Here is a 144,179-nt window from a genome sequence, read left to right as displayed (position 1 = left end):
ACCCAGGAGGAGGAGAACACCAAGGAGGAGGAGAACACCGTTACTAGGCCCCAACCCAAGTAGTATGGCAACTGTAGTGTTACATTTAAAAATACTTAATGAGAGCCTGAAGGTTGAAGCTCAGACAAGGCAACCTGGAGGAGAACACCAAGGAGGAGGAGAACACCAAGGAGCGGCAGACACCGTTACTAGGCCCCAACTCAGGTAGCAGGGCAACTGTAGTGTTACATTTAAAAATACTTAATGAGAGCCTGAAGGTTGAAGCTCAGACAAGGAAACCAGGAGGAGAACACCCAGGAGGAGGAGAACACCAAGGAGGAGGAGAACACCGTTACTAGGCCCCAACCCAAGTAGTATGGCAACTGTAGTGTTACATTTAAAAATACTTAATGAGAGCCTGAAGGTTGAAGCTCAGACAAGGCAACCTGGAGGAGAACACCAAGGAGGAGGAGAACACCAAGGAGCGGCAGACACCGTTACTAGGCCCCAACCCAGGTAGCAGGGCAACTGTAGTGTTAAATTTAAAAATACTTAATGAGAGCCTGAAGGTTGAAGCTCAGACAAGGCAACCTGGAGGAGAACACCAAGGAGGAGGAGAACACCCAGGAGGAGGAGAACACCCAGGAGCGACAGACACCGTTAGTAGGCCCCAACCACCAATTTTTAAAAACAACTACTTAATGAGAGCCTGAAGGTTGAAGCTCAGACAAGGAAACCAGGAGGAGAACACCCAGGAGGAGGAGAACTGTTATGATCCTAAGTGGCTGAGGATCACAAATAGACCAGCAAGTGAATAAAGTTAGGACAAGCTCTAGGGAGATGGTAACTGGACTGATCGCAAATCTGAACCTATCCAACACAACTAGAGGTAGCCGGTGAACGTGCCTAAAAAATTCCTAGACATCTCGAGCCAGCCTGAGGAACTAGCTACCCCTAAAGAGAAAGAAAGACCTAGCTTGCCTCCAGAGAAATAATCCCCAAAGATATAGAAGCCCCCAACAAATATTAACGGTGAAGTAAGAGGAAGGCACATACATAGGGATGAAATCAGATTCAGCAAAAGAGGCCCACTAGTACTAGAAAGCAGAAAATAGAGCAGGGGTCTATGCGATCAATAAAAAACCCTTACAAAATATCCATCCTGAGATTTCAAGAACCCACGCACCAACTAACGGTGTGTGGGGAGAAACTCAGTCCACTAGAGCAACCAGCAAGCGAGGGAATCACATTTTTAGCAAGCTGGACAAGAACACATGAAAAACACTGCTGATCAAAAAATGAGCAAACAAAACTTAGCTTGTCCTGGATGGACTGGGAGCAAGGTAGTCTGAAGGAATCTGAGTAGCACTGATTACATCGACAGCCGGCAACAAGTGGAAGAGAAACAGAGCTATATAGGAACCTCCCAGAGGATAACGAACCAGCTGATAGCCAAAGACCAGCAGGATAACAAACAAAGCCACCAGGGGGAGCCCAAAGCAAAAGTCACACCATACCACCAGTGACCACAAGAGGGAGCCTGAAAACAGAGTTCACAACAGAGAACACCAAGGAGGAGGAGAACACCGTTACTAGGCCCCAACCCAAGTAGTATGGCAACTGTAGTGTTACATTTAAAAATACTTAATGAGAGCCTGAAGGTTGAAGCTCAGACAAGGCAACCTGGAGGAGAACACCAAGGAGGAGGAGAACACCAAGGAGCGGCAGACACCGTTACTAGGCCCCAACTCAGGTAGCAGGGCAACTGTAGTGTTACATTTAAAAATACTTAATGAGAGCCTGAAGGTTGAAGCTCAGACAAGGAAACCAGGAGGAGAACACCCAGGAGGAGGAGAACACCAAGGAGGAGGAGAACACCGTTACTAGGCCCCAACCCAAGTAGTATGGCAACTGTAGTGTTACATTTAAAAATACTTAATGAGAGCCTGAAGGTTGAAGCTCAGACAAGGCAACCTGGAGGAGAACACCAAGGAGGAGGAGAACACCAAGGAGCGGCAGACACCGTTACTAGGCCCCAACCCAGGTAGCAGGGCAACTGTAGTGTTACATTTAAAAATACTTAATGAGAGCCTGAAGGTTGAAGCTCAGACAAGGCAACCTGGAGGAGAACACCAAGGAGGAGGAGAACACCCAGGAGGAGGAGAACAGCCATGAGCGACAGACACCGTTAGTAGGCCCCAACCACCAATTTTTAAAAACAACTACTTAATGAGAGCCTGAAGGTTGAAGCTTAGCTTTATACAGTGGAGGACAACACCAGGGAGCGACAGACACCGTTAGTAGGCCCCAACCACCAATTTTTAAAAACAACTACTTAATGAGAGCCTGAAGGTTGAAGCTCAGCTTTATACAGTGGAAAACAACACCAGGGAGCGACAGACACCGTTAGTAAACCCCAACCACCAATTTTTAAAAACAACTACTTAATGAGAGCCTGAAGGTTGAAGCTCAGACAAGGAAACCAGGAGGAGAACACCCAGGAGCGGCAGATATCATTAGTAGGCCCCAACCAAACTAGTAGCCCAAATGTAGTTTCCTATTTTTAAAAAAAGCCCAAAAACCTGAATTGAGTACAATTTTAATTAGGGACTGCAGACAGACTTAGTAGGCTGTCCCCTGTGGACCATGCATCCACCACATTAACCCATTGCGCCGTAATGGACACGTAACCTTCCGTGGCCATGCCTACAGGTCCATGCGTCTGTTGTCAGGTGCACCTTTGTACTCACAGATTGCCAGAGTGCATGGACAATGCGGTCTTTTACATGCTGGTGGAGGGTTGTGATGGCTTTTCTCGCAAAAGAAGTGTCGACTGGTTAGGTCGTAGCGTGGTACAGCGTAGTCCATCATGGCTTTATTAATATTAAATAAAAAAAATAAATAGGCTCTATGAACTTTTAAATAGGTTCCAGGGGTACACGGGCAGCATTGGTGTGGTCAGTGAAGGACTATTGGATGGAGGGACCGCAGACAGACTTAGTACGCCTACAATTTAAAAAAGTGGCTATATGCACTTTAAAATAGGTTCCAGGGGTACACGGGCAGCATTAGTGTGGTCAGCGGAGGACGATTGCAAGGAGGGACCGCAGACAGGCTTACTAGGCCTAAAATAAATAAAAATAGGCTCTATGCAGTTTTAAATAGGTTACATGGGTACACAGGCAGCATTGGTGTGGTCAGCGGAGGAGGATTGCAAGGAGGGACCGCAGACAGGCTTACTAGGCCTAAAATAAATTAAAATAGGCTCTATGCAGTTTTAAATAGGTTACATGGGTACACAGGCAGCATTGGTGTGGTCAGCGGAGGAGGATTGCAAGGAGGGACCGCAGACAGGCTTACTATGCCTAAAATAAATAAAAATAGGCTCTATGCAGTTTTAAATAGGTTACATGGGTACACAGGCAGCATTGGTGTGGTCAGCGGAGGAGGATTGCAATGAAGGACCGCAGACAGGCTTACTAGGCCTAAAATAAATAAAAATAGGCTCAAGGCACTTAGAGTTATCTCGCAGGGGTACACAGGCAGCATTGGTGTGGTCAGCGGAGGAGGATTGCAAGGAGGAACCGCAGACAGGCTTACTAGGCCTAAAATAAATAAAAATAGGCTCTATGCAGTTTTAAATAGGTTACATGGGTACACAGGCAGCATTGGTGTGGTTAGCGGAGGACGATTGCAAGGAATGTCTGACACAGTTAGTACTCCCAAAAAATAAATAGATGTTAATGTCTCACAAAACAACAAAACAAAAAAACAAAAGTGTGGCATACTTAGGTACAGGGGTGGGCTCCTCTGCTGAGTTTCAGACATAGTAATTTGGCACAAAGTATTTACTGGTGTCAATATAGGACACTGAGCCAGACTATTTTAACTAGCATCATAGATGTCAACAAATTGGTATTGTCAGTGCCAGGCATTGAATATTGATTGATGTCAGCGCATAGACTAAACATTGGTGGAGCTGTGAGAGATAATTTTGCACGTGGTAGAGCACAGTTTGAGCTGGGGGGAACTCTCTTATGGCCGGCGGTACCGTCCCAGGGCCCCTCATGTTACAACGGTGTGTCTGACGTTGGGTGCGCGCCACCACCGCCAGAGACACTTTATTGTACTATGAGGGACCCAGTGGCAGTGCTGTCGACCAAAAGCGGGTACACCCACCTCTTCAGACAAACGGCACTCTAACGGGTGCTTGTGCCAAGTGGCGAGACCACGGCCCCGTGGGGGGAGTTTTCCGATTGAGGGAGGTGTAAACATGTCGTATGCTGGACAAACAGCTGCTGCAAATTAAGAGATTGGAACACTCAGTAAGACCAGTCCACAAGCAAGACCTTTTTAGAGGAAAGCTAGGTGTCAGCCGGGAAAGGTGGGGCAAAATAATTTGAAATCCAGGAGTGGTTCATTTTAATGAAGGTTAGATCATCCACATTTTGGGTAGCCAGACGAGTCCTTTTTTCGGTTAATATTGAACCAGCAGCACTGAATACTCTTTCTGATAGCACACTAGCTGCTGGGCAAGCAAGCTCCTGCAATGCATATTCTGCCAATTCAGGCCAGGTGTCTAATTTGGATGCCCAGTAATCAAATGGGAATGACGGTTGAGGGAGAACATCGATAAGGGAAGAAAAATAGTTAGTAACCATACTGGACAAATGTTGTCTCCTGTCACTTTGAATAGATGCTGCAGTACCTGTCCTGTCTGCGGTCATTGCGAAATCACTCCACAACCTGGTCAGAAAACCCCTCTGTCCAACGCCACTTCTGATTTGTGCACCTCTAACACCTCTGCCCTGTAGCCCCCTGCAGCTCGTGTGAGAACCATCACCGGCGCTGTGTGCTGGGAATGCCTGAATCAAACGGTCTACAAGAGTTGCTTGTTTGGTTGCTAATATTTGTTCGAGGTTCTCATGTGGCATAATAGTTTGCAATTTGCCTTTATAGCGAGGGTCAAGGATGCAGGCCAACCAGTAATCGTCATCGGTCATCATTTTAATAATGCATGGGTCCCTTTTGAGGATACGTAAGGCATAATCCGCCATGTGGGCCAAAGTTCCAGTTGTCAAATCTGCGGTTGTGCTGGTTTGAGGGGCAGTTACTGGCAAATCTACGTCACTTGTCTCCCTTAAAAAACCAGAACCCGGCCTTGCAACGCCACTAATTTCTGTTGGCCCAGGAGAAGCTTCCTCATTAAAAAAGTACTCATCCCCATCATCCTCCTCGTCCTCCTCCTCCTGTTCGCCCGCTACCGCGTCCTCTACACGGCCCTGACCAGACAATGGCTGACTGTCATCAATGCTTTCCTCTTCCTCGGCTGCAGACGCCTGCTCCTTTATGTGCGTCAAACTTTGCATCAGCAGACGCATTAGGGGGATGCTCATGCTTATTATGGCATCTGCACTAACCAGCCGTGTACATTCCTCAAAACACTGAAGGACTTGACACAGGTCTTGTAGCTTTGACCACTGCACACCTGACAACTCCATGTCTGCCATCCAACTGCCTGCCCGTGTATCCTCCCACAAATACATAAAAGCACGCCTCTGTTCGCACAGTCTCTGAAGCATGTGCAGTGTGGAGTTCCACCTTGTTGCAACGTCGATGATTAGGCGATGCTGGGGAAGGTTCAAAGACCAATGATAGTTCTGCATACGGCTGGAGTGTACGGGCAAACGGCGGATATGCGAGCAAAGTCTGCGCACTTTGAGGAGCAGGTCGGGTAACCCCGGATAACTTTTCAGGAAGCACTGCACCACCAGGTTTAATGTGTAAGCCAGGCAAGGAATGTGTTTCAGTTGGGAAAGGGCTATGGCAGCCATGAAATTCCTTCCGTTATCACTCACTACCTTGCCTGCCTCAAGATGTACAGTGCCCAGCCATGACTGAGTTACTTTCTGCAAGAACTCGGACAGAACTTCTGCGGTGTGTCTGTTGTCGCCCAAACACTTCATTGCCAATACAGCCTGCTGACGCTTGCCACTAGCTGTCCCATAATGGAACACCTGGTGTTGTGAAATTGGATTTTGGGCTCCCCCGGTGGCCACTGGTGGAATTGAACTGGTGTGCATCATCCCCTCTGTTCACCTGTTTCCATCAGGATGTGGGAGTCGCTATTTAGCCTTGCTCCTCTGTCACTTCCATGCCGGTCAACATTGTAATCAGAAGCCTTTCTGTGCATGTTCCTGCTGCTAGACAACTCCCAGCTAAGTTGGACTTTAGTCCTTGTTTGTTTTTGCATTTTGTTCCAGTTCACAGCTGTAGTTTCGTTTCTGTGTCTGGAAAGCTCTTGTGATCTGAAATTGCCACTCTGATGTTATGAGTTAATACTAGAGTCTTAAAGTAATTTCAGGATGGTATTTTGATAGGGTTTTCAGCTGACCATGAAAGTCCCCTTTCTGTCTTCCTGCTATCTAGTAAGCGGACCTCAATTTTGCTAAACCTATTTTCCTACTACGTTTGTCATTTTCATCTAAAATCACCGCCAATATATGTGGGGGCCTCTGTCTGCCTTTCGGGGAAATATCTCTAGAGGTGAGCCAGGACTATATTTTCCTCTGCCAGGATTAGTTAGTCCTCTGTTGTGAATTTGGATTCTGGGCTCCCCCGGTGGCTACTGGTGGAATTGAACTGGTGTCTTCATCTTCTCTGTTCACCTGTTCCCATCAAGATGTGGGAGTTGCTATATAACCTTGCTGCTCTGTTAGTTGCTTGCCGGTCAACAATGTTATCAGAAGCCTCTCTGTGCTTGTTCCTGCTCCTAGACAACTACTAGATAAGTTGGACTCTTGTCCATGTTTGTTTTTGCATTTTTGTTCCAGTTCACAGCTGTAGTTTCGTTACTGTGTCTGGAAAGCTCTTGTGAACAGGAATTGCCACTCTGGTGTTATGAGTTAATGCCAGAGTTTTAAAGTAATTTCTGGATGGGGTTTTGATAGGGTTTTCAGCTGACCATGAAAGTGTTCTTTCTGTCTTCTGCTATGTAGTAAGTGGACCTCAAATTTGCTAAACCTATTTTCATACTACATTTTGTTATTTCATCTTAATTCACCGCCAATACATGTGGGGGGCCTCTGTCTCCTTTCGGGGTATTTCTCTAGAGGTGAGCTAGGACTACTATTTTCCTCTGCTAGCATTATTTAGTCCTCCGGCTGGTGCTGGGCATCTAGAATCAACGTAGGCATGCTACCCGGCCACTGCTAGTTGTGTGTTAGGTTTAGTTCATGGTCAGCTCAGTTCCCATCTTCCAAGAGCTAGTTCCTATATATGCTGATGCTATGTTCTCTTGCCATTGAGATCATGACAGTTTGACCGGCCTGCAAAGTGTTAATTGCTTGGGCTGAAGCAGGAGATAGAGAAGTGTTTAAGGGAAATTTTTTTTTTTTTTTTCCCTTCAGAGTTTTGCTGCCTAGCCCTTAATTGCTGTCTAGCTGCTTCTTACCTCCTCTTAACCCTTGAATGGCTCTGTGTCCACCTGTTTGTAATGGATCTTCAGAGTGTAACTGCAGGTTTGAATAATCTCGCCACGAAGGTACAAAATTTGCAAGATTTTGTTTGTCATGCACCTGTATCTGAGCCGAGAATTCCTTTGCCGGAATTTTTCTCGGGGAATAGATCTGGGTTTCAGAATTTTCGAAATAATTGCAAATTATTTTTGTCCCTGAAATCTCGCTCTGCCGGAGACCCTGCACAGCAGGTCAGGATTGTGATTTCCTTGCTCCGGGGCGACCCTCAAGACTGGGCTTTTTCATTGACACCAGGGGATCCTGCGTTGCTCAATGTGGATGCGTTTTTTCTGGCCTTGGGGTTGCTTTATGACGAACCTCATTTGGAGCTTCAGGCAGAAAAAACTTTGATGTCCCTATCTCAGGGGCAAGATGAAGCGGAAATTTACTGCCAAAGATTCCGTAAATGGTCTGTGCTTGCTCAGTGGAATGAGTGCGCCCTGGCGGCGACTTTCAGAGAGGGTCTCTCTGATGCCATTAAGGATGTTATGGTGGGGTTCCCTGTGCCTGCGGGTCTGAATGAGTCCATGACAATGGCTATTCAGATCGATAGGCGTTTGCGGGAGCGCAAACCAGTGCACCATCTGGCGGTGTCCACTGAGAAGTCGCCAGAGAGTATGCAGTGTGATAGAATTCTGTCCCGAAGCGAGCGGCAGAATTTTAGATGGAAAAATGGGTTGTGTTTCTATTGTGGTGATTCTGCTCATGTTATATCAGCATGCTCTAAACGCACTAAAAAGCTTGGTAAATCTGTTTCCATTTGCACCTCACCGTCTAAGTTTATTCTATCTGTGACCCTGATTTGCTCTTTGTCATCTATTACCACGGACGCCTATGTCGACTCAGGCGCCGCTTTGAGTCTTATGGATTGGTCCTTTGCCAAACGCTGTGGGTATGATTTAGAGCCTTTGGAGACTCCTATTCCTCTGAAGGGGATTGACTCCACCCCATTGGCTAATAATAAACCACAATACTGGACACAAGTAACTATGCGTATTAATCCGGATCACCAGGAGATTATTCGCTTTCTGGTGCTGTATAATCTACATGATGATTTGGTGCTAGGATTGCCTTGGCTGCAATCTCACAACCCAGTCCTCGACTGGAGAGCTATGTCTGTGTTGAGCTGGGGATGTAAGGGGGCTCATGGGGATGTACCTGTGGTTTCCATTTCATCATCTATTCCCTCTGAAATTCCTGAGTTCCTGTCTGACTATCGTGACGTCTTTGAAGAATCCAAGCTTGGTTCGTTACCTCCGCACCGAGAGTGCGATTGTGCCATAGATTTAATCCCGGGTAGTAAATACCCAAAGGGTCGTTTATTTAATCTGTCTGTGCCTGAACATGCTGCTATGCGAGAATATATAAAGGAGTCCTTGGAAAAGGGACATATTCGTCCATCGTCATCTCCCTTAGGAGCCGGTTTTTTCTTTGTGTCAAAAAAAGACGGCTCTTTGAGACCATGTATTGATTATCGGCTTTTGAATAAAATCACTGTTAAATATCAATACCCATTGCCGTTGCTGACTGATTTGTTTGCTCGCATAAAGGGGGCCAAGTGGTTCTCTAAGATTGACCTTCGTGGGGCGTATAATTTGGTGCGAATCAGGCAGGGGGATGAGTGGAAAACCGCATTTAATACGCCCGAGGGCCACTTTGAGTATTTAGTGATGCCTTTTGGTCTTTCAAATGCTCCGTCAGTTTTCCAGTCCTTTATGCATGATATTTTTCGCGATTATTTGGATAAATTTATGATTGTGTATCTGGATGATATTCTGATTTTTTCGGATGACTGGGACTCTCATGTCCAGCAAGTCAGGAGGGTTTTTCAGGTTTTGCGGTCTAATTCTTTGTGTGTGAAGGGTTCTAAGTGTGTTTTTGGGGTACAGAGGATTTCCTTTTTGGGATATATTTTTTCCCCCTCTTCCATTGAAATGGATCCTGTCAAGGTTCAAGCTATTTGTGATTGGACGCAGCCCTCTTCTCTTAAGAGTCTTCAGAAATTTTTGGGCTTTGCTAACTTTTATCGTCGATTTATTGCTGGTTTTTCGGATATTGCTAAGCCATTGACCGATTTGACTAAGAAGGGTGCTGATGTTGCTGATTGGTCCCCTGATGCTGTGGAGGCCTTTCGGGAGCTTAAGCGCCGTTTTTCCTCTGCCCCGGTGTTGCGTCAGCCTGATGTTGCTCTACCTTTTCAGGTTGAGGTCGACGCTTCTGAGATCGGAGCTGGGGCAGTGTTGTCGCAGAAAAGTTCTGACTGCTCCGTGATGAGGCCTTGTGCCTTCTTTTCCCGTAAATTTTCGCCCGCTGAGCGGAATTATGATGTTGGGAATCGGGAGCTTTTGGCCATGAAGTGGGCTTTTGAGGAGTGGCGCCATTGGCTTGAGGGGGCCAGACATCAGGTGGTGGTATTGACTGACCACAAAAATTTGATTTATCTTGAGACCGCCAGGCGCCTGAATCCTAGACAGGCGCGCTGGTCATTATTTTTCTCTCGGTTTAATTTTGTGGTGTCATACCTACCGGGTTCTAAGAATGTTAAGGCGGATGCCCTTTCTAGGAGTTTTGAGCCTGACTCGCCTGGTAACTCTGAGCCCACAGGTATCCTTAAGGATGGAGTGGTATTGTCAGCCGTTTCTCCAGACCTGCGGCGGGCCTTGCAGGAGTTTCAGGCGGATAGACCTGATCGTTGCCCACCTGATAAACTGTTTGTTCCTGATGATTGGACCAGTAGAGTAATCTCTGAGGTTCATTCTTCTGCGTTGGCAGGTCATCCTGGCATTTTTGGTACCAGGGATTTGGTGGCAAGGTCCTTCTGGTGGCCTTCCCTGTCACGAGATGTGCGAGGCTTTGTGCAGTCTTGTGACGTTTGTGCTCGGGCCAAGCCTTGTTGTTCTCGGGCTAGTGGATTATTGTTGCCCTTGCCTATTTCTAAGAGGCCTTGGACGCACATCTCGATGGATTTTATTTCAGATCTGCCTGTTTCTCAGAAGATGTCTGTCATCTGGGTGGTGTGTGACCGTTTCTCTAAGATGGTCCATTTGGTTCCTCTGCCCAAGTTGCCTTCTTCTTCCGAGTTGGTTCCTCTGTTTTTTCAAAATGTTGTTCGTTTGCATGGTATTCCTGAGAATATCGTTTCTGACAGAGGGACTCAATTCGTGTCTAGATTTTGGCGGGCATTCTGTGCTAGGATGGGCATAGATTTATCTTTTTCGTCCGCTTTCCATCCTCAGACGAATGGCCAGACCGAGCGGATTAATCAGACCCTGGAGACATATCTGAGGTGTTTTGTGTCTGCTGACCAGGATGATTGGGTTGCTTTTTTGCCATTGGCGGAGTTCGCTCTCAATAATCGGGCCAGCTCTGCCACTTTGGTGTCCCCGTTTTTCTGTAATTCGGGGTTTCATCCTCGATTTTCCTCTGGTCAGGTGGAATCTTCGGATTGTCCTGGAGTGGATGCTGTGGTGGAGAGATTGCATCAGATCTGGGGGCAGGTGGTGGACAATTTGAGGTTGTCCCAGGAGAAGACTCAGCTTTTTGCCAACCGCCACCGTCGTGTTGGTCCTCGGCTTTGTGTTGGGGATTTGGTGTGGTTGTCTTCTCGTTTTGTCCCTATGAGGGTCTCTTCTCCTAAGTTTAAGCCTCGGTTCATCGGCCCGTATAAGATATTGGAGATTCTTAACCCTGTTTCCTTCCGTTTGGACCTCCCTGCATCCTTTTCTATTCATAACGTTTTTCATCGGTCATTATTGCGCAGGTATGAGGTACCGGTTGTGCCTTCCGTTGAGCCTCCTGCTCCGGTGTTGGTTGAGGGTGAGTTGGAGTACGTTGTGGAGAAAATCTTAGACTCTCGTGTTTCCAGACGGAGACTCCAGTATCTGGTCAGGTGGAAGGGATACGGCCAGGAGGATAATTCTTGGGTGAATGCATCTGATGTTCATGCCTCTGATCTGGTTCGTGCCTTTCATAGGGCCCATCCTGATCGCCCTGGTGGTTCTGGTGAGGGTTCGGTGCCCCCTCCTTGAGGGGGGGGTACTGTTGTGAATTTGGATTCTGGGCTCCCCCGGTGGCTACTGGTGGAATTGAACTGGTGTCTTCATCTTCTCTGTTCACCTGTTCCCATCAAGATGTGGGAGTCGCTATATAACCTTGCTGCTCTGTTAGTTGCTTGCCGGTCAACAATGTTATCAGAAGCCTCTCTGTGCTTGTTCCTGCTCCTAGACAACTACTAGATAAGTTGGACTCTTGTCCATGTTTGTTTTTGCATTTTTGTTCCAGTTCACAGCTGTAGTTTCGTTACTGTGTCTGGAAAGCTCTTGTGAACAGGAATTGCCACTCTGGTGTTATGAGTTAATGCCAGAGTTTTAAAGTAATTTCTGGATGGGGTTTTGATAGGGTTTTCAGCTGACCATGAAAGTGTTCTTTCTGTCTTCTGCTATGTAGTAAGTGGACCTCAAATTTGCTAAACCTATTTTCATACTACGTTTTGTTATTTCATCTTAATTCACCGCCAATACATGTGGGGGGCCTCTGTCTCCTTTCGGGGTATTTCTCTAGAGGTGAGCTAGGACTACTATTTTCCTCTGCTAGCATTATTTAGTCCTCCGGCTGGTGCTGGGCATCTAGAATCAACGTAGGCATGCTACCCGGCCACTGCTAGTTGTGTGTTAGGTTTAGTTCATGGTCAGCTCAGTTACCATCTTCCAAGAGCTAGTTCCTATATATGCTGATGCTATGTTCTCTTGCCATTGAGATCATGACAGTCCTCCGGCCGGCGCTGGGCGTCTAGGGATAAAACGCAGGCAACGCTACCCGGCTACTGTTAGTTGTGCGGCAGGTTTAGTTCATGGTCAGTTTAGTTTCCATCCTTCCAAGAGCTAGTTCTTATGTTTGCTGGGCTATGTTCTCTTGCCATTGAGAACCATAACAACCTGGTGTGCAACAGTGGCAGCTGCGGATGGAGTGGTTGTGCGACTGCGGTCTGTGGACGAGCTCTCGCTTCTGCAGGAGGACGAGGAGGAGGAGGAGGGGGGGCAAACGCCTACAGGCAACTGTTTCCTAGACCGTGGGCTAGGCAGAACTGTCCCAATATTGCTGTCCCCTGTGGACCCTGCATCCACCACATTCACCCAGTGTGCCGTGATGGACACGTAACATCCCTGGCCATGCCTACTGGTCCATGCATCTGTTGTCAGGTGCACCTTTGTAGTCACAGATTGCCTGAGTACATGGACGATGCGGTCTTTAACATGCTGTTGGAGGGCTGGGATGGCTTTTCTAGAAAAGAAGTGTCGACTGGGTAGCTCGTAGCGTGGTACAGCGTAGTCCATCAGTGCTTTGAAAGCTTTGCTTTCAACTAACCGGTAGGACATCATCTCTAATGAGATTAGTCTAGCAATTTGGGCGTTCAAACCCTGTGTACGCGGATGCGAGGATGAGTACTTCCTTTTCCTAACAAGAGTCTCATGTAGGGTGAGCTGGACTGGAGAGCTGGAGATCGTGGAACTAGCGGTGGTGCCGGTGGACATGGCAGACTGAGAGAGGGTTGGAGATGGTATTCTTGCCGGTGCACTACATGCAGTGTTTCCTACTATGAACCTGGTGATTCCCTGTCTGCTTTGGCCTGGAGACGAAAGCTTCACAGATACTGCAGGTGGTGCGGGAAATGGTGGGCTTACAGTGAGGGAAGGGATGTAGCGTTGCTGACTAGCTTCATTGGCCGAGGGTGCTGCAACCTTTAGGGACGTTTGGTAGTTAGTTGTCATGATTCCCAATGGCAGGGACATAGACAAAACAGGACTAGCTCTAGGAAGATGGAATCTAAGCTGACCGCGATTCTGAACCTAACGCACAACTAACAATAGCCGGGGAACATGCCTACGTTTTATCCCTAGATGTCTCGCACCAGCCGGAGATCTAGCTACCCCTAACAGAGGAAAACACAGACCTGGCTTGCCTCCAGGGAAACCCCAAAAGTAATAGCAGCCCCCAACATATAATAACGGTTAGCAGAGAGGAAAGCACGTACGTAGTATGAATACAGGTTCAGCACAGAGAGGCCCACTAACTAGATAGCAGAAAATACAAAAGAGGACTTCGCGGTCAACTTAAAACCCTACAAAATACCATCCTGAAATTACCTTAACTCCGATATCAACTCATGACACCGGAGTGGTCATTTCAGTTCACTAGAGCTTCCAGCAGCAAGATTCATATAAGTGCACGCTGGACAAAACATACAAAAATACAAATGATCCAACTTAGCTGAGTCAGCAGACTTAGGAGCAGGTAGCAAGCAACAGAGGAACTCTGGTAACATTGATAGCCGGCACTAGAATGACTGAGAAGCCAGACTATATAGAAAACTCCCATTTCCTGATGGAAACAGGTGCACTGGAAATAAAGAACAGAAGTCAGCCAGTACCACCAGTAGCCACCAGAGGGAGCCCACAAACAGAATTCACAACAGTACCCCCCCCTTAAGGAGGGGGCACCGAACCCTCATAAGAACCACCAGGGCGATCTGGATGAGCCCTATGAAAGGCACGGACCAAATCAGAGGCATGAACGTCAGAAGCAGTCACCCAAGAATTATCTTCCTGACCGTATCCCTTCCATTTAACCAAATATTGAAGTCTCCGTCTGGAAACACGAGAGTCCAAAATCTTCTCCACAACATACTCCAATTCCCCCTCCACAAGCACAGGAGCAGGAGGCTCAACAGAATTCACAACAGTTAGTCCAGGCTTGCAAATGCATGGTGTTTAAATGTCTATGCATGCAACTTGTATTTAGACTTTTAAGATTCTGACCTCTGCTTAAGGTAGTTGAACATTTTTGACAGATGACTTTGCGCTGATCATTTGGATGTTGTTTAAAAAAATGCCAGACTGCACTCTTTCTACTATCGGATACCTTTTCAGGCATTGCAGACTGAGCTTCTTTAACCGGATGGCCACGCTGTCCTCCAACTGGTTTTGGTTTTGCCACGCGTTTTTGGCCAGATACGGGCCCGGCAGAAGGAACCTGTTGTAATGTTGATGCCTGCTGCGGCTCCTCCTCCTCCACTTCAGAACTACTGCCGCCTGCACCCTGTTCCCCCAATGGCTGCCAATCGGGGTCAACAACTGGGTCATCTATGACCTCCTCTTCTATCTCGTGTGCAACTTCGTCTGTGTCACCATGTAAGCCGGTGGTATAGCATTCGTGACGGGGCACCATAGTCTCAGCTGGGTTTGATTCTGGCTCAGTACACTGCGAGGGCAATGTTCTGGTCTGAGTCAAAGGAACAGCATAGTAATCTGGCTGTGGCTGTGCATCAGTGCACTCCATGTCCGATTCAACTTCTAATGGGCATGGCCTGTTAACTGTTTCACTGTCTAACCCAGGAATGGTATGTGTAAAGAGCTCCATGGAGTAACCCGTTGTGTCGCCTGACACATCCTTCTCTCTTGTTCTGGGTGAATAACATTTCATATCTCCATCCTCTCCTTTGTTTGCACCTTAGTATATACTGTACAGCCCATATACAAAAAATCCTGGTATGGTGGGCCATATTGCTGGTTAATACACACAGCCCTACAATCCTGTACTGCGCGGATGTGTTTGTTTTTATATATATTTTTTATTAATTTAATTAATTTTTTTAAAAAAATGATTTCTTCCTGATTATGTAAATCATTTGGCATTTCTTTGAATAAAGCCGTATTTTGAAGCCCCTACGCTTGGTATATAATCTTTTTTCTTGTGATCCGTGCGGTATTGCCTTGTGTTGATACATGTTCTGGGTGAAGAAGACAAGGAAGCGACTTGTCCCTGACCGTGAACATCCACTAACGACGCGCTTTTACATTTAGCACTTTCAGAAAAGGAGGCAAAAGAGCTAGAGGCTGAGTCAGCAAGGAAAGCCAAAACTTGATCTTGCTGCTCCGGCTTTAAAAGCGGTTTTCCTACTCCCAGAAAAGGGAGCGTTCGAGGCCTTGTGTAGCCAGACGACGAACCTGGCTCAACAACTCGAGACTTAGGTGCTGTATTGCTTTTACCACGACCACCTGATGCTCCACCACCACTACCATCATTACCAGCTGACAATGACCGCCCACGGCCACGACCTCTTCCGCTAGACTTCCTCATTGTTTGCAAAGCGTAACCAAAGTAACGGTATCTGTTACTGTAAAACAACTTATAAGGTGAACTCAAACTTCTGTAGGATTTATATATACCTTTATAGGTGGCTGACAATAAAAGGAAAATCAGGCCCAATGTTACACACTAGGTTTTATGTGCCCCAATAATTTGAGACAGATGGCACACACAGGACCGGCACTCAAGCACAAATGCCAATCTTAATCTCCCACTATGTTTTTTTTGTCAGGGAGAATTAAAAAAATTCCCAGTATGACACACTAGGTTTTATGTGCCCCAATCATTTGAGACAGATGGCATGCACAGGACCGGCACTCAAGCAGAAATGCCAATCTTAATCTCCCACTGTTTTTTTTTTCAGGGAGAAGTAAAAAATTTCCCAGTATGACACACTAGGTTTTATGTGCCCCAATAATTTGAGACAGATGGCACACACAAGACCGGCACTCAAGCACAAATGCCAATCTTAATCTCCCACTATGTTTTTTTTGTCAGGGAGAATTTAAACAAAAATAAAAAAATTCCCAGTATGACACACTAGGTTTTATGTGCCCCAATAATTTGAGACAGATGGCACACACAGGACCGGCACTCAAGCACAAATGCCAATCTTAATCTCCCACTATGTTTTTTTTGTCAGGGAGAATTAAAAAAAAAAAAAAAATTCCCAGTATGACACACTAGGTTTTATGTGCCCCAATAATTTGAGACAGATGGCACACATAGGACCGGCACTCAAGCACAAATGCCAATCTTAATCTCCCACTATGTTTTTTTTGTCAGGGAGAATTTAAACAAAAATAAAAAAATTCCCAGTATGACACACTAGGTTTTATGTGCCCCAATAATTTGAGACAGATGGCACACACAGGACCGGCACTTAAGCACAAATGCCAATCTTAATCTCCCACTATGTTTTTTTTTGTCAGGGAGAATTTAAACAAAAATAAAAAAATTCCCAGTATGACACACTAGGTTTTATGTGCCCCAATAATTTGAGACAGATGGCACACACAGGACCGGCACTTAAGCACAAATGCCAATCTTAATCTCCCACTATGTTTTTTTTTGTCAGGGAGAATTTAAACAAAAAAAAAAAATTCCTAGTATGACACACTAGGTTTTATGTGCCCCAATAATTTGAGACAGATGGCACACACAAGACTGGCACTCAAGCACAAATGCCAATCTTAATCTCCCACTGTTTTTTTTTGTCAGGGAGAATTTAAACAAAAATAAAAAAATTCCCAGTATGACACACTAGGTTTTATGTGCCCCAATAATTAGAGACAGATGGCACACACAGGACCGGCACTCAAGCACAAATGCCAATCTTAATCTCCCACTATGTTTTTTTTGTCAGGGAGAACTTTAAAAAAAAAAAAAAAAAAAAAAAAAAGGACTGTCCTACAATTACTATCTCCCGGCAGTAATCTCAGCAAGGTATGGCATGCAGCAATAACAAGGAGTGGACAGCTGCACACAAAAAAAACAAAAGTGTGGACAAACAAACAAGATGCCTGTGCAGAAAGGAAGGAACAACAGGATTTGTGCTTTGAAAAAAGCAGTTGGTTTGCACAGTGGCGTACACACAAAGCAACGCAGCTATCAGGGAGCCTTCTAGGGCAGCCCAATGAGCTACAGCGCTGAGGAAAAAAAAATGTAGCTTCCACTGTCCCTGCAAGCAAAAGGTGGTGTTGGACAGTGGAAATCGCTACAGCACAAGCGGTTTGTGGCTTTATGTACCCTGCCTAACACTATCCCTGCTTCTGACGAAGCGGCAGCAACCTCTCCCTACGCTCAGATCAGCAGCAGTAAGATGGCGGTCGGCGGGAACGCCCCTTTATAGCCCCTGTGACGCCGCAGAAAGCAAGCCAATCACTGCAATGCCCTTCTCTAAGATGGTGGGGACTGAGATCTATGTCATCACGCTGCCCACACTTTGCGTCCACCTTCATTGGCTGAGAAATGGCGCTTTTAGCGTAATTGAAACGCGACTTTGGCGTGAAAGTCGCATACCGCATGGCCGTACCCACACAGGGATCGGGTCGGGTTTCATGAGACGCCGACTTTGCCAAAAGTCGGCGACTTATGAAAATGACTGATCCGTTTCGCTCAACCCTAACTGTTATCACTCCGGTCCCTTCACCATAAAGCCTTGGCCTCATTATACAGCTGTACAGGTGTCTAGTGAAGGCTTTTTAGCCATTTTCTCAGATTGTAGCTCCTGGAATCAGGCCCTCACTCCTAGTTTGTATTGCTGACTTGTGTTATTTTCTAATATCTGATATTTGTACACGTCATTTCTACATTAGTGCAGTGTATGTGGACTCACTGACACTGTTTATAGGACACACTGGCACTTTTATAGGGAGGCCGTGGCAATGTCTATGGTGCATTCTGGCACTGAGTGTGGGTAGGTTGGTACAGCTTATGGGGACAATGGTACTGTTCATAGGGGCCCTTTGGCACCATTTGTTCATGTGTACTTTCTGGAACTGTTTGTGTACGATTCCTTCTGCCCACTTAGATTTAGCTTGCTGTATATAACAAAGTCTAGTGGGCAGCGCAGTCCACCAGTGATTCACCAATCTGATGCACTGTAATGATCCCACTAGTTCACTGTCGGACTTCCGTGCTGTAGTGCCCCTGTGTCATGCTGGGGGCAGTCCGGCAATCCAACCTACTACAATGTTTCCGCCAGGTTATGTGTATTGCCGGTCACTGTGCTCCTTGACTTCACCTCACGTGACAGTTGACAGCTCGGAGGGTACTGTGATAACCGCAAACTGTAATCTCCGGTGACCTCACAGGTGGCGGCTTCCATGCCACCCTTAGTGTGTGTACGGCGGACACGGGGAGGGGTCACGTTTTATGATGTCACTGTGGCTTCTGTATGTATTGGAGCAGGGGATCGTCTTGGGACCTCGATGTGGATTACGCTGGACCTTGTGGATCTCATTGAACCTGCAGGTGTTTTTTTTTTGGTAAATGGGTGAAAGAGGGTGTCTGTTTTTATATTTTAATTACATGTTTTTAATCTGTGTTTCTTTATTTTTACTTACAGTGTTAGTAAACGGGGTGTTTGATAGACACCTCTCTATTACTAACCCTGGGCTTGATGTCAGCTGTGATTTTTGACAAATCACAGTTGTAATTACACTATGTTCCAAATTATTATGCAAATTACATTTTTATCAGATTTTCCTAAATGGTCGGTGCAAATGACAGTCAGTCTAATAAGTCATCACCCGTTAGATTATACATCGAATTTTATTGAGAAACCTCCCAATGATAACAGTATAATCTCCAAAATGAATAAAAACTTAAAATGCACTGTTCCAAATTATTAGGCACAGTAGAATTTCTAAACTTTTGATATGTTTTAAAGAACTGAAAATGCTCATTTGTGTAATTTGCAGCATTAGGAGGTCACATTCACTGAACAAAAAAGCTATTTAACTCCAAAACATCCTAACGGTCCAAGTTACATGTTAACATAGGAACCCTTCTTTGATATCACCTTCACAATTCTTGCATCTATTGAACTTGTGAGTTTTCGGAGAGTTTCTGCTTGTATTTCTTCCCTCCCAGAGCTGCTGTTTGGATGTGAACTGCCTCCCACCCTCATAGATCTTTTGCTTGATGATCCTCTAAAGGTTCTCTATAGGGTTGAGGTCAGGGGAAGATGGTGGCCACACCATGAGTTTATCTCCTTTTATGCCCATAGCAGCCAATGACTCAGAGGTATTCTTTGCAGCATGAGATGGGGCATTGGCAGCATGCAGATGATTTTGCTCCTGAAGGCACATTTCTGCTTTTTAGACCATAGAAGAAAGTTGTCAGTCAGAAACTCTATATACTTTGCAGAGGTCATTTTCACACCTTCAGGAACATTAAAGGGCCTTACCAGCTGTTTTCTATGATTCTGGCCCAAAACATGACTCCTCCACCTCCTCGCTGACGTTGCAGCCTTGTTGGGACATGGTGGCCATCCACCAACCATCCACTACTCCATCCATCTGGACCATCCAGGGTTGCTCAACACTTATCAGTAAACAAGACTGTTTGGAAATTAGTCTTCATGTATGTGTGGGCCCAATACAACCATTTCTGCTTGTGAACACTGTTTAAGGGTGGCCGAATAGTAGGTTTATGCACCACAGCAAGTCTTTGAAGGAGCCTACACCTTGAGGTTCGAGGGACTCCAGAGGCACCAGCAGCTTCAAATATCTGTTTGCTGCTTTGTAATGGCTTTTTAGCAGCTGCTCTATTAATCCGATGAACTTGCCTGGCAGAAATCTTCCTCATTATGCCTTTATCAGCACAAACACATTTGTGCTTAGATACAGCCACAAATCTCTTAACAGTACGATGATCACGCTTATGTTTTTGGAAAATTTCTAATGTTTTCATCCCTTCACCAAGGCATTGCACTATTTGATGCTTTTCGGCAGCAGAGAGATCCTTTTTCTTTCCCATGTTACTTGAAAACTGTGACCTGCTTAATAATGTGGAACATCATTTTTAAGTAGTTTTCCTTTAATTAGAATCACCTGGAAAACCAATTATCACATGTGTTTAAGATTGATTTCAGTGATCCATTGAGCCCTGAGACACAATACCATCCATGAGTTTATTTGAAAAACAAAACAATTAAATCTTTATGACACTTAAATCCAATTTGCATAATAATTTGGAACACAGTGTATACTTACAGCCCGGCAAAAATTAAAAGACCACTGCAAAATGTCCAGTTTGTCTGATTTTTCTCTTTATAGGTATATTTTTGAGTAAAATGTAAATTGTTCTTTTATTCTATAAACTTCTGACATGTCTCAGAATTTTCAAGCAATAAATTTAGTATTTTTTTCTAACAAAGAAAAATGGTCAAAATAAAAAAACAGTGCTTGCAGACCTCAAATAATGCAAAGAAAACAAGTTCATAATCATTTAGAAACAACAGTACTAATGTTTTATCTCAGAAATAGTGATGAGTGAACGTGCTTGCCACTACTCGTTATTCACCCGAGTATCGCTATGCAGAGCAATCACGGTGCAGGGATTGTCTGCCAGGCCATGAAACGCCGCAGCCATCTTTGTTGTGTCGTGCAGTGATTGGCTGGGCCGCACAGCATCATCCCGAGTATAAGAGACCTGGCGCGGCCCTGCTCGCCGCATTCTGTTCCTGTTTGAGCGAGAGTAGGGAGAGCTGCTGCCGAGATAGGGTCGGAATCGTGGTTTTAGAGTTAGTGTAGGTCTGCAACTCTTACATCCACAACTCCTCAGAAACCAAAAGTCCTTTTTAGGGCTAATTTGTGGGTCCCGATATTGCAGCGCTAGGCAGGCAGGGCACAGCATATCCACATCAGTGCAAGGTCTGCAGGCACTGTATGTGCATCCATTGCTCCCACTCCATCCCTCCCAAAGCTCCATAACTGTCTGCTGCTGCAGCTTATTTACTGTCTATATACCTATTTTTCCTTCTTTTTTTTTCCAAAAATTCCCCCCCCCCCAAAAAAAAAAAAATACATACTGTTCTGTCAGACTGAGGCCAGTTGAAAAGTTGTAGTTTGTCAGGCATACGTAGCATAGTTGTCTGTGCGACCCTTGTGCTCCCTTTTTTTTGGTGTTTTAAATTCACTGAAAAAGGCCTCATATATCTGCGTGCTCCATGTTTGGTCATTGGAGTCCGGTGTACTTATTTTTTGACTGTGTGATAGTCAAATTCTATACAGCGCTATTTTGTATAAAAAAAATTCAAAGGTCACAGATTTGCCAGTGTGGTATTTCCGTTACAGCCGTCATATATCTCTGCTCCAAGTTTGGACATTGTAGGCCGGTGTACTTATTTTTTGGCTGTGTGATACTCAAATTCTATACAGCATTATTTTGCATAAATTAACTTTAAAAAAAAAAAAAATTGAATACAGTCTGTTAGGTCAGGCTGAGGCCTGCCTGGTGTTTGGGTTTGAAAAATCATAGATTTGCAGGCATACTGATCACATATTATTTCGCTACTAATAAAGACATTTGTGTTGAGCATTTGAAATAGTGCAGTAGTCCATTTAAAATGGTTAAGGCAAAGGGCAGGGAAGTGGACGTGATGCTGATGGTGCATCCAGAGGATGAGGCCGTGGGCAAGGTGAAAGTGGGCAACAACAAAAACCCACATCTTCTCGCTCGACATTCCTGTCCCAGTTTTTAGGGGACCGCAGCACACATCTATTGAAGCCAGAGCAGTGTGTAATGGTTGTTGGTTGGATAGCGGATAATGCTTCCAGTCACTTAGCCACCACCACCACCAACTTGTCTTCCACAAGGTCAAGTCTGAGTAGCCGTGAGGCCAGGATATTCCTCACCCTGATCCTCCTTCCTCCCACCATGCCGAGTACCCTGAGACAACTGATCCCACACTTGGACACTCTGAAGAGCTGTTCAGTTTTCCATTTCAAGATTCAGAAATTTCTCCCAGTCAACTTGAAGTGGGGAAAGATGAGATCGCATGTAGAGCTGCCCAAAGCTTTGACCAGCCCCAGTCACACGAAGGCAATGGTGGGAAAGTGTCACAAGAGGTGGACCATGATGAGACACAATTTCTAGAAAGTCAGGAGGAGGAGCAGGGTGCAGATGTGGAAGACGAGGTGGTGGATGACACATTAACTGACCCAAGCTGGCAGTTGGACATGCGTAGCGAGGACAGCAGCACAAATGGGGAAGGAGGCATATCCCCCAACAGGCAGGAAGAAGCAGTGTGGTGGCCACAGACAGAAGGCGTGCATCCGTTCCCTGTAACACCAACATGAGTGAAGTTGCCATTCCACCTGTGAGATCTTCCCGAGTCTGGCTATTTTTAAAGACTCTGCCGATAACCATAAACAGGCCATTTGCAGCACCTGCCATGCCTGCTTCAGCAGCGGTAGCAAAACAACCAGCCTGACTACCAGCATGATCAGGTACATGCAAGCAAAGCACCTGACTTTGTGGGCCGAACCCCAGGCTCGAGGACCACTGCCTGCTGGTCACACCACTGCTTCTTCCACTGTTTTGCATAGAAGCCAATCCCCAGTACACCGTACATGTGAAGATGCCTCTAGCCCTGCACCTGTTGTGGCCCACAGTCAAGCAGCACCATCAGCAAGCCCGTCCACGTCCTTGACCCAGCACAGCGTTCAGTTGTCTTTAACCCAGTCTTTGGAACGCAAGCAGAAATACCCAGCCAACGGCCCACAGGCCACAGTCCTCAATTCTAATATTTCTCTTCTGCTTGTGCTAGAAATGCTGCCTTTTAGGCTTGTTGAGACGGAAGCATTCCGCAACCTGATGGGGGCGGTCATCCCAAGGTACTCGGTCCCCAGTCACTATTTCTCCTGGAGTGCCGTACCGGCATTACACCAGCATGTGTCCCACAACAATACCCGTGCCCTCAACAATGCTGTTACTGGGAAAGTCCACCTAACCACGGACACGTGGACAAGTGCTTGTGGGCAGGGACGGTACATCTCAATGACGGCACACTGGGTTAACATAGTGGAAGCCGGGACCCAGTTGGACCTTGGGATGGAACACATCCTCCCCACGCTGAGGATTGCTGGCCCTATATCAATCAGGGTTGCCCCCACAGTCTACAGCTCCTGCACCTCCTCATCCTCCTCTTCATCCTCCATCTCTGAAATCAACACATCAGTCAGAAGCTGGAAGCACTGCAGCACTGCCTCAGCCAAGCGGCAACAGGCTGTGCTGAAGCTAATCTGCATAGGTGACAAACCGCACAATGCAGAAGAGTTGTGGACAGCGCTGAAAGAGCAGTCAGATGTTTGGATGACACCGCTGAACCTACAGCCAGGCATGGTCGTGTGTGACAATGGCCATAACCTGGTGGCGGCTCTGAGGCAAGGTGAGCTCACACACGTACCTTGCTTGGCCCATGTGCTTAACGTCTTGGTTCAACGTTTTCTGAAAAGCTACCCGGAGCTGCCGGATCTGCTAGTGAAAGTACGCCGTCTGACCATTTTAGAAAGTCAGCTACAGCTTCAGCCGCCCTTGCCGTGCTTCAGCAGCATTTTCAGATTCCAGCTCACCGACTATTGTGTGATGTCCCCATTTCCACGCGCTGGAACTCTACGCTGCATATGTTGGAAAGGATTTGTGAGCCGAAGAGGGCTGTTGTTGACTACCAACATCAACAAGGCCGTCGAATTTCAGGTTTGATTCCACACATAAGCCCTCAGGAGTGGACATGGATGTCAGACATATGTAACATCCTCCAAAACTTTGAGGACTGCACTAAGATGGTGAGTGGCGATGATGCCATAATTAGCATCACTATCCCACTTCTCAGCATTCTGAAAAACTCTCTGCTCACAGTCAAAGAGGATGCATTGCAGGCGGAGCAAGAGGACATGGAGCAAGGAAACATACAGGAGAATTACACTCAGCCCAGCCTCATGTCTTCTCAACGTGGATTGGTAGGCAATGAGGAGGAGGAGCAAGAACAGGAGCTACTTTCAGATGGTACTACAAACACATCTGTATTAGCTTCTGTTCAGCGGGGATGACCTGAGGACAGGGAGGAGGAGGAGGACAGCATCGTCAGTCATCCTGTTGATGAGGACACTGAAGTCTTGCCTGTTAGCAGTCTGGCACGCATGGCTGACTTTATGTTGCGCTGCATTTCACGTGACCCTCGGATTATCAAAATTTTGGGTGACACTCATTACTGGTTGGTGACACTTCTAGACCCACGCTACAAGGAGAACTTTCAATCTCTTCTGCCTGAGGCAGAGAGGTGTACTAAAATTTTGCAGTACCACAGGTCCCTTGTAGCGGAATTACTTAGAAAATTCCCATGTGAGAACGCTGGCAGCAGACGTCAGAGTTTGTTGTACAACCAAGGACTCCAAGCAAGAGAGAGACAGAAGTACAATCCAGCTCAGGCAGGGGAACAATGGCCAAGTTCTGGGAGTTTTCTCAGACACTCCCATCGTGGCGGCACAGAGGCAAGGGGTGCTGTCACAAGAAGTGCAATGTTTGGGAAGATGGTGAGGGAGTACCTTACAGATTTGGTCTGTTTGTTCTTATCCTCCTCCTTATCCTCATCCAGAACCAATATATCACCAGGGTGAACGTAGTCTGTACGGTGCATTTTGGCCAAGGATGCTGTGATGGCACTCTTTTATTTTTTTAAAAAAGGACAACACATTGGGGAACTGGGCATGACATTACATTGGGCCTACTTCTTAACTCGGTCTCCTGCAAACTGTCCTGTACCTGCCAGTAGATCACCAGGGTGAACGTGCTCTGTACTGTTATAGGCCAGTGAATTTTGGGCAAAGGGGCTGTGATGGCACTATTTTTTTTAAGTCCAAAAAGGACAACACTTTGGGGAATTGGGCATGACATTACATTGGGCCTACTTCTTAACTCGGTCGCCTGCAATCTGTCCTGTATCTGCCAGTAGATCACCAGGGTGAATGTGCTCTGTACGGTGCATTTTGGCCAAGGGGGCTGTGATGGCACTCTTATTTTTTTTAAAAAGGATCCCACATTGGGGAATTGGGCATGACATTCCATTGGGCCGACTTCTTAACTCGGTCTCCTGCAATCTAAAATGTTCCTGCCACTAGATCACCAGGGTAAACGTGTTCAGTACTGTTATAGGCCGTTGATATTTGGGCTAGGGGCATGCGATGGCACTAGTGTACTTTTAAAAAAGGTACCCCCATTGGGGAATTGTTTGGCAGATCATGCACTGCATTACAAGTCTCAGAGACCCACACCACTACATTGGCCCTAATTCTTAACTCTGTCTCCTGCAATGTCTCTTCCTTATCTCCGACGACATGACCTGGGTGAACATGCTTTGTATTGTTATAGGCCCGTGAAGTTTGGGCATGGGTGGCTGTGATGGCAATAGTATATTTTTAAAAAAGGTACCCCCGTTGGCGAAACCACATCGTTGATGGCAAACACTTCACATTTGTGTACCTTAAAGAGCTCACTGGAAAAGCTCCTTTTTGTGTTGCTTGGTTGCGCAAATTGGACACAATACACTTCATATAAATTTGATAATGCAATGATGTTAGTTTGGCTCAGTAGTTTATTACAAATATTTCTTTGTCCACTATATTAGTTTCTCTCCTTGAGAGCCATAACTTTGGCTGCCTCAAATGTACAAATGGCGAATATACAAATGGCGATTTGTAAACAAGATTGAAATACTGTACACCGAATGCATTCAGACAATCACATAGCTGCATGTCTTGTAAAACATTTACAGATGTGACAGACAATACTCATAGTGACACAATCTTGAGAAATGTTGGTTTATTCACTTCACAAACAGTTCTAAGCTTCTATATGTTTGCTGTTTGTCATTGTAAAACATTAAGGTTTACTGAAACTCTGCCTGTGGTGGTTTGATCTAAATCCTTGTGGCTTTTATTTTCTTGTGGTTTATGGCCACTCGTCTGATGACTCCATGATATCTCAGTTTAATACAACCTTGAAAGCTGGCCACTTGAAGGTCTGGGTGAAACTAGAGTTACTACATAGTGTAAATCACTATATAAGACCAGAGAAACATGACTAAGACAGATGCCAAAACTGGGGTACCTGTACATGTACAGTGTGCTGATACAAGCATAATTGGGGATGCCCATGCAGTGTAGGTAATCTCAAAGGGGTTCTCTGTCTTGGTGTTGCTTCTCAGATATTTCAGACGGATGATATTTAAAAGCCTCTTGGTGATGATCTAAGTAGACTGTATGAAGTTAATCTTCATATATACGTAATCAGTATATTTATGTAATCCTTATATATAATCATTAACTTTTGTATGTTATTGGTAACATATACAAAAATGTACGCACTCACACTATTCAATCTTAATATTCCTTGAATTTTGTAGTTTGCAATGAAATTGCTTTGTATTGCAAGGATTAGACTTTTTTAAAGCCGTATCTGAACCTTAGTGTTAAAAACATGGCAAACACAATTGCCAAATTCTCCTGTAAATAATTCTGCAAAGAGGGAACCATCAAACCATAAAACATACGAGTGGATTTTCATGGGCACATCCAGTATGTGGGTTCCAAGGCCTAATGGGGTGCATATGACTATGCAGCAGGGCTGGCCTTGCTGCCAATGTGTAAAACAAAGGAGTACGGAGTACAAAATGCATATTGTGAAGTGGATTTTCATGGGCCCATCCAGTATGTGGGTTCCAAGGCTTATTGGGGTGCATATGAATTGGTAGCAGGGCAGGCCTTGAATTCAATGCAACACTTTTTCAGGATTCCCCCCTGGACATCTTATGACAGGGGTACTGTGGTGCGTCGTAATTCTTGGCAGCCCATCCACTCACAGCATAGGCTACAACAGCTTAGGAGACCCACTGTTTCATATTGGCCCTTTAAGAAGGCTTGTAACTATCCATCATCCTCTTGATTACATTCCAGAGGTTTCCAATGGGGTTCAGGTCTGGAGAATGGGCTGCCCATGGCAGGGTTTTGATGTGGTGGTTTCTTAATTTTGGCCAGAGCTGTATATATATTACCCCAATTGCCACAGCACAAAGCAATCAGGAAGAGCTGAGTTGATGCTCAAGAATTATTGCTTCTAATAGATGCTCCATTTCTCGTGCGGCTGAGGACTAGTCTTATTAGTAGGGGCCAATATCCATGGACCTTCACAGCTTTTTAATATCAGCCCTTAGCTGTCTGTTTTGCCTTAGCTGGTTATTAAAAATGGAGGGGGCCCCAATTAATGTTTTGGGTGAGTCCACCCACTTTTTAATAACCAGCAAAGAAAAAGCAGACAGCTGTTCACTGATTAATAGGCTGAAAAGGTAAATCTTTATTGGGCCCTTCCCAGCATAATGAGACCAGCTCACAGCCAATGTGGTCTCGAACTTTCGTGCTGTAAAATGGGGGTAGTAAGCGGTAAAGATGAAAAATGGAACAAAAAGGGGGTAAGCAGGACAATAGCCCTGAAAACAAATGTGGATAGTAAGATCACTTAAAATAACAGAGAATAAAAAGTAATAATAATAATCTTGAAAAAAGAGGCATAGGTCAAATGTAGGAGGAGGTGTAGTAGGTGGATGAGGTTGAGGCGAATGTGGCCATGAAGGTGGAAGAGGCAGGGGATAAGGTATCCAATAGTTTTTTGGGGGGGTTTCTTATTAATTTTTTTTTTTAGGGACAGCATTTAAAAGAACATAGTATAAAATAAAATAAAAAAGAACAATGTAGATACAGTAGTCGGATGTCCTAGTGGAGGAGGAGGTGGTGTAGGTGGACTAGCAGTAGGTGGACATTGCAGTGTAGGTGGAAGAGGCAGGCCTGATGGTATCCAACATTATTTTTGTGGATTTTATTTCTCTTCCTTTTTGGTAAGGCCCCAAAATAAAACAAATGGCAAATAAAATATAACAATGTCTGGGTGCAGATGGTACATTTGTCTGGTTTGCCAAAGGTACAGACAAGTCCTGTGGACTCCAATCCTGGTTTCTTTTAATGAATGCGAGAGTGCCCACGTTGGCTTTGGACAGGTGGATGCGCCTATGTGTAATTATATCCCCTGCTGTGATAAACACACGTTCCAACATTACACTTGCCACGGGGCATGCCAGCACTTCCAAGTCAAAAAGTACAAGCCTAGGCTATGTGACCAATTTGGAAACCAAGAAGTTAAATGGGCAGACCCATCACTTAGTACATGCAGACGTGTGGACATGGACTCTTCCACCATGTTGTTATAACGCTGGCACCTGGTTGTATAGACCGTATCAGATGGTGGTGCTGATTAATTTTTTTTCACATTTTAGCCATGCTAACCCTCCCTTCCGAGGTGGTTCCCCAGCTGCTTTGGTGACTTCCTCCTCCTCTGCCTTGTGTTTCTTCTGTCAGGTGGGAATGCCGTCAGTAGTGCCCCTACCAGCATGTGCTTGTATTCACAGATTTTGCCATCCCACTCCAGTGACGGAAGTAATAATGGTACTTTGTCTTTGCAGCAGGGATCCAGCAGGGTGGCCACCCAGTAATCAGTAGGGGTATGATCTGGGCAACTCTGCGGTCGTTGCGCAGGCACAGCAGAATGTATTGGCTCATCCCATCCTCTCTCTGTTGGAGTCCCTCAAGGCTCTGTCCTGGGGCCCCTACCTTTTTCCATCTATACCCTTGGCCTAGGACAACTCATAAAGTCCCATGGCTTCCAGTATCACCTGTATGCTGATGACACTCAGATCTACCTCTCTCACCCAGATGTCACCTCTCTGCTGTTTAGAATCCCGAAGTGTCTCGCAGCCATATCCTCCTTCTTCACCTCTCGCTTCCTAAAACTCAATGAAGACAATATTGAACTCATCATCTTTCCTCCATCTCGCGTATCCCCCCTACCTGATCTATCTATTATGGCAAACGGCATCACGCTCTCTCCCGCACCTGAAATCCGCTGCCTCATGGTAACGCTCAACTTTGCCCTGTCCCTCAAACCACACGTCCAAACTCTTGCCACCTCCTGTCGCCTCCAACTCCAGAATCCGTCCCTTCCTCTGCCCTCAATCTACTAAAACGCTTGTGCATGCCCTCATCATCTCTCGCCTCGACTACTGCAAAATCCTCCTCTGTGGCCTCCCCGCTAACTCTCTTGCACCACTCCAGTCTGTCCTTAAATCTGCTGCCCGGCTAATCCACCTCTCTCCTCCCCTCTGCAAATCCCTCCACTGGCTCCCAATTCCCCAACAAATCCAGTTCAATCTACTAACACTGATCTACAAAGCCATCCACAACCTGTCCCCTCCCTATAGCTCTGAACTAATCTCCCAATATCTTCCCTCACGTAATCTTCGATCCTCCCAAGACCGCCTACTCTCCTCCACACTTATTCATTCCGCCTCCAGGATTTCTCCCCAATATCCCCCATCCTCTGGAATTCCACGCCTAAACACGTCCGATTATCTACCACCCTTGGATCCTTCAGACGGAACCTGAAAACCCATCTCTTCAGGAAAGCCTACAGCCTGCAATAACCATTCTGCTGCCTCACCACCACCAGAGCTGCTGCACCCCCGACCTTCTGTCTCTTCCCCATTATCCCATAGAATGTAAATCCGCAAGGACAGGGTCCTCTCCCCTCTGTACCGGTATGTCATTGTAAATTTGTTCACTGTAAATTATATCTATAGCCCGGTATGTAACCCCTTTCTCATGTACAGCACCATGGAATTAATGATACTATATAAATAATAATAATTCATGCCAGGCTGCCCAGAGGCAAAGACAAACTGTCCTCTGTGGGAGGTGTATGGTCTATGTCCTCCCTGCCATGCACCAGTGATGCCCGTGAGCTACTTTGAATGCCACCCTCTTGTGTTCACGACATGGTGAAGTGTTGTTCCACAGAGCGACTCGCCTGTGCATGCTGCAGCTGAAACTCCAGTATTGCTTCTGCTCACACAGCCTCTACAGTGTATTCAACTTTTGAGTTCCACCTTGTTGATATGTCACATGAGGGGCTGAGCGAGAAGGCAGAAGTGACGCTGCAGCGCAGACCGTCGAGCAGCTGCAGGGTGTGAACGCCATAATCATGCACAGACGACCTCTCCCATATGGGTAATTTTTAAGAAAGATTTGCACCACTAAACTTAACACATGTGCCAGGCAAGGGATGTGGTCAAACCAGCTAGGCCTAGAGCTGCTACCAGATTTTGCCCGTTATCGCACACCACCAGGCCTGGATTTAGGTCCAGCGGCACCAACCACTCATCAGTCTTGTTTTTGCCTTGTCCACAGCTCTTGCGCAGTATGGAACTTGTCCCCCAAAATGATGATTTTGAGAACAGCCTACTGTCTTTTCCCCCTGGCTGTGTTGAGGTTGCTGGTGCAAGTCTTACTGCTAGGTGATGGCGTAAGCGGAGTAGGAGGCCACATGGGCAGAGCAATGTCCAACAATAGATGTAGGAAATGTGCTAGAACGCCTTCCTCCTATGTCCCAGCCTCCACATTTACTCAGTGTGCAGATAGGGAGATGTAACGCCCCTGCCCATGCTTACTGGTCTACGTATCGGTAGTTATCTGGACCTTGCCACTGATGGCGTTGCACAGTGTACACCTGATTTTGGTTGCAAAATGTGTGTGCTGGGCAGGGATAGCCAACTTGAAACATTTGTGGTGGATGGGAACCACGTCCTTCGCAACAGCCACCATTTTTAAAAAAATGTTTTTTCTCCATCAGCTGGAATGGCAGCGTTTCAAAGGCCAGGAATTGGTAAATGCTGTTATTCAAGACCAGGGCCTGTGAGCGGGTAGTGGGGTATTTCTTCTTTCTCTATGGGGTTTAGGTGATGGAGAGATGAACACTTCCATGGGACAGGGTGGAGATGCTTGGTGACACTGCTGGTGGTGGTGCTGTCACATCCTGTCTTTGCGGGTAGGATGTTGTTCGTGAGCTGGATGAAGATGTCAAGACCGCAGCAGAAGAAAAGCTCACATCTGTCATGTTGTTTAAGGTGTCTACTCTACTGCAGCTCGTACTTACAACTCAGATGCAGGTGGTGCTCAGGTTAAGAAAATGTTTAAAAAAAAAATCAGAAGAGACTGCTTCATGACTTTGGGCTGATACTGCTTGGCCAAGGGGGTGCAAGGGGGTGAGGTGGAAGAAAGATGCCCAAGGTCCTCAGGTGAAAACTCTGCGCTTTCAGCAGTGGACCCAGCGGAAGGAACTGCAGGCGCTCTCAGCCATCCAATCTAACACCGTCTGCACTTGTTCTTGCCTCACTGTCCATCCAGTGAACTGCATGCACCAGAGGAACGTTTTTCATGTAGACACGTAACAGGCACAGATGAACTATGTCATCTCCTTGAAGCAGGTACACCTCCACCACGACCTTCATTTGATGCTCTCCTCATGTCACTCCCCCAACAATAATTCCCAGTAGAGAAGAGGCTGAATTAGGGCAGACTGAACCAGGCTTCATTACTGGCAGCGTGCATCAGGTTGTTACGGCATGCTGCACAAGGGTGGTAAATAAAGAGTATACAGTAATTGTCTACATTTTTATTTAAAAAAAAAAATAAAAGAATTAGTAAAAATATTAAAATTTGAGAATCATCAGTGGTTGATACCCTTTTAAAGGACAAGTGTAACAATGATTGTAGCCTGTGTCTTGGGCGTCTCCTCCGGTCTTTATCAGGCTCAGTATAGGAGGACGCTTACAGAAAGCGCGGCCGTCCTCATCCAGGAGAACGGGAGGATTTGTTCTCACTTCTCATTGGTGTACTAGCCCAGGTTTATTATTCTTACAGGACCATTTTCAGTTTTCCCAATTACAGAATTGTATCTTTATAAATGTGGCACTGATGGGCCGTATGACGTCCAATGTTTTCTGCTCACACCCATCTGATTTCAGTCACATCCCAGCTGAATACAGATCTGCCCGGCCTGATAGAAGAACATTGCTCCGAGGGCAGCCGACATTTACAGAATTGCCCTCATCTGATTGTTATTCTAACATAAGCAAGACACAATGTGAAGAGTCACATATTATAGAGAACAGGCCGTCAATAAGACAAGTGACGCAGAACTATCAATATGGGAGGGGGAAACAGTTGTGGCCAGAAATATTGGGGCAGCTCATAGATAAGGAGGGTGAGGTTTTATTGTCCTGGGATGTAGGGCTGATCCAGGGTTGTGTGACACACACACACACACACACACACACACACACTCTATATATGTGTTTTAACGAACATTTGAGCACATAAATCCATTAGATGTCGGTTTTGCAAGTACGGATGCCATACGGAGGATGCCATGCGCAAAATACGCTGACACACCCTGCCTACGGATGACATACGGATCACTATTTTGGGGACTTTTCTGCGTATTACGGCCGTAATAAACGGACCGTATTTACATACGCTGAGTGTGACGCCGGCTTTATAGAAATGAAAATTCAACTCATAGCTGTCAAACAATTTTATTACAAGTCAAATAGAAATCAAAAAGAGAGATATCTATAGATATATGCATACATACAAATGAATAATAAAGAGTTTTTAGAACTCAAAACAATGAATTAAACATTAAAGACAGATTAATAACAAAAAAGAAAAACACATTTTGTACCAAAGTCCCCTGTGATTTAGCTGCAAAAATGGAATTGTGGTGCTTAAAGGGAACCTGTCACCCCCAAAATCGAGGGCGAGCTAAGCCCACCAGCATCAGGGGCTTATCTACAGCATTCTGTAATGCATTCTGTAATGCTGTAGATAAGCCCCTGATGATGATTTTTAAAAAAAAAAAAAAAAAAAAAAAAAAGAGAAAAAGGGGTTATATTATACTCACCGAGGGGCAATCGCGGTCCGGTCCGGCGCCTCCCATCTTCATCAGATGACGTCCTCTTGTCTTCACGCTGCAGCTCCAGCGCAAAGTACTGCAGTGTGCAGGCCCCAGGCCTCTCTGACCTTTCCCGGCGCCTGCGCACCGCAGTGTGAAGACAAGAAGAGGACGTCATCCTATCAAGATGGGAGGCCCCGGACCGCGACGCCCATCAGATAGGACCACCCGTGTGAGTATAATATAACCTCTATTTCTCATCTTTTAGGATTCATCGGGGGCTTATCTACAGCATTACAGAATGCATTACAGAATGCTGCAGTTAAGCTCCTGATGCTGGTGGGCTTAGCTCACTGTCGATTTTGGAGGTGACAGGTTCCCTTTAACATAAAATTCCTCACTCATTGAGGGATGGGGCGGGGAGACAGGAGCGGAGCAAGACAATATAAATGGAGAGGAAGGGAGGTTTTTATTTTGTAGGAATTATACTCATCTATCTGACATTATCAAACGCCCAGTGTCAGCCCTTTGGGTCCTCACATGGATTGTGGGGGCACCGCCATTCCACTTGGTGAAGAGAAGTCCAGTGATGAGATCTGCAGGGAGGTCACTGCTCTGGGGGGCACAGGATGGGGAAAAGCCACAACACCTAGAAGAAAACAGAAAAAAATCATGCAGAAAACTGGATACAAGTAGTGGCCGACACCAGTGGCCCCCGGGCTAATACTGAGCAGCACAGCGTGCGAGGGGAGAATAAAGCCCGGGACCTGGAGACATTGGTGTCACGCAGAGGTCATAGGTCAGTCATCAACCTGACGTCATGTGTGACCAATAATATTAATGAGAAAACGTATTATGTAAAAAAAGAAAAAACCCACGACCGACCCCTCCCCATCAGGCAGAGATTCTCATGCCAAGTAATATCAATCCCTCAGATCTCCATCATCATTCATCCCCTCCCTGTTCCCCCCACACACAGCACTATACCGCCACCGCAAGTGACATCAGCCCCCCACACCATGCAGACCCATGCGAGGAACATCAGCCCCATTCTGCAGGTAGCCCCCCAGCATGCAGTCACCTTTCCCCAGGCAGACCCACCCTCCAGCATGCAACATGACCCCCTTCCCAACAGAGACTCGAAGCCCCCCTTCCTGACAGACACCCAGCCCCGCTCGCAAGGAACATGACCCCCTTCCCACTGAGACCCCCAGCATGCAGTCACCCTTCCCCAGGCAGACCCCCCTCCAGCACGCAGCCCCATGCAAGCATCACCCCCATCCCCAGTCAGACTCCCACTTACCTGATCTGTGACTTTGCAGAATGACCCCAAATCCGCCCTGACATCCACAGCCCCCTCCTGTCTGCTCTATGGAGGAAGAGGCGCCGCCCCCTCTGGTCACATGGCCATGACGTCATCCAGGTCCTTTACGGACCTGGATTTCTCCTCTAGCAGCCACATATGTGGAGTGCGGTAGTGATGGGACTTCGGGGTTTTTTTTGGGAATCAGCTCTTTCGGCTCTTGAATCGGCTCTTCAGTAATCTCACCAAAATAATGACACAAAACCTTGTAGTTAACAGATTAACGTTGTTTATATTATTTTTCATTATAAGAACATCAAACAAATGCAAAAAATGTGCAACGGGGTATAGGAGCGGAGACACGGACATCTTACCTCATGTGAGTTTCTCCTGAGGCTATGTTCACACGATCCTTTTTTGGATCCTTTTTTTTTCAGGTCCTGTTTTGGAAAATCCGCAGTGCAAAACTGCACTGCTGATTTTCCGACTGTTTCTTCTGCGGATTCCTCTGCGGGATTTCAACAGCACTTTCCTATTGGTGCATGTTGACAACAGGAGCAGAATCCGCAGCAAGAATTCACATGGTACTTCTTTTTTTCCGCAGAAAATCCGCGCGGATTTTCCAGGGGAAAAAAGGATCGTCGGCACAGCGGGTTTTGTTTTCCATTGAGTTACATTGTACTGTACCCTGCATGGAAAAAGGATGCAGATCCGCACCAAAAACCGCACCGTGTGAACGTAGCCTTAGCTTGCCCAATTGTAATCTTTCTCGGTACAATCTGATAGAGGTAGTGAGCGCTAATATACCTGCTGTGTGGCAGTAATTAACTAATTACAGCTCTATTTATTCCACCACCGATGTTCATTGAGCTCTGTGCTCCACGGTCACATTGTCTGACAGGTTGCAGCTCATTAGAAGACCGGTCCTTTTGTATGGGCATTTTTTGCTATTGATTCCTCAGATAGGTTTTTTTATTGATGTTATGTGGATATATCCGCTCCATTTACATTTGGAGGTTTTTTTGCTGGTAAAAATTATTATTGTTGTTTTGTAATTATTAATAAACATTACTGCATTTAATATTATTGAACATTGTGGATTGAGTCTTGTTGCGTGTTTTTCATGGCAATTCTAGACTTATTTTTGGATTTGAGTACTTTCAGCAGCAGCTTTCCTCTCTCCCCCTCCAGCACACAGTCTCTCCAGGCTCCTCCCCTCCCCCTCCACCACCAGCTGAGGGAAGGGAGGAGAGCAGAGAGCCACTAGGTAACAAGCGGCTCACTCATAGGTGCCGGCTCATATCCTTCACAGTGAAGAGCCGGCTCTTTGGCTCGTTCATGAACGTCACATCACTAGAGTGCGGCTCTGCAGCTGGAGGTATGTGGAGATTCCCCATTACTGAGCGCAGCCGGGGACATTAACCCCTTCTGCACGGAGGAGACTCTTTTGGGGTTGTTGTTGCCCCTTTATAAGAACCATAACGTTGTTGTTCTGTTTCCTGTAATAGATACATACGAGCCAACTATGGAGGACAGGAAGTGAGGAGCGGAGTGTTCTCCTAGTACAGGGCCCCTTTCTTGGCCCCACACGGTGTAATGCCCCCATTATGCCCTGTAAGCAGGTTCTGCCCCACACCCAGCTGCCTCGGGCACTTTACCATGAGCTGGTACCTCAGATTCTTCCCCGCACCCCTTTCCTTTGTTGGCGCCAAATCTGCCTTTGGGGCTCCGGCCTTTATAATCTCAGTAACTGCGCCATCAAGGTCTCCTGACCAGGTGCACCCTCTAGACTCTTCCCTCCGGAAACCTCCCTCTTCCCATTGGTGTCACATGGTCCCGTCTGGACGGCAGATAGCAGTCTGTACAAATGCAGCACAGCCCTGAGGAGGCTTTATTATGACTCTCCTTCTTACACCCCTTATGTAATATATATGATGGCGCTCACACAGTATAATGTTTCCACAGTACTGGCATCTCTCATAAAAAAGGTATTTTCACACTACCGCTATACCCCCACACAGTATAATGTTCTCATAGTACCGCCATACCCCCACACAGTATAATGTTCTCACAGTACCGCCATACCCCCACATAGTATAATGTTCCTACAGTACCGCCATACCCCCACACACAGTATAATGTTCTCATAGTACCGCCATACCTCCACACACAGTATAATGTTCCTACAGTACCGCCATACCCCCACACACAGTATAATGTTCCTACAGCACCACCATACCCCCACACACAGTATAATGTTCTCATAGTACCGCCATACCCCCACACACAGTATAATGTTCTCATAGTACCGCCATACCCCCACACACAGTATAATGTTCCTACAGTACCGCCATACCCCCACACACAGTATAATGTTCTCATAGTACCGCCATACCCCCACACACAGTATAATGTTCTCATAGTACCGCCATACCCCCACACACAGTATAATGTTCTCATAGTACAGCCATACCCCCACACACAGTATAATGTTCTCATAGTACCGCCATACCCCCACACTGTATAATGTTCTCCTAATACCGCCATACCCCCACACACAGTATAATGTTCTCATAGTACTGCCATACCCCCACATACAGTATAATATTCTCATAGTACCGCCATACCCCCCACACAGTATAATGTTCTCATAGTACCGCCACACACAGTATAATGTTCTCATAGTACCGCCATACCCCCACACACAGTGTAATGTTCCTACAATACTGCCATACCCCCACACAGTATAATCTTCTCATAGTACCGCTATAAACCACACACAGTATAATGTTCCCACAGTACCTCCATCCCACCACTCACTTAGCCTCATTCTTGTTGCAAATACTAATGATCCCAGGATCTATGAGATATTTACCATATGATAGTTGGATAGGCAGGAGTGTATCATCCAAAACTGTAGCTCACTCGGTTGCTATGATGCCTATGAACTGACAGGGCTCGGTGGGGTGTGGTATTGTCACCCTCTCCTTCCCATCATCACAATTTCAGCGATATCCACATTCCCAAGACAGTGATACCGCTGAATAGATTAGTGAATCAGGGAATCGAAAGCTCCCAATCCACCATTCAGCCATATACCCATCATACATATCATCCATCCCATAGTCCCATGCCCATATACCCATCACACATCCTGCATCCCATAGTCCCATGCCCATATACCCATCACACATCCTCCATCCTATAGTCCCGTGCCCATATACCCATCACACATCCTCCATCCCATAGTATAGTGCCCATATACCCATCACACATCCTCCATCCCATAGTCCAGTGCCCATATACCCATCACACATCCTCCATCCCATAGTCCCGTGCCCATATACCCATCACACATCCTCCATCCCATAGTCCCGTGCCCATATACCCATCACACATCCTCCATCCCATAGTCCTGTGCCCATATACCCATCACACATCCTCCATCCCATAGTCCCGAGCTGGGTGGCGCTGAGCAGGGAGTTCCTGGAGATGTGCTGTTATGTAACCTGGCAGTGCGGCTCTGTGTGCGGCCGCTGATGATGGGATTTTCTACGCCGGTAACAATAGAGCGCGGCAGTAATAGAGGAGGGGGATTCATTTCTGTCATGTGCTCTCTGCTCCTTTCTGGGGGGCAGACAATGGCTGGAGCTTATGTTCCCAGGGATGATAGATGTCTCCCACCCGGTCAGTGTCTGCTGAGGTGTTGTGGAGCGGGAAAACTGCTGCTCATAGCAACCAATCACAGCTCAGCTTCTTTTAAACAGCTCTGGTGAAATGGGTGAAATGAAAGATGCTTAGTGATTGGTTGCTGTGTAGAAGGGATGTGGCTTGACACACACACACACAAACACACACCCATACATACATACACTCAGCTTTATATAGATAGATTTTTTTTCTTTACGTTGGAGGGCCCAATTCCAGCTGTTGCTGTCGGACCTGTGATTTCTATCTCCTCCACTGTGTACAGGATAATAGAGTATAATAAAGCAGTTATGGACGACACCTAACTAACATTGTGCAGTGACTCTGCTTTCCATATAGTGACGGATATTTCTTGTTGCTGAAACTATGATGTTTTTCACTTTAACCCTTTGTTAAACCCCTCTGATCAGTGCGATCACACAACATACAAGCCTCTGATGGCTCCGGTGATGCCCTGTACTACTGTAGTGCCGTGTATCATCACTGCTGTCAGTGTAATACTAACGGCCCCATACACATGAGATAAGGGTTGGTGAACGGTCATTTGGCAGACGGCCATCTCTCCCGACTCCCCCATACACACAAATATTCCAGCTTTCCTGGGGTCTGTATGAGAGAGTCGCCTCCAGACTCCTCTAGCGGAGGATTATCTACAGGAAGAACAAACGGATTATCCTCTGAAATTCAGGCTGTCAGATCCTTCTCTGCCCTGACATCATCTGTCGGGAGGCCCTAAATACATTATATAGTCGCCCAAACCCCCGAAATCAGTGATTTCATGGAACGTTAGTCTAATGTGTATGGGGGCGGTAAAAGGTAACTTATTGGATGCTGCCTCTGGCCTAATAGACCTTCATACATTGCAGCCCAGACACCATTATTAGGCATGTAAGTATCGTAATAACTAGGCCGCCCCATACTATCCAGTACTTGGGGGCGGGGGGCGTTCAGCCAAACTCTGTCACCTTCTTAGATGTCATGTTTGCTTTTCACAGCAGCAAGTGGATAAACTGCCAGGGTTTTTGTTGAAGCCTCATCTGTGCCGTCCCTGCGGTGCACATCTATGTTCTGGGGCACAAAAAGATTAATTTCTTTTTAATAAATGTTTAAATTATAAAATGTGTCTTCTGCTTTTTCTGTGTTTTTTTTCTTTTTACAAGAATTGTTGGAGCCAATTTTCTTTAGAAACATTTCAATATCTGTTTTTTTTTCTGCTGTTTTTCCTGTAATATCGGAAAGCCTAAGGCCAGAAATAAACCCCATAAATCTCTGTACATGGAGACTTTGGGATCAGATCATTTCTGTCCGCGTTGATTGTGGAAACAAAAAATCTTTTCTAAAAGCCTCAAACTTGTGTGTGTGAATCAGAGCTGAGATCTAACGTGATAGAAGATTACAGTGCGGGGAAGATGGGAAACCTTCATCTAGACGGCCGGTGGTGATGGAGTCAGTGACCGACTCTGGCCACATATGTCTCTAGAGCCGTAGTAGAAGATGAAGATGTCGTCCTCATCATGAAGTAGTTATTTCTCATGTTGCGTGTAATGAATATCTCCTGCAGTATTGCTAATGCCGATTCCAGGGTCGGTAAATGAGACGAGAATTAGCGTTATGGAAGATGAGTCTATGAGAAACGTATTCAGCTGCCGACTCCGAGGAAGAAACTGCTTGTTGTCTGTGGCCTAAATATATAGGTTTTATTAGTAGATGTAAAGAAGAAAACTAAATACCGTAAAATAATAAATCTCCTCATATGTTTCCTTATTATCTCCAGTAATTGTATTATTACACAGGATTCTTATGATGTTACATCGGCTCATCTTTTCATTCAGGTCTCTACAATATCGGATCCTCTCAGTGAAGATCTTCTACAAAAGAGAATTTTCCTGATTTACCCATCACAGGTGGATATGGACAGAGACAAGATGGCGGAGAGGATATTACACCTCACCCTAGAGATCCTCTTCCGGCTTACTGGAGAGGTGAGAGATTCTGATGACGTCACATTACATCATCCTTATCTATGGGAATAACAGATGGACAGAACTGGAGAGGTGAGGACTCTGGAAATGTCTGTAGTGAGATTTATTAATGTGCCTCTCCATTACCAGGATTACACAGTGGTGAAGAAGACCTCTAGTGATCACTGTCAGGACCCTGTGTCTGAGGGATGGGGAAGACCCCTGAGCCCAATCACAGGACCTCCACCTCACCCCCTGATCCATGAGGACATCAATGACCAGAAGATCCTAGAACTCACCTACAAGATGATTGAGCTGCTGACTGGAGAGGTGACACTGCTGGGAATGCTGGGACATTATACAGTAACACTATGAAGGGATCGGGGGATGACGGTATAATTGTATGTGTCAGGTTCCTATAAGGTGTCAGGATGTCGCTGTCTATTTCTCCATGGAGGAGTGGGAGTATTTAGAAGGACACAGAGATCTGTACAAGAACGTCATAATGGAGGTTCCCCAGCCCCTCACATCTCCAGGTAATAGACAGGACTAAATACACACGGCCTATAATTATCTGTATGTAAAGAATGAATTCACTCCCTGTATGTGTTTCCTCCAGATCTATCCAGTAAGAGGACAACACCAGAGAGATGTCCCCGTCCTCTTCTTCCACAGGACTGTAACCAAGAAGATGCCAATGCTCCTCAGGATCATCAGGTAGATGGAGAGAAGGTGTCAGGAGATCTCCCCTATGATGTGTAGACGCCGGTGAAGGTCTTGTGCTCAGTCTTGTTTTATCCACCAGTATTATATGTTTTATACTTGTGTAATGAGAACGGTGGAGATGGCAGGATTAGAGCTGATCATAGATGGGACTTCTCCATCTGTCGGTGACTTTTATAATATTTGTTTCAGGGTGAAGATCTGACCCATATTAATACTACAGAGACATATGTGAGGGAGGATGAGTGGTGTAAAGAGGAGATTCCCACATATGACTACCCAGGTGAGTACTAACCACTAAATGCAGAGAAGTCACAGATTCTTCTCAGTCACCGGCTGTGGCTGCTTTATCGGTGGTGTAGTCCGGCCGTATTACCATGATCACCATTTTGCCTCTAGACCACAACATTCTCCTTCTATTCACTGACCTGAGAGACTTCCTGATCATCACTGCGCATGACAGGAAGCCTCTCAGGTCTGGAGACACGGATGTCATCATGATAACATCGGTCTCCATGGCAGCGATCGGAACCAGCGTCATGCCACGGGGTCTAGGATCCAAAGTCAGAGGGGATGTTGGCCCATGTAGTGAGGGATCAGCGACCTGTCATAAGCCAATACAGATAAATATGTAATGAGAGCACCACATAAAGCCCCGCCCACAGCCCCGCCCCAGAGCACCACATAAAGCCCCACCCACAGCACCACATAAAGCCCCGCCCAAGAGCACGAGAATGTCATCAACTAAAATCTACAAATACAGATTAAACAACAACCACAAGACGGATTTCATCACCAGGTATCGGTGTAATCAGTATAACGGCACCGACCTGACACTGTCTGTAGTCACTGAGCACAATCCTGCTGACAGGTTCCCTTTAAGACATCTCCGCTCTGCACTATTATACACAGTTCTCTTTAACCCCTTGCTGACCGGGCCAATTTTTACAATTCTGACCACTGTCCCTTTATGAGGTTATAACTCTGGAACGCTTTAACGGATCCCGCTGATTCTGAGATTGTTTTTTGGTGACATATTCTTCTTCATGTTAGTGGTAACATTTCTTCGATATTACTTGCGATTATTTATGAAAAAAACAGAAATATGTAAAAAAAAATTATAATTTTGCAATTTTCAAACTTTGAATTTTTATGCCCTTAAATCAGAGAGATATGTCACACAAAATACTTAATAAGTAACATTTCCCACATGTCTACTTTACATCAGCACAATTTTGGAAACAAAATTTTTTTTTGTTAAGAAGTTATAAGGGTTAAAAATTGACCAGCGATTTCTCATTTTGACAACAAAATTTACAAAACCATTTTTTTTAGGGACCACATCACATTTAATGTCACTTTGAGGGGTGTACATGACAGAAAATAACCAAGTGTGACACAGTTCTAAAAACTACACCCCTCAAGGTGCTCAAAACCACATTCAAGAAGTTTATTAACCTTTTACGTGCTTCACAGGAACTGAAACAATTTCGAAGGAAAAAATTAACATTTAACTTTTTTTTTGCAAACATTTTATTTCAGAACCAATTTTTTTTATTTTCACAAGTGTAAAAACAGAAAATGAACCACAAAATTTGTTGTGCAATTTCTCCTGAGTACGCCGATACCCCACATGTGGGGGTAAACCACTGTTTGGGCGCACGGCAGAGCTTAGAAGAGGAGTGCCGTTTGACTTGACAGTTTAGAATTGGCTGGAATTGAGATCGAACGCCATGTTTCGCGTTTGGAGAGCCCCTGATCTGCCTAAATAGTGGAAACCCCCCCCAAGTGACACCATTTTGGAATCTAGACCCCTTAAAGAACTTATCTAGATGCGTTTTTTTTTTTTTGTTTGTTTCGACCGCCGGTTAACGGTTAATTACCAGCGATCGCAACTCGGGGGTCGGTAAAACCCCCCCGAATCATGTTCTCTGGGGTCTCGGCTACCCTCGGCAACCGAGACCCCAGAGAAAATCCGACTCTGGAGGGCGCTATTCACTTTTTCCACAGCGCCGTTAGTTAACGGCGCTGTGGTTTAAGTACCCTTAACTGCTGCTGTTAAAAGACGTATCGGCGGTCGTTAAGGGGTTAAATGTGTAATATTTCTTCTTGAAACTCATCTGACAGAAAATATTGGAGCTTACGATAGTTTAGATTGTGAAGTCACCGAGCCCCGTGCTCTAATTACCCCAGAGAGGTTTCACCACTAGCTCCTCATTTATTACTGATGGAGACTGTTCAGTTTGAGCATTTCAGTAGATGTTATTGTCTATAGTCAGGTTTTGATTACAGTAGTGTCCAGAATCCTCTGATTTATCCTCTTCCCACAGCCAGTTTTGTGTTCTTAATCAGGCCCCATTTTTACAATCTGACGTGGTCACTTTATGTGGTGATAACTTTGACATAGTGGGAGTAACCGAGACATGGTTAGATGAAAGCTATGACTGGGCAGTTAACTTACAGGGTTACAGTCTGTTTAGAAAGGATCGTAAAAATCGGAGAGGAGGAGGGGTTGGTCTCTATGTAAAGTCTTGTCTAAAGTCCACTTTAAGGGAGGATATTAGCGAAGGGAATGAGGATGTCGAGTCTATATGGGTCGAAATTCATGGAGGGAAAAATGGTAACAAAATTCTCATTGGGGTCTGTTACAAACCCCAAATATAACAGAAATCATTGAAAGTCTACTTCTAAAGCAGATAGATGAAGCTGCAACCCATAATGAGGTCCTGGTTATGGGGGACTTTAACTACCCGGATATTAACTGGGAAACAGAAACCTGTGAAACCCATAAAGGCAACAGGTTTCTGCTAATAACCAAGAAAAATTATCTTTCACAATTGGTGCAGAATTCAACCAGAGGAGCAGCACTTTTAGACCTAATACTATCTAATAGACCTGACAGAATAACAAATCTGCAGGTGGTCGGGCATCTAGGAAATAGCGACCACAATATTGTACAGTTTCACCTGTCTTTCACTAGGGGGACTTCTCAGGGAGTCACAAAAACACTGAACTTTAGGAAGGCAAAGTTTGACCAGCTTAGAGATGCCCTTAATCTGGTAGACTGGGACAATATCCTCAGAAATAAGAATACAGATAATAAATGGAAAATGTTTAAGAACATCCTAAATAGGCACTGTAAGCGGTTTATACCTTGTGGGAATAAAAGGACTAGAAATAGGAAAAACCCAATGTGGCTAAACAAAGAAGTAAGACAGGCAATTAACAGTAAAAAGAAAGCATTTGCACTACTAAAGCAGGATGGCACCATTGAAGCTCTAAAAAACTATAGGGAGAAAAATACTTTATCTAAAAAACTAATTAAAGCTGCCAAAAAGGAAACAGAGAAGCACATTGCTAAGGAGAGCAAAACTAATCCCAAACTGTTCTTCAACTATATCAATAGTAAAAGAATAAAAACTGAAAATGTAGGCCCCTTAAAAAATAGTGAGGAAAGAATGGTTGTAGATGACGAGGAAAAGGCTAACATATTAAACATCTTATTCTCCACGGTATTCACGGTGGAAAATGAAATGCTAGGTGAAATCCCAAGAAACAATGAAAACCCTATTAAGGGTCACCAATCTAACCCAAGAAGAGGTGTGAAACCGGCTAAATAAGATTAAAATAGATAAATCTCCGGGTCCGGATGGCATACACCCACGAGTACTAAGAGAACTAAGTAATGTAATAGATAAACCATTATTTCTTATTTTTAGGGACTCTATAGCGACGGGGTCTGTTCCGCAGGACTGGCGCATAGCAAATGTGGTGCCAATATTCAAAAAGGGCTCTAAAAGTGAACCTGGAAATTATAGGCCAGTAAGTCTAACCTCTACTGTTGGTAAAATATTTGAAGGGTTTCTGAAGGATGTTATTCTGGATTATCTCAATGAGAATAACTGTTTAACTCCATATCAGCATGGGTTTATGAGAAATCGCTCCTGTCAAACCAATCTAATCAGTTTTTATGAAGAGGTAAGCTATAGGCTGGACCACGGTGAGTCATTGGACGTGGTATATCTCGATTTTTCCAAAGCGTTTGATACCGTGCCGCACAAGAGGTTGGTACACAAAATGAGAATGCTGGGTCTGGGGGAACATGTGTGTAAATGGGGTAGTAACTGGCTTAGTGATAGAAAGCAGAGGGTGGTTATAAATGGTATAGTCTCTAACTGGGTCGCTGTGACCAGTGGGGTACCGCAGGGGTCGGTATTGGGACCTGTTCTCTTCAACATATTCATTAATGATCTGGTAGAAGGTTTACACAGTAAAATATTGATATTTGCAGATGATACAAAACTATGTAAAGCAGTTAATACAAGAGAAGATAGTATTCTGCTACAGATGGATCTGGATAAGTTGGAAACTTGGGCTGAAAGGTGGCAGATGAGGTTTAACAATGATAAATGTAAGGTTATACACATGGGAAGAAGGAATCAATATCACCATTACACACTGAACGGGAAACCACTGGGTAAATCTGACAGGGAGAAGGACTTGGGGATCCTAGTTAATGATAAACTTACCTGGAGCAGCCAGTGCCAGGCAGCAGCTGCCAAGGCAAACAGGATCATGGGGTGCATTAAAAGAGGTCTGGATACACATGATGAGAGCATTATACTGCCTCTGTACAAATCCCTAGTTAGACCGCACATGGAGTACTGTGTCCAGTTTTGGGCACCAGTGCTCAGGAAGGATATAATGGAACTAGAGAGAGTACAAAGGAGGGCAACAAAGTTAATAAAGGGGATGGGAGAACTACAATACCCAGATAGATTAGCGAAATTAGGATTATTTAGTCTAGAAAAAAGACGACTGAGGGGCGATCTAATAACCATGTATAAGTATATAAGGGGACAATACAAATATCTCGCTGAGGATCTGTTTATGCCAAGGAAGGTGACGGGCACAAGGGGGCATTCTTTGCGTCTGGAGGAGAGAAGGTTTTTCCACCAACATAGAAGAGGATTCTTTACTGTTAGGGCAGTGAGAATCCGGAATTGCTTGCCTGAGGAGGTGGTGATGGCGAACTCAGTCGAGGGGTTCAAGAGAGGCCTGGATGTCTTCCTGGAGCAGAACAATATTGTATCATACAATTATTAGGTTCTGTAGAAGGATGTAGATCTGGGGATTTATTATGATGGAATATAGGCTGAACTGGATGGACAAATGTATTTTTTCGGCCTTACTAACTATGTTACTATGTTACTATGAATTATTCACAAAGGATAGTAGAAAACAAATGGATCTTACTAATTATTTTCCAGCTTCTCACAATACCCTACATACGATTGTACACTACTCTCTGGGCACATGGCAGTGTTCAGAAGGGAAGGAGCGCCATTTAGCTGTTTGAATGTGAAATATGTTGGAATAATTAGTGTTTGCCATGTCGCGGAGAGCCCCTGATGTGCCTAAACATTGAAACACCCCACAAGTGACCCCATTTTGTAAACTAGACCCCTTAGGGAACTTATCTGGATGAGTTTTGAGCACCTTGAACCCACAGATGCTCCACAGAAGTTTATAATGTAGAGCCATGGAAATAAAAAAAAATATACATTTTTCACAAATAAATCTTTTTAGCTCCATATTTTGCATTATCGTAAGGGTAATAGGAGAAATTGCTCCATGAAATTTGTTGTGCAGTTTCTCCTGAGCACAGCGATATCCCATATGTGGGGGAATACTACTGTTTGGGCGCACGGCAGAGCTTGGAAGGGAAGGAGCGCCATATTAGAGAGCAGATTTTGCTTGAATTGTTTCTGGGTGACATGTCACATTGTCTGAGCCCCTGATGTGTCTAAACAGTGGAAACACCCCAACAAGTGACCCCATTTTGGAAACTAGACCCCCCCCAAGGAACTTATCTAGATGTGTGGTGGGCACTTTGAACCCCCAAGTGCTTCACAGAAGTTAATTACGTAGAGCCGTGAAAATAAAAAATCATATTTTTTTTCTACAAAAAATGATCTTTTTGCCGTCAATTTTTGTTCCAAAGGGTAACCGGAGAAATTGGATGCCAAAAGTTATTGTGAAATTTCTCTTGAGTATGCCGATACGCCATATGTGGGGGTAAACCACTGTTTGGGCGCATGGCAGAGCTCAGAAGAGACAGAGCGCCCTATTGGAGAGCAGATTTTGCTGGAATTGTTTGTGGGTGACATGTCACATTGTCAGAGCCCCTGAGGTGCCAGAACAGCATAAGCCTCCAAAAGTGACTGCATTGTACACAATACTTCCCTGAATGAAATCTTCCAGTGGTGCAGTGAGCATATTGACACCACAGCTGTTCCATAGAAACTTATACCATTGGGCAGTGAAGAAAAAATAATTACATTTTTACCACTAAAATGTTGTTTTAACCCCAGATTTTACATTGGAAAATAGGCAGATAGGTAAATGGTCACTACACCCATAGATGAATTCGCAGAGGGGTGTCATTCCCAGTTCCCAGAGGGGTGTCATTTCCAATATGAGGTCTTTTCAGGGGGGATTCTGCTGTTATGGCACTTTGGAGAGCCGCTAAGTGCTAGAACAACAGAATCCCCCTGAAGTGACCACATTTTGGAAATTACACCCCTCTGGGAATTCATCTATGGATATAGTGACCATTTTCACTACACGGGTGACTTCCAGGAACATGTAGTGGAAGTTTTAGAGCAAAAATTGCAAAAATGTCATTGTAGTGCCCAATATATTGTGCCCAGCTTGTGTCTCTGGAGACATCCCCCCTTCCCCCCGGAAATTGTTATGTCCGCTCTACTCAGATGTGTCTGTCACTAAATAAACCAAATGCTTGAATGTCAAAACAGATTAAAAACGTGATTCTGTGTGGAAGATTGTAAATCAGTCATGGAGGCATAAGGCCGGCAATGATGGGCATTGTGGGCAATAATAGCGGGTATCATGCCTCATTCCTCTCTTGGAACATACACGACATCCTCTCTGGGGTTCTTTCTTGTTTCAGTTGCTGGAATGAGTGCAATAAAATGTCCCTCAGTGAGTCTTCTGACATCTTCAGAGTCTAAAGGATTGGCGGGGACAACATATTTTTAAAAAACAGGAATACTGCAGGAATTCCGATACTGCAGGTAACCATGTATGTGACACATGTACTGCTGCAAGTCATAAAGTCACCAATAACCATTGTCTCAGGCCTCACTTAATACATTTCTTGGTATTTCCTGCATATTTACATGCTCCACATTTGCCCCCGCAGCTGAAGAAACCTTTAGTAGACAACCAGGACGTTCTACCAGGACCATCCATTACCAGATTAGGAAGGTGGGAGCTCTCCTTGTGGAGAATAAACCCCCTCCTGAAGAACACTCTCCAGTATTATACATGGCTACCTGCAGTATCTGTGACCTCTCCTATATCGGGGGCATGAGACCTCCGGCAGCCTCAGTGAGCCCCTCAGGGATTAGTGACCAGAGACCTAATCCCTCCATTGTATCCAAACATTTTATCAGGTGTACGGTGGTGATCTGAGTGGTTTCCAGTTTTTCGGAATGGAAAGGGTCAGTAAGCCCAGAAGGGGCGGAGCTTGGTGACAAACTCCTTAGCCGAGAAACCCATTGGATCCTGACGATGGAGACCGCCCGTCCCACCGGTGTAAATAAGCGCAGATAGAATATTGTGTTATTATAGTCCATGAGCCGGGCCAGATATCGGTACCACCCGGAGTGACTAATTTTCTTTGGTATTTTTAGGTAGATGCATGTCTGTAGTTTATTTTTTGATATGATAGCCCTTACATATACGTAGCTTATTAACCCCTTCAGCCCTAGGCCTATTTGTACCCAAGTGCCTAAGCCAATCTGACCTGTGCCACTTCATGGGCTAATAACTTTGGAACGCTTTCACCTATCCAAGCCATTCTGAGATTGTTTTCTCGTGACATATTGTACTTCACGTCAGTGCTAAATGGGAGTCAATATATTTTACCTTTCTATATAAAAAAATGCTAAATATTCGGAAATTTTGGAAAAATCGGCAATTTTTTAACTTTGAAATTCTCTGCTTTTTACAAAAATACTGATACCCCCCATAATAGTTATTAATTTACACTCCCCACATGTTTACTTCATATTGGCATCATTTTGAAAATGAAACCTTATTGTTTTACGACGTAATAGGGCTTATAGTTTTATGCGCAATTTTTCACATTTACAGCAAAACCCACTTTTCAAAGGACCAAGTCACTTCTGAAGTCACTTTAAGGGGCTTACATAACAGAAACCACCCATAAATTACCCCATTTTGCAAACTACACCCCTCAAGCTGTTCAAAACTCATTTTTAAAAACTGTTAACCCTTTAGGTGTTCCACAGGAATTTTAGCAGAATGAAGGCGAAATTTCAAAATTTCATTTTTTTTCCAGATATTACATTGTAATCCAATTTTACCTGCAACCTAGCAAGGGTTAACGGCAAACCCAAACTTGGTTACCCTAATTCTGCAGTTTATAGAAACACCCCACATGTACTCGTAAACTAAAGTATGGGCACACAGCACAGCTCAACACGGAAGGAGCGCTATGTGGTTTTTGGGTGGCGGATTCACTGGAAGAAATCTAGGGGGCCATGTCACATTTGAAGGCTGCCTGAGGTACCCCCACAGTGGAAACCCCAAAAAGTGACCCTATTTTGGAAACTACACCCCCAAGGAATCTTTTAGGGGGTATAGTGACCACTTTGACCCAACCAGTGTTTCACAGTAGTTGGAAACACTTGGTTGAGAAAATGGAAAAAGTGCATTTTTTACATGAAGGTGTCATTTTAGGCTCATTTTTTTATTTTTAAGAGGTGTACCAGCAAAAAATGCACCCCACTATTTGTTCACCAATCTCTCCCGAACACAACAACACCCGATATCATGGATGTCATACTTGGACATGGTCGAGACCATGCTGGCCCTGGTTCGAGCTTCAAGAGAAGGCAACTGGATGCTTCACCTAGGAGCAATCCGACAGATGATACCATGGTGTTTTGCCTATGACAAGGTCAACTATGCCCGATACCTAACCTATTACTATGCCACAATGTCTCGGCTGCCCATAGAACACCCAGAGGTCCATGAATACTTCATGCAAGGTGGCTTTTCGGTCCAGATCGGTAGCAAGAATCCTTTTGGACGAATTCCTGTGGACCAGACCATTGAAGAGACAATCAACAAAGACACCCAGACACCAGGGGGCACAAAAGGCTTCAGCCTCAAAGTTGGAGCTGTTTCCAGGTTCTACCTGACATCAGAGTACCGCAGTATGTACTTGAGGCAGCTGAGGGCCCTGGTAGGCCAACAATATACTGACTTCAGCCATTCAGACCTACAGGTGTCTAGGATTAGAAGAGATGAAGCCGATGTCCAATCTTTCGTTCAACTGCTGGAGACAGGTTGGGTGAACCCCTTCAACAAAGAGCATAATGGTGAACTTATCAGTTTGTCAACAGCGACTGTAGCACCACCAGATGTAGCCAAAGACCTTCAAGGGGCATACAGTATAGGAGAGGATGCATATCAAACATTCAAGGATGAGCGTTTGGGTACCGATAAGCCAACTACATTGTTTCATGACAAGATGACGAAGAACAAACTTAAAACGTTCTCTAACATCCAAATGAAGACACGCAGACAAGGTCTTGGCAAGGAGGTAATTTTGAAGGCTGACAGAAACCTATTTGGCCAGATGATACTTGTAGCTGAGAACAGAAAGCTACAAATGAGTGATGTCTTGACTCATCCCCTGGGTCCATTGCCATGGGCACTTGCCAATGGTGATGGGTCTATCCGCAAGACCAACAAGGCTGCCCTCGCAAGGGAGTTGGAGAGGAATGCTCGTCCTGCAGAAGTGATCCCCGAGCCCTCTGCAACCATCATTGATGGGATGAGCCTGGTTCAGAAACTGAAGGGAAACAATGCAACATTTGGCCAGCTAGCAGGCACAGCAATGAGTCGCGCTATCCATGAGGGTGCTAAGAGCAAGCGCATTGATATTGTCTTTGACGTCTACAAGGAGACATCCATCAAAGATACAGAAAGAGTCAACAGATATGAAGGCACAGGGATCCATTTCAAGAACATTCAACATGGGCACAACATCCAGCAGTGGAAAAAGCTTCTAAGTAGTTCCTCCAACAAGGCAAGTCTCATAAAGTTTCTGGTAGAAGAATGGAAGGCGAAACACCACAGGGAGAAGCTTGAGGAGAAGGAGCTGTATGTCACATGTGAGCAGCTCTGCTTTAAGATCACCAAAGAACAGTGGGAAGAGGCTGCTGACCTTAAGTCAAATCAAGAAGAAGCAGACACACGCCTCCTTCTCCATGCTCTTCATGCAGCAGAATCTGGTTACAAGTCGGTCATCATCACTTCGGAGGATACTGATGTCATGGTCCTGTGTCTGGGCATGTGCCACAAAATCCCATCCCACCTGTTCCAGAAATGCGGTACACAGAACCGGACAAGATTCCTGGATATCACCACTCTGAGCCGAACATTGGGAGGCAGCGTATGTGATTCATTGATTGGTATGCATGCATTTACAGGCTGTGACACCGTCAGTGCATTCGCTGGCCGTGGGAAGATGACGACACTCAAGCAGTTGAAGATGAACAAGACATACCAGGATGCCTTTCAGGAAGTTGGTCGTTCATGGGAAGTGTCTACCGAACTTTTTGAGAAGTTACAGGAAATCACCTGCCACATGTACCTGCCAACTACCCAAACAACTGAGGTAAACAGGCTCCGTTATCAGCTGTTCTGTGCCAGACGTGGAGTGGTAGAGTCAAGTCAACTCCCTCCTTGCCAGGACTGCCTTTTCATGCATGCACTGCGTGCAAACTACCAGGCTGCGATCTGGAGGAGAAGTCTGCAGAGCCAGCCATGGGTTGCAAACCCAACAGACTGCGGTTGGATGATAGATAACGACGGAAAGCTTGTTGTCAAGTGGATGCAAGGGGCACCAGCACCAGAAGCTATTATACAGCTACTGTCCTGCAAGTGTGTGCGGTCATGTGAACTTCCTCAGTGTACTTGCCTCAGCAATGGCCTGAAGTGCACAGACATGTGCAGATTACAGACATGCCAGAACAAGGGTACTGAAGACGAGCCAGTAGAACAACAGTCAGATTCAGAGTCCGATGTTGAAGATATTATGGAGTAACATATATATATATATATATATATATATATATATATATATATATATATATATATATATATATATATATATATATATATATATGCACATGACATGTTCAGTGTGTATTTACATAACTTGGATTAAATTTTGTTACAAATACTACATCTAGTCACTCCGGGTGGTACCGATATCGTCATATTTGGTTCTTGGCTCATGCTAAAATTCCTGTGGAACACCTAAAGGGTTAACAGTTTTTAAAAATGAGTTTTGAACAGCTTGAGGGGTGTAGTTTGCAAAATGGGGTAATTTATGGGTGGTTTCTGTTATGTAAGCCCCTTAAAGTGACTTCAGAAGTGACTTGGTCCTTTGAAAAGTGGGTTTTGCTGTAAATGTGAAAAATTGCGCATAAAACTATAAGCCCTATTACGTCGTAAAACAATAAGGTTTCATTTTCAAAATGATGCCAATATGAAGTAAACATGTGGGGAGTGTAAATTAATAACTATTATGGGGGGTATCAGTATTTTTGTAAAAAGCAGAGAATTTCAAAGTTAAAAAATTGCCGATTTTTCCAAAATTTCCGAATATTTAGCATTTTTTTTATATAGAAAGGTAAAATATATTGACTCCCATTTAGCACTGACGTGAAGTACAATATGTCACGAGAAAACAATCTCAGAATGGCTTGGATAGGTGAAAGCGTTCCAAAGTTATTAGCCCATGAAGTGGCACAGGTCAGATTGGCTTAGGCACTTGGGTACAAATAGGCCTAGGGCTGAAGGGGTTAATAAGCTACGTATATGTAAGGGCTATCATATCAAAAAATAAACTACAGACATGCATCTACCTAAAAATACCAAAGAGAATTAGTCACTCCGCTTGGTACCGATATCGTCAAATTTGGTTCTTGGCTCATGGACTATTAATATTGATCACCGACCTCTTGTGTATAATGACAGCAGCATATTGTTGGGTTTAAGTTTGTATTCTCGTACTGGTAAAAGAGTTTTAATGTTTTGGGTGTGAAATAACTGAACCATGTGATGGGGCGTTTTATATAAACCCTGACTCCCTGGTATAACACTAGGTTATGACTAAGGGGCATATATGGCCCTGAAACGTGTAAACCGGTGTCTGGGACCCCTGCTGTTTATGCCATTTTTCTACTGTCGGTTGTCCATGCTTTTAATGAAGATTTTGCAGTAAAGCTTATTGGACTGCAACCTCTTGGTGCTGGATTTTTTACTACCTGTTGGATTTTCTTGGGATGGCGGCCATGCACAGAGGGGACAGGTGAGCTGTAAAGGACTTTCTTATTTCCTTAAGAATTTTAATGACCTTTTCCTGATAATCAAGGAAAGTATCTGCATTTCCGGATTTTTTGTATAACACATAAGAATTATATGAGGCCACCTGAAACAAATAAATGACTAACTTCTTATACCAGATACATGATTTTCTTGATACCCAGTATGGCTGTAGAACCTGATCTGCAAGGTCCACACCCCCCATATATTTGTTGTAGTCGTGGATCCCTGTTGGTCTGCAGTGGTCCTTGTGGCCTCTGTGTGGATCGAGCTCAGGATAAAAATATCTTTGTTATCCTTATACTAAGGGCAAGCAGTTCTCCATTGTGTAAAGCCCCTGACTGCCCCTTTCAGGACTTTTCGTTGACCAATGATTGTGGAAACCCCTGACGGTTTTTGCGAATGGTCCCACAAGCCCCCATGTTATGTTCAACCAGACTTTTAACCCCTTTACCCCCAAGGGTGGTTTGCACGTTAATGACCGGGCCAATTTTTACAATTCTGACCACTGACCCTTTATGAGGTTATAACTCTGGAATGGTTCAACGGATCCCGGTGATTCTGACATTATTTTCTCGTGACATATTGTGCTTCATGTTATTGGTAAAATTTCTTTGATATTACTTGAGTTTATTTGTGGGAAAAAAAGGAAATTTGGTGAAAATTTTGAAAATTTCATTTTTATGCCCTTAAATCACAGAGATATGTCACACAAAATACTTAATAAATAACATTTCCCACGTGTCTACTTTACATCAGCACAATTTTGGAACCAAAACTTTTTTTTGTTAGGCAGTTATAAGGGTTAAAAATTGACCAGCAATTTCCCATTTTTACAACACCATGGTTTTTTTTAGGGACCACATCTCATTTGAAGTCATTTTGAGGGGTCTATATGATAGAAAATACACAAGTGTGACACCATTCTAAAAACTGCACCCCTCAAGGGTGCAAAACCACATTCAAGAAGTTTATTAACCCTTCAGGTGTTTCACAGGAGTTTTTGGAATGTTTAAAAAAAAAAAACATTTTAACTTTTTTCACAAAAAATTTACTTCAGATCCAATTTGTTTTATTTTACCAAGGGTAACAGGAGAAATTGGACCCGAAAAGTTGTACAATTTGTCCTGAGTACGATGATACCCCATATGTGGGGGTAAACCACTGTTTGGGCGCATGGCAGAGCTCGGAAGGGAAGGAGCGCTATTTGACTTTTCAATGCAAAATTGACAGGAATTGAGATGGGACGCCATGTTGTGTTTGGAGAGCCCCTGATGTGCCTAAACATTGAAACCCCCCACAAGTGACACCATATTGGAAAGAAGACCCCCTAAGGAACTTATCTAGATGTGTGGTGAGAACTTTGAACCCCCAAGTGTTTCACTACAGTTTATAACACAGAGCCGTGAAAATAAAAAATATTTTTTTTTCCACAAAAATAATTTTTTAGCCCCCAGTTTTGTATTTTCCCAAGGGTAACCGGAGAAATTGGACCCCAAAAGTTGTCCAATTTGTCATGAGTCCGCTGATACCCCATATGTGGGGTAAACCACTGTTTGGGCACACGGTAGAGCTCAGAAGGTAAGAAGCGCCGTTTTACTTTTTCAACGCAGAATTGTATGGATTGAGATCGGACGTCATGTTGCATTGCAGAGCCCCTGATGTGCCTAAACAGTGGAAACCTCCAAATTCTAAGTCCAACCCTAACCCCAACACACCCCTAATCCCAACACACCCCTAACCCTAATCCCAACCATAACCACAAACCTAACCCCAACACACCCCTAACCACACCGTAAATGTAATCCTAACTCTAGCCCTAACCCTAATGGGAAAATGGAAATAAATACATTTTTAAATTTTATTATTTTTCCCTAACTAAGGGGGTGATGAAGGGGGGGTTTGATTTACTTTCATAGCGTTTTTATAGCAGATTTTTATGATTGGCAGCCGTCACACACTAAAAGACGCTTTTTATTTCTAAAAATATTTTTTTGCGTTACCACATTTTGAGAGCTCTAATTTTTCCATATTTTGGTCCACAGAGTCATGTGAGGAATTGTTTTTTGCGGGACGAGTTGCCGTTTTTATTGGTACCATTTTCGGGCACATGACAATTTTTGATCGCTTTTTATTCCGATTTTTGTTAGGCAGAATGACCAAAAACCAGCTATTCATGAATTTCTTTTGGGAGAGGCGTTTATACCGTTCCACATTTGGTAAAATGGATAAAGCAGTTTTATTCTTTCGGTCAGTACGATTACAGCGATACCTCATTTATATCATTTTTTTATGTTTTAGCGCTTTTATACGATAATTATTTTTTCTTTAAAATAGTTTTTATTTTAGCATCGCTTTAGTCTGAGGACTATAACTTTTTTATTTTTTTGCTGATTATGCTGTATGGCGGCTCGTTGTTTGTGTGACAAGATGAGGTTTTCAGCGGTACCATGGTTATTTGTATCCGTCTTTTTGATCGCGTGTTATTCCACATTTTGTTCGGCGGCATGATGATAAAGCGTTGTTTTTTGCATCTTTTTTTTTTTTACGGTGTTCACTGAAGGGGTTAACTAGTGGGACACATTTATAGGTCTGGTCGTTACGGACGCAGGGATACTAATTATGTGTACTTTTGTTTTTTTTTTATTTACATAAATAAATGTATTTATTGGAACTAATATATACCGTATATACCCGAGTATAAGCCTAGGGTGGTAAATGTCAAAAGTAAAAATAGATACCAATAAAAGTAAAATTAATTAGGACATCAGTAGGTTAAGTGGTTTTGAATATCCATATTGAATCAGGAGCCCCATATAATGCTCCATACAGTTCATTATGGCCCCATAGATGCTCCATATAACAATGTGCCCCATATAATGCTCCATACAGATTATTATGGTCTCATAGATGCTCCATATAACAATGTGCCCCATATAATGCTCCATACAGTTCATTATGGCCCCATAGATGCTCCATATAACAATGTGCCCCATATAATGCTCCATACAGTTCATTATGGCCCCATAGATGCTCCATATAACAATGTGCCACATATAATGCTCCATACAGTTCATTATGGCCCCATAGATGCTCCATATAACAATGTGCCCCATATAATGCTCCATACAGTTCATTATGGCCCCATAGATGCTCCATATAACAATGTGCCACATATAATGCTCCATACAGTTCATTATGGCCCCATGGATGCTCCATATAATAATGTGCGACATATAATGCTGCTGCAATAAAAAAAAGACATACTCACCTCTCGTCGCTGCCTGCTGCTCCTCAGCGTCCCGTCTCTCCGCAGTGACTGTTCAGGCACACTAATACGTCATCGTGCCCTCTGACCCGAACAGTCACAACCAGTAGACGCGGAAGACCGAGCGGCGGTGGAACGAGGGAAGGTGAATATGAAATACTCACCTGCTCCCTGCGTGGTCCCTGGCAGCTTCTCCCTGACAGATGGTCTCCAGCGCCGGCAGCTTCTTCCCCTGTTCAGCGGTCACTGGTACCGATCATTACAGTAATGAATATGTGGCTCCACCTCTGAGAGTGAAGTCCATATTCATTACTTTAATGAGCGGTACCACGTGACCGCTGAACAGGGGAAGAAGCTGCCGGCACCGGAGACCACAGGAAATGCAGGGACCGCGTCAGCAGCGCCAGGAGCAGGTGAGTATGTGACCGTCGTCGCTCCCCCTCGTACGCCCACCCCCCCCGCCGACCATAACTCAAGTATAATCTGAGAGGGGCACTTTCAGCCCATTTTTTGGGGCTGAAAATCTCGGCTTATACTCGAGTATACTGTATACGTATATATATATTTTTTTTATTTAGGTTTTTTTTTAAAAAAAATGTACATTTTTCTTTTTTTTAAATTTGTCCCAGGGTGGGACATCATGCTATAGTGTCAGATCGCTGATCTGACACTTTGCACAGCACTGTGTCAGATCAGCGATCTGACAGGCAGTGCTGGAGGCTTGCCGGCACCTGCTCTCAGCAGGCACTTGCAAGCCACCTCCCTGCAGGACCCAGAAGGAGCCCCGCAACCATTTTGGATCCAGGGCCTACAGGGAGGAGACACATCGCGTTGTTCCAAGGGTCTCAGGGAAGCACCCAGGGAGCTTCCTCCCTGTGCGATGCTTCCCTATGCCACCGGAGCGCTGCGATCATGTTTGATCGCAGTGTTCCGGGGGTTAATGTGCCAGGAGCAGTCCGTGATCGAATGCTCTTTTTTTTTTTTTTTTTTTAACAAGCACCATAGCGAATGTAAGTCCTAAAAATGTTTTCATTTCTAGGACATTAGTTGGTGTCCATAAATTTGACCTAGCATAATAGGATCGTGGATTCTGGCTGATGAATTGGGACACATATAAATTTGTTTGTAGGACACTATGCTCTAGCAAGCTATCTGTCATAAACAAATAAAAAAAATTAATTGGTCCAAAATTTTCCACCTCCACATTTATACCAAGAATGGCATTAAAATTAGGGATGACTGGAGTAGCCGAATCCGAAGCCTCCCATCTGGGAAATGCCACATCAAGAGGCAAAGCCCCTTGGACATTGGTGAGCGCCAATTCACGAGCACTAGGGACAGCGATAATACTGGGCATTGTTTCCTGAGTTGGAGACATTTCTCCAGAAGCGCTATTTGTTCTTCTTGTTGTACTGGTCCTTGTGTGTGAGGATGGACCAGAATCACAGCTCATTTCTGAGCTATCACTGTCGCTGCTACTAAAGCCCTCGAAATCCACATCGCCATCTGGCACTGCACTTTCTTCACTGTCAGAACATAAAAGTGCATAAGCCTCCTCTGCACTATAATACTGACGGGCCATTTTATTCGTTTTCATTTATTTTTTCCGGAAATAAAAAACTCTGACGTGACTGACTGACATGACGTGACTGAGGTGACCAAATAATTGGGGAGACATTTGAGAAAAGCCTAACCCTAACTTTAGAATAAACTCTAACCCTAACTTTAGCCTAAAAGTAACCCTAACAGTAAGGCCGGGGTCAGACTTGCCAGAAACACGGCCGAGTCTCGCAAGTTAATACCCGGCACTGCTGCCGACACTCGGGAGCGGAGTGTGCGGCTCCATGTATTGCTATGCGGCCGCACACTCCGATCCGAGTGCGGGCAGCAGTGCCGGGTACTTGCAAGACTCCACCGTGTTTCTCGCAAGTCTGACTCCGGCCTAACCCTAAGTTTAGCCTAAGGCCATGTGCACACGTTGCAGATTTTCCCGCAGATCCGCAGCGATTTTGACGCTGCGGATCTACAGCAGTTTTCCATGCGTTTAACAGTAGCATGTTAACCTATGGAAAACCAAATCCACTGTGCACATGTGGAAAAAAACGTGCGAGAACGCAGCATTGTTTTTTCCTCAGCATGTCAATTCTTTTCGCGGATCTGCAGCGTTTCTGCACCCATAGACTTGCATTGATTCAGGCACATCCGCAGCAAAACCGCAGATGTAAAAAAGATCTGCGGTTTGGTTGCGGGTGAAACGCTGCAGATCAGGAGGAGGGAGTGTGTGGGCGGTGACAGTGTGCATGTATGTGTGCGCGGGCGGGGTCTGCAGGCTGTCCATGGGTCTGCCAATGCGTCTGCGAGCTGTCCGGGGTTTTGCGGGGCTGTCTGGTTGTGTGCGGCGCTGTCCAGGGGTCTGCGGGGGTGGGTTTTTGGGGGGTTATGTGCGTGTGTGCAGGCATCGTCCAATGGGACTACAAGTCCCATCGGGCTTTGCCTGCTACAGTGACAGTTATTGACACATTAGCCAATGATGGGACAGTAGGAGTCTCATCATCCGGCTAATGTGTTGAATGTAAAAAACAAAACACATACGTACATACAGTACATACAACATATACAGGGGTTGGACCAAATAATGGAAACACCTGGAAACATCAACAAAAGTTAGTGTAATATGGTGTAGGTCCACCTTTTGCGCCGATTACAGCCTCAATTCTCCGAGGTATGGATTCATACAAGATGTGAATTGTTTCCATAGGAATTTTAGCCCATCCTGTAGATAAAACACCCTCCAGTTCTTTGAGCGACGATGGCGGTGGAAATCGACATCTAACTTGAATCTCTAAAATCGACCATAAATGCTCAATAATGTTGAGGTCTAGGGATTGTGGGGGCCAGATGAGATGCTCAACTTCATTAGAATGTTCCTCGTGCCATGCTTTAACGATTCTAGCTGTATGAATTGGTGCATTGTCATCCTGAAAGATGGCGTTCCCCTCCGGGAACAGTGCTTGAACTATTAATAGTCGACTATTAATAGTCTCCACAGTTGTCCCTGCTTACCCCTGGAGAGACATGCTGTTGATGGAGGATATCGCCGTTCTAAAGTGCTCACTGCGCATGTCCCAGCGCTCACAACTACGTCATAACCACGTGTTTGATCAAAGGCCAATTAAATGCCTAAGGGCGGCATCAAGAATCAGGCGCATGCGCAGTAGCGCATATTAATTGTGGCAAACCTCCCAAGGTTCCAACTATCGCCATCTTAGTTGTGGAATATCAAAGTGCTTGTGTTTAAACCACATCCACATATACTATTAAAGGAGAATCAGGTACCTCAATACGGCATCTATAATCGGGCGCCTATTGCCGCCATATTGGTTGTGGCATATCTCCTCTGGCCATAATGGTTGTGGCATGCCTCACAGGGTACCTTACCCATAGTAATCCATTCGCTCGTCAATAAAATTCAACGGCGCTTCTAGTACAAGCTTACTCTGTTTTTTTAGCGCCCCACAATGTAGTACACACTGCGCAGCACTCTTTCACTGCCACACGGACTTTTTTATGCCTAATCCCGCCCTGGCAATCAGAACCGGCCTTATTACAGACCATCCTCCAGTTACCAAGCAGTGTCTAGAGGGTGCACCAAGCCTTTCATGGCCAAATGCCTCACCTCCTGACTCCTGCATAGCGGCAGCATAACAGTCCCGGCTACCACCTACACCGCAGCTGTGTGAACAAACACTTGGCCCTTTTGCGTAGAAGTCAAAAAAATACTGTTAACCCTTCCGGGGAGAAGCCGCAACCCCTGGATTTTATATAGACCACATCCCAATCTATGCATATAGCAAAAAAATACTAAAATATCCTTTTACAACAATTTATTCATTGGGCTTCAATCTCATCACATGTATGACTAATATTACTTATCATTTTACATTAAATTTGTAATTAATTTCTTGAGAATAATCTTTTGAAGAAGAGGAAAGCTTCATTTCTCTCCACCTCTGCATGTCACTCCAGGCGAGATCTTGTGGCAGTATTTAAACAGCAAAGTCACCTAGGCAGAGACATGTGGGCTTAAATAAATCCTGCATATTATCTTTAAGAAAATGGAGTGCTGCCTGCTTTTTTGGATATGTATAGATATATGGATAGATACATAGATACATCTATCCATATATCTATCTACATCTATCCATAGATAGATCTATAGATAGATTTATGAATAGATATATCTATCTATCTCAATCCTTTTATCTATCCCATATCTATCTATCCCATTCCTTCTATCTATCTATAGATAGAAGGAATGAGATAGATAGGTATTTATGATAGATAAAATAGATAGATGGAATGAGATAGATAATGATAGATCTATACATAGATAATATCTATCTATCGATCTATTACTATTATTATTATTTATTATAGCGCCATTTATTCCATGACGCTTTACATGTGAGGAGGGGTATACATAATAAAAACAAGTACAATAATGTTAACCCCTTCATGACCCAGCCTATTTGGCCTTAATGACCTGGCTGTTTTTTGCAATTCTGACCACTGTCCCTTTATGAGGTAATAACTCAGGAACGCTTCCACGGATCCTAGCGATTCTGAGATTGTTTTTTCGTGACATATTGGGCTTCATGTTAGTGGTAAATTTAGGTCGATAATTTCTGAGTTTATTTGTGAAAAAAACGGAAATTTGGCGAAAATTTTGAAAATTTCGTAATTGTCACATTTTGAATTTTTATTCTGTTAAACCAAAGAGTTATATGACACAAAATAGGTAATAAATAACATTTCCCACATGTCTACTTTACATCAGCACAATTTTGGAAACAATTTTTTTTTTTGCTAGGAAGTTACAAGGGTTAAAATTTGACCAGTGATTTCTCATTTTTACAACAAAATTTACAAAACCATTTTTTTTTAGGGACCACCTCACATTTGAAGTCATTTTGAGGGTTCTATATGGCTGAAAATACCCAAAATTGACACCATTCTAAAAACTGCACCCCTCAAGGTGCTCAAAACCACATTCAAGAAGTTTATTAACCCTTCAGGTGTTTCACAGCAGCAGAAGCAACATGGAAGTAAAAAATGAACATTTAACTTTTTAGTCACAAAAATGATCTTTTAGCAACAATTTTTTTATTTTCCCAAGGGTAAAAGGAGAAACTGGACCACGAACGTTGTTGTCCAATTTGTCCTGAGTACACCGATACCTCACATGTGGGGGTAAACCACTGTTTGGACACATGGTAAGGCTCGGAAGGGAAGGAGCGCCATTTGACTTTTTGAATGAAAAATTATCTCCATCGCTAGCGGACACCATGTCATGTTTGGAGAGCCCCTGTGTGCCTAAACATTGGAGCTCCCCCACAAGTGACCCCATTTTGGAAACTAGACCCCCCCAAGGAACTTATCTAGAAACATAGTGAGCACTTTAAACACTCAGGTGCTTCACAAATTGATCCGTAAAAATGAAAAAGTACTTTTTTTTCCACACAAAATTTCTTTTAGCCTCAATTTTTTCATTTTCACATGGGCAACAGGATAAAATCGATCCTGAAATTTGTTGGGCAATTTCTCCTGAGTACGCCGATACCTCATGTGGGGGTAAACCACTGTTTGGGTGCACGGCAAGGCTCGGAAGGGAAGGCGCGCCATTTGACTTTTTGAATGGAAAATTAGCTCCAATCGTTAGCGGACACCATGTCGCGTTTGGAGAGCCCCTGTGTGCCTAAACATTGGGGCTCCCCTACAAGTGACCCCATTTTGGAAACTAGACCCCCCCAAGGAACTTATCTAGATGTGTGGTGAGCACTTTGAACCCCCAAGTGCTTCACAGAAGTTTATAAGGCAGAGCCATGAAAATAAAAAATTATTTTTCTTTTCTCAAAAATGATTTTTTAGCCCACAATTTTTTATTTTCCCAAGGGTAACAGGAGAAATTTGACCCCAAAAGTTGTTGTCCAGTTTCTCCTGAGTACGCTGATACCCCATATGTGGGGGTAAACCACTGTTTGGGCACATGCCGGGGCTCGGAAGGGAAGTAGCGACATTTGAAATGCAGACTTTGATGGAATGGTCTGCGGGCGTCACGTTGCATTTGCAGAGCCCCTGATGTGCCTAAACAGTAGAAACACCCCACAAGTGACCCCATTTTGTAAACTAGACCCCCCAAGGAACTTATCTAGATGTGTGGTGAGCACTTTCAACCCCCAAGTGCTTCACAGAAGTTTATAACGCAGAGCCGTGAAAATAAAAAATAATTGTTCTTTCGTCAAAAATTATGTTTTAGCAAGTAATTTTTTATTTTTGCAAGGGTAACAGGAGAAATTGGACCCCAATAGTTGTTGTCCAGTTTGTCCTGAGTACGCTGGTACCCCATATGTGGGGGTAAACCACTGTTTGGGCGCACGTCGGGGCTTGGAAGGGAGGGAGCACCATTTGACTTTTTCAACGCAAGATTGGCTGGAATCAATGGTGGTGCCATGTTGCCTTTAGAGACCCCTTATGTGCCTAAACAGTGGAAACCCCTCAATTCTAACTTCAACACTAACCCCAACACACCCTTAACCCTAATCCCAACTGTAGCCATAACCCTAATCACAACCCTAACCCCAACACACCCCTAACCACAACCCTAACCCCAACACACCCGTAACCCTAATCCTAACCCTAATCCCAACCCTAACCACAACTGTAACCCCAACACACCCCTAACCCTATCCGTAACCCTAACCACAAGCCTAATCTTAACCCTATTTCCAACCCTAGCCCTAATTCCAACCCTAACTCTAATTCCAACCCTAAGGCTATGTGCCCACGTTGCGGATTCGTGTGAGATTTTTCCGCACGATTTTTGAAAAATCCGCAGGTAAAAGGCACTGCGTTTTACCTGCGGATTTCCAGTGTTTTTTTTGTGCGGATTTCACCTGCGGATTCCTATTGAGGAACAGGTGTAAAACGCTGCGGAATCCGCACAAAATTGACATGCTGCGGAAAATACAACTCAGAGTTTCCGCACTGTATTTTCCGCACTATGGGCACAGCGGATTTGGTTTTCTGTTGTGAATTCTGCTCTGGGTTCCCTCCGGTGGTTGTTGGTGGTAATGCAGTTGTCCCTGGGTTGCAATCCTGGGCAGGTGTCCCTGCTGATTGCCGTGCGGACTGGGGTATTTAAGGTTGCAGGATTCATTAGCCCTTGCCAGTTGTCCATTGTACTTGGAAGGTTTGGATCTCAGTCTGGCTCCTCCTGCCATGCTGCCAATTCAGCAAAGATAAGTGGCTGGGTTTTGTTTCTGTAGCACACATGCTGTGTGCTTATGATCAGTGCTATTCATTGTTTTTTCTTGTCCAGCTTTGACTGTGCCAGGATTTTTCCAGTCAAGTTGGATTCTCAGGAGATGCAGATATACGTTCCATGTCTTTAGTTAGATGGTGGAATTTTTGTATTCTCTGCTGTGGATATTTTCAGGGTTTTATTACTGACCGTTTAGCATTCTGTCCTATCCTTTCCTATTTAGCTAGAGTGGCCTCTTTTGCTAAACTCTGTTTTCTGCCTGCATGTCTTTTCTCTACTACTCACAGTCAATATTTGTAGGGGGCTGTCTATCCTTTGGGGGTCTGCTCTGAGGCAAGATAGGATTCCCATTTCCATCTATAGGGTTATTTAGTCCTCCGGCTGTGTCGAGGTGTCTAGGATTGTTAGGTACATCCCACGGCTACTTCTAGTTGCGGTGTCAGTTTAGGGATTGCGGTCAGTATAGGTTCCACCTACTCCTGAGAAAGTCTCATGCGGCTCCAAGGTCACCGGATCATAACAGTTTTCCATAGGTGTACATGGTACTGTAAACCTGATGGAAAACTGCTACGAATTCCGCAGCCAAATCCGCACTGTGTGCACATGCCCTACCCCTAACCCTAACCCTAGTTCTAACCCTAGTTCTAACCCTAACCCTAGTGGAAAAAGAAAAAAAAAATATTTTCTTTTTTTTTATTATTGTCCCTACCTATGGGGGTGATAAAGGGGGGGGGTCATTTACTATTTTTTTTTATTTTGATCACTGTGATAGGTTATATCATAGTGATCAAAATATACCTGGAACAAATCTGCTGGCCTGCAGATTCGGCGGGCGCACTGTGCATGCGCCCGCCATTTTGGAAGATGGCGGCGCCCATGGAGAAGATGGACGGACACCGGGAGGCCTGGTAAGTATGAGGGGGGGAGATCGGAGGACGGGGGTGTGGCATCGGAGCACGGGGGGAGCGGGCAGGAGGACGGGGGAGCGGGCAGGAGGACGGGGGAGCAGACAGGACGACGGAGGGGAGCGGAGTGTTATGACCCTAATGGCAGAGGGTCTCAGGAATAAATACCAAGTCTGCAAACACAAAAAACCAGCTCATAGGGCAGTGGTAACTGGGCTGACCATATATCTAATCCTAGCACCACAAATAGAAGCAGCCGGGGAACGTGCCTACGTTGGTTCTAGACGTCTCGCGCCAGCCGGAGAACTAACTAATCCTAGAAGGGAAAAGAAAGACCTTTCTTGCCTCCAGAGAAAAGACCCCAAAAGTTGGATACAAGCCCCCAACAAATAATAACGGTGAGGTAAGAGGAAAAGACAAACATAAGCATGAGCTAGGTATTTAGCAAAGAGAGGCCCACTAGCTAATAGCAGAATATAGTAAGATGACTTATATGGTCAGCAAAAACCCTATTAAAATATCCACGCTGGATATTCAAGAACCCCCGAACCGACTAACGGCGGGGGGGAGAACACCAGCCCCCTAGAGCTTCCAGCAAGGTCAGAAATCACATTTAGTACAAGCTGGACAAAAATAGGAGCAAGTAAATAACTCAAAAAACAAAGAAGCAAGACTTAGCTTAATTTTGCAAGAGCCAGGACCAGCAGACAGGAGCAACAGAAGGATCTGATTACAACGATGCCAGGCACTGGGCAAAGGATCCAGGAAGTTAATATAGCGACACCCCTGGACTAACCACCCAGGTGAGTTCCAAACTGAAGAAAGACAATCCCAGAGTCATACCACTAGTGACCACAAGAGGGAGCCAAAAAGTCAATTCACAACAGTACCCCCCCCCTTAAGGAGGGGTCACCGAACCCTCACCAAGACCACCAGGGCGATCAGGATGAGCAGCGTGAAAGGCACGAACTAAATCGGCCGCATGCACATCAGAGGCAACCACCCAGGAATTATCCTCCTGACCATAGCCCTTCCACTTGACCAGATACTGAAGCCTCCGCCTGGAGAGACGAGAATCCAAGATCTTCTCCACCACGTACTCCAACTCGCCCTCAACCAACACCGGAGCAGGAGGCTCAACAGAAGGAACCACAGGTACAACGTACCGCCGCAACAAAGACCTATGGAACACGTTGTGAATGGCAAACGACAATGGAAGATCCAAGCGAAAGGACACAGGATTAAGGATTTCCAATATCTTGTAAGGACCGATGAAGCGAGGCTTAAATTTAGGAGAGGAGACCTTCATAGGAACAAATCGAGAAGACAGCCATACCAAATCCCCAACACGAAGTCGGGGACCCACACCGCGGCGGCGGTTGGCAAAACGCTGAGCCTTCTCCTGTGACAACCTCAAGTTGTCCACCACATGATTCCAGATCTGCTGCAACCTATCCACCACAGAATCTACCCCAGGATAGTCAGAAGGCTCCACATGTCCTGAGGAAAAACGAGGATGGAAACCAGAGTTGCAGAAAAATGGCGAAACCAATGTAGCGGAACTAGCCCGATTATTAAGGGCAAACTCAGCCAACGGCAAGAAGGTCACCCAATCATCCTGATCCACAGAAGGGGAAAAAATAAACCCCAAAAAGGGAACCTTCTGTACTCCAAAGAGACACTTTGAGCCCTTAACAAATAAAGCATTCTCACGCAAAACCTGAAACACCATCCTGACCTGCTCTACATGCGAGTCCCAGTCATCAGAAAAAAACAGAATATCATTCAGATAAACGATCATAAATTTATCCAGATACTCCCGGAAAATATCATGCATAAAGGACTGAAACACTGAAGGAGCATTAGAGAGCCCAAAAGGCATCACCAAGTACTCAAAATGACCTTCGGGCGTATTAAACGCGGTTTTCCATTCATCTCGCTTAATGCGCACAAGGTTGTACGCACCACGAAGATCTATCTTGGTGAACCACTTGGCACCTTTAATTCGGGCAAACAAGTCTGACAACAGAGGCAAAGGATACTGAAATTTAACAGTGATTTTATTCAAAAGCCGATAGTCAATACAAGGTCTCAAAGATCCATCCTTCTTGGCCACAAAAAAGAATCCCGCACCAAGAGGGGAAGAGGAAGGACGGATATGCCCCTTCTCCAGAGATTCCTTGATATACGAACGCATTGCGGTATGCTCAGGTACAGACAGATTAAATAGTCTTCCCTTAGGAAATTTGCTACCTGGGATCAAATCTATGGCACAGTCACAGTCCCTATGAGGAGGCAGAACACTGGACCTGGACTCGCTGAACACATCCTGATAATCAGACAAATACTCAGGAACTTCCGAAGGAGTAGAGGAAGCAATAGACACCGGCGGGGAATCACCATGAATACCCTGACAGCCCCAACTTGACACAGACATTGCCTTCCAATCCAAGACTGGATTATGAGTCTGTAACCATGGCAAACCCAAAACGACCAAATCATGCATTTTATGCAGAACAAGAAAACGAATCACCTCCCGATGTTCAGGAGTCATGCACATGGTTACCTGTGTCCAAAACTGCGGTTTATTTTCCGCCAATGGCGTAGCATCAATACCCCTCAGAGGGATAGGATTAACCAACGGCTCAAGAACAAAACCACAGCGCTTGGCAAATGACAGATCCATAAGACTCAGGGCAGCACCTGAATCCACAAACGCCATAACAGGGTAAGAGGACAATGAGCAAATTAAAGTTACAGACAAAATAAATTTAGGTTGCAAATTACCAATGGCGACAGGACTAACAACCCTTGTTAGGCGTTTAGAGCATGCTGATATAACATGTGTAGAATCACCACAGTAAAAACACAACCCATTCTGGCGTCTATGATTTTTCTGCTCATTTCTGGTCTGAATTCTATCACATTGCATCAAATCAGGTGTTTGTTTAGACAACACCACCAGAGGATTAGCGGTTTTGCGCTCCCGCAAACGCCGGTCAATTTGAATAGCCAGCGCCATGGAATCATTCAGACTGGTAGGAATGGAGAAACCCACCATCACATTCTTAATGGCTTCAGAAAGGCAATTTCTGAAGTTTGCGGCCAGAGCACACTCATTCCACTGAGTAAGCATGGACCATTTCCGAAATTTTTGGCAATACACTTCAGCTTCATCCTGGCCCTGAGAAATAGCCAGCAAGGCTTTTTCTGCCTGAATTTCAAGATTGGGTTCCTCGTAAAGCAATCCGAGCGCCAGAAAAAACGCATCAATATTTGCCAATGCCGGATCTCCTGGCGCTAGCGAGAAGACCCAATCCTGAGGGTCGCCCCGTAAAAAAGAGATAACAATTTTAACTTGCTGAGCTGAGTCTCCAGATGAACGGGGTCTCAGAGATAGAAACAATTTACAATTATCCCTGAAATTCCTAAACTTAAATCGGTCTCCAGAAAACAGTTCAGGAATAGGTATTTTAGGTTCAGACATAGGACTACTGGTAACAAAATCTTGTATGCTTTGCACACGATCAGCAAGCTGGTCCACACTTGTAATCAAGGTCTGGATATTTATGTCTGCAGCAAGCTCAAGCCACTCAGAGGTAAAGGGAAGGAAGAGAGGAAAAAAAAAAAACACTCAGAATTTCCTTTCTTATTATCCCACTTCTGCAATGCATTAAACATTCAATGTTGGCCTGGCATACTGTTATGACCCTAATGGCAGAGGGTCTCAGGAATAAATACCAAGTCTGCAAACACAAAAAACCAGCTCATAGGGCAGTGGTAACTGGGCTGACCATATATCTAATCCTAGCACCACAAATAGAAGCAGCCGGGGAACGTGCCTACGTTGGTTCTAGACGTCTCGCGCCAGCCAGAGAACTAACTAATCCTAGAAGGGAAAAGAAAGACCTTTCTTGCCTCCAGAGAAAAGACCCCAAAAGTTGGATACAAGCCCCCAACAAATAATAACGGTGAGGTAAGAGGAAAAGACAAACATAAGCATGAGCTAGGTATTTAGCAAAGAGAGGCCCACTAGCTAATAGCAGAATATAGTAAGATGACTTATATGGTCAGCAAAAACCCTATTAAAATATCCACGCTGGATATTCAAGAACCCCCGAACCGACTAACGGCGGGGGGGAGAACACCAGCCCCCTAGAGCTTCCAGCAAGGTCAGAAATCACATTTAGTACAAGCTGGACAAAAATAGGAGCAAGTAAATAACTCAAAAAACAAAGAAGCAAGACTTAGCTTAATTTTGCAAGAGCCAGGACCAGCAGACAGGAGCAACAGAAGGATCTGATTACAACGATGCCAGGCACTGGACAAAGGATCCAGGAAGTTAATATAGCGACACCCCTGGACTAACGACCCAGGTGAGTTCCAAACTGAAGAAAGACAATCCCAGAGTCATACCACTAGTGACCACAAGAGGGAGCCAAAAAGTCAATTCACAACAGTGGAGCACCGGACGGGGGACCGGGGAGGAGATCGGTGGTGGTGGTGGTGGGGGGTACATAAGTGTTTCCAGCCATGGCCGATGATATTGCAGCATCGGACATGGCTGGATTGTAATATTTCAACAGTTTTTTAGCTGAAATATTACAAATCGCTCTGCTCGGCAGTTTCACTTTCAACAGCCAATCAGAGCGATCGTAGCCACGAGGGGGTGAAGTCGCCCCCCCTGGGCTGAAGCACCACTCCCCCTGTCCCTGCAGATCGGGTGAAATTGGAGTTAACCCTTTCACCCGATCTGCAGGGACGCGATCATTCCATGACGCCACATAGGCGTCATGGGTCGGATTGGCACCGACTTTCATGACGCCTACGTGGCGTCATGGGTCGGGAAGGGGTTAAACAATACAAGTCATAACTGGTACAGGAGGAGAGAGGACCCTGCCCGTGAAGGCTCACAATCTACAAGGGATGGGTGAGAATACAGTAGGCGAGGGTAGAGCTTGTCATGTAGTGGTTTGGTCGATCGGTGGTTACTGCAGGTTGTAGGCTTGTTGGAAGAGGTGAGTCTTCAGGCTCTTTTTGAAGGTTTCGATGGTAGGCGAGAGTCTGATATGTTGTGGTAGAGAGTTCCAGAGTAGGGGGTGATACGCGAGAGAAATCTTGTATACGATTGTGGGAAGAGGAGATAAGAGGGGAGTAGAGAAGGAGATCTTGTGAGGATCGGAGGTTGCGTGTAGGTAAGTACCGGGAGACGAGGTCACAGATGTATGGAGGAGACAGGTTGTGGATGGCTTTATATGTCATGGTTAGGCTTTTATACTGGAGTCTCTGGGTAATGGGGAGCCAGTGAAGGGATTGACAGAGGGGAGAAGCCAGGGAATAGCGGGGGGACAGGTGGATTAGTCGGGCAGCGGAGTTTAGAATAGATTGGAGGGGTGTGAGAGTGTTCGAGGGGAGGCCACAGAGCAGGAGATTGCAGTAGTCAAGGCGAGAGATAATGAGGGCATGGACTAGGGTTTTTGCAGATTCTTGGTTGAGGAATGTACAGATCCATGAAATATTTTCGAGTTGAAGTCGGCAGGAAGTGGAAAGGGCTTGGATATGTGGTTTGAAGGAGAGATCAGCGTCAAGGATTACCCCGAGGCAGCGAGCTTGTGGGACTGGGGAGAGTGAGCAGCTGTTTACTGTAATGGATAGGTTCGTTGGGGGGGGGGTCACGTGAGATGGAAGAAAGATGATGAATTCTGTTTGTCCATGTTAAGTTTCAGAAATCTAGCGGAGAAGAAGGTTGAAATAGTGGACAGACATTGAGGGATTCTGGTTAGTAGGGAGGTGATATCTGGTCCAGAGATGTAGATCTGTGTGTCATCAGCATAGAGGTGATACTGAAAACCGTGAGATTCTATGAGCTGTCCCAGGCCAAAGGTGTAAATGGAGAAAAGTAGGGGCTTGCGGGACTGAGGGTGAGGTGAGGATGTGGTGTGTGAGTGGGAGACTCTGAATGTCCGGTCTGTTAGGTATGACGAGATCCAGGATAGGACCGAGTCTGTGATGCCAAGGGATGAGAGGGTCTGTAATAATAGGGAATGGTCTACTGTGACAAAGGCAGTGGACAGGTCGAAGAGGAGGAGGACAGAGTAGTGTCTCTTGCTCTTGGCTGTTAAGAGGTCATTGGTGACCTTAGTTAGGGCAGTTTCAGTGGAGTGGTGTGACCGGAAGCCAGATTGTAAGCGATCGAAGAGGGAGCAAGAAGAGAGATGGGAGGACAGTTCAAGGTCGACGTGTTGTTCCAGTAGTTTGGAGGCATAGGGGAGAAGTGATATAGGGCGATAGCTAGATACAGAGGATGGGTCAAGAGAGGGCTTTTTGAGGATAGGTGTGATTGAGGCATGTTTAAAGCTTGAGGGGAAAACACCAGTTGTTAGTGATAGGTTGAAGAGATGGGTTAGGGTTTGGATGAAGACTGTGGCGAGGTTTGGGATGAAGTGGGATGGGATAGGGTCAAATGCACAGGTGGTGAGATGCGATCTTCTGTAATGGTGGAGAAGTTGGTTTTGGAGGTGGAGGGCTGGGAAGTTGGGAGGAAGGGCTCTGGGGGTTGTTGACCAAAACTGTCTCTGATGTTCTCAATCTTCCGCTTGAAAAATGAGGCTGAGAGGGAAGTGTCAATGGGGATATTGAAGTCGCCCATGATGATAGTGGGGATGTCCGCGGAAAGGAAATGAAGTAGCCAGGAGGTTAAGTGGTCAAAGAAGGTGGTGGCTGGCCCTGGGGGTGGTAAATGACAGCCAGTTGGAGGAGGAGAAGATGCACACAGAGTGCACCTGAAAGGAAGGGAGGGTAACAGAGGGTGGCAGTGGCATTGGGGTGAAGGAGCAGTTATCTGAGAGGAGAAAACCAACTCCTCCGCCATGTTTGCTGCTGGGGCGGGGTGTGTGAAAAAGGTGGAAGCCACCATATGAAAGTGCAGCAGGGGAGGCTGTGTCAGAAGGGGTGAGCCAGGTTTCGGTGATGGCGAGGAAGGAAAGTTTGGTAGCAACAAAAGATCATGGATGTAGGAAAGCTTGCTGCAGACAGCAAGTGTTCCATAGAGCTCCTGTTAGTGGGACTGGGGAAGCAGGGGCTGTGTGAATGGGTATAAGGTTAGAGAGGTTACGGAAGTTTGTGATAGAGCGTGGATAGAGGGTAGAAATGACTCTGGGGATGTGGTGAGGAGGGCCAGGATTTGGAGAGATATCACCAGCAGTGAGAAGGAGCAGAGAAAGTGTTAGCAGCTGGGAGCAGGAGAGGGCATGAGGTGGCTGTCTGTGTTTGGAGACAGAGGATTGTATGTTGAGGAACAGTTCTGAGGAGGAGGTGAGATGGATGGGGGAGGATTGAGGAAGAGATGAACAGTTCCTTACTTGGTGTAGGGATTAGGGGAGTTTGCTGAAAGTGAAGGATTATAGGGGTGAGTGTGAAAACAAAGAGAAACATTGTTTACAGTGACTGGGCAGTTATCTTCAGTTCCCTTCAGGTTCAATTCTGGTTTTAATTCTACTGTAATCTTCACACTTCTAGGACACACTTATAGGAATCACACTGCAGACTAAAGTCTTTGCAGACTTGAGCTATGCAATATGCAGTCATATGAAAAAGTTTGGGCACCCCTATTAATCTTAAGCTTAATGTTTTATAAAAATTGTTTTTTTTTGCAACAGCTATTTCAGTTTCATATATCTAATAACTGTTGGACACAGTAATGTTTCTGCCTTGAAATGAGGTTTATTGTACTAACAGAAAATGTGCAATCTGCATTCAAACAAAATTTGACAGGTGCATAAGTATGGGCACCCTTATCATTTTCTTGTTTTAAATACTCCTACCTACTTTTTACTGACTTACTAAAGCACTTTTTTTGGTTTCGTAACCTCATTGAGCTTTGAACTTCATAGCTAGGTGTATGCAATCATGAGAAAAGCTACTTAAAGTGGCCACTTGCAAGTTGTTCTCCTGTTTGAATCTCCTCTGAAGAGTGTCATCATTGTTGTGAATCCGCTTTTTGGGCTCCCCTGGTGGTTGCTGGTGGTACTGGTGACTTGTGTGTGCTTTGCTGTCTCAGTTCACCTGCTCCCATCAGTGTTTGGGAGTTTCCTATTTAGCCTTGCTCTCCAGTCATTTCCTTGCCGGTCATCATTGTAACCAGAGCCTTCGGTTGCATGTTCCTGCTACTAGTCTGCTGATCAGCTAAGTGGACTTTGTCCTTTTGTTTTGTATCTTTTGTCCAGTTTGCAGTTTTTGTTATTCTCTGTAGCTGGAAGCTCTTGTGGTCTGAAATTGCCACTCCTGTGTCATGAGTTGACACAGGAGTCTTAAAGTAATTTCAGGATGGTTTTTTGAAAGGGTTTTCAGTTGACCGTGAAGTCCTCTTTTGTATCCTTCTGCTATCTAGTAAGTGGACCTCTCTTTGCTAAATCTACTTTCATACTGTGTATGTCTTTTCCTCTTAACTCACCGTTATTAAATGTGGGGGGCTGCTATCATCTTTTGGGGTATTTCCCTAGAGGTAAGCCAGGTCTGTTCCTTCCTCTACCAGGCGTAGTTAGTCCTCCGGCTGGCGCGTGGCATCTAGGAAGTCGTAGGTATGCTCCCTGGCTACTATTAGTTGTGTGGTAGATTTAGCTCACGGTCAGCTCGAGATTCCATCACCCAGAGCTCGTCCGTTATTTTTGTGTTCTGATGTTTCCTTGCCATTGGGAATCATGACAGTATGACCGGCCAATGTTAAAGTTATTGGCAGAAGAAAGGAGAGAAAAAGGAAGTCTGTAGATTTTTTTTTTTTTTTTTTTTTCCCCCTATGCTTGCTCCATAGTTGGATCAGTTGTATTTCAGCTCTAATTACAGCCTTTGCCTTTCTCTCCTTCTAATCCTTGAATGGCTCTGATCTCACCTGTTTAAAGATGGACCCTCAGAGTTTGGCTGTAGGTTTAAATAATCTTGCTACCAAGGTTCAAAATTTACAAGATTTTGTTATACATACTCCGATGTCTGAACCTAAAATTCCTACACCAGAGGTGTTTTCCGGAGATAGATCTCGGTTCCTGAATTTCAAATATAATTGTAAATTGTTCCTTTCTCTCAGACCTCACTCCTCTGGAGATCCTGTCCAGCAGGTTAAGATTGTAATTTCTTTGCTGCGAGGTGACCCTCAAAATTGGGCATTTTCATTGACACCAGGGGATCCTGCGTTGCTCAATGTGGATGCGTTTTTTCTGGCTTTAGGGTTGCTTTATGAGGAACCTAATTTGGAGATTCAAGCTGAAAAAGCTTTGATAGCCCTATCTCAAGGGCAAGATGAAGCTGAGATATACTGCCAAAAATTTCGTAGATGGTCTGTGCTTACTCAGTGGAATGAGTGCGCCCTAGCGGCAAATTTCAGAGAGGGCCTTTCTGATGCCGTTAAAGATGTTATGGTCGGGTTCCCTGCGCCCACAGGTCTGAATGAGTCCATGACAATGGCTATTCAGATTGATCGGCGTTTGCGGGAGCGCAAACTCGTGCACCATTTGGCGGTATCTTCTGAAGAGACACCAGTGAAAATGCAATGTGACAGAATTCTGTCCAGAAGCGAGCGGCAGAATTATAGGCGTAAAAATGGGTTATGCTTCTATTGTGGTGATTCTGCTCATGTTATATTGGCATGCTCTAAGCGTACAAGGAAGGTTGACAAGTCTATTTCAATTGGCACTTTACAGTCTAAATTTATTCTGTCTGTAACCTGGATTTGTTCATTATCAGTTATTACCGTGGATGCCTATGTGGACTCTGGCGCCGCTCTGAGTCTTATGGATTGGTCCTTTGCCAGGCGCTGTGGGTTTGATTTAGAGCCTCTGGAAGTCCCTATACCTCTGAAGGGTATTGATTCTACGCCTTTGGCTTGTAATAAACCACAATTCTGGACGCAAGTGACTATGCGTATGACTCCAGACCATCAGGAGGTGATTCGCTTCCTTGTGTTGTACAATTTGCATGATGTTTTGGTGCTTGGATTACCATGGTTACAATCTCATAACCCAGTCCTTGACTGGAAAACAATGTCTGTGTTAAGCTGGGGATGTCGGGGGGCTCATGGGGACATACCTTTGGTTTCCATTTCGTCATCTATTCCCTCTGAGATTCCGGCATTTTTGTCTGATTATCGTGATATTTTTGAGGAGCCAAAAATTGGTTCACTCCCTCCCCACAGAGATTGTGATTGCGCCATAGATCTGATTCCTGGCAGTAAATTTCCAAAGGGTCGTTTGTTTAACTTATCTGTACCTGAACATGCTGCTATGCGAGAGTATATTAAGGAGTCCCTGGAAAAGGGACATATTCGTCCTTCTTCATCTCCTTTAGGAGCTGGTTTTTTCTTTGTATCTAAAAAGGATGGCTCTCTGAGGCCTTGTATTGATTATCGACTCCTGAATAAAACTACAGTCAAATATCAGTATCCGTTGCCTTTGCTGACTGACTTGTTTGCTCGCATAAGGGGGGCTAAGAGGTTCTCTAAGATTGATCTTCGTGGGGCGTATAATTTGGTGCAAATTAAGCAGGGGGATGAGTGGAAAACCGCATTTAATACGCCTGAGGGCCATTTTGAGTATTTAGTAATGCCTTTCGGCCTTTCTAATGCACCTTCAGTCTTTCAGTCCTTAATGCATGATATTTTCCGTGAATATTTGGATAAATTTATGATTGTGTATTTGGATGATATTTTGATTTTTTCTGATGACTGGGAGTCTCATGTTCAACAGGTCAGGAGGGTTTTTCAGGTTTTGCGGGAGAATTCTTTGTGTGTAAAGGGTTCAAAGTGTGTTTTTGGGGTTCAAAAGATTTCCTTTTTGGGGTACATTTTTTCCCCTTCTGTTGAGATGGACCCTGTCAAGGTTCGGGCTATTTGTGACTGGACGCAGCCTGCTTCTCTTAAGAGTCTTCAGAAATTCTTGGGCTTTGCTAATTTTTATCGTCGATTTATAACTGGTTTTTCTGGCATTGCTAAACCTCTGACGGATTTGACCAAAAAGGGTGCTGATGTTGCCAATTGGTCCCCTGCTGCTGTGGAGGCATTTCGGGAGCTTAAGCGCCGCTTTTTGTCTGCCCCTGTGTTGCGCCAGCCTGATGTTTCTCTTCCCTTTCAGGTTGAGGTCGATGCTTCTGAGATAGGAGCGGGGGCGGTTTTGTCGCAGAAAAGTTCCGACTGCTCAGTGATGAGACCTTGTGCGTTCTTTTCTCGAAAATTTTCGGCCGCCGAGCGAAACTATGATGTTGGTAATCGGGAGCTTTTGGCCATGAAGTGGGCATTTGAGGAGTGGCGTCATTGGCTGGAGGGTGCCAGACATCAGGTGGTAGTTTTGACTGATCACAAGAATCTGATTTATCTAGAGTCTGCCAGGTGCCTGAATCCTAGACAGGCACGATGGTCGTTGTTTTTTTCTCGGTTTAATTTTGTGGTTTCATACTTACCGGGTTCTAAAAATGTTAAGGCAGATGCTCTTTCTAGGAGTTTTGAGCCTGACTCTCCTGGGGATTCTGAACCTGCTGGTGTCCTTAAAGGTAAGGTACCGCGTTTGTAGATCATTAATAAATCACTGTAATGTAGCATAACATGCTGCTATAATCAAGTTTTAAATGCATGTGAAACAGATTTCGTGTGTTATATGTGTTTAAAGAAGGAACTGGGGGCTGACATCTTGGTTTCACAGCAGTTCACAACACTAGCAGTGTCATTTTACAGCACCCCATGGACATAGGAGATAATAGACCGGTGCTGACCCTATCTTTAACATTGGAGAGGCGTTAGCAGTGAGCTGGGCACGCCTCTGTGGGCTGCACAACTCACTGCTGTAGGTGTGACTAGCAGCCATTTTATTATAGCCCAGTGTTCTCTGCCCAGCTCCACTTACTCTCTATCACAGGAGCTCCATTCACTCCATTAAGCTGCATTCCCATCCTGCAGAGAGAGGTGACACCTGATACAATGTACCTCTCCCCTCCCTCCACAATGCCTGGCCATTCACTGCAGACCTGCAGCTCCTTCTTATCTTACTGAGGGATGAGTCACAGACAGCTCTGCACAGACAATGCTGCTCCATACACACCACATACACTAACTGTGCTTCTGATGCAGTAACTGCTGGTGATAGTAGATCACAGGTCAGTCATACACAAAATGGCTCTGCCCTGTGATGCTGCTCTTCATTCTGCCCCAGGGATATTAGACCACCCAAAAGGGGAGGGAAATGCTGATGTCAGCAGTTACTGCCCCAATTTTCCAGCTAACAGTAAAGCTGGTAAGTCTTACTATAGCTGCTTGAGGTCTAAAACGGAAAATGCTCCCCCTAGTGGTCAATATATATATTTGTAAGAAAATATATAATATTTTTCATATAGAAATGTTTGCAAACAGTGCAAACATTGCATTAGTACATTTTATTTACTATTTTAAGCTTAATTTCACAAAAAAACAAACTGCAAGAAAACTGGTGGCACCTTCCCTTTAACCCCTTCACCCCCGGAGCTTTTTCCGTTTTTCCATTTTCGTTTTTCGCTACCCTCCTTCCCAGAGCCATAACTTTTTTATTTTTCCGTCAATTTGGCCATGTGAGGGCTTATTTTTTGCGGGACGAGTTGTACTTTTGAACGACATCATTGGTTTTAGCATGTCGTGTACTAGAAAACGGGAAAAAAATTCCAAGTGCAGTGAAATTGCAAAAAAAGTGCAATCCCACACTTGTTTTTTGCTTGCCTATTTTGCTAGGTTCACTAAATGCTAAAACTGACCTGCCATTATGATTCTCCAGGTCAGTACGAGTTCATAGACACCTAACATGACTAGGTTATTTTTCACCTAAGTGGTGAAAAAAAATTCCAAACTTTGCAAAAAACAAAACAAAACAAAATTGCGCCATTTTCCGATACTCGTAGCGTCTCCATTTTTCGTGATCTGGGGTCAGGTGAGGGCTTATTTTTTGCGTGCCGAGCTGGCGTTTTTAATGATAGCATTTTGGTGTAGATACGTTCTTTTGATCGCCCGTTATTGCATTTTAATGCAATGTCGTGGCGACCAAAAAAACGTAAATCTGGCGTTTCGAATTTTTTTCTCATTACGCCATTTAGCGATCAGGTTAATGCTTTTTTTTTTATTGATAGATCGGGCGATTCTGAACGCGGCGATACCAAATATGTGTAGGTTGGGTTTTTTTTTTTTATTGATTTATTTTGATTGGGGCGAAAGGGGGGTGATTTAAACTTTTATATTTTTTTTATTTTTTTCACATTTTTAAAAACTTTTTTTTTTTACTTTTGCCATGCTTCTATAGCCTCCATGGGAGGCTAGAAGCAGGCACAGCCCGATCGGCTCTGCTATGCAGCAGTGATCATAAGATCGCTGCTACACAGCAGATTTGCAGGTGTGCTGTGAGCGCCGACCACAGGGTGGCGCTCACAGCCACCGGCAATCAGTAACCATAGAGGTCTCAAGGACCTCTATGGTTACCTTCCTGACTCATCGCCGACCCCCGATCATGTGACGGGGGTCGGCGATGCGCTCATATCCGGCCGCACGGCCGGATGCGGTAGTTAAATGCCGCTGTCTGCGCTTGACAGCGGCATTTAACTAGTTAATAGCGGCGGGTGATCGCGATTTCACCCGCCGCTATTGCGCGCACATGTCAGCTGTAAAAAACAGCTGACATGTCGCGACTTTGATGTGCGCTCACCGCCGGAGCGCACATCAAAGCGGGGGTCCCGACATGTGACGTACTATACCGTCACATGTCGGGAAGGGGTTAAGGATGGAGTGGTTTTGTCTGCTGTCTCCCCAGATCTGCGGCGTGCTTTGCAAGAATTTCAGGCGGATAGACCTGATCGTTGTCCGCCTGGTAGACTGTTTGTTCCTGATGATTGGACCAGTAGAGTCATCTCGGAAGTTCATTCTTCTTCGCTGGCAGGTCATCCTGGAATTTTTGGTACCAGAGATTTGGTGGCTAGATCCTTCTGGTGGCCTTCCCTGTCTCGGGATGTGCGTGTTTTTGTGCAGTCTTGTGATGTGTGTGCTCGGGCCAAGCCTTGTTGTTCTAGGGCTAGTGGGTTATTGTTGCCCTTGCCTGTTCCGAAGAGGCCTTGGACGCACATCTCTATGGACTTTATTTCTGATCTCCCTGTTTCTCAGAAGATGTCTGTCATCTGGGTGGTGTGTGACCGTTTTTCTAAAATGGTTCATTTGGTACCATTGCCTAAGTTGCCTTCCTCATCTGAGTTGGTCCCTCTATTTTTTCAAAATGTGGTTCGCTTGCATGGTATTCCGGAAAACATCGTTTCTGACAGGGGAACCCAGTTCGTGTCTAGATTTTGGCGGGCATTCTGTGCCAGGTTGGGCATTGATTTGTCTTTTTCGTCTGCATTCCATCCTCAGACTAATGGCCAGACGGAGCGAACTAATCAAACTTTGGAGACTTATTTGAGGTGTTTTGTGTCTGCGGATCAGGATGACTGGGTTGCCTTTTTGCCGTTGGCGGAATTTGCTCTTAATAATCGGGCTAGTTCTGCCACTTTGGTTTCATCCTCGTTTTTCATCTGGTCAGGTGGAATCTTCGGATTGTCCTGGAGTGGATGCGGTGGTGGATCGGTTGCATCAGATTTGGGGACAAGTGGTGGACAATTTGAAGTTGTCCCAGGAGAGGACTCAGCAGTTTGCTAACCGCCGTCGTCGTGTTGGTCCTCGCCTTCGTGTTGGGGACTTGGTGTGGTTGTCTTCCCGTTTTGTCCCTATGAGGGTTTCTTCTCCTAAGTTTAAGCCTCGGTTCATCGGTCCTTATAGGATTTTGGAGATACTTAACCCTGTGTCCTTTCGTTTGGACCTCCCGGCATCTTTCGCTATCCATAATGTATTCCATCGGTCGTTGTTGCGGAGATATGAGGTACCGGTGGTTCCTTCTACTGAACCTCCTGCTCCTGTGCTGGTGGAGGGTGAATTGGAGTACGTTGTAGAGAAGATCTTGGATTCCCGTATTTCCAGACGGAGACTTCAATATCTGGTTAAATGGAAGGGCTATGGTCAGGAAGATAATTCTTGGGTAACTGCGTCTGATGTTCATGCCTCGGATTTGGTTCGTGCCTTTCATAGGGCTCATCCAGATCGCCCTGGCGGTTCTCGTGAGGGTTCGGTGCCCCCTCCTTAAGGGGGGGGTACTGTTGTGAATCCGCTTTTTGGGCTCCCCTGGTGGTTGCTGGTGGTACTGGTGACTTGTGTGTGCTTTGCTGTCTCAGTTCACCTGCTCCCATCAGTGTTTGGGAGTTTCCTATTTAGCCTTGCTCTCCAGTCATTTCCTTGCCGGTCATCATTGTAACCAGAGCCTTCGGTTGCATGTTCCTGCTACTAGTTTGCTGATCAGCTAAGTGGACTTTGTCCTTTTGTTTTGTATCTTTTGTCCAGTTTGCAGTTTTTGTTATTCTCTGTAGCTGGAAGCTCTTGCGGGCTGAAATTGCCACTCCTGTGTCATGAGTTGACACAGGAGTCTTAAAGTAATTTCAGGATGGTTTTTTGAAAGGGTTTTCAGTTGACCGTGAAGTCCTCTTTTGTATCCTTCTGCTATCTAGTAAGTGGACCTCTCTTTGCTAAATCTACTTTCATACTGTGTATGTCTTTTCCTCTTAACTCACCGTTATTACATGTGGGGGGCTGCTATCATCTTTTGGGGTATTTCCCTAGAGGTAAGCCAGGTCTGTTCCTTCCTCTACCAGGCGTAGTTAGTCCTCCGGCTGGCGCGTGGCATCTAGGAAGTCGTAGGTATGCTCCCTGGCTACTATTAGTTGTGTGGTAGATTTAGCTCACGGTCAGCTCGAGATTCCATCACCCAGAGCTCGTCCGTTATTTTTGTGTTCTGATGTTTCCTTGCCATTGGGAATCATGACACATCATGGGCTCCTCAAAACAACTGTCAAATGATCTGAAAACAAAGATTATTCAACATAGTTGTTCAGGGGAAGGAAACAAAAAGCTGTCTCAGAGGTTTAACCTGTCAATTTCCACTGTGAGGAACATAGTAAGGAAATGGAAGAACACAGGTACAGTTCTTGTTAAGGCCAGAAGTGGCAGGCCAGGAAAAACATCAGAAAGGCATTGAAGAAGAATGGTGAGATCAGTCAAGGACAATCCTCAGGCCACCTCCAGAGATCTGCAGCATCAACTTGCTGCAGATGGTGTCACTGTGCATCGGTCAACTATACAACGCACTTTGCACAAGGAGAAGCTGTATGGGAGAGTGATGCGAAAGAACCCGTTTCTGCAAGCACGCCACAAACAGAGTCGGCTGAGGTATGCAAAAGCACATTTGGAGAAGCCAATTTCTTTTTGGAAGAAGGTCCTGTGGACTGATGAAACCAAGATTGAGTTGTTTGGTAATACAAAAAGGCGTTATGCATGGCGGCAAAAAAACACAGTGCGTTGTATAGTTGACCGATGCACAGTGACACCATCTGCAGCAAGTTGATGCTGCAGCTCTCTGGAGGTGGTCTGAGGATTGTCCTTGACTGATCTCACCATTCTTCTCTGCCTTTCTGATGTTTTTCTTGGCCTGCCACTTCTGGCCTTAACAAGAACTGTACCTGTGTTCTTCCATTTCCTTACTATGTTCCTCACAGTGGAAATTGACAGGTTAAATCTCTGAGACAGCTTTTTGTATCCTTCCCCTGAACAACTCTGTTGAATAATCTTTGTTTTCAGATCATTTGACAGTTGTTTTGAGGAGCCCATGATGCCACTCTTCAGAGGAGATTCAAACAGGAGAACAACTTGCAAGTGGCCACTTTAAGTAGCTTTTCTCATGATTGCATACACCTAGCTATGAAGTTCAAAGCTCAATGAGGTTACAAAACCAAAAAAAGTGCTTTAGTAAGTCAGTAAAAAGTAGGTAGGAGTATTTAAAACAAGAAAATGATAAGGGTGCCCATACTTATGCACCTGTCAAATTTTGTTTGAATGCAGATTGCACATTTTCTGTTAGTACAATAAACCTCATTTCAAGGCAGAAACATTACTGTGTCCAACAGTTATTAGATATATGAAACTGAAATAGCTGTTTCAAAAAAACTATTTTTATAAAACATTAAGCTTAAGATTAATAGGGGTGCCCAAACTTTTTCATATGACTGTATCTGCCACAAAGTGCATTCAGGTTTGAACCAGAGAGGAGTGGTCTCTGTTCATCTTGGTCAGAGAATTAAGAGTGGACCAGATGCATATAATCAAGCCAAAGTAAACAAGGTCATAAATAGCACGGGTCGAGTGGGGGTTTGGGTGAAGCTGGGGTTGGTTGAGAGACATACCAAGTGGAAGATAGGAGTAGAGGCAAGTCTGTGTGGAAAGATGGATGACACTACATGCACTTCATAGATAGACAGAGCAGGAGAGCTGGGTGGATCAACATACCATGTGAATGCTAGGTGCAGGGGCGAGTCTGTGTGCAAAGCTGGGTGATGTAGTATATGCACTTCATAGACAGACAGAGCAGGAGAGCTGGGTGGATCAACATACCTGTAGGAAGAATATACATGCTTGTTATCTATGTATAGATCTATCTATCCATCTCATTCCTTCTATCTATTATTTATCTATCTATATTTATGTCTATTATCTATCATCTATCTATTTACCTATCTATCTGTGTGTATAATGGAGTGTGGGTTGGACAAATGTAAAAGAGGAGGTTGGACAAGAAATGACATAACAAATTTTTTTTTTTGTTCAATAATACATCTTTATTTAGCTTTTAAAAACGCTTAAACGCATCAAAAACGCACCTGCGTTTTCTGCCAAGAGATGCAGATTCAGTGCAGAAAAATACATCGTGCACTGGATGCGTCGGTATTTGGCGGACCGTCGTTGCGAAATAACGTTCAAGGGAATGTTTTTTCGCACGTCGGGTCCTGCATTTCCGACTGCGCATGTGCGGTCGGAACTCCGCCCCCTCCTCCCCGGGACTTTACAGTGGGCAGCGGACACGTTGAAACACTGTGTCCGCTGCCCTCGTTGTGGCGAATTTGCACGTCGTCGGTACATCGGGCCGACGCTTAGCGACGGCCCTGTACCGACGGAAGTGTGAAAGAGGCCTAACTTTAGCCCCAACACTAACCCTAACTATAGCCCTAACCCTAACCTGCCTTATCTGTTTTTTTTACTTTTTAACAAGATGGCTGACTGGCACAGCTGTTGCCAGCAGCACTTGTAACACTATTTCTCCTCTAATGTCTCACTGACATCTGAGGAGAAACAGCGTTTTTATGAGGCAGATCGCCCGGGAAAGTTCATTGTACAACACACTTTCATAGTGATTTGTCTCATTGGCTGGTGTGATGCTGATGTTATCAGGACCTGAACCAATCGGGTCTCGATAAGGTCGGGGGTCACAGTAAGGGTTGTGCTCCGGAATCCCATCATTATAGCTAGCGCCGATGTTTATCTACCGTTGGCGGTCACAAAGCGGTTAAGTTAAGGGTACCATCATTTCTGTCCAGGCCTATTTCATGAGTTGTTTTTTTTTTTTAATTCTGTGGAAGCATGGTTAAAAAGCAATGTCTGACTTTCATTTGTTCATTCTCATAGATTTTTGATTTATTATTATTTTTGTCAGATTCAAGTTATTTCTGTGACCATTGTGGGTTTTTCTGTCATTAAACAAGGGATACCAACAATTTTGACCACGTGTGTAGGAGGAATGAATATTTTGACTCCACAGCCACTTTCCGGAAATCAGCACGAAGTGGATGTTGGAGAGTGAAAATTACAATTTGCCATTTTATTAACCAGCACATAGTGCCCAGATTGTGCTCCAGGAGACACACTGCAAATTAAGTTGATTCATCTCACTATATAATATTACTAAATACAGAGATCCTAAATGTTGTTTGAGCACACTGCAAAACTCAGAAGTGAGAGCGGATTTTGCTGGATTGGTTTATAGAAACTCTGTTACTTTTCAACAGCCTTTGAGCCACTAGTAGTGTGGGAACCTCTGTTTCTACATTGACAGATGATGGACCTGAGTGGGGACTTGGCTTTTTGGGAGATGAGAATAGGTATTATTTTCGCCTACATAACATTGATTGGTTTCTTTTTATTTGATAGTTGGGAGGAAGAATGAACAAACAGTTGAACACCACGCACTACTGGCTCATCCAACAAGGTTTTCTATTAGACTGTGAACTGTCATTGTCTTGATGAATAATTAAAGGGAACCTGTCACCCCCAAAATGGAAGGTGAGCTAAGCCCACTGTCATCAGGAGCTTTTCTACAGAATTCTGTAATGCTGTAGATAAGCCCCCGATGTTACCTGAAAGATAATAAAAAGAGGTTAGATTATACTCACCCAGTGGCGGTCCCGCTGCGGTGGGCTTCACTTTTCCGGTCCGGCGCCTCCTATCTTCATTCCATGACATCCTCTTCTGGTCTTCACACCGCGGCTCTGGCGCAGGCATACTTTGTCTGCCCTGTTAAGGGCAGAGCAAAGTACTGCAGTGTGCAGGCGCCGGGAAAGGTCAGAGAGGCCCAGCGCCTGCGCACTGCAGTACTTTGCTCTGCCCTAAACAGGGCAGACAAAGTACACCTGCGCCGGAGCCACACCATGAAGACCAGAAGAGGACATCATGGAATGAAGATAGGAGGCACCGGACCAGACCAGCGACGCCCTTCGGACCGGACCGCAGCGGGACCGCCCCTGGGTGAGTATAATCTAACCTCTTTTTATCATCTTTCAGGTAAAGGCCCGTCACACATAGCGAGATTGCTAGCGAGATCGCTGCTGAGTCACAAGTTTTGTGACGCAACAGCGACCTCAGTAGCGATCTCGCTATGTGTGACACATACCAGCGACCCGGCCCCTGCTGCGAGATCGCTGGTCGTGTCGGAATGGCCTGGACCTTTTTTTGGTCGTTGAGGTCCCGCTGACATCGCTGAATCGGTGTGTGTGACACCGATCCAGCGATGTCTTCACTGGTAACCAGGGTAAACATCGGGTTACTAAGCGCAGGGCCGCGCTTAGTAACCCGATGTTTACCCTGGTTACCAGCGTAAATGTAAAAAAAACAAACAGTACATACTCCCCATCTGATGTCCGTCAGGTCCCTTGCCGACCCGTCTGCTTCCTGCTCTGACTGAGTGCCGCCGTACAGTGAGAGCACAGCACAGCAGTGACGTCACCGCTGCACTCTGCTCTCACTGTACGGCGGCACTCAGTCAGAGCAGGAAGCAGACGGCAAGGGACCTGACGGACATCAGATGGTGAGTATGTACTGTTTGTTTTTTTTGGTAACCAGGGTAAACATCGGGTTACTAAGCGCGGCCCTGCGCTTAGTAACCCGATGTTTACCCTGGTTACCCGGGTGCTGCAGGGGGACTTTGGCATCGTTGAAGACAGTTTCAACTATGCCGAAGTCGTTCCCCTGATCGTTGGTCGCTGGAGAGAGCTGTCTGTGTGACAGCTCCCCAGCAACCACACAGCGACTTACCAACAATCACGGCCAGGTCGTATCGCTGGTCGTGATCGTTGGTAAATCGCTATGTGTGACGGGGCCTTTACATCGGGAGCTTATCTACAGCATTAAAGAATGCTGTTGATAAGCCCCTGATGACTGGGCTTGGCTCACCTTCCATTTTGGGGGTGACAGGTTCCCTTTAAAGTTTTTTACATAGCTTGCCATTTTTATGGACAGTTTAAGTAGAAATGTTCAAAAATATAAAACTCAAGGATATTTTATTAAAAAAAATGTTTTTTGTCTTGGCAGATGACTGTACCAGGAGATCAGAGGGACAGCTGACATCTTCAATTTTTAAATCTGATAATCTTGAGATCCTACAAGATACAACTAAAGTGATTGCTGTTACTCCAGATATATCGACATCCATTCACAGCAAAGATCTGTCATCCGATCCTATGAAGCAGGTCACATCTTCTGATTCATTACTGACTACTAAGGAAAATCAAAGTCAGGAAAGAGTCATTAAAAAACAAACTGCTCCTAAAGCAAAGAAGTCATTTTCATGTTCAGAATGCGGGAAATGTTTTAACAAGAAATCAGATTTGGTTAATCACCATAGAACTCACACAGGGGAGAAGCCCTTTTCATGTTCAGAATGTGGGAAATGTTTTAACCAGAAAGGGTATCTTGTTAGTCACCAGAGAACTCATACAGGGGAGAAGCCCTTTTCCTGTTCAGAATGTGGGAAATGTTTTAACAAGAAATCGGATTTGGTTAATCACCGTAGAATTCACACAGGGGAGAAGCCCTTTTCATGTTCAGAATGTGGGAAATGTTTTAACCAGAAAGGGTATCTTGTTAGTCACCAGAGAACTCACACAGGGGAGAAGCCCTTTTCCTGTTCAGAATGTGGGAAATGTTTTAACCAGAAAGGGAGTCTAGTTAGTCACCAGAGAACTCATACAGGGGAGATGCCTTTTTCCTGTTCAGATTGTGGGAAATGTTTTAACCAGAAAGGGAGTCTAGTTAGTCACCAGAGAACTCACACAGGGGAGATGCCTTTTTCCTGTTCAGAATGTGGGAAATGTTTTATCCAGAAAGGGAATCTAGTTAACCACCAGAGAACTCACACAGGACAGAAGCCTTTTTCCTGTTCAGAATGTGGGAAATGTTTTAACCTGAAAGGGAATCTAGTTAGCCACCAGAGAACTCACACAGGACAGAAGTCTTTTTCCTGTTCAGAATGTGGGAAATGTTTTAACCTGAAAGGGAATCTAGTTAGTCACCAGAGAAATCATACAGGGGAGAAGCCTTTTTCCTGTTCAGAATGTGGGAAATGTTTTAAATGGAAACCGCTTCTTGTTAGACATCAGTGCAGTCACACAGAGGAGAAGCCTTTTTCGTTTTCTTAATGTGGGAAATATTTTACTTGGAAATCAACTGTTAATAAACATCAGAGACGTCACATAGGGGAGAAGCCTTTTTTATATTCATAATATTGGAATAGTTGTAACCAAAACTTAATCTTCTTAAAGGGGTTGTCTCTTGTCATTCCTCATGTTTGCTGACAAAAGGATAAAATTAAACTTTATTAATTCCAAATGTAAAACTATACCCATAATTCACCCCTTGAAGGTTAGTCAGTAGGTGACTAATAGAAAAAACATGTACCCCACAGTTCAGTATATAGGGTGAGGTGACGTATACACACTCACTCTCCAAGCCTCTCATTTCTACGGGTTTCATTGTCCTCACCAAAGGCGACTCATGAGAAGACTATTTAATATTGACCTATATTGAAGAGAGACTAGACAAAAAAAAACTAAATCAGGTATCATGTTATCCGAAACAGTCAGAAAACCAGCCACATATTGGCAGATCCCAGACCTCAAACTATATACTTTGTAAGTTTATAAGCCACTCCGGTGTCAGGAATAGATAGTATGTGACAATACAGTATAGTTCTTGTGTTTTCCTCCTATAGGGACTGCCCTAGTTTGGTATTGTAACAGCTGTTAATTAGTAGTGCAGACAAATTGTCCTAGACTAAACTCCGTTTTCAGATGGCCCAATATGTACCACTCGGGGAAAACTTACCTGCTCCAAAGATCAATAGCAGCTTCTAACTAATGGCCATGCTGCGGTCTGTCAAGGAATGCAATATCGTTATAAAGACTAGGGATGTGTGCAATCATAATGTCTGGAAGATCTGTGCCATTATTTAATATGAATATGGAGATTATCTCTGAAAGTTCAGTGTTCCCTGAGCGGTATATACTGTATTGTCACATGCTACCGCCTCAACAACACTGGAGCTCCTGCAACCCCCGACCTACTGTCTCCTTCCCCATAATCCTGTAGCATGTAAGCCCGCAAGGGCAGGGTCCTGGCCCCTCTGTATCAGTCTGTCATTGTTAGTTTGTTTACTGTAAGTGATATCTGTAACTTGTATGTAACCCCTTCTCATGTACAGCACCATGGAACCAATGGTGCTATATAAATAAATAATAATAATAATAATAATAATAATAATACTATCTATTCCTGACACTGGAGTGGCTTATAAACTTACGAAGTATATACGGTAGTTTGAGATCTGGGGTCTGCCAATATGTGGCTGTTTTCTCACTGTTTCCGATAACATGATTTTAGTTTTTTTTTGTCTAGTCTCGCTTGAATATAGGTCAATATTTAATAGTCTCCTGATGAGTCGTCTTTTGGTGAGGACGATGAAACCCGTAGAAATGAGAGGCTTGGAGAGTGAGTGTGTATACGTCACCTCACCCTATATACTGAACTGTGGGGTACATGTTTTTTCTATTAGTCACCTACTGACTAACCTTCAGGGGGTGAATTATGGGTATTTGTACATTTGGAATTAATAAAGTTTAGTTTTATCCTTTTGTCAGTGAATCTTCTAATCAATGGATCATTTTATATATAATTATATCTTAGAATTTTTTTTCTCAGTGAACTCATTCCTCATGTTTGGCCTCATTAAAATAAAACCACTCATAGTCCGCTGGCGGCCGGCTCCACTTCAGCGGTGTTGAGACTCACTGTCCCGGGGCTTATGTGAGGTTGTTACATCACACGAGCCCTGCACCCGATCAGCGGCAGCTTCACTGCTCCTTCCTTCGGACATATTGAACATGAACAGGAAGCCAGGGCCGCGGCTGCTCTCTGCCTCATGATGATTGATTTGTCAGAAGGTGGGGACAGTGACGTCAGCGCTGATTGGGCACAGGCCTCACATGACGTAAAAACCTCAAAAGAGCCCCAAGAACACAAGCGCCGACACCAGTGAAACGGCGCCACCATGGGAGGTTTGTATAAGTGTTTTTATTTTAACAGGACCAAACATGAGGAATGAGAAGGGCTTGTCCAACTAGTTGTCAACCTTTATAAACAGCAAAAATCCCACACAGGGAAAAGCCATTATTATACCTAGAGGATGAGAAATGAATTACAGGAAAATCGTATTTTCCTCAGACTGCGAGAAACAATATATGTTATTGACAAACTGTACAAACACATGATGCGTGCATTCAAGAATCGAATATTACCGTATATGGGAGTTTTATAGAATAAACAAAATACCAACAGAAAATAAATGACCCAAAACAAACATTTATCAGTAACAATAACTCATCTTTATTAAGTATAAAAGAATTGCGCCATTTTCTGATACCCGTCGCGTCTCCACTTTTCATGATCTCGGGTTGGGTGAAGGCTCATTTTTTGCGTGCCGAGCTGATTTTTTTAATGATACCATTCTCGGGGTAATTTTTTTTGTATTGATAGATCAGGCAATTCTGAACGCGGCGATACCAATTATGTATATGTTTGATTTTTTTTTTTATTGTTTTATTTTGAATGGGGCGAAAGGGGGTGATGTGCACTTTTATATATTTTTTATTTTTTTATATTTTTAAAAACTTTTTTTTTTACTTTTGGCATTGTGAAGACATACAGCATTGTATCTTAATTAACCAGATGACTATTTTTAGCAAGCGAAGAATACTAGAATGTTATCTGTATGTTGGCTTTCAAATGTAAGGGTACCGTCTCACAGTGGCACTTTTGTCGCTACGACGGCACGATCCGTGACGTACCGCTGTGATCTGCTTTCACTTTACGGCCGGGAGTCAGTCAGTGCGGGAAGCAGACGGCAAGGGACCTGACGGACACCGGAATGTGAGTATGTACTGTTTGTTTTTTTTTACATTTACGACGGTAACCAGGGTAAACATCGGGTTACTAAGCGCGGCCCTGCACTTAGTAACTCGATGTTTACCCTGGTTACCCGGGGACCTCGGCATCGTTGGTCGCTGGAGAGCCTTCTGTGTGACAGCTCTCCAGCGACCACACAACGACTTACCAACGATCACAGCCAGGTCGTATCGCTGGTCGTGATCGTTGGTAAATCGTTTTGTGAGACGGTACCCTAAGTGTTGATTTCTGGTTGGTCAAGAAAACAGACTTTTGATTGTGTAGGCCGGTAATATTGACTTTTATTGTGCGCTTATCCTTAATCACTACTGATGTTTGCTGATATGCTAATTATGCATTGTATTATGGATCCAGTTTGTTGACTTGTAAGCAGAGAGGATAAAACTATGCAAATAGTTTAAATAATCAAGTATCTCATCTTCATTCTTACCTTTTATGTAAATAATGAATGAGGGACACTTGTTAAGTCTAAAAATAAGTTACATGCCTCTGTATAAAGAGACTGAGAGAGAAACAGCCAGAAAGATTCTGCCAAGACATCCATACATCTCAAATGGACCAGAGACAGGACCAGCAGCCATTTTACACCATGGCTCCATTACGAGGGACACGGATCTAGCATTCTATAGGGAACAACCAAGGGGTATTCCTCGGTTGGAAGAATACAGATCTGCTCCATTGACCATCTCTGAACCATGGATACGTTTGGAGAAGCCAGTTTGTGATCCTCAGATCAACTGGCCTTGTACCTTGTATGGACTCAATAGACTGTCATCTTCCTACACTCGTTAGCTTCTCTCTGTGCGCGTGCCACTGGTAGAGTAACCGACCCTGGAAGATGAAGCCAGTTTGTGAACTGGCCTTGTATGGACTGAATGGATTGTCATCTTCCTATGCTAGCCGTTGCCTCCTCTCTGTGTGTGTGCCACAGGTGGGTTAGCGACCGTGGAAGATCTGAAGTCATGGCTACTATTATCCCGGAAGAGCGAGACTCTGTAATGTGCCCCATATTGGGTACTGTGCTTGGACTGTTCTATGTGTTACCTGCCTGTTTTGCGGTTCAATAAAGCTTTGCCACACTGCTTTACCCTCATCCTTTGTTGTCTGAGTAGCGTTTTGCCCATGTTAAAAGGAGAGCGGGAGTGCGGCGGGACAATCCCTTGTCCATGCTGTTTCGGCTACCAGGCAGTGCTCCTAGCAATCTGGCAGTGACCACCATAGAGGTCTGCTGGAAGTATAGTTAAGACAAGAAAATATAATTTGTATAAACCATGTGTAGCTATAAAAATTCAGGCAAAGAAAAGGGAACAGCACAATTTCTACTTATCTTCGGGTGCAAGGCCCCCAGGACCCAGGATAACAGTCCATATATCCAGGCTAGTCAATATTAAGAAAAAACGAGGCAGCACTCCATCATTTGCAGTGTTAAACGTGCAGGATTTTAATCAACCCACTTCCTTGGGCGACGTTTCGGCTCTGAATGAGCCTTTCTCAAGCAATGGGTGTTACAATAGGGTGATAATTTATAGTAATCCCAACAATAATTTCAGCCAATAAGGATATACATATCATACAGTGCATACTTAATATGCTGTGTTCATAATCACAGACCAAAAAATATAAGGTGCATCAGTGTAAAGTGCTCCGTGCTCCTATAAAGTTTTTCATAAAATAATCCCTATATTTAGATCACTTTTTAGATATCATAATACTTCATTCGTCATATTATTTCACTTACATATACTTTAGCCGTGGAGAACTCGTGAACCGCATCTTGGACGCCATTCAATATACTCAGCGTCTATTGATAGTTACTGCGCATGTCTAAGCGCGTCATACGTGTAAATGGATTGCTGACCAACCCAGAACCGTGGAGTATGTAACGCAATGCGCTTGCGCATAAGCGCCGCCATATTAGTGCAATGCGCCTGCGCACAGGCGCCTAGGGACGCCATATTAGATGTGGCACAATTATTCTAACTACTTATCCTGTTTCGGAACTTATACATGGCCACACTGATCCCAGAGCAGATCGAACCTACTCCGCAATCTACTGGGTCGCCTGCACTACATTGCGTACAAAAATGTATGTGCAACTCTGAAATAGCATTATATTAATAATATTATACCAAGGCCATCTTTAGAGATATCAGATTTTAATTATTATCTGGGTGTTTTAAACCTACCCTGACAACCCGGACGGCACCTTATTCAGGCTGTCTCCGGGCGCCACTTAGCGTCCAGATGCCCCAGTTAACCCCTCCCAGTCAGCTGTTACAGACAGGACAGCTACAAGGTAGTATCACCCTTGAGATATATTTAATCCCTATACTAGGCCTATATAGAACAGAAGATTTAGATATTGTGAAAATAATCTTTTTATTTCAAAATAATGGCCACAGTAGTTGTATCAGCAATCCAATACATTAATTTATTATTTAGAAAATATATCAATTGTGAAAAAGTCTATATCAGAATATTTCCTTCCTCATGCGATCATGTTCCACCACGGATGATGTGTAGATCTAAAAAATAGGGAAACAATAAAAAATATATTAAAATTAAGGAAGTAAATTCCTCAATAAACAGCGTCCCCTCAAGAATACTTAAAGGACAAAAGAATAGTATACTTTTCTTTACATAACTGTATGAATTTTAAAGTCCACATTTAGGCCTTTGGGTTTGAGGGTATCGAGTTCATAGATCCATTTTAATTCCTTCTTCTTAAGGATCCTTTCCCTATCCCCCCCTCTCCTTTGTACTGGGACAACATCAATTATTTTACACTTTAAATCTTTCTCAGAATGATTTTGTTCCACAAAATGCTTAGGGACCGGAAGATCCATTCTCCTCTTTCTTATTGTATACCGGTGCTGGTTCATTCTAACCTTAAACTCACAGGTAGTTTCACCAATGTACCAAAGATTACATGGGCATATCAAGAGATATATGACAAATTCTGAACTGCACGTCAGATACTCATTAATCCTATATGTTTTCCCTGTCTGGGGATGTTGAAATGTACAGCCCTTCACCATGTGCGTGCAATTCACACAGTTCAGACATGGAAAGCATCCTTTTTTACTTACACCCGTTAATGTTGACTGAAAACTTTTTTCATTGTTCCTATATCCGATTTTACCAAATAATTACCAATATTTTTACTTTTCTTATAGGAGCAAATAGGTGGCATTTTGAACTCTTTAATACCAGGGAGACACCTCCCCAGCATACCCCAATGTTTTTTTACTATTTTAGCCACTTCTTTACTTTCCTCAACATAAGCCGTTACCAATGGAATCCGATCTAATTTTCTTCTTTTCCCTCCACCTAGTGGTTTATTAAACAATTTATTAAACAAGGTCTCCTGACCAGGTGCACCCTCTAGACTCTTCCTTCCGGAAACCCTCCCTCTCCCCATTGGTGTCACATGGTCCCGTCTGGACGGCAGATAGCAGTCTGTACAAATGCAGCACAGCCCTGAGGAGGCTTTTTTATGACTCTCCTTTTTACTCCCCTTATGTAATATATATGATGGCGCTCACACAGTATAATGTTTCCACAGTACTGGCATCTCTCGTAAAAAAGGTATTTTCACACTACTGCCATACCCCCACACAGTATAATGTTCTCATAGTACCGCCATACCCCCCCACACAGTATAATGTTCTCATAGTACCGCCATACCCCCACACAGTATAATGTTCTCATAGTACCACCATACCCCCACACACAGTATAATGTTCTCATAGTACCGCCATACCCCCACACACAGGATAATGTCCCCACAGGACTGGCATCCCCCTCACACACAGTATAATGTCCCCACAGTACTGCCATCCACCCACTTTCTAATATCCCCACAGTACTGCCCCCTACATGCACAATATGGTACCATCCACCTCACTGACTACCTCCGACCACCGACAATTAATAAATGCTCACTTAGCCTAATTTTTGGTGCAAATACTAATGATCCCAGGATCTATGAGATATTTACCATACGATAGTTGGATAGGCAGGAGTGTATCATCCATAAAGGTAGCCCACTCGGTTGCTATGATGCCTATGAAGTGACAGGGCTCGGTGGGGTGTGGTATTGGTCACCCTCTCCTTCCCATCATCACAATTTCAGCGATATCCACATTCCCATGACGGTGATACCACTGAATAGATTCGTGAATCAGGGAGTGGAAAGCTCCTGATCCACGTTTCAGCCTTCACTTCTGAGTCTGAGACTCCGTGCACTGCAGGCACAATGATGTCACTACATCACACCTGTAGTACGGAGCCTCAGTACTCACACCGCACAGACCAGAGCAACACATCTCAGGAACCGGGTTGGCTGAGTAGTGTGTGTTTTTTTTTCCAAATATTAGGAATTATGGGGGCATCATATTCAGAGAAGAGCTGTTGGGACTCTCATACTGACATGTGTGGCTGGTAGGGGCCATTATACTGGGGTTGTGGTGGACTGTAAATGCTTCCATACTGAGTGGGGGGTTTTATTTTGTGTAGCACGTTGTGGGTGGCCATAATTAGAGATGAGCGAATATGTTCGGAAAACGATCGCCAAACATAAATTCGTCACGAATATGGTACATTCGGATTCATGATCGGTAACACGAGCATTTTTATTAACATTGGAAAAAGTCAGTAACATTCGGTAAAAGATATAATAGAAGCCGGCAATACATGTGCCGCGTTTAGTAAAATCACAGCCACCAATGTGGGAGACTGGGGTTCAAATCCTGGCTCTGCCCTGTTGGACATAATATACCAGTAGTGGTCCATAACAGTATGGTGCCTACCTCAATAAACATGAGAGTGTCACTAGCAAAGACATGACTCATGCCAGCTCAGACGGACAAGGTCCGCGTCAGATGTCAAGGAACCAGGACAATCTGATGATAAATGGGCTACTGGACCAAACCATACATGGACAAGGCAAGAGAACCTGGATTTGCTGAAATGCTACTATAACAGCAGACCAAATGGGAGAGGATATATGAAGCGTATGAGGAAACTCTGGATGGATACAAGACCTGCATGTCCACTAACTGAGAAATAACTATTCTCCCAATGTTTCAATATCATAAAGAGAAAGCTATTACTACAACTTGAGATGGATCAACTGCACTGCAGATCCACCCCACATGAAAACCTGGAAGAATAACATGTGCAACCCCCTGAAGATCCTGATCCAACCCTGCAACTAGAGAGCACTGCAGCTTTTCTGAAACAGACGATCTTAGATAAACTAAATACCATCAATACCAGAGATCGACTGCCAAGGCTCAGCAAGGAAACATCACCAGACAGTATGCTAGAGGATACCAATAGAGCAGCACTTGCATCTCAATATCTACCACCACCATAACTCAAACTAATAATCTGATCTATGCTACTGCCTCAGCAGTCATGGAAATGCTTGGCTATACAACCAGCAAGAACAACAAAAGTACGGAAAAGAAGATTGTAGACAAAGATCAAGGTGCCACGGAGGGAAGTCAGCCAACTATCAGAAATACAGAAGTGTGTAAAGATCAAGAATAAAACCAAACTGGACAAGTACAAATGCCTGACCCCAAGTGAAGAGACTGCTAAATAAATGCTGATGGCACTTGCTGCAAAACTAGGGAGATACACTAGAGAAGCTGAGGCCAAGCAGATAAATGCCCTGTTTTCCAAAGAACCATCCAAAGTGTACTCCCAACTACAGCAGAACAGCACAAAGGCAGCAACTCCACCAATAGCAGAGACTGAACAATACTGGAGGAACATATGGGAGAGGGAAAAAGCACAACACCAGTGCAATATGGCTGCAATATCTGAGAATGAAGCACAGCAACCACCTAGAGCAAGAACCAGTCACCATTGCAGAAGCAGACATCCAACAACGGGTCAAGGACATGAAGAGCTGTACAGCACCTGGCCCAGACATGATCCTCACCTACTAGCTAAACAAATGAACTAGTACATGAATCCAGCTCAGAAAGGCATTGGGACTGACACCAGAGGCTCTAAGCACCAGCTCCTAGTAGATAGAGCAGTCGCTCAAGACTCAAGATCCAGACAGACCAATCTCAGCACAGCCTGAATTGACTACAGGAAAGACTATGACTCAATGCCACACACATGGATCTGTGAATGCTTGGCTAAGTACAATGTCAACAGGAAATTAATAACCTTTCTCAGAAAATCACTGGGGCTATGGAGAACAACATTTAAAGTCAACTCAAGACAACTAGCACAAGTGACCATCAAATGCGGCATATAACAAGGTGGTGCACTGTCCCCATTGCTGTTCTGCATAAGCTTGAACCCCCTCAGTCAGATAATTACAGCGTTTGGCTTTGGATAGAAGTTCCAGAGTGGAAGCACCATCAGCCACCTCCTCTACATGGATGCCATCAAGCTGTACTGAAAAACAAACGAGATATCAATTACTGATCCGCCTGACAAGTATCTACAGTGAAGACATCGGGCTGTCCTTCGGACTTGAAAAGTGTGGCCGGTTGCTAATAAAGAGAGGCAAGGTAGTCAAGACTGATGGAGTGGAATTAACAGCAGGGCCCATAGCAGATGTACAGACATGCTACAAGTACCACGGCATCCCACAGGAATACGGTAACCATGATGAGGAGGCAAGGAAAGCAGCAACATCCAAATACCATCAAAAGGTAAGACAGGTCCTGAAGAACCAGCTCAATGGGAAGAATAAAATCCGTGCCATCAATACATATGCCCTGCCAGTTATCAGATACCCTGCTGGCATAGTGTGCTGGCCAAAAGAAGAGATGGAAGCTGCAGATGTGAAAACATGAAAGCTCCTCACAATGCATGGAGGTCTCCACCCTAAGTCTAACACCCAAAGACTGTATACCAACAGAAAGGAGGGTGGTCGAGGCTTGATAAGCATCCAAGCCACCATCACGGATGAAACAAGGAGTATCCAGGAATACATCAGAAAAATGGCACCAAAAGATGAGATGCTGATAGAAAGCCTAAGGCAGCAACAACAACAGATCTGGAAAGAAGAACAGGAACATGAACCGCCATGGCAAGACAAGCAGCTGCATGGGATGTACCATCAACATATATTGGAGGTGGCTGACATGGAGAAATCCTACCAAAGGCTGGACTCCGAGACAGAACAGAGGCACTAATCATAGCGGCACAAGAGCAAGTACTAAGTACCACATCCATAGAAACAGGAATCTACCATGCAAGACAAGACCCAAGGTGCAAAGAAAATTCAGAAACCGTCCAACACATAGTGGCAGGATGCAAAATGTAAGCAGGAACAGTGTACACTGAACACCACAACCAAGTAGCGGGAATTGTATACAGGAGCATGTGCACAGAATATGCGCTAATTCCCCCTAAGTCCAGGTGGGAGACCCCAGAAAAAGTGTTGGAGAATGTAAGGGCTAAAATCCTGTGGGAGTTCAAGATCTAGACAGATAAGCAGGTGTTCGCTAACCAACCAGGCATTGTGATAGTAGACAAGGATCAGAAGACAGCAATGGTAATAGATGTGGCAGTGCCAAGTGACAGCAACATCAGAAAGAAGGAATATGAGAAGCTGGAGAAATACCAGGGCCTCAAATGAGAACTGGAGATGATGTGGAAGGTGAAGGCAACAGTGATTCCAGTAGTGATAGGAGCACTTGGAGCAGTGACCCCTAAGTGGGAAGAATGGATACAACAGATTCCAGAAGCAACATCTGAGCTCTCTGTCCAGAAAAGTGCAATGCTGGGAACAACTAAGATTCTGTGCAGAACCCTCAAACTCCCAGGTCTCTGGTACAGGACCCTAGAATGAGAAAGGACAACAAAGTCAACTAAAGGCTAAGTATACAGTTGTGAGCTGATATTAATAGCCTGGGAAGCTTCATGGGTATTACCCCCTTCCCAGGCTATAAACATCAGCCCCCAGCCATCGGCTTCCCTCTTCTGGTTACAAAAATTACGAAAAAAAATTTTTTTCAGAAAAATAATCTTTTGTTAATTAAATACATGTGCAATAAGCTGCACACACACTGTACTAATTGTATATGTTACAGACATCTGTATATGTATATCTACCTATTCTATTTGTTTTTACTGCATGTAATCCATCTCTTCTATCCTGTTGGCTCCTGCGGTGATTTTACACTACCGCGGTTAGTGAATTACCGGCTTTTCTTCTATCTGTTTATCTATGTAATATACATACATACATACATACCGTATATATACAGTGCCTTGCAAAAGTATTCGGCCCGAATAATATTGCCCGCCCCACTTTTCAGTTTTTGAATTTCCACAAAAGTTTAAAATAACCAATAAATTTCGTTCAACTTCACAATTGTGTTCCACTTATTGATTCTTCACCAAAAATTTACATTTAGTATCTTTATGTTTGAAGCATGATATGTGGGAAAAGGTTGAAAAGTTCTTTCCCAAGGCACTGTACATATATATGTGTGTGTCACTGACATCTATATATCTATGTATTCATTGTATATATATATATATATATATAATCTGTATATCTGTTATATCTATTCTATTCAAACCTGACACGCTGTGATTTTACTGAGCGCAGCACATGAATTGTCGGCCTTTGGGGGACCCCTCTATTCTTGATAACCAACCTTGTTGCAGCCCCCAGCTGTGAGTTTTGTCTGGCTGGTTATCAAAAATACAGGGGACCCCACACAGTTTCTTTTTTTATTATTTATTTACAGCACAGTAGCGTATGATGAATACACCCATCAGCCGCTCCAGCTCTCACTGTTATTAGCGGCTGTAGGTGTCAGATGATGGGAGCTGTAGTCCCATCAGCTGACACCAGTGACCGGAGGTAAACTTTATACCTCCGATCACAGATGAACGGTCACGCTGTCTTCTGACAGGGTGGGAACCGCGGCTCTCTGACCGGCGGGGATGATTTTACCGCCGATCAGAAGCGCTATGCTGGTGATTACCACACTGTCACACAGCTTGGGAAACACCGGCTTTTGTGCTGTGCATGTTTGGATATATTTGATTATTTAATCAACGATTTAGTCAGCGAATATTGCAAATTCGGCGATGGTGAGCCGAACAGAAAAGTGAAATATTGGCTCATCTCTAGCCATAATACTGTGTGAGGTTCTGTGGGACCGTCATACTGTGTGGAGACCTCATACTGAGCTACATGGACACAAAGGAGAACCATTTCCTTGTGATGAGTCAGATAGAAAGTGAGGAGTACAGACCTTTGGTCTATATGATTGCAGTTCTCCTGAATTGATAGGGTGTTGTGTGCCAGGAGGGAGACATCAGATAGTACGTCCTGAAGGTAAGCAAAGATATAATGGCAGTGAGAATTTGGATTCCAGGCAGGGAGCATAGTGGAGACAACAAACAGGAAGAGGTCATTAGCTCAGGTTTGCTGCACTATTATGGCTTATAACAAAAGTTATATACTGCCACATGTAACCGGAAAGTTCCTGACTCTGCATAGTGCAGAAGAAGCATTCATAAAGTGTTGTGCCTGCTATCTGATGTATATACTTCTCACCAAGTTTTTGTTAAGTAAAGGAAAGTCTATTTTTGTACTTTGGTCTCCCTCATTCATATCCATACCATCTGGTCTGGGCCTACAACGACAGCATGCAATCTGCAGAGTCGGGAGATATGACTCTGCCAAATATATATATACACTAGCTGAAGAGCCCGCCATTGCCCGGGCATAGTAACTAACTGTGGTTAGTTATAACAAATTATAATGATTATCCTCCATCCCATAATCCAGTGCCCATATACTATTATTATTATTATTATTTATTTATATGGCACCATTGATTCCATGGTGCTGTACATGAGGAGGGGTTACATACAAATTACAGATATCACTTACAGTAAACAAACTAACAATGACAGACTGATACAGAGGGGAGAGGACCCTGCCCTTGCGGGCTTACATGCTACAGGATGGTGGGGAAGGAGACAGTAGGTTGAGGGTTGCAGCAGCTCCGGTGTTGGTGAGGCGGTATCTCCGGTAGTGGTGAGGTGGCAGCGGGGTCAGTGCAGGCTGTAAGCTTCACTGAAGTGGTGGGTTTTCAGGTTCCGTCTGAAGGATCCGAATATACTTGATAGACGTGATGGGGGATATTCGGGAGAAGTCTTGGAGGCATTTGAGTGAGCAGCAATAAGTGTAGAGGAGAGAAGGAGGTCTTGGGAGGACCAGAGATTATGTGAGGGAAGATATCGGGAAATTAGTTCAGAGATACTGTATATGGGGGAGACAAGTTTTAGATAGCATTGTAGGTTAGTATTAGTCATTTGAACTGGATACGCTGAGGGAATGGGAGCCAGTGAAGAGATTTGCAGACGGGAGAAGCAGAGGAGTAGCGAGGAGAGAGATGAATTATTCGGGCAGCAGAGTTAAGGATGCACTGGAAAGGAGCAAGGGTTTTAGCAGGGAGGCCACAGTAAAAGATGTTGCAGTAGTCGAAGACGGAGATCATCACACATCCTGCTTCCCATGGTCCCGTGCCCATATACCCATCACACATCCTCCATCCCATAGTCCCGTGCCCATATACCCATCACACATCCTCCATCCCATAGTCCAGTGCCCATATACCCATCACACATCCTCCATCCTATAGTCCAGTGCCCATATACCCATCACACATCCTCCATCCCATAGTCCCGTGCCCATATACCCATCACACATCCTTCATCCCATAGTCCCGTGCCCATATACCCATCACACATCCTCCATCCCATAGTCCCGTGCCCATATACCCATCACACATCCTCCATCCCATAGTCCCGAGCTGGGTGGCTCTGAGCAGGGAGTTCCTGGACATGTGCTGTTATGTAACCTGGCAGTGCGGCTCTGTGTGCAGCCGCTGATGATGTGATTTTCTACGCCAGTAACAATAGAGCGCGGCAGTAATAGAGGAGGGGGATTCATTTCTGTCATGTGCTCTCTGCTCCTTTCTTGGGGGGCAGACAATGGCTGGAGCTTATGTTCCCAGGGATGCGAGATTTCTCCCACCCGGTCAGTGTCTGCTGAGGTGTTGTGGAGCGGGAAAACTGTTGCTCATCGCAACTAATCACAGCTCAGCTTCTTTAAAATAGCTCTGGTGAAATGAAAGATGCTTAGTGATTGGTTGCTATGTGGAATGGGCGTGGCTTGACACACACACACATACATACATACACTCAGCTTTATATAGATAGATTTTTTTTCTTTACGTTGGAGGGCCCAATTCCAGCTGTTGCTGTCGGACCTGTGATTTCTATCTCCTCCACTGTGTACAGGATAATAGAGTATAATAAAGTAGTTATGGACGAGACTTAACTAACATTGTGCAGTGACTCTGCTTTCCATATAGTGATGGATATTTCTTGTTGCTGAAACTATGATGTTTTCACTTTAACCCTTTGTTAAACCCCTCTGATCAGTGCGATCATACAACATACAAGCCTCTGATGGCTCCGGTGATGCCCTGTACTACTGTAGTGCCGTGTATCATCACTGCGGTCAGTGTAATACTAACGGCCCCATACACATGAGATAAGAGTTGGCTGAACGGTCATTTGGCAGACGGCCATCTCTCCCGACTCCCCCATACACACAAATATTCCAGCTTTCCTGGGGTCTGTATGAGAGAGTCGCCTCCAGACTCCTCTAGCGGAGGATTATCTACAGGAAGAACAAACGGATTATCCTCTGAAATTCAGGATGTCAGATCCTTCTCTGCCCTGACATCATCTGTCGGGAGGCCCCCAAATACATTATATAGTCGCCCAAACCCCTGAAATCAGTGATTTCATGGATCTTTAGTCTAATGTGCATGGGGGCGGTAAAAGGTAACTTATTGGACGCTGCCTCTGGCCCGGCCTAATAGACCTTCATACATTGCAGCCCAGACCCCATTGTTAGGCATGTAAGTATCGTAATAACTAGGCCGCCCCATACTATCCAGTACTTGGAGGCGGGGGGCATTCAGCCAAACTCTGTCAGAGCTGAGATCTAACATGACAGAAGATTACAGTGCGGGGAAGACGGGAAACCTTCATATAGACGGCCGGTGGTGATGGAGTCAGTGACCGACTCTGGCCAAATATGTACTAGAGCCGTAGTAGAAGATGAAGATGTCGTCCTCATCATGAAGTAGTTATTTCTCATGTCGCGTGTAATGAATATCTCCTGCAGTATTGCTAATGCCGATTCCAGGGTCGGTAAATGAGACGAGAATTAGCGTTATGGAAGATGAGTCTATGAGAAACGTATTCAGCTGCCGACTCCGAGGAAGAAACTGCTTGTTGCCTGTGGCCTAAATATATAGGTTTTATTAGTAGATGTAAAGAAGGAAACTAAATACTGTAAAATAATAAATCTCCTCATATGTTTCCCTTATTATCTCCAGTAATTGTATTATTACACAGGATTCTTATGATGTTACATTGGCTCATCTTCTCATTCAGGTCTCTACAATATCGGATCCTCTCAGTGAAGATCTTCTACAAAAGAAAATTTTCCAGATTTACCCATCAAAGATGGATATGGACAGAGACAAGATGGCGGAGAGGATATTACACCTCACCCTAGAGATCCTCTTCCGGCTTACTGGAGAGGTGAGAGATTCTGATGACGTCACATTACATCATTATCTATGACAATAACAGATGGACAGAACTGGAGAGGTGAGGACTCTGGAAATGTCTGTAGTGAGATTTAGTAATGTCTCTCCATTACCAGGATTACACAGTGGTGAAGAAGACCTCTAGTGATCACTGTCAGGATCCTGTGTCGGAGGAATATGGAAGACCCTTGAGCCCAATCACAGGGCCTCCACCTCACCCCCTGATCCATGAGGACATCAATGACCAGAAGATCCTAGAACTGATTTACAAGATGATTGAGCTGCTGACTGGAGAGGTGACACTGCTGGGAATGCTGGGACATTATACAGTAACACTGTGAAGGGATCGGGGGATGACGGTATCATTGTATGTGTCAGGTTCCTATAAGGTGTCAGGATGTCGCTGTCTATTTCTCCATGGAGGAGTGGGAGTATTTAGAAGGACACAGAGATCTGTACAAGGACGTCATAATGGAGGTTCCCCAGCCCCTCACATCTCCAGGTAATAGACAGGACTAAATACATACGGCCTATAATTATCTGTATGTAAAGAATGAATTGACTCTTTATATGTGTTTCCTCCAGATCTATGCAGTAAGAGGACAACACCAGAGAGATGTCCCCGTCCTCTTCTCCAACAGGACTGTAAACAAGAAGATCCCAGTGCTCCTCAGGATCATCAGGTAGATGGAGAGAAGGTGTCAGGAGATCTCCCCTATGATGTGTAGACGCCGGTGAAGGTCTTGTGCTCAGTCTTGTTTTATCCCCCAGTATTATATGTTTTATACTTGTGTAATGAGAACGGTGGAGATGGCAGGATTAGAGCTGATCATAGATGGGACTTCTCCATCTGTCAGTGACTTTTACAATATTTGTTTCAGGGTGAAGATCTGACCCATATTAATACTACAGAGACATATGTGAGGGGTGATGAGTGGTGTGAAGAGGAGATTCCCACATATGGCTACCCAGGTGAGTAGTAACCACTAAATGAAGAGAAGTCACAGATTCTTCTCATCACCGGCTGTGGCTGCTTTATCGGTGGTGTAGTCCGGCCATATTACCATGATCACCATTTTGCCTCTAGACCACAACATTCTCCTCCACCCAAAACTGCTCTAATAACTTCGGTGATTGAAAGCCCTTTTTTATAGAACTTACAACCTGGAGGATCCACCTACCCCCTGTGTTTAGGAGACCCTGTTACCTGCCCAGATCTGTGAACCATAAAACCAAATGACAGCATACGTAGAATGTGCTGACAAGATAGAAAATCACATGAAGAAAAATATTATGATGGGCCTGTAAGAGAAAGCGGAGGGTAATGATGCTGTTGGCTTCCTAGAACCCTGAGATCTTATCGGATGAATCTCCCTTCTCTCCCTTCTGTGCTGCTGAATGTGATCATATGGTCCCTACAAGACCAGGTCCAGTCTTTCTGGCCAAACTTCACTTTTATGATCGACAACATTAAATGTGCAGTGAGGCCAAGTGTGAATTTCTGGACAATAACAGAGTTTCCCTTTATCCCGACTTTTCAATTTGTATTAAAACCGACTAACTTCCAGGAGGATTGTGATAATCTACATAAACCCATCACACCGGTGCCATGATATATCTCTGAGCTGTGCGTGGCTGATGGCTGGAATATACATTTATTCCCGCCTGCAGGAGATGTGTTGGCTCCAGCCCTGGTTTCATGGATTCACTCCACCTCATAAATTACATTGTTTTTGATCCTAAGAAATTCAGATTACTGCACAATCTCTCCTGAAATGGGGAGCGATATTATTTTCTCTAATCTTCTGGTCAGGATTCATAGTAGCTCCAATGGTCCACCATAAATGAATGCAACTCTGGTTTACTGTTGTTTAATCTGTATTTGTAGTTTTCAGTTAGAGATACTCATGCTCTGAGGTGGGGCTGTGGGCGGGGCTTTATGTGGTGCTCTGGGGTGGGGCTGTGGGAGGGGCTTTATGTGGTGCTCTGGGGCGGGGCTTTATGTGGTGCTCTGATTACATATTTATCTGTATTGGCTTAAGACAGGTTGCTGATCCCTCACTGACCTCCCCCCCATTTTTACATAATGCATATTATAGCATTGATAATTATTGTTGACTAGACTGTGGCCCGATTCTAACGCATCGGGTATTCTAGAATATGCATGCCCCCGTAGTATATGGACAATGATGATTCCAGAATTCGCGGCAGACTGTGCCCGTTGCTGATTGGTCGAGGCAACCTTTATGACATCATCGTCGCCATGGCAACCATTATGACATCTATGTCGATACTATGCCCGTCGCTGATTGGTCGAGGCGAATTCGTGGCAGACTGTGCCCGTCGCTGATTGGTCGAGGCAACCTTTATGACATCATCGTCGCCATGCTGTGCCCGTCGCTGATTGGTCGAGGCCTGGCGGCCTCGACCAATCAGAGACGCGGGATTTCCAGGACAGACAGACAGACACACCCTTAGACAATTATATATATAGATAATGCCTATAATATTAAGGCTATTATGAGGCTTAGAAAGAAAAATTTCATCCATCAAAATTACACCAGAGGCGCCTGTCCAGTAGCATCTATCTCTTACTTTTACATGCTATTGCGCAGGCACCATCATCGACCTTATGACCTGTTATAAGCCAATACAGATGCATATGTAATCAGAGCTCCACATAAAGCCCCGCCCACAGCCCCATCCACAAGCACAAGAATCACATTAAATGAAATCTACAAATACAAATAAAACAAAAACCACAAGATGGATTTCATCACCAGGTATCGGTGTAATCAGTATAACGGCACCGACCTGACAGTGTCTGTAGTCACTGAGCACAATCCTGCTGACAGGTTCCCTGTAAGACATCTCCGCTCTGCACTATTATACACAGTTCTCTATAAATGTGTAATATTTCTTCTTGAAACTCATCTGACAGAAAATCTTGGAGCTTACGATAGTTTAGATTGTGAAGTCACCGAGCCCCGTGCTCTAATTACCCCAGAGAGGTTTCACCACTAGCTCCTCATTTATTACTGATGGAGACTGTTCAGTTTGAGCATTTCAGTAGATGTTATTGTCTATAGTCAGTTTTTGATTACAGTAGTGTCCAAAATCCTCTGATTTAACCTCTTCCCGCAGCCAGTTTTGTGTTCTTAATCAGGCCCCATTTTTACAATCTGACGTGTGTCACTTTATGTGGTGATAACTTTGGAATTATTCACAAAGGATAATATAAAATAAATGGATCTCTCAAATTATTTTCCAGCTTCTCACAATACCCTACATACGATTGTACCCTACTCTCTGGGCACACGGCAGTGTTCAGGAGGGAAGGAGCGCCATTTAGCTGTTTGAATGTAGATCTAGCTGGAATAGTTTGCAGACACAATGTATTGGGAGCACTGTTCGTGGTCAACTGGCAACTCAAAAGATCTCCACCATGAACATGCTTGGCACTATCTTCTCTGCTTTCCATATCCCAAGGATTGCTTTGCTCATCGCCCTTTAACACCATTAGGCCAGTCTCACATGTCCAGATAATTCCGGTACCGGAAAAATGGGTACCGGAGTTATCCGTGTGTCCGTGAGCTCACGTGGCACATCAGTGTGGCACACGTGCGGCAGCCGTGTGCTGCCCGTGTGCCGACTGGGTACCACACAGACCGTGCAGGAGACAGCGCTAGAGATAAGCGCTGTCCCCTGCATCTGGTGCTGAAGCCGGAATTCATTCCTTCTTCCCAGCAGCGTTCGCTGGAGAGAATGAATGAAAAATCATTGTTTTTTTTGTTTTTTTTTCTGGTTAAAATCAAGTTCCCGGCAACCCCCTATGGGAGGTGGAGCCGCATATTCATCACTGTAATGAGCGGCACCACGTGACCGCTCATACAGGTCTAGCTGCGGTGCTGAGAGGAAGCATCGAGGGAGCTGGGTGAGTATTTTATTTCCAGCGGGTGGGCACACAGGGGGTGGGAGGGGGGAGGTTGCCGGGAACTTGATTTTAACCAGAAAAAAATAAAAAAACAATGATTTTTCGTTCCTCTCCAGCGAACGCTGCTGGAGAGAAGAAATGAATGGCGGCTTCAGCACCACAAGCTGGGAGGACAGCGCTTACTGTAGCGCTGTCTCCTGCATGGCACACGGACTGCACACGGACAGCATCCATGTGCGGTACGTGTTTTACATGGACCCATTGACTTTAATGGGTCCGTGTGATCCGTGCGCTCCAACGAACACTGACATGTCTCCGTGTTTTTCAAACGGACACACGGTCCGTGAAAACACGCTGACGTGCAGAGATACATTGATTTTAATGTGTCTACGTGAGTCAGTGTCTCCGGTACATGAGAAAACTGTCACCACACGTACCGGAGCCACTGCCGTGTGAAACAGGCCTTATATGGATCTGGACTTACACTGGGACCCCTAGGCTTGGACCATGTTGTTACCTACTATTCTGTCGTATTAGATGGCAAGAAGAATAGTCAAGTAGCTGGGTCAGAACCAGAGGACAGTATACAGAATCAGAAGACACAAAAGTAGTCCGTAAATGGGCCACGGTCACAACAGGAAACAAATGCACAAGCCGCAAGCTGAGCACAGAGGACTGAACCAGAGGAGAACAACGCTGTTTCTGGCAGATTCCGGCCATGTGCTTTGAGCTTTAGTAGGGTGTGGTACTTTCCAATTGGCTGAAGTAGGGAGCAGATTACTCCAGCTGGACAGCAGGAACAGATCCCAGATGAGATTGGAAACACAATGTGCAGAAGCTCTGATATGACTAAATGACAAAAATCCAGAATAGTCGAAATCCCCATGAAGTGATTCCATTTTATAAATTAATTCACTGAGGGTTTTAATCGATACATGTGTGGTCAAAATTGTTGGTACCCCTCGTTTAATGACAGAAAAAACCCCAATGATGACAGAAATAACTTGAATCTGACAAAAGTAATAAGAAATAAAAGATCCATGAAAATAAGCAAATGAAAGTCAGACATTGCTTTTCAACCATGCTTCCACAGAATTTAGAAAAAAAAAATGAAACTCATGAAATAGACCTGAACAGAAATTATGGTACCCCTGAAAATAATGTGACAAAAGGGACATGTTAAATCACGGTGTATCCACTAATTAGAATAACAGGTGTCTACAATCTTGGTTTCAGTGAGTGGCCTGTATGTAGGGCTACAGATACTCACTGTAGACAAAGATGTTAAAGGTAAAAGTTATAAGACCATCTCCAAGCAGCTTGATGTTCCTGTGACTACAGTTGCACATATTATTCAGAAATGTAAGATCCATGGAACTGTAGCCAACCTCCCTGGATGTGGCTGCAAGAGGAAAATTGATGACAAATCAAAGAGACGGATAATACGAATAGTAACAAAAGAGCCCAGAAATACTTCTAAACAGATTAAAGGTGAACTTCAAGCTCAAGGAACATCATTGTCAGATCGCACCATCCGTCGTTGTATGAGCCAAAGTGGACTTCATGGGAGACGACCAAAGAGGACAACATTGTTGAAAAAAAAAATCATAAAGAAGCCAGACTGGAATTTGCCAAACTACATGTTGACAAGCCACAAAGCTTCTGGGAGAATGTCCTATAGACAGATGAGACGAAAATTGAGCTTTTTCCTATCTCCACGACAGCTCACAATGAGACCATCAGGACAGGGAGGCTCTGTTATGTTCTGTGGCTGCTTTGCTGCATCTGGCACAGGTAGTCTAGAATCCGTGCAGGGTACAATGAAATTTCAAGAATATCAAGGGTAGTCCAGAAGCCGAATGCAGTTCAGTAACCGGATAAATTTACAAGGAGATGAGAGTCCAATAATCCAGCAGACAGAGGATAAAAAATGGTCCATATGCTTCCCCTTCTCTCTGACGTGCTGTGTTCACATCATAATTCCACACAAGACTGATCCGTGTCTCACCTCCCTGATTTTTACAAGTCTCCCTCATTCACAGGTTAGGGGGGTGGGTCGCAGGGGCTCATTGTTTCAGCAAGCTAGTTCTATATTTCATTAGCATATTAGTAAACAACATTATTCACTGACCCTGTGGAGAGATAATAGTACAGGACTGTGGGGGCTGATATCAGATGGCAAATAACAACTCATCCTACAAGAGAACACCATGATAATCAGTAACATATAAATATACACAAAATGATACCCACATAACATATCACACCATCACAACCTCTCCCCCTCATAATAAGTGAGCACACCATGAGGCCTACCCAGACCTCTGGCCTGCTCACTTTAGTCCACATTGTTCAATTGTTTATAGTTCCTTGTACAGTGGCAGGGGTTGCAATAATAATGAGCACTTGTCCATAAATTCCCGGATCCTGGCTTTATGGTCATACCAGGCTTTTTGACTGGACTGGGCCGTTCGCTGATGTTCATTAGCCAAGGTAGCTAGCTGGGCGAGACAGTCTCTGAACTCTGGAATGTAGGCAATGATGGGCGTTCCGGTGTCAGTGATATCTCCCTCCAATTGTTCTTTCAGAAGAGTGAGAGGCCCACGGACCTTCTGCTCCCACAAAATTACTTTGTAACTCTCCAATGTCATTTCCAAGGAGGATATCTGCAGGAAGTCCTCCCATAACTCCAATCCAACACAGTTTTTCTCCAAAACCATAATCCAAATGTACCAAAGCTCGCTGTATATATTTGCGGACACCCTCCACCAGGACAATGGGAATTCCCGGGCCCTGGTGAATTGCCTCGGGTAGAACCACACGGGGGTCAGCAATAGTCAGTAATGCCCTCGTGTTTCTAATTTCCGACACTTTGTATCCATCAATTAAGACATCCTGCAGGTGGCAATGCCATTGCTCTGTATTTCTGATGGACAAAGGCTGGAGTCCATACACTCCAGGAGGGGTATCTATGGTGCCGTGGTCGGTGGTCCACTCTGGTGGGGGTGGTGGTAGCTCTTCCTCAGGCGTGATGGAGTGCACAAGATATCCTGGACGAGGTGTGGATGCATGGGGCTCCCTCCGAATCCTTGAGGGACAGCCAGACTGCAAATGTCCAGGTTGCCCACACCCATAACATCTCTTCTCTGTGATACCCCCAGGTCGTGGTCGGAACTGTTGGGGCCCAGGATTGTGAGGCGTGATTATCATCGGCTTGCGACTAGGTGGAAGGGCAGATATAATCGCATGGGGACGGGGTGCGGGAGAAGGCTGTGGTTCATTGTCCAGAAGCCTCCTCCATTGCAGTCGGATAGTAAGGGCTTCATCGGCCTGGGCTGCAGCTCTATCCACGGTGCACGGCGTGTGCTCCCCGACCCATTCCCGTACCTCTGTGGGGCACTTGGCAAGAAATTGTTCTATAAGGAACGCCTGTATAACATCTTCCACAGTAAAGGCGTTTTCTGCTTCCAGCCATCTCCGACATGCCTGGGACATCTTATGTGCATACATCCTAAACGATCCCCCCCGTAGTGCATGGGAGGTCTCGGAACTTGGCCCTATATGAGTCTGGGGTGATAGCATGGTAATCCAGGCTCCCGTTCAGGAGTCCCAATAACAAACGCATCCAGCCAGAGTGGGGCACCTCCATCACAGCACACTGCTGCTCAAAGTCCTTGAAAAACCCCTCATCTCCAGATGCCTCATCAAATGGCTTATACTCTGTCCGGGTGATCCGTACAGGTTCCCGGATTGTTGAGTTTACATTCCACATTGCATTACTCCCTCTTTCAAGCTCCATTGCTTCTTCTCTCCGCTGTGCCCGGCGGGCAGCCTCCTCCTTGTACTCCTGAGAGACACCTGGGCCCAGAACCGCCATCTCTTCTTCGTACCACACCACCCACTGGCTTTTTGGGGTGGGGGTCATCGTCTCCAGTGCTCGTCATTCAGACATATTGTAGCAGGTGGCTGGACTGGCACCCACCAGTAGGTCAATTAAGGCCTCTTTAGTCAGTCCCTGGTAGTTCAGGCCCAGGTCACTTGCTCTCTCCTGTAAACTGGGTACAGTCCAATTTCTGTACTCACTCTGTGGGTGGTTCTCCATTAGGTTACGCTCTGTTGATCCCACTGCTTGCCACCAGTTGTCACAGAGTCCTTCTCCGATACCACACAATCGACAGAGCAAGAGAATAGTGAACAATTCCAAAAGCTTTATTTAGGCAAAAACACGAAAGGTCCATATACGATCCACCACACAAAGGATAAGATAGTCCAGAAGCCGAATGCAGTTCCGTAACCGGATAAAGGTCCAAGGAGATGAGAGTCCAATAATCCAGCAGACATACTATAAAAAATGGTCCATATGCTTCCCCTTCTCTCTCACGTGCTGTGTTCACATCATTCCACACAGGACTGATCTGTGTCTCACCTCCCTGATTTTTACAAGTCATCCTCATTCACAGGTTAGGGGGGTGGGTCGCAGGGGATCGTTGTTTCAACAAGCTAGTTCATTATGTCATTAGCATATTAGCAAACAACATTTTTCACTGAATCTGTGGAGAGCTAACAGTACAGGACTGTCGGGGCTGATATCAGATGGCAAATAACAACTTATCCTACAAGAGAACACCATGATAATCAGTAAAATATAAATATACACAAAATGATACCCACATAACATATCACACCTGACCTAAATCCTATTCAGCATCTTTGGAAAGAGCTGGAACATGCCGTCTGGAAAAGGCAACCTTCAAACACGAGACAACTGGAGCAGTTTGCTCTTGAGGAGCGGCCAAAATACCTGTTAAGAGGTGCAGAAGTCTCATTGACAGTTACAAGAATCGTTTGATTGCAGTGATTACCTCAAAAGGTTGTGCAGCAAAATATTAACCCCTTCGCACCGGAGCCTGTTTTTGCCTTCGCGACTGGGCCAATGTTTTCATTTCTGATCAGTGTCACGTTAAGAGGTCATAATTCTAATGCTTCAACGAATAGTGGTGATTCTGAGAAAGTTTTCTTGTGACATTTTGTACTTTTTGATAGCGGGAAAATTTCCTTGATATGACTTGCGTTTAATTGTTAAAAAAATTGAAATTTGGCTAAAATTTTGAAAATTTAGCAATTTTCCAAATTTTCTTTTTAATGCCCTTAAATCAGAAACCGCACCAAAAAGACTACCTTTACACAAGGCCAGTAAAAATTAAAGTAATTTTTATTATCCAACGGAAAAAATATAATACGTACAAATGGGTATACACCTAAAGCACAGGAAATGTATTTATAATTTTGCTGAAATACCTCTCTTTGTACCTGGAGGCGGGTCTGAAGCCTCCTCTTAGAAGCGCCCAACTGCCGTCAGTCATCTCTTGTGTTGATTTTCACCGCCCCCTCAGCGCTGTTATTGTGTGAAATCCGGCGCCTGCTCTCTGCTCTTCTGCCTTGCGCAAGCGCATAGAGCATTTGCCGTCCTAGTGCTGGTGCCGGGTTCCATTCTGCGCCTGTGCGGGCAGTGCGGCCACCCTGTTACTGAATCCCCGCACTGTGTTATGCATTATGCACAGTGCGGGGCTGGGATTCCTGTGCATGCGCAGTGTGCTTTTCAGACGCTCCCCAGGTCCCCCGCCTTTCAGCGTTGCCGGAATATACAGGTATCCTTGCCGGCGTTTGGAACAGCCACACAGAACAACGCTGGAAGGCGGGGGACCTGGGGAGCGTCTGACAATAACAGAAACAAAAACTAAAAGAGCCACCTTGTTAGACTGCAGCATTACTGATGCACAAGGTGGCTCTTTTAGTTTATAACGCCTGGAGGGGGTGACAGTGGCCCTTTAATAAATAACATTTCCCACATGTCTACTTTACATCAGCATAATTTTGGAAACAAATTTTTTTTGTTAGGACGTTATAAGGGTTAAAAGTTGACCAGCGATTTCTCATTTTTACAAGAAAATTTACAAAACCATTTTTTTAGGGACCACATCAAATTTGAAGTGAGTTTGGAGGGTCAATATGACAGAAAATATCCAAAAGTGACACCATTCTAAAAACTGCACCCCTCAAGGTGCTCAAAACCACATTCAAGACGTTTATTAACCAGTCAGGTGCTTCACAGCAATAAATGGAATGTGAAAGGAAAAAATAAACATTTACTTTTCTTTCACAAAAATTTCCCTTTAGAACTATTTTTTTTTACTTTCGCAAGGGTAACAGGAGAAAATGGACTATACATTTCGTTTTGCAATTTCTCCTGAGCATATCACTTCCATATATGTGGGGGAAATCTACTGTCTGGGTGCACGCCAGGGCTCGGAATAGAAGGCACGCAATTTGACTTTTTGAATGTAAGATATGTTGGAATAATTAGTGGTTGCCATGTCGCATTTGGAGAGCCCCTGATGTGCCTAAACAGTGGCACCTTTATGAAAACTAGACCCCTTAAGGAACGTATCTGGATGTGTATTGAGCACCATTAATCTAGAGGTGCTTCACAGAAGTTTATAACGGAAAGCCATGAAAATAAAAAATCATTTTTTCCCGCAACAAATTAACTTTTAGCTCTCAATTTTTTTTAAAAAGGGTAACAGGAGAAATTTGACCCTAAAAGTTGTTGTGCAATTTGTTCTGAGTATGCTGACACCCCATATGTGGGGGTAAATAACTGTTTTGGCTCATGGCAGCGCTCGGAAGGGAAGGGGCGGCCATATTGGTGAGCAGATTTTGCTGGAATTGTTTGTGAGTGACATGTCACATTGTCAGAGCCCCTGAGGTGCCAGAACAGCATAAGCCCCCAAAAGTGACTGCATTTTACAAAATACTTCCCTGAATGAATTCTTCTAGTAGTGCAGTGTGCATACTGACACCACAGCTGTTCCATAGAAAATTACACTAGTGGGCAGTGAAGAAAAATTAATAACATTTTAACCATTAAAATTATGTTTTAACCCCAAATTTTACACTGGAAAATAGGTCGATAGGTAAATGGTCACTACACCCATAGATGAATTCGCAGAGGGGTGTCATTTCCAATTCCCAGAGGGGTGTCATTTCCAAAATGGGGTCACTTCAGGGGGGATTCTACTGTTATGGCACTTTGGAGAGCCGATAAGTGCCAGAACAACAGAATCCCCCTGAAGTGACCACATTTTGGAAATGACACCCCTCTGGTTATTCATCTATGGATATAGTGACCATTTTCACTACACAGATGACTTCCAGGAACATGTAGTGGAAGTTTTAGAGCAAAAATTGCAAAAATGTCATTGTAGTGCCCAATATATTGTGCCCAGCTTGTGTCTCTGGAGACATCCCCCCACCTACACCAGGAAATTAAGTCCGCTCTACTCAAATGTGTCTGTCACTAAATAAACCAAATGCTTGAATGTCAAAACAGTTTAAAAACGTGGTTCTGTGTGGAAGATTATAAATCAGTCATGGAGGCATAAGGCTGGAAATGATGGGCATTGTGGGCAATAATAGCGGGTATCATGCCTCATTCCGCTCTTGGAACATACACGACATCTTCTCTGGAGGTTCTTTCTTGTTTCAGTTGCTGGAATAAGTGCAATAAAATGTCCCTCAGTGAGTCTTCTGACATCTTCAGATTCTAAAGGATTGGTGGGGACAAAATTTTCAAAAACAAGATTTTCAATGACCTTTTCCTGATAATCATGGAAAGTATCTGCATTTCTGGCTTTTTTGTATGACACAGAAGAATTATATGTGACCACCTGAAAGAAATAAATGACTAACTTCTTATACTAGATATATGATTTTCTTGATACCTGGTATGGCTGTAGAACCTGATCTGCAAGGTCCACACCCCCCATATATTTGTTGTAGTCAATGACAGACACAGGTTTTGGAGTAGTAGATCCCTATTGGTCTGCAGTGGTCCTTGTGGCATCTGTGTGGATCGAGTTCAGGATAAAGATATCTTTGTTATACTTAAGGGCAAGCATCTCTCCATTGTGTAAATCCCGACTGCCCTTTCGGAACTTTTCATTGACCAATAATTGTGGAAACCCCTGACGTTTTTTGCGAATGGTCCCACAAGCCCCCATGTTATGTTCAACCAGACTTTTAAATAGGGGTATGCTGGTGTAGTACTTGTCAACATACAGATTGTAGTCTTTATGTAATAATGGAGTTATCAGCTACCCAACAATTTTTCCAGATGTCCCCAGATAAGTAGGGCATCCTGGTGGGTTTAGTTAGCTATCTTCCTCTCATAAATTCGAAAAGCTGATGTGTATCCAGTTGAACTTTTGCACATTTTATAGAGATTTATTCCGAACCTTGCCCTCTTAGAAGGAATAAATAGCTTGAGGTGCAGTCTTCCTTTGAATTTTACAAGGGACTCCTCAATGGAAATGTTTAATGTTGGGGTGTAAAGATTTAAAGGTACCTTCACACTAAACGATATCGCTAGCGATCCGTGACGTTGCAGCGTCCTGGCTAGCGATATCGTTGAGTTTGACAGGCAGCAGCGATCAGGATCCTGCTGTGATATCGCTGGTCGTTGGTTAAAGTTCAGGACTTTATTTGGTCGTCAGATCGCCGTGTATCGTTGTGTTTGACAGCAAAAGCAACAATGCCAGCGATGTTTTACAATGGTAACCAGGGTAAATATCGGGTTACTAAGCGCAGGGCCGCGCTTAGTAACCCGATGTTTACCCTGGTTACCATCGTAAAAGTAAAAAAAACAAACACTACATACTCACCTTCTGATGTCCGTCACACGTCCCTCGCTGTCCGCTTCCTGCACTGACTGAGCGCCGGCCGTAAAGTAAAAGTACAGCACAGCGGTGACGTCACCGCTCTGCTGTTAGGGCCGGCACTCAGTCAGTGCAGGGAAGCGGATGCCGGGGGACGCGAAGGTGAGTATGTACTGTTTGTTTTTTTTAACATTGTACACTGGTAACCAGGGTAAACATCGGGTTACTAAGCGTGGCCCTGCGCTTAGCAACCCGATGTTTACCCTGGTTACCCGGGGACCTCGACATCGTTGGTCGCTGGAGAGCGGTCTGTGTGACAGCTCTCCAGCGACCAAACAGCGACGCTGCAGCAATCGGCATCGTTGTCTGTATCGCTGCAGCGTCGCTTAGTGTGAAGGTACCTTAAGAACTTTTCTGTCAAGTCTTCAATGATGGGTCTGATTTTGAATAGTCTGTCATGTTCTGGGGCATTTCTGGGCAGGCATCGACTGTTGTCGTTAAAACACTAAAATCTCATGAGCAATTCATAACGGGTCGTAGGAAGAATAGCAGAAAACGTAGGGGTGGCTTGAACAGGGCGGTTGGACCAGTAGGACCGAATTTTTTTTAACAAGCCCCATAGTGAATGTACAGTAAGTCTTAACATTTTTTTCATTTCTAGGACATTTGTTGGTGTTGTAAGATTGCTCTTACTGAGTGTATTGGGGGACATTTGCTTAGCACGGGATTCAAGCACACGGGCATGTTTTTTTCAAACAAAACCGTCTATATGGTTTATTATGGCACCATAAACCACAGAAATATGAACAATGAGCAAACAGTCTTTGCATCAATCTTCACATAACAGTATACGGCTTTGAAATGCAGTCACTAAACACACTGAACCTCTGTGTCCAGTTATCGTGGGTGACCACGCGCCATACAGTTGATTAATGTCCATGGAGCACAACAGGCACCAAACATATGACATTACGGTTGCAGCAACTAAACACACTGGTCCTCCCTTGATTAGTTGCCGTGGGTTGCCACACAGTTCATATCACAAGCACCAACAGTCTGTGGATGTACCTTACGAGAGCTCCTGCTACATCTGCTGACTCCTTGTCAGTCCTCTTCTGGGAAAGCTGCCTCACGGGAATCACCAACTTGCCTTTGCGGCATATCTTAGTCAGTCCAGACCCACCGAAGGACGGTAGCTTCCCCAAGTTTCACTGTGCGCTGCTCGGGGATCCGGTCCTACTCCCAGGACCTCCCACGCTGCTCAGATATCCGATCTTACTCCCAGGACCTCCCAACACCAGCATGTGCTTTTCAGGAAGCCTACTCCCAGGTCTTCCAACACAGGAACCACACAGGAACATGTGACCCACACCCTGGTCACATTATATATCCTTCACCACTCCCCTGGGTGGGAGAATGGGTGTGTGTGGCTAGTTTGTCCCGCCCATCTCACATTACTAGCCCTGCCAATCTCCCATGACTATTAGGGTATGTGTTCAGGATTGCATCAGGATTTGGTCAGGATTTTTCATCAGTATTTGTAAGCCAAAACCAGGAGTGGAACGATTAGAGGAAAAGTATAATAGAAACATATGCTCTACTTTTGCATTTATCACCCACTCCTGGTTTTGGCTTACAAATACTGATGAAAAATCCTGACCAAATACTGATGCAATCCTGAACGTGGACACATACCCTAACACAACATGCAACATACTTGTGGGACTATAGGTCCCAGAACACCACATCACTTCAGGCTGGCAGCGCAGTCTTCTCCTCTGCGACACACATATCGTCCATTCATCACCATGCATGACTTTGTCTTATTACCACAGCCATGCATGCAACTGCCATGCACTCTCATGGCCTCAATACACCTCTGTGTGCATACTGGGGACACCATGCAGCGCCCCCTACCTGTTACAGGGGTCACTGCATCACAGTGTCCATAAATTTCACCTAGCATAATAGGATCATTGATTCTGGCTGATGACTTGGGACACCTATAAATTTGTTTGTAGGATAATATGCTCTAGCAAGCTATCTGTCAGAAACAAAATAAAAAAATTAACCGGTCCAAAATTTTCCACCTCCACATTTATATCAGGAATGGCATTAAAATTAGGGATGAATGAAGTAGCCGAATCCGAAGCATCCAATCTGGGAAATGCTACACCAAGAGGCAAAGCCCCTTTGATATTGGTGTGCACCAAATCATGAGCACTAGGTACAGCGCTAGTACTGGGCACTGAGTTGGAGACATATATCCAGAAGCGCTATTTGTCCTTCTTGTTGTACTGGTCCTTGTGTGTGAGGATGGATCAGATTCACTGCTCATTTTTGAGCTATCACTGTCGCTGCTACTAAAGCCCGCAAAATCCACATCGCCATCTGGCACTGCACTTTCTTCGCTGTCAGAATATAAAAGTGCATAAGCCTCCTCTGCACTATAACACTGATGGGCCATTTAATTAGTTTTTATTTATTTTTTACAGAAATAGAAAACTCTGATGTGACTGACGTGACCAAATTTTTTGGGGAGACAATCGAGAAAAGCCTAATTCTTTAGCTTAACCCTAACTTTAGAATAAATCCTAACCCTAACTTTAGCCTGAGTAACCCTAACAGTAACCATAACTTTAGCCTAACAGTAACCCAACTTTAGCCCCAACACTAACTCTAACTATAACACTAAACCTAACCTGCCTTATCTGTTTTTTTTTCTTACTTTATAGCAAAATCGCTGACTGACACAGCTGTTGCCAGCAGCACTTGTAACACTCTTTCTCCTCTAATCTCTCACTGACAGGAGATCTGAGGAGAAACAGCGTTTTTATGAGGCAGATCGCCTGGGAAAGTTCGTTGCTACAACCAACTGTCCAAGTGATTTGTCCGGTGTGATGCTGACGTCATCGGGACCTGAACCAATCAGGTCTCAATGAGGTTGGGGGTCACAGTAAGCATTGTGCACCAGAATCCCCTCGTTATAAGATACGTGGGGGTCCCGATAAGCACAAAACCGCTGTGTCACGCTGTGACTGTCCTGGTGTGACACGACCTGTCGGGACGGTCACAAAGCGGCGAAACACACAAGGGTACACTGGGGAAACTTTAACAATGGTGGGCCCTGTCGGTAGGGAACGGGGTATGGGCACCTCCTGCACTCACCTGAGGCTGTGCCCTGATCTTGCTACCATCCCTATATGGGTTCTTTCAACCCATCGCCGACCAGGATACTTTGTCCCTCACTTGCCCTGCTCTAATCCCTATGTAGGGAACTGGCAGGTGAGAGCACTGGTCCCACCGCTGCACTAACACAACACCGGAAAAGTTACAAAACAAAGAGACAAAGAAACTAGAACAGCAAACTTAGCTTTCTCTGCTGCAATGCACCGCACAGCAGAGTAAGGCACCTGGAATGAGTATTCAGCTGTAGAACCTCAGCACTCAGCAAGCTCCTATTCCAGCAAGGTTGGTATCCAAAGGACCTGTATAACCAACAGTCAGCTGATGCACCAGGTTACCTTTTAAAGGAAGGTGGGAGTGGTCACCACCCACATCAGTAGAACAAGCAGCAATGCAATTACACCAGCGGCCACCGGGGGAAAAACTGCATTAACCCCCTATGACCTGAAAGGAAAAAAAGTTTTAATCTGAGGGAAACCAAATCTGCCACAGATCCAAACATGGATCGTGACACGCTGACCATAGACAAACTTTGGCGCTGCACAAAGCCCTGCTAGCGCCAATGTTTATCTACCATTGGCAGTCACGAAGCGCTTGAGTTAAGGGTCCCATCATTTCTGTCCAGGCCTATTTCATGAGTTGTACTTTTTTTTTAATTCTGTGGAAGCGTGGTTGAAAAGCAATGTCTTCATTTCTGATTTTCATAGATTTTTGATTTATTACTTTTGTCAGATTCAAGTTATTTCTGTGACCATTGTGGGTTTTTCTGTAATTAAACGAGGGGTACCAACAATTTAGACCACGTGTGTAGGAGGAATGAATATTTTGACTCCACAGCCACTTTCTGGAAATTAGCATGAAGTGGATATTGGAGAGTGAAAATTACAATTTGCCATTTTATTACCCAGCACATAATGCCTAGATTGTGCTCCAGGAGACACACACTGTAAATTTAGTGGATTCTTCTCACTATAATATTGCTAAATACAGGGATCCTAAATGTTGTTTGGGCACACTGCAAGACTCAGAAGTGAGAGCGGATTTTTCTCGATTGGTTTATAGAAACGCTGTTACTTTTCAACAGCCTTTGAGCCACTAATAGTGTGGGAACCTCTGTTTTTCCATTGACAGATGATGGACCTGAGTGGGGAACATGTTTTTGTGAGACAATTTGTATTATTTTTGCCTACGTAACATTGATTGGTTTCTTTTTATTCGATATTTGGGAGGCAGAATGAACAAACAGTTGAACACCACACACTACTTGTTAATCCAACAAGGTTTTCTATTGTGAACTGTCATTGTCTTGGTAAATAATTAAAGTTTTTTACATAGCGAGCCATTTTTATGGATAGTTTAAGTAGAAATGTTCAAAAATGTAAAAAGATATTTTATTAAAAAAATTGTTTTTTATCTTAGCAGATGACTGTACCAGGAGATCAGAGGGACAGTTGACCTCTTCAATTTTTAAATCCGATGATCTTGACATCCTACAAGATACAACTGAAGTGATTGCTGTTACTCCAGATATATCATCATCCATTCACAGCAAAGATCTGTCATCTGATCCTATGAAACAGGTCCCATCTTCTGATTCATTACTGACTACTAAGGAAAATCAAAGTCACAAAAGAGGCATTAAAAAACAAACTGCTCCTAAAGCAAAGAAGTCATTTTCATGTTCACAATGTGGGAAATGTTTTAACAAGAAATCATATTTTGTTAGACACCAAAGAATCCACACAGGGGAGAAGCCTTTTTCCTGTGCAGAATGTGGGAAATGTTTTGCACGTAAATCACCGCTTGTTACTCACCATAGAACTCACACAGGGGAGCAGCCTTTTTCCTGTTCAGAATGTGGGAAATGTTTCACCCTCAAAGAGAATCTTGTTAGACATCATAGAACTCACACAGGTGAGAAGCCTTTTTCATGTTCAGAATGTGGGAAATTTTTTACCTGCAAAGGGAATCTTGATGAACACCAAAGAACCCACACAGGAGAGAAGCCTTTTTCATGTTCAGAATGTGGGAAATGTTTTACCCACAAACGAAATCTTGTTAGTCACCAGAGAACTCACACAGGGGAAAAGCCTTTTTCATGTTCAGAATGTGGGAAATGTTTTAAATGGAAAATAGATCTTGATAGCCATCAAAGAACTCACACAGGGGAGAATCCATTTTCCTGTTCAGAATGTGGGAAATGTTTTAACCACAAAAGGAATCTTGTTAGTCACCAGAGAACTCACACAGGGGAGAAGCCTTTTTCCTGTTCAGAATGTGGGAAATGTTTTAACCAGAAATGGCATCTTGTTAGTCACCAGAGAGCTCACACAGGGGAGAAGCCTTTTTCCTGCTCAGAATGTGGGAAATGTTTTAAATGGAAATCAACTGTTAATAAACATCAGAGATGTCACATAGGGGAGAAGCCTTTTTTATGTTCATAATGTTGGAATAGTTTTAACCAAAATTGAATCTTCTGAAATGGGTTGTCTATTGTCATTCCTTATGTTCCTGACAAAAGGATAAAACTAAACTTTATTAATTCCAAATGTAAAGCTATACCCATAATTCACCCCCTGAAGGTTAGTCAGTAGGTGACTAATAGAAAAAACATGTACCCCACAGTTCAGTATATAGGGTGAGGTGACGTATACATACACTCTCCAAGCCTCTCATTTCTTTGGGTTTCATCGTCCTCACCAAAGGTAACTCATCAGGAGACTATTTAATATTGACCTATATTCAAGCGAGACTAGACAAAAAAAAAACTAAAGTCATGTATCATGTTATCCGAAACAGTCAGAAAATCAGCCACATATTGGCAGACCCCAGACCTCAAACTATATACTTCGTAAGTTTATAAGCCACTCCAGTGTCAGGAACAGATAGTATGTGAAAATACAGTATAATTCTTGTGTTTTTTCTCCTATAGGGACTGCCCTAGTTTGGTATTGTAACAGCTGTTAATTAGTAGTGCAGACAAATTGTCCTAGACTAAACCCAGTTTTCAGACGGCCCAATATGTACCACTCAGGGAAAACTTACCTGCTCCAAAGATCAATAGCAGCTTCTAACTAATGGCCATGCTGCGGTCTGTCAAGGAATGAGTGCAATATCGTTATAAAGGCTAGGGATGTCTGCAATCATAATGTCTGGAATATCTGTGCCATTATTTAGTATGAATATGGAGATTATCTCTGAAAGGTAAGTGTTCCCTGAGCGGTATGTACTGCATTTTTTTTATATTTAATGCTTGTTCAGCTCTTATGGTAGACATAACACATAATTATTTTTATTATTATTCATTACTTTTGTTTTGATCGCTGCTCTTCCTGATAATCTTTCTAAAAAAATGTTATATTTTTCTATTACTTCAATGGTGGTATCTCCAGTTCAGGATTCTATCATAGTTCTTAATATCATCATAAACTATATAAATTGACTTGATTTGCTGAAATTGCGGTGCACTCAGTCTATTGCTCTCGCCTGTGCGCGTGCGCGCCTCTCGCTGGGTTGCTAGGCATCGCTGTTGGCGTCATCCTCGGACAGCACGAATATGGATTCATTCACGTGTGTGGGTGGTCCAATCACGGCAGTGCCCTCAAATGACGCCGATGGTGATGTGGGCGCCCTGGCGATGAGCGACGCATGCGACATACAAAGCGGCGGCACTATGACACAGCGATTGTATTGTATTCTCATTGGTCAACTCCAGTAATTAACACGTACCTGGACCTGATGTTGCCTCTCCCCCCGGAAGAAGGCACACGCAGCCGAAACGCGCGTACGGGCCGTGGCACCATCAGACCAAAAGGTAACTATTACCAATTCATATGCACCATTACTATGCCATCCTCTTATTAACCCATGTGTGACTTTCATATAGTTTCTCTGTCCTTTATGGCATTGCGTATTAATTGTTCACACGGTGTATCTATTTGGTGGTACGGATCACATTTTTTGGATATAACCTTCCTCTGGTCTGTGGTGCCTTTCTCATTTGGTACTGCTCACCATCTGTTGATACGGTTTATGATTTTAATTGTTATTATTAAATAAAATTACTTCTTAATACTCTAGTACTGTTGTGCAAAAGTTTCTTTTATAGGGTAATATATACAGGAGGAGATGACATACAGGTATATACAGGAGAGATGACACACAGGTATAAACTATATACAGGGGAGATGACACAGGTATCTATATATATATAATTGTTTAAGAGTTTTTCTGTCTGTCTGTCTGTCCTGGAAATCCCGCGTCTCTGATTGGTCGAGGCCGCCTGGGCCTCGACCAATCAGTGACGGGCACAGCATGGCGACGATGATGTCACAAAGGTTGCCTCGACCAATCAGCGACGGGCACAGTATCGACGTAGATGTCATAATGGTTGCCATGGCGACGCTGATGTCATAAAGGTTGCCTTGACCAATCAGCGACGGGCACAGTCTGCCGCGAATTCTGGAATCATCATTGTCCATATACTACGGGGACATGCATATTCTAGAATATGGCCTGGGCCTCGACCAATCAGCGACTGGCACAGCATGGTGACGATGATGTCATAAAGGTTGCCTCGACCAATCAGCGACGGGCACAGTCTGCCGCGAATTCGCCTCGACCAATCAGCGACGGGCACAGTATCGACGTAGATGTCATAATGGTTGCCATGGCGACGATGATGTCATAAAGGTTGCCTCGACCAATCAGCGACGGGCACAGTCTGCCGCGAATTCTGGAATCATCATTGTCCATATACTACGGGGACATGCATATTCTAGAATACCCGATGCGTTAGAATCGGGCCACAATCTAGTATACTATATGCAGGGGAGAAGACACAGGTATATACTATATACAGGAAGAGATGATATACAGGTATACACTATATACAGGAGGAGATGACACAGGTATATACTATATACAGGGGAGATGACATACAGGTATATACTATACACAGGTGAGATGACATACAGGTATATACTATATACAGGGGAGATGACATACAGGTATATACTATACACAGGGGAGATGACACACAGGTATATACTATATACAGGGGAGATGACATACAGGTATATACTATACACGGGAGATGACACAGGTATATACTATATACAGGAGGAGATGACACACAGGTATATACTATATACAGGAGGAGATGATATACAGGTATACACTATATACAGGAGGAGATGAGACACAGGTATATACTATATACAGGGGAGATGACATATAGGTATATACTATACACAGGGGAGATGACATACAGGTATATATACAGGAGGAGATGACATACAGGTATATGCTATATACAGGGGAGATGACTTACAAGTATATACTATATACAGGGGAGATGAGATACAGGTATATACAGGAGAGAGGACACAGGTATATACTATATACAGAAGGAGATGACACACGTATATGCTATATACAGGAGGAGATGACACACAGGTACATACTATATACAGGAGGAGATGACACACAGGTACATACTATATACAGGATGAGATGACATACAGGTATATGCTATATACAGGAGAGATGACACAGGTATATACTATATACAGGAGAGATGACACACAGGTATATACTATATACAGGAGGAGATGACACACAGGTATGTACTATATACAGGGGAGATGACATACAGGTATATACTATACACAGGGGAGATGACATACAGGTATATACTATATACAGGGGAGATGACATACAGGTGTATACTATATACAGGGGAGATGAGATACAGGTATATACTATATACAGGAGGAGATGACACCCAGGTATATACTATATACAGTGGAGATGACACAGGTATATACTATATACAGGACGAGATGACACAGGTATATACTATATACAGGGGAAATGACACACAGGTATATACTATATACAGGAGGAAATTACACAGGTATATACTATATACAGGAGGAGATGACATACAGGTATATATTATATACAGGAGGAGATGACACACAGGTACATACTATACACAGGAGGAGATGACACACAGGTATATACTATATACAGGGGAGATGACATACAGGTATATACTATACACAAGGGAGATGACACACAGGTATATACTATATAAAGGGGAGATGACATACAGGTATATACTATACACAGGGGAGATGACATACAGGTGTATACTGTTGTGAATTCTGCTCTTGGGCTCCCTCCGGTGGTTATAAGTGGTAGTGCTGCTGTCTTTGGATCACAGCATTTATCAGGTGTGTCCACTTATTGCAATTCTGACTGGGCTATTTAGTCTTGCTTGACCCTTTAGTCAGTGCCAGTTGTCCATTGTTCCTGGAGGATTCACATCCCTGCCTGGTCTCTCCTGCTTTGCTGTTCATTTCAACAAAGATAAGTTCTGGCTTTGTTTTTTGCAGTTCACATGCTGTGGGCCTTATTGTTCAGTTCTTTTCCATGTTTTGTCTTGTCCAGCTTGGTCAAGTATAAGGATTTGTTCAGCCAAGCTGGTATCTCTGGAGATGCAGATATACCCTCCATATCTTTAGTTAGATGTGGAGATTTTGTATTTTCTGTGGTGGATATTTGCTGGTGTTTTAATACTGACCGCATAGTACTCTGTCCTATCCTTTCTATTTAGCTAGAAGCGGCCTCCTTTGCTAAATCCTGATTTCAGTCTGCGTATGTTATTTCCCTCTCCTCTCACAGTCAATATTTGTGGGGGGCTGTCTATCCTTTGGGGATTTTCTCTGAGGCAAGATAGTTTTCCCTTTTCTATCTCTAGGGGTATTTAGTCCTCCGGCTGTGTCGAGATGTCTAGGGAGTGTTAGGTACATTCCGCAGCTACTTCTAGTTGCGGTGTTAAGTTCAGGGTCTGCGGTCAGTACAGGTACCACCTTCTCCAGAGTACGTCTCATGCTGCTCCTAGGCCACCAGATCATAACAGTACAACTGGCCAACAATGAGTTAATCGCATCTCAGAAGAAGGGAAGGAAAGTGCTGAGCCATTTCTTCTTATCTTTTTTCTGTAGTCTGTTGTGTCTTTTCTTCCCTCTTTACCTCTGGGTGGCTCAGGAGTTTGGCGCTGGCATGGATGTTCAGGGATTGGCTTCTCGTGTGGATCAACTTGCTGCTAGAGTACAGGGTATTTCCGATTATATCGTTCAGACTCCGGTTTTAGAGCCTAGAATTCCAACTCCTGATTTGTTTTTTGGGGACAGGCTCCTCCTACTAGTGACGTCACCTGCAGTATGGAGCGCTATAGCACTCAAAAAGAGGAGAGGAAACAACCAACGCGTTTCGAAGAGCAGAGCTCTTCTTCTTCAGGGTTACCGCTCCCCAGGCTCACCCTATGTTATATCTTATCAGTCCATCTATGCGCACCGCCCCCAATTTAACCCCAGATTTCCCAGCATGTGTCAAGACATCCACACCAGTCACCTGTGTATTTATAACAGCGCCCAAATTTGCTTAGAAGTAGAACTAGTATGTTTTAACCTGTTTTAGTAGGACAGACGGGTGCATGGCGTAGTGTGCTGAATTCATATATAAATAAATAAGTGTATATATGGGTGTATTAAAACCGTAATTTTATTTAGGAATGCATAAGATAAAACAAATATTAAAAATGTCACATGACACCATTTAGAAGAATCTCAGTGGTACCTAAGAAGTGGATATGTTATGATAAAAGTTATTTCCTTTATTATTCTTATTTTTACTAAGCATCCTTTAAGTAATACTCCAAAAAATCCTCTAAAAATATATATGTTATAAAAATTAATTTTTTCAAAGATGAAATAAAAACTTTGAAAAAATGTAAAATACCTATGTTTTATAATAAAATTGTCTTTTTATAAAAAATGCCTCAAAAAGGCTCCGCAAAATATCACCCAGAAAAGACTCCTAAAGAAAAAATTTTTCTTTCTTTCTGAAACTTGTGTTGCTTGTCCTGTATGGTTTCCCTTTAGTACCTATGGATGCATCTCAATACCCCGTTCTCTGGTATTTTACCCCATTGCTGATTGGCCACCTATGTTTCAGCAGGGCAGCCTACACACATCAGAATGCGAATAGTTCCACCTCATGGTTTAAGCCCTTTGGGGGCAAGCTGTCCAGGGTAAATATCCATTGCGTTTCTGCCCTGGTCATGCTTTTAATGAAATCGCAGCCCCTAGGGTTTTGGTGGACCCGTTGAATGCCAGTGAAGAATATTCCTTTGGTTGATTTATTATGCTTCATTTAAAAATGCCGTGATAGGGGGTGCCCTGTATGGCCTTTCTGGATATTTTTCAGATGCTCCTTAATTCGAGTCATGAGACTCCGCTTAGTGCGTCCTACATAAAGTTTATCGCATGGGCATCGGGTCACATATATGACCCCCGCTGAGAAGCATGAAATCTTCTCCCTTATAGTGAATTCCTTTTTTACACTTGCATCCTTAAATGTGGTCTGTCTTATTTTCTTAAAATTGGTGTTGATACAGCTATAACAGCTACCACATGGCACAAAGCCCGCATTTGGTTGTAGGGGTGTTTTAGGCCCCTTATTTCCATGATTGATAGCTAATCTGGTGGTGGGGGCTATAATATGGCCCAAAGATTGGGCTTTTTTGTATATAAACCTTGGGACACTAGGTAGATATTCTTCCACCGTTTTATCCCCTTGTTGAACTGCCCAATGTTTTGCTATAATTCTCCTAAATTGCTTGTGGCCTGCATGGAACTGAGATATAAGTGGAAGTTGACTAATTTGCTCCCTGATATTGATTCCTTGCATGGCGGTTGCTTTCACGGGATATACCAGCTCATTTCTTGGTATGTGTTCCATGTCACGTTTTGCTTGATCTAATAAAGATTTCGGATAGCCTTTATCCAGAAACTGCTGTGACAAGAATTCCGCCTCTATACGATAATCATCCTCTTTGGTACAATTACGTTTTATTCGTGTGAATTGACTCTTGGGGATGTTTGTGAGCCACACGGGGAGATGGCAACTCGTTATGCGGATGAAGCTGTTTGCATCCACTTCTTTATGATAGCATTTCATGCTTAGTTGGTTGCCCTCTATATAAATGTTAAGGTCCAAAAAATTTACATTCGTGGTACTTACAGTTGGGGTAAACTCAAGACGATATTCATTTATATTTAGACTAGATACAAACACTTCAAGGTCGTGTTGTGATCCTTCCCAAATAAACAAAACATCATCGATAAATCGACGCCAAAGTACAAGATTTTCATGGAGTTTTCTGGCTACAAAGATTTTGGACTCCTCCCACTTGGCTACATATAAGTTGGTGTAGCTGGGGACAGGCCGTGTCCCCATAGCCGTGCCCCAATTTTGCAATAAGCATTGTTCTTCATACAGGAAATAGTTATGTTTTAAAATAAATTGTATACAATCCTGAATAAACTCAACCTGGGTTGAAGTATATATACCCAATAGTTGGAGATAGTGGCCTGCCACTTGGCAGCCCATATCCTGGTCAATTACTGTGTACAGGGACTTAATATCCAATGTACCTAAAATAAAGTTAGGTTTCCAATTGACAGTTTCTAAAATTTGTAACACGTGTCCTGTATCTTTAAGGTATGCAGGTATCAGAGGCATACATTTCTGTAAGTGGACATCCACATACCTGGATAAATTGGCCGTCAGGCTATTAATGCCAGAAATAATTGGTCTTCCGGGTGGGCATATTGGGTTTTTGTGGAGTTTTGGGATATGATAAAACAACGCTATGCTTGGGGTGTGGTTCATCATGAATTCAAATTCTTTCCTATTTATGATACCCATGGATTTCCCTTTGGAACAAAGAATGTTTAATTTCTTTACAAAGTGTATGGTGGGGTCACTTTTTAGTTTTTGATATGTAATCCCATCACTGAGTAGTCTAATAGACTCCTCCCGGTACATTGACCGATTTAGCACCACTATCCCACCACCCTTGTCCGCTGGTCGGACTATAATATCATTATTTTCCTGCAATTCTCTTATTGCTCTTCTTTCCTGCATGGATAAATTGTAGGGTATAGATTTTGGTTTTTGACCACTCATTTTTCTAATATCTGCCAATGTGTCAAAAGTGCGGAAGGCATTTGAAAATTCTTGTGCAGGAGTAAATTTTGATGGATTGGATAGTGTTGTATGAATATATTCATTTGTTGTTCGATACATACTTCGAGTGGTTGTATTCTCCTTCTTTAAAAAATACTTTTTGAAAGCTAAGTTCCGTAAATATTTTTTCATGCAGATATACAGTTTGAACGGATTAGTTGCAGATGTAGGTGCAAATTTCAACCCCCTTCTGTAGTAGAGATATTTCACTGTTTGACAACACATGCTCACTTAAATTAAATATTTTCTGTGTATTACTGTTTGTATGGGGAAGACGCAGGTGGCCTCAGGCCAGAGACCCATCCTCCAGTTGTCACTGCCGGGGCCCCGAGCTGCCATTGTGTGGGACGAGGCCGGCTCTGGCTCAGATGGTGAGGCCTGGGCCTGATGTGGGTGGAGGGGGCGGTGAAGGCCTCAGTGCTCTCCCGGGGTCTCATCATGCTAATGGTACATGCCCTCCACACTGTCCTCTCACACGGTGTCCCCCCTATACTGCCCATCTCTATACTGTGCCCCTTCTTCAGACTACCTCTCTACAGCATACTATTCCCTCACTTTCCCCCGTACTGCCGCATCTATATACATCCCCTACACTACCTAGTCTCTGTTCTGTGTCCCCTCACTCTTTTCTCCCCCATGCTGTCTCCTCCCACTCTCCATATTGTCTCCTCATACATCCCCCCTCCCCTCATTCACCATACTGTTTCTTCACACATTCTCCCCATACTGTATCCTAAAATTACTCCCCCCATCTCTCCCCAATTAAAATAAATATTTAGAAGAGCACAAAGAAATACAGAAGCACATATTGTATACACACACACACACACGAAGACATGCATTAGTAGGCACGCACACACACAGACACTCAGACATACACACACAGAAATGCATATGTGAACACACGTTCATACAGATACAGAAATGCATACGCAGACACGCCCACGTAGATATACGCGCAGGCATACACATACAAGTATATATACACACATATACCATGCATACATACACATACAGGCATATACACACACACACATACATATACAAGCATATACATACACATGTACCATGCATACATACATACATATACAAGCATATACACACATACCATGCATAAATACAGGCACATACACTATGTTCCAAATTATTATGCAAATTACATTTTTATCAGATTTTCCTAAATGGTCGGTGCAAATGACAGTCAGTCTAATAAAAGTCATCACCCGTTAGATTATACATCGAATTTTGTTGAAGAAACCTCTCAATGATAACAGTATAATCTCCAAAATGAATAAAAACTCAAAATGCACTGTTCCAAATTATTATGCACAGTAGAATTTTTATACATTTGATATGTTTTAAAGAACTGAAAATGCTCATTTTTGGAATTTGCAGCATTAGGAGGTCACATTCACTGAACAAAAAAGCTATTTAACGCCAAAACATCCCAACAGGCCAAGTTACATGTTAACATAGGACCCTTCTTTGATGTCACCTTCACAATTCTTGCATCCATTGAACTTGTGAGTTTTTGGAGAGTTTCTGCTTGTATTTCTTTGCATGAAGTTGGAATCGCCTCCCAGAGCTGCTGTTTGGATGTGAACTGCCTCCCACCCTCATAGATCTTGATGATCCTCTAAAGGTTCTCTATAGGGTTGAGGTCAGGGGAAGATGGTGGCCACACCATGAGTTTATCTCCTTTTATGCCCATAGCTGTCAATGACTCAGAGGTAGTCTTTGCAGCATGGGATGGGGCATTGTCAGCATGAAGATGATTTTGCTCCTGAAGGCACGTTTCTGCTTTTTAGACCATAGAGGAAAGTTGTCAGTCAGAAACTCTACATACTTTGCAGAGGTCATTTTCACACCTTCCGGAACCTTAAAGGGCCTTACCAGCTGTTTCCCATGATTCTGGCCAAAAACATGACTCCTCCACCTCCTCGCTGACGTTGCAGCCTTGTTGGGACATGGTGGCCATCCACCAACCATCCACTACTCCATCCATCTGGATCATCCAGGGTTGCTCAACACTTATCAGTAAACAAGATTGTTTGGAAATTAGTCTTCATGCTTGTGTGGGCCCAATACAACAATTTCTGCTTGTGAACACTGTTTAAGGGTGGCCGAATAGTAGGTTTATGCACCACAGCAAGTCTTTGAAGGAGCCTACACCTTGAGGTTCAAGGGACACCAGAGGCACCAGCAGTTTCAAATATCTGTTTGCTGCTTTGTAATGGCTTTCTAGCAGCTGCTCTCTTAATCCGATGAGCTTGCCTGGCAGAAATCTTCCTCATTATGCCTTTATCAGCACAAACACATTTGTGCTCAGATACAGCCACAAATCTATTAACAGTACAATGATCACACTTAAGTTTTCAGGAAATTTCTAATGTTTTCATCCCTTCACCAAAGCATTGCACTATTTGATGCTTTTCAGCAGCAGAGAGATCCTTTTTCTTTCCCAGGTTACTTGAAAACTGTGACCTGCTTAATACTGTGGAACATCATTTTTAAGTAGTTTTCCTTTAATTAGAATGACCTGGAAAACCAATTATCACATGTGTTTAAGATTGATTTCGGTGATCCATTGAGCCCTGAGACACAATACCATCCATGAGTTTATTTGAAAAACAAAACAATTAAATCTTTATGACACTTAAATCCAATTTGCATAATAATTTGGAACACAGTGTACACACACATACAAGCATATACACACACACATATACCATGCATACATACACAAACAAGCATATACACACACACATGTACCATGCATACATACATATACAAGCATATACACACATACCATGCATATACACACATATACCATGCATACATTCACATACAGGCATATACACACACATACACATACAAGCATATACACACACATATACCATGCATACATACAAGCATATACACACACATACACATATGTACCCTGCATACACATACAAGCATACACACACACACATGTACCATTCACACATACACATACAAGCATATACAGTCATGGCCAAAAGTATTCACACCCCTGCAATTCTGTCAGATAATACTCAGTTTCTTCCTGAAAATGATTGCAAACACATTCTTTGTGGTATTATCTTCATTTAATTTGTCTTAAATGAAAAAACACAAAAAGAATTGTTCTAAAGCCAAATTGGATATAATTCCACACCAAACATAAAAAAGGGGGTGGACAAAAGTATTGGCACTGTTGGAAAAATCATGTGATGCTTCTCTAATTTGTGTAATTAACAGCACCTGTAACTTACCTGTGGCACCTAACAGGTGTTGGCAAAAACTAAATCACACTTGCAGCCAGTTGACATGGATTAAAGTTGACTCAACCTCTGTCCTGTGTCCTTGTGTGTACCACATTGAGCATTGAGAAGAGAAAGAAGACCAAAGAACTGTCTGAGGACTTAGAAACCAAATTGTGAGGAAGCATGAGCAATCTCAAGGCTACAAGTCCATCTCCAAAGACCTGAATGTTCCTGTGTCTACCGTGCACAGTGTCATCAAGAAGTTTAAAGCCCATGGCACTGTGGCTAACCTCCCTAGATGTGGACGGAAAAGAAAAATTGACAAGAGATTTCAACGCAAGATTGTGCGGATGTTGGATAAAGAACCTGTTATGATCCGGTGACCCTGGAGCCGCATGAGACTATCTCTGGAGTAGGTGGTACCTGTACTGACCGCAATCCTAATACTGACACCGCAACTAGAAGTAGCCGTGGGATGTTCCTAACATGGCCTAGACACCTCGACACAGCCGGAGGACTAAATACCCCTAAAGATGGAAATGGGAAATTCTATCTTGCCTCAGAGCAGATCCCCAAAGGATAGGCAGCCCCCCACAAATATTGACTGTGAGTTTAAGAGGAAATACGTACACAGGCAGAAAAAACAGAATTTAGCAAAAGAGGCACTTCTAGCTAAACAGAAAAGGATAGGACAGAGTTCTAAGCGGTCAGTATTAAAACTCTAGAAAAATCCACAGCAGAATATACTATATTCTACATCTAACTAAAGACATAGAATGTATATCTGCATCTCCAGAGAATCCAGCATGACAGAAAAATCCAAAAAAAGTCTAAGCTGGACAAAAACACAATAGATTGCACTGCACATAAAAGCACACTGCATGCGTGCTACAGACAACAAAAACCAGACACTTATCTTAGCTGAAATGACAGCAGGGCAAGAGGAGCCAGACAGAGATGCAATCCCTCCAAGATACAATGGACAACTGGCAGGGATAGATGGATCCTACACACCTAAATACCTAATAGAGCTGCAATAAGCAGAAACACCTGCCCTGGCTTACAATCCAGAGACCACTGCACTACCACTAACAACCACCGGAGGGAGCCCAAGAGCAGAATTCACAACAGTACCCCCCCCCCCCCCCCCCTTGAAGAGGGGTCACCGAACCCTCACCAGAGCCCCCAGGCCGATCAGGACGAGCCAGATGAAAGGCCCGAACCAAATCGGCAGCATGGACATCAGAGGCAAAAACCCAAGAATTATCCTCCTGGCCGTAACCCTTCCATTTGACAAGGTACTGAAGCTTCCGTCTCGAAAAACGAGAATCCAAAATCTTCTCAACCACATACTCCAACTCCCCATCAACCAACACAGGAGCCGGACGATCAACAGAGGGAAGAACAGGCACCACATATTTCCGCAATAAAGATCTATGGAAAACATTATGGATGGCAAAAGATGCAGGAAGGGCCAAACGAAAAGACACTGGATTGATAATCTCAGAAATCCAATAAGGACCAATAAACCGAGGCTTAAACTTAGGGAAAGAAACCTTCATAGGAACATGACGGGAAGACAACCAGACCAAATCCCCAAGCCGGAACCAACACACCGACGACGATTAGCAAAACTCTGAGCCTCCTCCTGAGACAACACCAAATTGTCCACCACATGAGCCTAAATTTGCTGCAACCTGTCAACCACAGAATCCACACCAGGACAATCAGAAGGCTCAACCTGCCCTGAAGAAAAACGAGGATGAAAAACAAAATTACAAAAGAAGGGCGAAACCAAGGTAGCCGAACTAGCCCGATTATTAAGGGCAAACTCGGCCAATGGCAAGAAAGCCACCCAATCATCCTGATCAGCAGACACGAAGCATCTCAAATAAGTTTCCAAAGTCTGATTAGTTCGCTCGGTTTGGCCATTTGTCTGAGAATGAAATGCTAAAGAAAAAGACAAATCAATGCCCAGCCTAGCACAAAAGGCTCGCCAAAACCTAGAAACAAACTGGGAACCTCTGTCGGACACAATATTCTCCGGAATACCATGCAAACGAATCACATGCTGAAAAAACAATGGAACCAAATCAGAAGAGGAAGGCAACATAGGCAAAGGCACCAAATGAACCATCTTAGAAAACCGGTCACAAACCACCCAGATAACCGACATCCTCTGGGGAACCGGAAGGTCTGAAATAAAATCCATAGAAATATGCGTCCAAGGCCTCTCAGGGACCGGCAAAGGCAAAAGCAACCCACTAGCGCGGGAACAACAAGGCTTAGCCCGCGCACAAGTCCCACAGGACTGCACAAAAGAACGCACATCCCGCGACAAAGAACACCACCAAAAAGACCTACCAACCAAATCTCTGGTACCAAAAATACCAGGATGACCAGCCAACACAGAACAATGAACCTCCGAAATCACTCTACTAGTCCATTTATCAGGAACGAACAGTTTCCCCACTGGACAGCGGTCAGGTTTGTCAGCCTGAAATTCCTGAAGAACCCGTCGCAAATCAGGGGAGATGGCAGAAAGAACCACCCCTTCCTTTAGAATGCCGACCGGTTCAAGGACCTCCGGAGAATCCGGCAAAAAGCTCCTAGAGAGGGCATCAGCCTTAATATTCTTAGAACCCGGAAGATACGAGACCACAAAATCAAAACGGGAGAAAATCAAAGACCATCGAGCCTGTCTAGGATTCAGCCGCTTGGCAGACTCGAGGTAAATCAGATTTTTATGATCGGTCAAGACCACAATACGGTGCTTGGCTCCCTCAAGCCAATGTCGCCATTCCTCGAACACCCACTTCATAGCCAACAATTCCCGATTGCCGACATCATAATTACGTTCAGCAGGCGAAAACTTTCGGGAAAAGAAGGCACATGGTTTCATCAAGGAACCATCAGAATTCCTCTGAGATAAAACGGCCCCTGCCCCAATCTCAGAAGCGTCAACCTCAACCTGAAATGGAAGAGAAACATCTGGCTGACGCAACACCGGGGCAGAACTAAATCGGCGTTTAAGCTCCTGAAAGGCAGAGACAGCCGCAGAGGACCAATTCATCACATCAGTGCCCTTTTTCGTCAAATCGGTCAGGGGTTTAACCACACTGGAGAAGTTAGCAATGAAACGGCGATAAAAATTAGCAAAGCCCAAAAATTTCTGAAGACTCTTCACGGACGTGGGCTGAATCCAATCATGAATGGCCTAAACCTTAACTGGATCCATCTCTATAGATGAGGGAGAAAAAATAAAGCCCAAAAAAGAAACCTTCTGCACTCCAAAGAGACACTTAGACCCCTTCACAAATAAAGCATTATCACGTAGGATCTGAAATACCATCCTGACCTGTTTCACATGAGACTCCCAATCATCGGAAAAAATCAAAATGTCATCCAAATATACAATCATGAATTTATCAAGATAATTCCGGAAGATATCATGCATGAAGGACTGAAAAAGAGATGGAGCATTAGAGAACCCGAAAGGCATCACAAGGTATTCAAAATGGCCCTCGAGCGTATTAAACGCAGTTTTCCATTCATCACCCTGCTTAATACGAACAAGATTATATGCCCCTCGAAGGTCAATCTTATTAACCAACTAGCCCCCTTAATCCTAGCAAACAAATCGGAAAGCAAAAACAAAGGGTATTGAAATTTGACCGTGATCTTATTCAAGAGGCGATAATACAGGGTCTCAAGGAGCCATCCTTCTTGGCAACAAAAAAAAATCCCGCTCCCAATGGTGAAGAAGATGGCCGAATATGCCCTTTCTCCAAAGACTCCTTAATATAACTCCGCATGGCGGTATGTTCAGGCACAGACAGGTTGAAAAGTCGGCCCTTAGGAAACTTACAACCTGGAATCAAGTCAATAGCACAATCACAGTCCCTATGCGGTGGAAGGGAACTGGACTTGGGCTCATCGAACACATCCTGAAAATCAGACCAGAACTCTGGAATTTCAGAAGAGGGGGAAGAGGAGATTGACATCAAAGGAACGTCACCATGAACTCCCTGACAACCCCAACTAGTCACAGACATAAATTTCCAATCCAACACCGGATTATGTACCTGCAACCATGGAAAACCCAGCACAATAGCATCATGCAAATTATGCAACAACAGAAAGCAACAATCCTCCCGATGGGCTGGCACCATGCACATGGTCACCTGTGTCCAAAACTGGGGTTTATTTTTAGCCAAAGGTGTAGCATCAATGCCCCTTAAAGGAATAGGGTTGTCCAAAGACTGCAAGGGGAAACCACAACGTCTAGCGAATTCAAAGTCCATTAAGTTCAAAGCGGCACCAGAATCTACAAACGCCATGACAGAAAATGACAACAATGAGCAGATCAATGTCACAGATAACAGAAATTTAGGTTGTACGGTACCCATGGTAACTAAACTAGCGATTCTCTTAGTACGCTTAGGGCAGACCGAAAATGATATGAGAACCATCGCCACAGTAAAAACACAACCCATTCTGACGTCTGAATCCCCGTCGTTCTGCTCCAGACAGAATCCTATCGCACTGCATAGGCTCAGGTATCTGCTCTGAGGACAAGGCCACAGCGTGCACAGTTCTGCGCTCACGCAAGCGCCGATCAATCTGAATGGCCAGAGACATAGAATTGCTCAAACCAATAGGTGTGGGAAACCCCACCATAACATCTTTAACAGATTCAGAAAGACCATTTCTGAAAATTGCTGCCAAAGCATCCTCATTCCATTTAGTCAGCACAGACCATTTTCTAAATTTCTGACAATACAATTCTGCCGCTTCTTGACCCTGAAACAGGGTCAACAAGGTCTTCTCAGCATGATCCACAGAATTTGGTTCATCATATAATAACCCTAGAGCCTGAAAAAAGGCTTATACATTAAGCAAGGCAGGATTTCCAGATTCCAAGGAAAATGCCCAATCCTGAGGATCGCCACGCAGCAGGGAGATGACAATTTTAACCTGCTGAATGGGATCACCAGAAGAACGAGGTTTCAGAGCAAAAAACAGTTTACAGTTATTTTTAAAACTCAAAAATTTAGACCTGTCCCCAAAAAATAAATCAGGAGTAGGAATCCTAGGCTCTAAAACCGGAGTCTGAACGATATGATCGGAAATACCCTGTACCCTAGCAGCAAGTTGGTCTACACGAGAAGCTAATCCCTGAACATCCATGCTAGCACACAGCTTTTCAGTCACCCAGAGGAAAAGAGGGAAGGAAAGACAAAACAGACTGCAGAAAAAAATGGCTCAGCACTTTTCTTCCCTTCTTCTGAGATGCATTTAACTCATTGTTGGCCAGTTGTACTGTTATGATCCGGTGACCCTGGAGCCGCATGAGACTATCCCTGGAGTAGGTGGTACCTGTACTGACCGCAATCCTAATACTGACACCGCAACTAGAAGTAGCCGTGGGATGTTCCTAACATGGCCTAGACACCTCGACACAGCCGGAGGACTAAATACCCCTAAAGATGGAAATTGGAAATTCTATCTTGCCTCAGAGCAGATCCCCAAAGGATAGGCAGCCCCCCACAAATATTGACTGTGAGTTTAAGAGGAAATACGTACACAGGCAGAAAAAACAGAATTTAGCAAAAGAGGCACTTCTAGCTAAACAGAAAAGGATAGGACAGAGTTCTAAGCGGTCAGTATTAAAACTCTAGAAAAATCCACAGCAGAATATACTATATTCTACATCTAACTAAAGAAATAGAATGTATATCTGCATCTCCAGAGAATCCAGCATGACAGAAAAAACAAAAGTCTAAGCTGGACAAAAACACAATAGATTGCACTGCACATAAAAGCACACTGCATGCGTGCTACAGACAACAAAAACCAGACACTTATCTTAGCTGAAATGACAGCAGGGCAAGAGGAGCCAGACAGAGATGCAATCCCTCCAAGATACAATGGACAACTGGCAGGGATAGATGGATCCTACACACCTAAATACCTAATAGAGCTGCAATAAGCAGAAACACCTGCCCTGGCTTACAATCCAGAGACCACTGCACTACCACTAACAACCACCGGAGGGAGCCCAAGAGCAGAATTCACAACAGAACCTCGACTAACATCCAAACAAGTTCAAGCTGCCCTGCAGTCCGAGGGTGCAACAGTGTACTATCCGTTGGCGTCTGAATGAAAAGGGACTGTATGGTAGGAGACCCAGAAAGACCCCACTTCTTACACCAAGACATAAAAAAGCCAGGCTGGAGTTTGCCAAAACTTACCTGAAAAAGCCTAAAACGTTTTGGAAGAATGTTCTCTGGTCAGATGAGACAAAAGTAGAGCTTTTTGGGCAAAGGCATCAACATAGATTTTACAGGAGAAAAAAAGAGGCATTCAAAGAAAAGAACACGGTCCCTACAGTCAAACATGGCGGAGGTTCCCTGACGTTTTGGGGTTGCTTTCCTGCCTCTGGCACTGGACTGCTTGACCGTGTGCATGGCATTATGAAGTCTGAAGACTACCAACAAATTTTGCAGCATAATGTAGGGCCCAGTGTGAGAAAGCTGGGTCTCCCTCAGAGGTCATGAGTCTTCCAGCAGGACAATGACCCAAAACACACTTCAAAAAGCACTAGAAAATGGTTTGAGAGAAAGCACTGGAGACGTCTAAGGTGGCCAGCAGTGAGTCCAGACCTGAATCCCATAGAACACCTGTGGAGAGATCTAAAAATGACAGTTTGGAGAAGGCACCCTTCAAATATCAGGGACCAGGAGCAGTTTGCCAAAGAATGGTCTAAAATTCCAGCAAAGCATTGTATGAAACTCATTGATGGTTACCGGAAGCAGTTGGTCGCAGTTATTTTGGCTAAAGGTTGTGCAACCAAGTATTAGGCTGAGGATGCCAATACTTTTGTCTGGCCCATTTTTGGAGTTTTGTGTGAAATGATCAATGTTTTGCTTTTTGCTTCATTCTCTCTTTTTTTTTCATTTAAGACAAGTTAAATGAAGATAATAATACCAAAGAATTTGTGTTTGCAATCATTTTCAGGAAGAAACAGAGTATTATCTGACAGAATTGCAGGGGTGTCAATACTTTTGACCATGACTGTACGTACAATCTAGAATATAACGGTGGGAGCGTCACTGTGTCCGAAGCCTTTATAGACTGTGCAAGCGCGACGCACCGAGCCTGCGCAGTCTGGACCAGAGTGACGCAGCCAAACTTACTTATACTGGCCATGGGGGCTCCGTGCTCCCCTGCACCCCCCCGATATACTGGCCATGGGGGCTCTACACACCCCTGTTTCCCCCCTCCCCAATATACCGGCTATGGAGGCTCCGTGCTCTGCAGCTCCGGTCAGGGTAGATGTAGATCCCAGCAGAGCTCCAGGACCTTCGATCATGTCAACCACCATGTGACCAGTGACACGAGTGGGCAGAGTCAGCCCTCCGCTGTGCACAGTACAACCGCAGTCACACAGTACAGCCACACTCGGCCGCACTCACACAGTACAGCCGCACTCACACAGTACAGCCACACTCACACAGTACAGCCACACTCAGCCGCACTCATGAAGTGTCCGAGGGCAATGCCGCCCATGCATATCCATGATCTGGCCCAGCAAAACCTCCACACTCAGATTCCATCTTAACAAACGTATCTTTACTGTTATACATTTTTCTTAACACAGCAAAACACAATAATAGACAGTACAAAGTATGCTTATTCACAGAAATAACGTGTAATAACAAACTATCCCTCACTGTCCCTATCCACACGTTACCAGTTCCTTTGCTCCAAGAGGTTATCTTCCCACGTCGCAGGCCTGTCGGTCACAGCAGGGAGACGCTCCAGCCGAAGAGAAAAAAGGAATTAAACAAAACTTTGTCTCTCAGGTCCAGACTGTAGTCCTTGGGGTTCAGCAGGTAGGGGTGGAATGTTCGGCCTCTCAATAGAGGACCCGCTTACAGTTCATGAGCTCCAGGATCTGTGAAGATGTCACCGCTGAGTGCTCCGCAGTGTGGGAGCTGAGAACAATCTGGATGTCAGCTTCCAAGAGAGAGGGGTAATCCAGGCAACCTTCTATATCGCATCTACAGGAGGACGCCAGCACACACAGACCTCTCTCTGCACCGACTGGTTTCCCGGGCTCTTTCTCTTCTCCCTCCCCTTCCTGTTCACATGACATAACAGGGGGGAGTTTAGCCAATACAGTTTGTTTCTCTGTAATCACATTCGGCATAGGTATAACTTCTGGCCACACGGGGGCAGTGTCTGTCACAGATTCTATGTCAATGATAACGGAACAGCCACAGCCAGCCATCTCACTACACGCCCCCCCGCTTAAAGGTTGGCAGTCCCTGTCAACGACTGTCTCCAGGGCAGTGATGGCTGTGGAGGTTGTAGGACCCGGCTGTGAAAAGGGCCACACATATTGGTCTCTGTAGGACTGTCCCGGGGGCACTCCTGCGGTGGTCCTCGCTGTCCGCCTAACGGGTGCTAGTCTCTCTCCCCGATCAGTCACCCCACTCTCCGCCCCAGTCGGTAAGTCAGTCGAGGAGGTAAGGGGTTCAGACGCATCAGTCAGGCGAGCAGGGGTAGGGACGTCTTCCACCTCTACATCCCCGGTATCGGTGTCTCCCACAGTATTAGTGATATCCGTCTCTCTAGGCATTATAGGAGGGGAGTCAGGCTGAGAACGACAGGGGCGCAACATGTTACGGTGCAGGGTGCGGAGGCTGCCGCTGTCTTCGCCTTGTACTTGGTAGACGGGGCCACCAGGGTACGGGTGTCCAATTATTCGATAGACTTCGGTCTCCCACTTGGGCCGGAGTTTTCCTTGCGGTTTCTTTATACGAACTAGGACTAGTTGACCCACACTCAGTAGGTCTTCTTGTACTGGAAGTGGATCAGCGTGGACCTGGTCCTGGATCTGCTGTTCCACCAGCCGGTAGACAGTTTCCATCCTTTGACGGTGTGCTTGTAGCCAGGAAGGATAGGTACCACAGGTGTCTTCATCAGAGTTAGACAGGTGTAGCTCATGGATGCCTTTGCCTGGGCGGCCAAAAAGGAGGGTGTAAGGCGTGTATCCGGTGACAGAATGGACTTGATTGTTATAGGCCCACAGCAGTTCTGGGAGGAATCGAGGCCAGTCGGGCTTTTTGTCTTCTGCTAAGGTTCGGATCAGTTGTAAGAGGGTCCGGTTGAAACGTTCACACGCACCATTCCCTTGTGGATGATACGGGGTGGTCCTGGACTTCTTGATTCCATACATCTGCTGAAGTTCTTCAATGACTCGCCCTTCGAAACACGCCCCCTGATCAGAGTGCAGCTGCTCCGGATACCCGTAGACCTGAACAAAGTGTTGACAGATGGCCTGTGCAGCTGATTCGGCAGTCTGATCTTTGGTAGCAACAGCGACGGTGAATTTCGTAAAGTGGTCCACCATCACCAGACAGTACTGTTAGCCACTATTCGCTGTTCCGATCAACAGATAGTCCACCATCAACAACTCGAGGGGCCTGGATGTGCTAATAGTCTGGACGGGTGCACGCTGCTCAGTAGACTTGTGGAGTTCACATGTACGACATCTTAGGCAGACGTTTTCAACCAGCTTACGGAGTCCTGGGCAAAAAATGAATTGCTGGGTCCACCGGAGGGCCTTGTCTATGCCGAAGTGGCCGTTCCTTCTGTGGGCTTCAGCCACCATCTCATGGGCTAGCTGCACCGGGACGCAATCTGCAAACATTCTTCCAGCATATGGGTTAAAAGGGCCCTGTGATACAAGACTCCGTCCTTCACGATCAGCCGATCCCATTGGGCAAGTAGGGCAGAGGCCCTGGTTGATAGTCGGGCTCTTACTTCGGAGTGTGGTTTCTCTTGTGTCTTCACGTACTGTTTCAGTAAGACGTGTTCAGGGTCTTGATCTTGAAGCTTGGCCCATTCTTGTTGGGACAGGGGGGACCCCACTACGGCTTCGATCCCACCTACAGCATACTGGCGGCTATCTTCTATTTGTTTAGCTAGCCGGGCAAAGTCGGGCAGTTCATCTTCCTCCAACTCTTCATCCCGGTCCCCTATCGGCGGGGATGATGTCACTCTGGAAAGGCTGTCAGCATTCTGATTCTCCGTCCCCGCTCTGTATTTAATTTTGTATTGGAATCTAGAGAGCCTTGCCATCCAGCGCTGTTCCATTGCCCCTAGTTTGGCATTTTCTAGGTGGGCAAGAGGATTGTTGTCTGTCACGACCAGCACCTTCGCCCCTGTCAGGTAGCCAGCAAATTTCTCTGTCATAGCCCAGGTCAGGGCCAGGAGTTCCAGGCGGAAAGAGCTGTAGTTGACGGGGTTCTTTTTGGTGTCACGGAGGGATCTACTGGCATAGGCTATTACGCGTTCCTTGTTATCTTGGACTTGGGAGAGGACCGCCCCGAGACCTTGAAGGCTGGCGTCGGTGTATAACTGGAACGGCAAGGTGTAGTCTGCATATGCCAGAATAGGGGGTGATGTCAGAGCAGCTTGAAGCGCCCGGAAGGATTTTTCTTGGTCGGGCCCCCAGCTGATGCGTCGTCCTCTGGGACTGTTCGCGGTCCCTCGGAGGGTCTCATGCAGTGGTTCCGCCAGTCGGGCAAAGTCCTTGACAAATCGGCGGTAATAGCCCGCTAGCCCCAGGAAAGCCTGGACTTCTTTGATGGTAGTTGGCTGTGGCCACTCTTGGACAGCTGCTATCTTCTCTGGAGAGGGTTGGACACCTTCGGCCGAGATCCGGTGTCCCAGGTAATCGATCTCCTGCTGGAATAGACGGCAGTTGCTGGGCTTCAACTTCAAGCCGTGTTTCTTCAAGCGCTGGAACACTTTGCCAAACTTGTGAAGATGATCCTCGAAGGTGGCGGAGTATACCACGATGTCATCAAGGTATATCAGAATGAATTCGAAGTTGAAATCTCCCAGACAGCGTTCCATCAGTCTCTGAAAGGTCCCTGGTGCGTTATTCAAGCCGAATGGCATCCGGTCAAACTCGTACAGGCCCATGGGAAGGATGAAGGCGGTCTTTTCGCTGTCCTTCTCACTCATGGGGACCTGCCAATATCCACTGGCCAAGTCTAGAGACAAAAAATATTTGGCCTTTTTCAGGGCGGTCAGTGACTCTTCGATCCGGGGGAGTGGATAGGAGTCCCGGATCGTGCAATCGTTCAACCGACGGTAGTCTACGCAAAATCTCAGGGATCCATCTTTCTTTTTGACTATCACCACGGGTGCAGCCCATGGGCTCTGGCTTTCCCGCACCACTCCGGCGTGTAGCATAGATTCTAAGAGGCTTTTCACCTCCTGGTATTGTTGAGGTGGTATTTGTCGGTACCTCTCGCGAATAGGGGCAGCATCGCCTGTGGGAATCTCGTGTTGGATACTGGTGGTGTACCCGAAGTCTGTGTCATGCTTTGCAAAGGAGTCTTGGTGTTCTCGCAGTAGTTTCTCCATTTGAGACACTTCCTGTTTGGTGTACTGGGACGGGTCCAGTTGCACTTTTTCCAGTAGTTTTCACCCAATGTCTTCATCATCTGCTTGAGCATTTATGGCTGAGACAGTTACCGTCCAGCCATCTTCTGTAGACGGGGTGAATTGTAAGGGTCCCATGGGGTTCACTTCTGTGGGTAGAGCATATACTCTGGCAAGTTGCATGCCAGCCTCAAGAGCTACACCTACGTCTGCGGTGTTGTTTAGCCTGACAGGGACTCTTCCGTTCCTCACGACGGCTAGGGTGCGGGCGACTAGTGGGTTTAGCTTACTCCCACTTGGAGCCCTCGGCTCGATTAACACTTCAACTCCTTCAAGTTGTCGGTTGGTGTTAAGAGGCAGGGAAATGACTGTCTCTTTTTCAGCGGGCAAAGTAATCCGGGTACAGCGGGGCACTTTAATGGCTGCTAGGGGTAGTTGTTCCTTTGCCATCTGTTGAAGTCCAACGGTCCGGATTACGCGTTGGAACGCCAGACGAGTCGGTTTATGTTTGGTAACTTTCTGCCAGTACTTGGGCCCTTTTCTTGTCAACAGCATAAGGTCCAGGTCTTTCAAGATATTCATTCCGATTATCACTGGGGTCTCGGAGCCGAAGCCTTCCTTGACAATGACGATTCCTCGTTTCCCTAGGTCTTGTCCGCAGGCCTTCGTATCCATCCAGGCGACTCCGGTTACTGGAATAGGTAGGTTATTAGCTGCAATAATCTTAATGGTGGTATCTGGATCACAAGCAGTTCTTGGTTTGAGGTACTTTTCATAAAACTGCTCAGAGATCGTGGTCACTTGCGACCCAGTGTCCATCAATCCTTGCACTGCAACTCCCTCCAGAATAACTTCAAGTGTAGGACTACTCGAGGCGAGAGTACTCCGTTGCTGGCTCTGTTTTTCTACACCCCATTCTCTGTCCCCCCCTGCTGCTCGAACCTCAGCTGCAGGGGTGTCTAGTTTAACGGCGGCCATTGTGGTGAGACCTGGCGTGGTGGCTCTGCTTGTGGATGTAGCTGATATTCTGTTCGTCATGGTAACTGATTGTTTGTTCGTTGAGGACAACGATTCGCCCTGTGGCGAGGGTCACCACATGACCAACACGGTCCCGCGGGACGGCTAGGTCGTATCCGCTGGTCTCTCTGTCGTTCTAGTGTTAACTGTGACACCTGTTGCTGTAAATCTGCTCCCATCTGTTTCAGCTCCTCGGTGTCACTGTTGGGCTGTTTACTGTCTAATATGGATCTGCACGCAGCGCTTTGAGTCCCCACATCCATGATGGGTCCCCTAGAACGTTCTATGGCTTCCTGCTTGACTTCAGCGAAGGTGAGAGTCGGCATCATCCGAATCAAGTCCTGTAGCGTATGGTTAAGATACTGGTCTCTCAGCCCTATAACGAATTGGTCTCTCAGTACCAGGTCACGAGGAGCTATAGTAGCCAGTTGTTCCCCTTTTGCACAGACTTGTTCAAGGAGTACCTGAAGGGCATTTGCATATTGGGGAATGTCCTCCCATTCAAGCTGTGTCCGTCTGAAGAACAGGTATCGCAGTGTTCCCTGGTAC

At 44.6% G+C, this 144,179-nt stretch overlaps 1 protein-coding gene across 1 annotated transcript; it reads left to right on the top strand.

Moving 5' to 3' along the window:
* Positions 1-35,583: 35,583 nt before the first annotated feature.
* Positions 35,584-121,915, top strand: LOC143766820 (uncharacterized). The gene is made up of 13 exons (XM_077254792.1): positions 35,584-35,665; positions 39,828-39,977; positions 40,107-40,286; positions 40,369-40,492; positions 40,576-40,673; positions 40,872-40,962; positions 85,385-85,542; positions 101,789-101,938; positions 102,063-102,242; positions 102,325-102,448; positions 102,532-102,629; positions 102,828-102,918; positions 119,200-121,915. The coding sequence occupies exons 2-13, from the start codon at positions 39,906-39,908 to the stop codon at positions 120,222-120,224; spliced, it is 2,391 nt and encodes a 796-aa protein (XP_077110907.1). The 5' UTR covers positions 35,584-35,665; positions 39,828-39,905; the 3' UTR covers positions 120,225-121,915.
* The last annotated feature ends 22,264 nt before the right edge of the window (positions 121,916-144,179 follow it).

This window comes from Ranitomeya variabilis, chromosome 4 (genome assembly GCF_051348905.1).
Source record: "Ranitomeya variabilis isolate aRanVar5 chromosome 4, aRanVar5.hap1, whole genome shotgun sequence".
Taxonomy (NCBI): Eukaryota; Metazoa; Chordata; class Amphibia; order Anura; family Dendrobatidae; genus Ranitomeya; species Ranitomeya variabilis.
The sequence above is the reverse complement of the archived record's forward strand: the minus strand, read 5'-3'. Positions and strand labels throughout refer to the sequence as shown.

Coding starts and splice junctions, on each gene's coding strand:
- LOC143766820 (XM_077254792.1), top strand. CDS start 39,906: ATGGACAGAGACAAGATGGCGGAGAGGATATTACACCTCACCCTAGAG. Junction 39,978..40,106: donor TCTTCCGGCTTACTGGAGAG/GTGAGAGATTCT, acceptor CTCCATTACCAG/GATTACACAGTGGTGAAGAA. Junction 85,543..101,788: donor CATCCGATCCTATGAAGCAG/GTCACATCTTCT, acceptor CTTCTCATTCAG/GTCTCTACAATATCGGATCC.